This window comes from Lemur catta, chromosome 14, assembly GCF_020740605.2.
Source record: "Lemur catta isolate mLemCat1 chromosome 14, mLemCat1.pri, whole genome shotgun sequence".
In the NCBI taxonomy this organism is placed as follows: Eukaryota; Metazoa; Chordata; class Mammalia; order Primates; family Lemuridae; genus Lemur; species Lemur catta.
This window is the reverse complement of record NC_059141.1, coordinates 37,663,980-37,808,158: the sequence shown is the minus strand read 5'-3', so window position 1 is coordinate 37,808,158 and position 144,179 is coordinate 37,663,980. Positions and strand designations below refer to the sequence as shown.

The following is a 144,179-nucleotide window of genomic DNA, read 5'->3' as shown; positions in this document are numbered from 1 at the left end:
CATTGGATTACAGTAACACCATTCTCTACGTATAGGTTTGTAGCTATAAGTTAACTATTCAGCCAAAGTTTATTCCCAAGGGACTTTGAGATGGAGCTCCCTAGTGTTGCAACAAAACTTTACAAGTAACAGACAATACAGGGGATCTTCAATATAAAAATGTCAGGGCCTATCAAATAAATGGAAATCCAAAGGGGACAAACACCACTCCCATGGCATATCAGATGGTGTCTCAAATGCCCCACCACAGAGCTGGAAGGTTCACAAATGGGAATCCAAAGGGGATAAACACCACCTCAAATGGCTGGAAGGTTCAAACCTTCCAACAGGGTGGCCTAATCCCCCCATTCCCTGGGACACCTGCCCCAAATGATGGCCTAGTCTCCCTGTTCCCTGGGAGCTCCGAATTCTAACCAGGTTCCCTAGTTCCACTCAACCTTGTGACTTCCATCCCCAAAAGGTGCCACAAAATAAATGCCCCAACAAGGCTCCAAAGGAATGCCCTGCCGCAGGGCTGGAGGGTTCCAAACCCTCCCTGAATGGGTGGAATCAGGGTCTGAGCAGGCATACCAGAAAACTTCCCCAACAAATGGCCTGGCTTCTGGAAACTTCCCAAATCCATTTCCTTCTCCTCAACTCAGTTCAGGCTGTGGGGGGCTGCATCTACTTCAGGAAGACAGAGACAGTAGATCCCCAGAGCTAAAATAGGGTCTGGCAGTTGCTGGGGCCCTCCTTTGCTCTCTCACCTCAAAAGAAGTTGCTCCTACCTGCAAAGACCCACGGCTTTGACCCAGGGCTGCTCCCTGCCTCTTCCAGCAGTTGTGGGGTGCCATTCCACCAGGGCACTGATGAGCCCACCCATGGATGCCAAATTCTGTTAGCAAAAGTTCATCACTTGTCCCTGAGGCCACATCAGAAGAACGAGGACAAGCGTTTTCAGGAGAAGAAAAAAGGAGTTTATTAATTTGCTATCAAATGACGAGTTTGGCAGATTCCCATCTCAAAGTGCCAAAGTCCTCTCTTACTGAGCTTTTAGAAAACATTCACTTTGTGTTGATACAAAAATGTTACTATTAGTATTTATATTATTATGAAATGATTTGGTTATGGGATATTGAGAAGGGTTGAAGTAGCAATGTTTTGATATGAAACATCACCTTCAATTTAGGTTGGTGGAATAGAAATCACTAAAGGCCTATTTAGGGGAACCACAAGATATAGTGCAGAACTAGTTCTAGTAATAATGGAAGCACTTACAATTATTTGGGACAAGGGCTAGGGTAGTTTCCAGGATCCAGCGAGGACACCTGCATGGGAATGGCCTCCTTCCAGGAGCAGAGGCTTGATAGAGAGATAACAAATCAGCAGAGAAGGAGTTAGGAAAATAAATACTCTAACCTAACTTCCTGTCTGGTGTCCATCCTCTAAAAGTGCCTGGCTTTATTCTAACCAAAGCCAGAAGGCAAGGAGGACCACTGATGTAGTCTACAACAGTGAGTCTCCCAGGGCACAGAGGGTCATGAAGAAGGGTGCAGAGTAGATCTGGTAAAACAAATGAAAATATACACTATATATGGGTAACTTAAAGATTTTGGAGAACTGCTGTTTTAATGAATTGGGTGTATGTATAATAAATAAAATATTATGTAATTAATGTTTTCAGATATTCTATTGAACATGCTTTGCAGCATTGACTTTTATAAAATTGTAACATTCATCCCTCTAAAAGCTGGATATTGGTCCCATAACATCTTGGATACCTTCTAACTAAAAGGCTGTTGTACTAAACTTTACCAGTATTTTTTAAAGAAGTATCTCTCATTTTTCAATGTCTCTTTATTTTGGGTTTATACCTTGAAGGAATTAAACACTCTACGTACTTCATAGTTAAATGGAAATTTACCAAGGGACATTATTATTTCTTTTCTGGATCACAGATAAAAAAATGACATTTTAAAAATCACATCTGTCTAACCCTGCAGTAGGTATTCATTCATGATACTATGGAAAGATGGATGCAATATAACCAAAAAATCACAAAGTAATGAATCTGTTTGCGTACTCTGCCAATTTGCTTTACAAGAACAAAAAGAAAAGTACTCAATTTCCCTATAGTTAGTTATGATATGATATTTCATAGGTTACATTTCATGTTCTTTATTTGAGCAATAGTAATGATTCTAATCTTAGTGACAGCTGAACTTAAAGTATGGAAAACCAATTTTATATAATATGTAGTTTTAGAAGAGAAGAGAATAAAAAAATAGGAACTTCAAGTTTTAGGTGGATTTAAAAAAGTGTACAAATAATAGAAGTCTCAGCTTTACCCAATGGAGTCATGTAAAATTATTAAAAGCATTTATAAGCCATCTTATATTCAAATTAATACTGAACTAAGAGAAAAAAACAACTTAAATTTAATGTATTTATATAGCAAAGTGATCTCCATCAAATAATGTAGACATTAACCTTTTTTTCTTCCTTTAAAATAAAAGATTTTGTAATAATATCCCTTCTACTTTTAAATTTTAAGTTAAAAATATTAATATTATCATCCCAAATTAGTTTCATGTTTTTCTATTGAAAATTGTAAACTAAATATACATATTTTTAAAAACTTCTCAAATAACATGTATCATTTTTCAAACAATTATAGAAAAGAATCATAAATTCAGATAGGTTTTAGCCAAATTTGAATCCAGCCTACTGGTCTGGGAGGGTGTACCTTCTTTCCTCTCAGCTCTATTTTCTTTTCTTTTTTTTTTTTTTTTTTACTGTTTGTTTAAAGTATACTGTCTGTTTACTGTTATATTCTTTTCAATTCAACCATGGTGACTCTGTATTTTCTCCTTAAATCCCAGGATTTTCCTCAACCAGTACATCAAGAACTCGTTAGAAATGCAAATTCTCAGACCCTTAACCCAGAACAATTGAATCAGAAAATCTGGAAACAGAACCTGTGATTATTTATTGCCCTAGGAATGAACTTTTCCATCATCCACTTAGCAAATGTGTACCTGTTCTTTATGATTTGGTTCAGATATTATCTGTTGATAACATAAATGTGTCTTCTTCCTCTGCAGGAGAATTTTTATCTGATCAGTGATCTTTTTATCCCAAGTGCCAAGCACAGTTTTCCAAGCATAGAGCATTCAATTAATAATTGGTAGTTCCAAAACTGTATTATGTCTTTGAATTACCTGCAAAAACACAAAAATATGAAAGAATATAATCATTTAGGCAATTGTATAAAGAGTATATAATGTTTCAAGCTCTGAGAACTCATTGTCAACTGGTAAAGTAAACAGGAGGTAGGACACAAAGAGTTGATAAGCCATGTTAAAGGGTCTGGACTTGGTCTGAAAGCTCTGAGTAAAATTTTCATCTGGGCAGAGTGTCGATTGGTTAGTGTTCTGCTAGGATCACATCACAGTGGTAATGAGATTGGGGATGAAACAGCTGCACTTGAAGAATTGTATATGTAAATACAGGAGAAAGGAACCTCCTAGGTAAAGAAAAGAGTTAGATTCTTCTCAGTTCATGGGAAGGGTGCTAAGTTGTGCGTGTCTATGGCTTATGTTCTAATACTTAAATTTATCAAATAAACAGAGATAAAATATTTTTTAGGCCACTGAAAAAAAAAACAAAAACAATCTGTGAAAACCAAGATCAATTCATAAGTCTAAAAATTGGGAGAAGACAAAAATATCATAAACATCTCCAAGAACAATAGAAAATTCAGACCAGGAGTAAGGAAGAAGCTGACCATGAGAGTAGGTTGGGTATAAACAGAAGTAGTCCTGATAAATTCACTTTTATTGTTGTTACCCACTATCTGTGTCAATGAGCCTGGGTGGCTTAAGATACAGGATCAAGATTACAAAAATATGTAAAAAGAGGCTTTGAATTAGAAAAATAAATAAAGCATGCATGAAGAAGAGTAAGATTTCAAAAAATTGACATTTCATAATGAGCATAATTGAACAGAAATAGGTTGAAGACACCTTATGTTTATAAAACTGAGTAACAAAATATATATTCCTTTCAATAAGACATACCAGAACAGCAAAGCCAAAATAATAACTGCCTATTGAACTGCCTCATTTATAAGAGAATCTTGAAATACAAGGACAAAGCTGTTTCTGTAATGTTTGTCACGTTTGATAATGGATTTAATATGTGTCATGATGAAATATTGATTCAGTTAAACGTGGCAACCTCAGAACTGATAGAGAACTGTTAATATCAGCATATTTATTCTTATTTTTCATTAAGCACTAGAGTGAAAAAACTGGTTTTGATAATATAGATGGATTTTGTGATGGGCCTCAATAGTGACTATTTCAGTTTTTTGAATCATAAATTCCTTACAAGCCTATAGCTTGTCCTCAAGTTTGTCCTAGATTCATTTTTTGCTCCGGGTATGTTTCTCATTATTTACATACCAAAAGGGGCCATGGAACTATTATGGACCCCTCAGCACCTGCACTGGAGTGACTATTATAAATGAAGAAGGGTTTTCCACCCTCTGTATTTTTAAAAATTGATATGAACACCTGATAGCATTTATAATACTTTTTAAATTGCCTTTACTTCTTTCTGGCCCTAGAATATAGAAGTTGAATAGAGACATCTGAAAAAGTGAAAATTTATAATGATGAATATGATGAAAAAACTAATAATAGTTTATAATGGATTAGAAGCTAACCAGTTAGCAACAGAGTTAAGATTTGAACCAAAGTTTGTTAAATGCTGAAAATCCTTTTCCCAGTATATGAAAGAATTGATTTACTTTATACAATATATTGATTCACTTTACTATAATTTATTTGCCAAAACTTTCAGTCAATGTAATAACTTGTGACTTCATTTTTTAATAGCATCCATGTCTTATCCAATTGGTCTTATAATATTTGGTTTGGTTTTTTTTTGTTGTTGTTGTTTGTTTTCTGAGACAGAGTCTCGCTCTCTCATCTGGGCTAGAGTGCCATGGCGTCAGCCTAGCTCACAGCAACCTCAAACTCCTGGGCTCAAGCAATCTTACTGCCTCAGCCTTTGTTCAATTGCTTTGAATTTGGGATCATAATATATGTTTAACTTTGTATTTAAATAATATTAAAAGTGAGAGCGAGAGTTTTTGGTTTGTCAAGAGTAGGGTTTTAAGTGGTTAAGAAACCATAAAGAGTTTCAGAGTAGGGTTATAAGTGGTTAAGAAACCAGAAAGAGTTTCTCTGTGCAGTCTCAGAACCAAGAGATGAGTAATATTTCAACACCTAATTTTTCTCAGTTTGTCTATCATACTTATTTTATTTTCTTTAAGGTTTTTCTATTGACAGGAATGGGTATAATTCTAGTAACATTGAACAGTAAAGACTGAATTTTCAGTTTTCTGTCAGATGTTTCAGCATTTTCTGTAGAATATCAATTGCAGAGAGAGAGAGAATGAGTTATCTTAATTTTCCCAATGAAATGTAATAGTACTCTAAGTGATTTATGTTCTCACAGCATTCCCCTCAAAGAATGGAATCAGCTTTTGAAAAGTTTCACATTTTTTGAAATCTCCAACTGGAATTGATGAGGTTTTTTTTTTTTTTTTTTCCCCAATTTGAACTGAAGAGATAGAAATTTGAGATCAAAAATATTGGATCATTATACTTACTGGCAATTTGGTGAGTTCACACACACACATATTTGATGTTTTGTTCAATTGAGATTTAAATATTTCAAATTTTATCATTCTACCAGCATCTGCTATGTAATCAAATGCTATAGCAACCATTCCACCAGACACAGAAATACTTTGGCCATAGGTGACAAGTCTGAAAATATATCTATGAATAAGTATAGCTGAGATGGACAGCTAATCTTGCATATCCTTAAAATCAAATAAGTCTAGACATGCATAGAAGAGGCCCTAGGGATCTGTTTATATCAAAACTCATAGGATGCAATTTATTTTCAGAGAAGACAAGATACATTAGCTTAATCACATAATAATGCATCCATGAAATAGAGAAGCAACAATTTAAAATCCAATAATATGAATTACATTGATTGCCTTATTACTAAGGAACTTGTACACAGAGCCCACAGGAGAGGAGGTTATAACTCAGAGATAGCTCTTGTCACTCAAATCCCTAAGATACTTGGAAAATATCATGGTACTACTTTATGGTAGTATCTGAGTGGGATGTGAAACAGATTTTTCTCAATTTAGGGAGTTCTGGAGTCCACTAAAAAGAAAAGAGAAAGAGTCCATGGAAGAAAAGATCAGTTTTAAGAACTAGAGGCCAGTCTAGCCCAAAACAGTTCAGCTTCCATGTCACCTGGATACCCATACAGAGCAGGAGCAATCACAGGTATGTGAGAACCAGGCCTCTACATTATAAGCATGGAGACATAAAGAGTGGTAGAACATGTCACAGATTAGGAGTGACAGGTAATACCTCACTGCCATAAGAAACTGAGGAGGCCATGGGCAGTTTCTGAGGCAGAGAGAAGAGAATGCCAATGGGCTCACAGTGGTCCTAAGCTAGTGGTGGCCATTCAGGGAATTTTACTCCAAGGAGAGCATAGAAACTGGGTGGTAGCTGAACTGGGATTTGAGGTGAAGAAATTTTGTTGTGGTTATTGTTGTTTTTTGAAGATGGGAAAAATTCCAACAAGTTATAACGCTGATAGGAAAAATTAGAGAGAGGGAACTTGATGGTGAAGGAAATAGGCCAGAGAGTGCAATCTAGTAAACAAGTGCAGAGATTAGCCTTGGGATTATACACAATTTATTGGTCACAACAGGAAAGAAATCTGAGCATATAGATTCAGGTATGAGAAGATCTTGGGGGCTTCTGAAATAACATAAGAGTCCCATAATCCTATGAACGGGCATTCCAAGTCTGGAAAACACAGTTTAGATTACTGCTATAGAAATTTCTTTCTTTTTTTCCCCCTCTCTTTCTTTACTTGTTTCTTTAACACTTTATTTCATTTATTCAAGTAAAAAATGTACTGCACAATATACTAGTTGTTAGGTATATAACAGCAAACAAGTTTGATAGAAATGATATAAGCAGAAGAAAAGATTTCACATAACATCATAGTATTTATTGGAAAAATTAGTCATGTAGGTTTTACTAAAGACTGACATTATTAAGGAATAAGGAAATTAAGAAAAAGTATTTTTTAAAAGTTGTGGAAAATTTATAGGTAAAACAATAGGAAGCCATATGTGGTGTTGTACACCTGTAGTCCCAGCTAATCAGGAGGCTATGGTAGGAAGATTACTTGAGCCCAGGAGTTTGAGGCTGTAGTGAACTATGATTGCACCTGTGAATATCCATGGTACTCCAACCAGGACAACATAGAGACACCCTATCTATCTCAAAAAAAGAAAAAAAGGGTGTTTATCATATTAAATTTGCATACATTTTTACATGATTAAGATTTAAAATATTACAAAGTATCATATTTTCATGACCCTTACAGGGAAATAGGCCAGCTAAATGTGTGGTGGGGACCAGGGGAGAATAAGAAGAGTCTAATTAATGACTAAATGCTGCAACAGAAGCAAATAGCACTATATGCAGTTAGACATGTAAGCTTGATGGTACATCATGTTTGATACTCTCTCCTGTACTTTCTTCAAAAACAATTTTAACCTCAGTCTCCTGTGTTCTTGCACTTATTTCATATGTTTATGAACATTTCCTTTAGAAACTGAATATTTTAAAATAGGAATTAGTTGGAACTTTCTAGTTTCCCACTCATTATAATTCAGAACACTTTTCAGAGCACAAAGCAGTGATACTTTTGTTAGGCTTTCTCTGATGTTTTGTATCCATCTTCTCAGCCACCGTAGTTTCACAATAAAGTCAACTGGTCAGTCAATGGAACATATTTGTCTTCTTATCTATCAGCATGAGGCTGTACATTCATGAGGATGACTGAGGAGCTTATTTCAAACTGGAATCTCTCTAAGAAATGATATGAGCAATTCCCTTTTTCCCCACCAGTTGGCAGAATTGGTTCAGTCCCCTCTCCCTTGTAAAGTACAAAAGTCACAGAATCCCTCATAGGTCATTGAGTATATGACTAATTTTCATTAGCACCAGCTCAACTTTCAGCCTTGAGAAAACCTAGCTAAAAAGCTCATCCCTGTGGGTTTCCTCTCTGTAGTCACTTGGCTTTTGTTGTAGTGGTACTGGTAGTGGTTGAAACAGTTTCTCCCCTAATTTTATATGTGATTTCAATTCAAATAAAATGCCATGAGGTTTGCAACCCATGGATTCAGTGTTTTGGGTTTCCTTGGTATGAAGAAGCCCTCACTGAACAACTGTACAACAATATGATACAAGAATTGTAACCAAAGAAAGAGTTAGATCTTCATCAAAGAGTATGGAAGGCCCATCACACTTCAACTTTGCTATATAAATTCCCTAGGCAATCATTGAGGATTTACTCTTAAGTTTAATGATAAGCCTTAGCTATATAGTCACAGGTTGCTTCAGGACAGGGGTATGTTCTGAGAAATGTATCTTTAGGTGATTTCACTGGTATGAGATGGAATATACTTACACAAACCTAGATGCTATAACCCACTACACACCTAGGTTATATGGTATAGCCTATTGCTCCTAGGCTACAAAATTGTATAGCATGTTACTGTACTGAACACTGTAGGTAACTGTAACACAATGGTTAGTATTTGTGTATCTAAACATAGAAATGTACATAAAAATATGATATAAAAGATAAAAAATGATAGACCTGTATAGGGCACTTACCATGAATGGAGCTTGCAGGACTGGATGTTGCTCTTAGTGAGTGAGTGGTGAGTGAATTTGAAAGCCTAGGACATTACTGTACATGACTGTAGACTTTATAAACACTATACACTTTGGCTACACTCAATTTATTTAAGAAATAAAGTAACTGTGCTACGACCTTAAGGCAGCTATAGCATCACTAGGTGATAGGAATTTTTCCATATATAATGGAGGAATATAGCTCCATTATATTCTCATGGGACCACAGTCATACATGCAGTCTTTTGTTGACTAAGACATTGTTAAGCAGCACATTACTGTAATTATTTCTGTTGACACCAGCCCCACAAATTGCATCCTTAGTTTTAGTCACAGCATGATTTGGAAAAGGAATGCAATACTTAATAGGAGGGGGTTCGTTTTAGTCTTATTTAAACACTCAGACTCATGAGATTTGAGTAGGCTACACTTAGCGTCAGCTTCATTTAGAAGAATACATGACAAAAAAAATAGAACACAACAGCAGGGCAACAGCAGGAATTTGTTCTGCTGTGGAAGTACTCAGAGTAGACCATACAGCAGTCCTGGGGTTATATTATAGCACATTATTCTATTGTTCAACAGTTAGTAAATGAGACTCAGGTGAGATGTGAAGTCACCTTGGTCTAGAAGCCCATGTTCCAAGTAAGAATCAAAATTTATTATAACAGTCCCATAGACATATCTACTAAGCGAGATCATTGAAAAGAATATTCTCCAGTGCAGAAGTCACTAAAAAAATTCTAAGGTATAGCTTTTAACTAGGTATTTTATCTCTTTTATAGGGCTCCCAATCCAGCTGAAATTTACCAATCAGGGGTCATTTTAAAACAACCAATATTGCTTAGTAGCAAAGATGCATTTCATATTTTATCAGGTTCCAGGGGAACAGAGTTAGAAAGCTACTAGAAGATTAAATTTGTTAATAAAGAAGAAAGGATTTGTTAACACTTCTCCCAGAGTAAGAGAAATGATGTGTATTAAGTTAATAATATCTCATTTAAACTTCACAATTACTTAATTTTTTTCAAACCACTTCACTGAAATATGATTGACATGCAAAAAACATGTATATTTGATGTATACAATTTGATGAGTTTGAGGATAAGCATACACCTCTGAAACCATCACCACTATATGGCCTTCATATCCATCACTTCCCAAAGTTTCCTGTCATCCCTTGTATTATTCTGTGTGTGTTTGTGGAGGCCAAAGCAACGCCATCTTGGATGTTAATTTGCCATGTTGACTTCTGATTAACTGCAGTTCCAGGAATGCCTCTAGATTTCTGCTTTATCTACTATTACTCTAAATCCTGCCCTTAGTTCAAAACACCCTTGCCTTTAAGTCCTGCCCTTAGGCAGATTTGCATAGCATGCCTGTGTTCCTCTGAAGGGTTGACTTTTTGTCCTATACATTCCTTCTCTATGGCATATAAGTCCTGGCTCTTGGGGGTGATGGCATGGAGATTCACCATCCTGTCTTGTGGCTGCCTGGATACACATGGTTTCTGTTTGTAAGTCCCTATTAAATATTTCTTTCTGAGAAACTGGGTATGTCAGACTCTTTCTTTGTCCTCTCACTTTCCTTGGCCCTTGAAGGTAGATTGGCATAGAACTGCCCACCTCAGAAGAGTGTATGTGTGGAATAGTGTGTGTGTGTGCACGTGCATGGCAAGAATACAACATAAATCTACCCATTTAGCAAATCTTAAGTATATAACATGGTATTGTTAGCTATAGGCACTATGCAGTGTAGTAGATCTACAGAACTTATTTACTTTGCATAACTAAATCTTTTTTCTCTTTTTCCATCATCTCTCCTTTTCCTCCTCCTTCCAGCTTCTGACAACTATCATTCCCTTTTTCAGCTTCTATGAGTTTGACTATTTTAGATTCCGTATACTATTTGTCTGTCTGTTATTGGCTTATTTCACATAGGATAATGTGCTACAGGTTCATCGATGTTGTTGCAAATGACAGGATTTCCTTCTTCTTAAGGCTAAATAGTATTCCATTGTATGTATATATCACATTTTCCTTATCCATTCATCTGTTGATGGACATTTAGGTTATTTTCATGCCTTGTCTGTTGTGAATAGCACTGCAATGAACATGGGAGTGTAGATATCTCTTCAAGATCCTGATTTCATTTCTTTTGGATGAGTACCTAGGAGTGACATTGCTGGATGATATGGTAGCTCTATTTTTAATTTTTTGAGGAACCTCCATCCTGTTTTCCATATTTTGACTTGTTTCCATATTTTCGCTATTGTGAATGATGCTGCAATGAACATAGAAGAGCAGATATTTGCTAGGTGGTGACTTAATTTCTTCTGGCAATATTCCCAGTAGAGGGATTGCTGGGTCACATGATAGTTCTACTTTTAATTGCTTGAGAAACTTCCACACTGTTTTCCATAATGGCTGTACTGATCTACATTCTCATAAACTGTGTACAGGAGTTCCCTTTTCTCCGTATCCTCACCAACACTTCTTTTGTCTTTTTGATAATAGCCATGAGGCTATGATTTAATCCAACTTCATATATTAATACCATCCCCTCTTATTTCAGAATCTTCTGTACCTATTTCCATAGATATTATCCTGGCTCCTACCATATTAAATATACTCTATAGCTCTTTCATAAACATAATCCCTGTGACTTTCACATTTCACCTTAAATTTATGATTAATTATCGTCAGGCTTTCAAAGTCTATCTCTGATCCATTGATTGTTCCAGCAGCACCATTTAATTCTTTAGTCCATATCATTAATATTTCCTCTATATGTCTCAAAAAATGAATTCATTGCACCTGCCAGTATGTTTCCTGCCTCAAGTATCTTATTCCAGATTAACCTAAGTAAGTTTCAAACTTTTTCAGCTACAGCATTAAAAGAGCTATCGTTATTTCACATATCAGCAATGTTGATGTCCTTATTACCAACCTGCTGGTAGATGATCCATGTCCAAAATTTCACCTTAGTGGAGCACTTCTAGTACCAATGGTCTTAAGTTGGCTTCCCTAGAAAATAAAATCTATGATGGAGATTTTTATTCTAACACCTGTGGGAAAGAAATATAATTGGGCACAGGGAAGAGTTGAACTGAGATGCAGTATGACAAAGGGCTCAGTGAATCTGAAAGGGAGCTACATACTTGAGATGGCCCCTCAGAATTATTCCATTCTGAGAAAGAGAGCCAGACTTTTGTATACCTGCATAGATTAATCCTTGGAGGGGGATGGGAATGGAGTGGTGATGTAGGGCAAAGCGGCTCTTGCTGACTAATGACAGTTCTTGGAGAGGGACTGGGCTGAGCATTGTTAGCTCCCAATATGCTCACAAACTGGGGGAATAAGTACCTAAAAGGGGTTTGGGATGGCATACCAGAGGCTCCAGTACAACTTTAAAGTATTCTATGAGAATAATAAGATGATAAATCCCCACTCCTTCTACCAGAATTTTATCCATCAAACTTTTATATGAATCACACACAGAAAGTAACCAAACCACCACAGTGGTAGGTCACAAGAATAGTGAACAATGGGTGTTTTCTTCTGAAGGGACTAATGCCAGAACTGTTGAGTAGTCAAAGTTATTCAAAGCCAGACTAGAGATCTTGAAATACTGTTATATCCTAAATGACATTTTTATTCCTCAAAAAACTTGTGTGGTTTCTGGGATGGCTTTCCACGCACTTATGTCTTAAAAGATCCTAATTATAAAGATACTTGTACAAGTTGAGTATCATTTCCTTGCAAACTAACAGCTTTTACAATACAAATGATATTTAAGATAAAATAGAAAAGCTTTGCCAAAACTATTTCAAGATGATTTATTATCCTTGAGTTTTTGTGCTGTTTTACATTGCCAGTTGTTTGCAAATGTTTTTGTTATCATGATGAAATTGACATAATAAATGTATGATCTATAAAATTGATCTTGATCCTTGTTGTGGGGCCTATTGTCTGTGATTCAATTTCCATTACAAATTAAATAGTTGTTATCATTTCTAGTTCATATAATTTGGTATAAGGAATAAGAATTGGGTCAGTCAAATTCACATCAGGGCAATATGCTATTTTAAATTATTTATTTGAACACAAAACTAAAATTGATATAAGTAAATTTTCATTAGTAATAGCACAAGATTTATAATTCTTCATAGTATCCATATATCAGCATCTTCTATACATCTATAAAATATGATCTATTCTGTAAGACCATATTGTTTTCATTTTTTACCAGATTGTTGGCCCTGCAACATTTCCAAACACTAATTGAGCTTAGTTTGGTTAAAAAAAAAAAAAAAGTATATATATATGTATATATATATATATATATATACATATATATACACATATATATATGTATATATAAAAGGTAATCTCTGTCTATGAACAGTTGGACAGTATTATGCAGAATTGCATTTCATTTAATTTAAACATTTCAATTTATGTAGTTGAAATAATGATGTGGCTCCACATTTACAATTGGAACTCCTTATTCAAGGATATTTTTTCTGCAGAAAATGGATTCCATAAAATCACTTTATGAGGGTTAGGATAGACATTTCTTTTTTTGAGATGTAGAAATTTTAAACAGATAATGCAATGAACTGATGCAGTACAGAGTAAGAATAATCTTTCAAAAATTAATCAGTTGAGGGAAAAAAAGTTCATAAAAAAGCATAGTTATGCTAAAATCAGAAACAAATATGATAAAGAAAAATAAAGAAGAAAAATTATGCCATAATTGTATTCAGGTGAAGGGAAAGAATTAGCTAAATAGTTATTATGTGGAATTAGATGTTGGAATGTTGTGAAGTTCTTTTCTAGCAATATTAACCATTTTTGCACATCAATTTTTATGGTCTGGAATTCCTATCAACACATATTTTTAAGGTTTTTTACTAAAAATGATATTTTGTCAATGACAGAGACTGTGTATGTCACATGCAACAGTCCAGATTTTCTAAGGGAAGAGTGGCTGCTAACTGTATGTACTTAGTTGAGAAACATTAGAAATAATGCTTCTTAGTGATATTTTGAGATAGCAAAATAAAAAATATCAAAATAAAACACTTAATAATTTACATATTGATTAAGAATAGGTTCAGCAAAATCAATATTCTAAAACTTTGAAAAACTTACCCAGTTTTGCAGCAGTCATGGATCACATAATTTTAAAGAGCATATTTTGTATTTGTAGGTGACATAAATTGTTACCATTTGATTCATTCACCTATAAAGTGAGATAAAATAAATTTATATTACATTTGTGTTCCAAAGGAAAAAAAAAGGGGATTCTGCTCAAACTATTCCATTATTAGCTTCCACAGTCATATTTAGCATTCTTGGATTACATTTTCATTTACTTACATAGAATTTAATGTCAGAATTATTGATGCATAGAAAAGCTTTAGGCTTTCAGTTTTTGAAGACTTCCCACTTTTGCAACTGCATCTAACTTATTAAAGCAGTAGAAACACTTTGGTTCAGTGATATTTTCATTTCTATTGTTTATTTTTGCAAATAGCCATCTATGACAGTGTAGAACCTACCAGAGTAAAAGTAAGAACAGCAGCACACTCCTGATGTTTCACCATCTTTAATTAGAGTATTGTTGGTTCACAGAACAGACAGTAGGGAAAAGTATAGTTTGAAATATCTGACATTTGTGATCTAGGGATTGGGCAAGTGAGTTATGCTGTTTTAAAAACAGAGTAATCAATTTAAAAGGAAAAACAAAATAGCTTCGGTTTAAATGCTGAACAATTAAAAATCAGCTTCACATTTTCTTTCCTGTGGCTAGAAAATTTACCAGGACAGTATTTTAGAATCTAAAATGCACAACTTCAAAGGAATAATATTGACCAAGACATCAAGTTGTTGTTTTTTTTTTAAAAAACTGCCAAACATAATTTACAGAAAGTGTCTGAATACAGAGAATAAAAAATATTCAAAACTCATGTAAGTTTATTCACTGATGGTTCTGCTCCACTTTTGGGAGCATTTTATATTGCAGGAATATTAATGTATACTCTTCCATTTATGAGCAATAAAACTGAAGTCAACAGCTGGTGCTTCATAAGTTTCAAAGTAGTGATACAAATGGTATAGGATTTAATCACTGTTCCTATAACTGAAGCTTTCTCCTCTATTGAGCTTACTCATTTTGGTATGAAAAGACCTACAGACTGTTTACTTTTACTAAGGTTTCTGGGAAATCTTCCAGACTAAAAGAGCCTATTAATAGAGTTTCAGTGGAAGGTTTACATCTTGAATTGATCACAGTTCCTTATTTTATTTGTAACTTGGCATGGTGGTAAATGCCTGAGTACAGTTCTGATGGCTTTCTGAGACATATTGTTATAATATCAAGAGTTTTAGCCCCTAAATTCTTTATTTATTGTCATTTGTCTTGTACATTAAGAAAGTTAGGATAAGACTTCTTAATAAACATGGTGGATTGGCCGGGCGCGGTGGCTCACGCCTGTAATCCTAGCTCTGGGAGGCCGAGGCGGGTGGATCGCTCGAGGTCAGGAGTTCGAGACCAGCCTGAGCAAGAGTGAGACCCCGTCTCTACTAAAAATAGAAAGAAATTATCTGGCCAACTAAAAATATATATACAAAAAAATTAGCCGGGCATGGTGGCTCATGCCTGTAGTCCCAGCTACTCGGGAGGCTGAGGCAGTAGGATCACTTAAGCCCAGGAGTCTGAGGTTGCTGTGAGCTAGGCTGATGCCACGGCACTCACTCTAGCCCGGGCAACAAAGTGAGACTCTGTCTCAAAAAAAAAAAAAAATAAAAATAAACATGGTGGATTGAATGGACAGTTTTACCTCCATTTCTACCAAACCCCGCTACTGACAGGAAATGACTTTTCAAAAGATGAATTATCTAAAAAACAAAACAGAGAGAGAGAGAGAGAGAGAGAGAGAGAGAGCAGAAGAGATAAAAACATTTTGGAAACTGAAAAACAGGTGACTAGTGATGATTAACCAAGCAGTCATTGAATTTTAAGTTAATAGTGGATAAAGCTGAATGATTTATCCCACCACACCTTAAAGGCTCAGAAATTAGTAACATCCAGGAAAAATTGATTGGCAAAATTAGGGTAACATGGAATCATTACTTTAAATTCTTTTTAAGAAGCTAATCCTTTATGTATCTTTCCTATTTTGAGAATCTGAATGGCTATCCCTCTTTCACTGACAGAATATTGGAGATTTATTTTCTAGAAAGCATAAAGTAGAATGGGGAACAGAAGACATTTTTGAAGCAGAAGTAATGTAATGAAAACAGGGGTACTGACTGAAATTTATGTTGTGAATATTGTGTCCTCACTCTATCCTTTTGCTTAGTTCCTGGAATGATGGCAGCTGGACTCACAACACTCAGGTAAGAGACTACTGTATTGTATCGTGGATTGGGGATAAAGGCAGAATATCACTGAAAGATGGTCTTACCAATAACCTATCTAACATAGAAAAATAAACTACCAAACAGAAATTAAGGGAAATAAACTCATAGCACATAAATGCCCCCTTTGAAAAGGAAACTCACAACACAACTACTCCCTTTGTTTTGTTTAATTGAAATACCTGTGGTCTAATTCATTATCTCTAAGAGTTTCATTTTCACGGCCTTGAAGAGCCCTAAGTGGACAGTAGGGCTGTAATCTCCCTGTTCCAACTCTCTGCCTCAATGGTTGCTGGACAGATTTCAAGGACTCAGATAAGCTGGCTTCACAGAGAATAGGAAAAAAAAAAAAAATAGAAAAAGCAAACACCACCTCTCCTCAGCTGTTCCTGTTATCAGTCTGCTGTAGCAGAGAGAAAAAAAAAAAGCCAGTTTTACCCTTTAAAACACCAGCCACCTTTCCTCAATTGCCTGGCACTTCCTTTCTTTCTCTGGGCGTCAGGGTCACTCATTCACTCTCTCTCTCTCTATCTCTTTTTCTTTCTTTCTTTCTCAGAGAAATAAATAAACTTTTACTTCTGTATATCCTAATCACTGAGAATTCTTTCTTGTCCGAGTATGGATTTCATACCCTAACAATCACCATGCAAAAAAAAAAAAAAAAAAAACAATCTTAAATGAACTAACATAAGAGTTCTCCAATGAACAAACAATACAGGAAACCCTGCAATCGACTTATCCAACCGTGGATATAGAACCTCCAATCAGTTTTTAACTCACCCTCCCTCAAATAAGATGAGACAGAAAAGGATCCCTATACATTTGACTAAACCACTATGTTGAAGTCATAGATGAAACAAAAGAAAAAAAAAACAATTTGGAGGAAAGAGAAGAAACTTAATATATATATATATATATATATATATATATATATATATATATATATTTCAATGATATCCTTAGACAGAAAAAGCATCCCAGAGGGTCACTAAATAATCAAAAAAATTAATTTAAAAAAGAAAAAAATATCTAGAACTGAAGGACTGGAATGACTCAGGTGCCATGGAAGATATGTTGTAAGGGCTGTTTTCTTTACTAATGAAATATTCAGACATCACTCAATCAGTAAAGACAATGCCTTTTCTCTTCCAAAACATAACACTGAGCCATCCTCCATGGGATTAGATGGCTAGTCTTTGCACCCACCTTACCAACCTTAGAGGAAGTATGAAACAGGACCCTTCTAGCCCAGCCCAGCTTGGCAGGTACCAATGTTGACGGGGTTGCTGGGCTGCTTTCCTAGACTGGGTAGGGTCATCCACAGCAGATTTGCCAGGAATATACTGTTTACAACTGTTTTCTCAGAGTAATTCTTAATAATACCACCTTTCTCCCTCAAATGTATTTCAGTTTGGGAAACAAAACAAAACAAAAAGCCCAGATGGTCTTCCTACCCATAGGGAAGTCCATCTATTCTCAACTGCCTGTTATCCCAGGAGTCTGTGAGTGGGGAAACACGAGGAGTTACACGACTACAGCGCAGGAACCTAGGCCTAGAAATACAATAGAATTCCCCCTTACATATATATTTTTTTCTATCCTGACTCCCTCATTTGGCCCCAAAATCTGGCTTGCACACTATAGCAAGGGTTGGGTTAACACTAACGTGAAAGTGTTGCTTTCTTCTCACTCACCGTTAATAGCCCTTTACCTGAACCCTGTACTACATGATGTTACATTTTTGTGTCCCATCACTATGGTTCTTCGTAAGTACTGTGCTAACTTTCCCAAACTCCATGCAGGTGCAAATGAATATATGCTGACCACTTTTGGACCATGGGGGTGAATGATTCTGGTGGTAATTAAATGACTTCTTGATCCCTTCTGAGGTTATTATTTTGGCTATGGGGTATGGTAAGCATGTTTCTAGAATAGTGGTTCTAAACTGGTGGTGATTTTGCCCCCACTGAAGGATATTTGGCAATGTCTGGGGACATTTTGGTTGTAATAATGGGGGCTGTTTCTGCATCTATGTAGGGGCCAGGGATGCTGCTAAACATTCTACAATTGCCTACCACGACAAGGAATTTTCTAGACCAAAATGTCAACAGTGCAGAGATTAATAAATCTGGTTCTGAAAGAAGACATCTCACCTAGTAGGAAGAGAACATGTGAAATTGTGGGAAGTGAGCTGTGTACTCTCTTGAAATTGAGTCCCTGCAGGGGAAACATCACTCAATTTACGTTATATTATTTGCTTCTTTGCGGTCTTATCTGCTGAACTCTCACTGTATCTGCCAAAATGCTGCATCTACCTGAGAGGAACCAATAGTCATTTCAGGGTCTACTAACAACATTGCTTTGCTTGTGGAACCTGTTGGTGAACGTCTGACTATTAAGTGGCACCTGCCAATGAAATTGACTGTCAGCAATGGATCCAAGGAAGCAAGGCTGAGCAAGCCATGCAGGATGACTTTTCCAGAGATAATTAGAAGACATTTGAAAATAATGCTGTAGATTCAGGTAAGCTTTTTCTTAGCTCCCACATTGTAGCTGTGGATGTCTGCCTAGCTAAACATTGCAGTCTAGAGATTGTTCGCCTACTGTTTTTTTCTTATAAAATGACAATCTCAGTTTTCTTCAGAAGAACATATTTACCCTGGGAGGGAGGGATATTCCTAACAAGCTTGTCCTTCAGCAAAAACCTTGAGTAAGCATCTCAGCCAGATAGTTTGAAATTATACAGGATTGCTGAAAGAGGAGATATATTTTGCTTAGAGAGTGTCCTTTGGGATCAGTGACAAGACCAGACAGGTACGAATTAAGTCCAAGGCTTTTCTACTCCAGGCTGGCTTCCCAGGAAAGGAGTTGATCTTCTGTAAACCTCCATGGAAACTGCCATGGCCCAGTGCTCAATCCTAGTCAGCCACAGGACTTGCAATCCAGCCTTCTGATCACACTGAGATTCTGCCATGTTGTATTGCTAGTATATCCTAGCCACAATTACACTAGGCAAGAAGGTCACTGCTTTCCTAATCATGCAAGTTATAAACCTCAGAGATACATGAAAGCATAAAGAGAAATAAAAGGTCTAATAAAAATAAAAGAGCTCTAAGTACTCTATGAAAGCTGAAAAGAAAAGAATTTACAGCTGATTGAAGGTAAGGGTTGAAATAACATTAGGATCTGGGATTAAATTTGGGACTTAATTACTAAGCAAATGAAAGGAGGGTTAGGCATTTAAATAAAAAAAATTTAAGAAACAGGAATATAAACTATAAATAGGAATATAAAATGGAAATAGATTTAAGAAACAGTATATAAACACATGTACAACAATTTTATATTAAAATTTGCAACAGATAATCTACAGTAATTCCCTAAATGTACTGAATGACAATGGATGGCTTAAAGACACATTACTCTCAGAATGACAATGGATGGCTTAAAGACACAATGTAGTGAGTGAATATTATATGCCAGCACCATGCTGAACACTTCATGGTAGGAGCTCTCTTAATAAATGAAATAAAGACCCATATGCATTTGTCCATTCAAATAAAAATCACTTTAAACAACATAATTTTTTAAATATACATATCTTAAAAATTATATTTAAACTTAAATCACTTATTCATCAATCTTTGGATACAAGACTAAAACTTCTTATTCAGTATGGGTCTACTAATTAGGGTTGCCCTAATTAGAGCAAACATGAAAGCAACATGAAGGTAACCATGAAGCAACATGAAGGTAAACCATGCCCAAAAGTCATTTCTTTGATGGGTATTTTAAATTTCCATAAAACAATATAGAACTGAAAGTCATTTATGAATCACTATGAGAACATTCTGCTTCAAGATTATATAAATCTTCTCAATATTTTACAATTGTCTTGTCTTGATTTAATTCAATAGATAATTTTTATTTGGGATTTGTCTTTATGAAATCTTTCCATAGAATTCAGAGAAATATTTCTCTGCCCTTTTTCCCCCATACATCTTTCACTGGTTTGCATTATTATACTAGATTTATTATATTAATATCCTAGTTTCCTCTAATCCTCACATTCATGCCTTATGCCATGTAACCCTTTAGTGCCTTCCCACTCTGACTCTGGATGCAGCCGTATGTCTTGCTTTGTCATATGAAATATAAGCAGTTGGGATGAACAGAAACTTAAAAAGAAAAAAAAAAAAAAAAGCTTCCAAATTTTTGCCTGCACTGCTGTATCTCCGCCACAGCTATGAAAACATGCCCAGGGTAACCAGATGGAAGATGGAAGGCTCATAAACATATCTCAGTAGTATGAGTTGAGGCCCTTCTAAATGATCTAATAAACTGAGGGAGGGCAGCCACCTTACCAGAGGTGCCCAGCCAAACCACAGCTGACCACAGAAACATGAGTGAGCTCAGCCAGGTTCAGCCAAAAGCAGCCCAACTCAGCTGAATCCCACTGCATCATGAACTGAATAAATCATTATTGTTAAATGCCACTGAGATTGCATATCTTCTTGTCACCCATCATTAATGTGGCTCTAGATACTTGATAAAGACATAGGTGCCAGAAAAGGATGCTGAGTAAAACAAACAAACAAAAACTAAAATATGTGGTGTAAGCATTGTGACTGGGTGGTACGCAAAAGCAAGAAAAAATCCTGAACTCTTTCAGGAGGCAAGGAAAAAATGTGAGAGAACGGTTCCAAGAGATTAGAAAATGGCTACCCACATTATGTGGTGGTGAAATATTTGTTAAAATTCTTCTGTTAAAGAGAACATTGCTCCAAACAAGATGAGCAATCAGAAGTTGATTTTATTTTGATACTGTTGCCAGGAATAGGAGAGAGAGCACAGACCAAGCCTGGATACTCAGCTCCACTGACACAAAGAGCCAGAGAGTTGAAAGCTGAGGTGGGGGCACAGTTGGCCAGCTGTGTTTGCTAATTGGCTTTACCAAGAGGAGAAGTAAACGTTCTTCTGTCTTCAAGACAACAGGTAGTTCTACAACCAGAGGAAAACCACATTAAGCTTCTACACTTCCACCAAAATTGGGATATAGATTTTCCTTAATGCTTACATTTCAAAGAGATGACTCACAGATCCTTGAGAAAGAGATTCTTGGATTGTCAAACTGGCAAGAGGCTTTTCAAAAGATTTACATCTCAAAGGGGCACAGAAAGAATTTTCAATTAAGAATGTTCTGAAGTAAATGTTCTAAAGTAAGGGAGATCAGGGGCCTAGAGTCAGAAAGACTCCTGTCTAAAGTTTAAACAAGTTGAGGGGAACATTAAGGCCTTTTTGGTCATCTACTGTAGTAACTTCAAAGACAGAAAAGTACAAGGAAAGTTCAGGACATGACTAAATAGGTTTCTAAGCAGAATATTTAATGCACAGGCTTGCTTTTACTAGATCTGTATAAATTTACACAAGAATGAGATAGTCTAAGAAAAAAAATATGGCGAGTTTGAAAGTAAAATTTAGAGGGAATATAGAAAAACCTCAGGATTCACTAAATTGAAAATTAAGACTGTTGCTAATATCCAACTTTTCACAGTAGTAAAATAGGCCAAACTGAGACATGGCTTCAGGCTAACAACAAAATCAACAGTTTTGATGTGACACTTTTTGTTAAGACCTTCGAAAGAATTAAAATGATGCCATTTCCGTAGTATAAAAGAGCTTCTAGAAATATTAAGTGTGTTTTCTAGAACAGACTACCAAGCCAAAATTAGTAGTGATTAAGCATAGAGAGAGAAAGCCTTGAAAAGAACTATTAATGTATCTTTTGGCACACTGAATAGAATTGGATAACATTATTTAAAAGCCCAGAGTTTTTGAGACCGTTAGACCATTGTATTGGTAGAAGCACCATGAGTCTGACTAAGACTAAAATTACTCAAAATTTAGAAAAGCTTCTGGCCTGTCATCTTTTTGTGGGGATAAAGTAGACTGAGAAACTTACATAAGAGGCACATTTTCCAATAATCTCTTTAGAAATTAACAAAGAGGATAATGTTGTAATGGAAGGCCCTTTCAATGGACAGATTCAGGAGCTCTGGGAAATAATGGGCTTGGGAACAGAGAAGAATCAGAATTTAAACACAAAAACATTTCCCATCCTGTTACTGCCCAACCAGGTCCCTTGCCCACCACCTAGTCAAGGCCAAAATACTGAGGCAGCAGGAGTTGCAGCTTGAGAAAGTTTAATATTGCAATGTGCCAGGTGAGGAGATGGGAGTAATTTCTCAAATCCATCTCCCTAAGAATTTTGGGGCTAAGATTTTTAAGGTCCTTTGGCAAACAAAATGTTAGGAAATTGGGTCTGCTGATTGGCCTAATATGAACTCAAAGGGTTGCGAAACAAAATTGTCTTCTTATGTGGGAAAGTGCCTGGTTAGGGTGTCATGAGACTTGTTGGATTGGTTCCCATGCATGGCCAGTGGTCTGGTTGGTGTCAGTTGGTCCCCATAAATGCAGAGTCTGGAAGATATCTCAAAGACCAGTCTTAGCTTTTACAATAGCAATGTTATCTATAAAAGCAGTTGGGGAAGTCACAAATCTTGTACCTGTCAAAGAGACATGACACTTAAGCAGTGAACAGTTACAGCAGTAGATGGCAGTAGGGAAGTTAGGGAATCATTGCTGTTTAACTTTTAGCTATATCTATACTTTTATAGAAATCAGACTTTTATCACTATTTCTGCGTTATGGCCTTGCATTTTTTTTTTCATATAGGTGTTTTCAATCCCAGGAGTAGGGGGACTTGGCAACATTTACCCCACCCACAAGATTTCAGAGCTAATGACTGCCAGTTGCTTTCTATTCATCCCTTTCTTGAATGAGAGTTTGTTCTGTAAATTGTTCCTATTTCATCACCGTCTGTATAGGTCATAGCTGTCTGTATCAGGAGATGCCATATCCAGACCTGATACAGATCCTGTGATTCTGTATTCTGAGCTTGCTTCCATGATTAGATGAGACTTCAGGTACCCTAAGTTAGGATGTGTATATTTTAAATGTAGGAAAATAATTACTGTCAGAGAGTGAACCGTGGTGGATTGTGAAAATAGCCCCAATTCTTCACCAACAGCTGGATTCATTCCCTTTGTTATAAAACCTATTAGTGCTCTCTTACTCTGATTTCCTAATGAGTTATGTAATTTGCTTTGGCCAATGGGATATTAACAGATATCATGCAGAGACTTGAAAAAGCATACTCTGCTTTTATTTTGCATCTCCGCCATAACCATGCCCAAGCTAACCAGTGGGATGAAATATACATGGATCAGACCTGAGTTGCCAAAATTATGCCATCTGTGGCAATTCTAGACAAGCTGACAGTCAGCTACCTGCTAATGTGAGGAGAGCTGTAAGCCACCTTATAAGTGACAGCAAATGCTTGAATGAACCAGAAAGCCCACCCAAGCTCATAGTTAAATCCCACAAATTCATGAACCATATAAGGACTTATTATTTTATGCCACTAATGTTTTGAGTTGTTTGTTATACAACATTATCACAATAGATAACAGATATGATTATACTTACTTAAATGTAGTAATTGTAATCACCAGTACAATAGGTCTAAACAGATTTGAGAATGGATGAAAGGGACTGATGAGAGCAGAATTGTAATTGTTTGCTTAGAGATTAACCTACTGGCTAAAGCATTGATCGTAGGTAGGGTATTAGTCGTATTGTGTAATCACTTTAGTGGAGCAGAAATTGGTTAATATAGATTCTACTGTACTTTGACTATTTTAAACTTACAACTGTTTGAATGAGGGAATGGATTTCCATTTTGTACAGAGGAAGCTGAGGCTTTGAGAGGTTAAGTAGCAGAAGTGATGTCAAATTACCATCAGTGAGAAGAACCAGAACCCCAAACCATGTAAGACTCTAAAGTCTATATTTTTATCACTATATATATATTGATTTTCTATTTATCTCCCTCAAACTATCTACTGATGTTAATTGGTTAATGAAATTTCTGAGAAGAGAAAAACCACATTTTAACTTATTACAAAAATGACACATTCTAAAGATTTGTTCTGTTGAAAAATAAATTTCTCATTTACTTAATATTGTTCATCCAGAGTCATCTCAGACCATCTGGATATTAAGACTCTAGATTATATATTGGAGATAATATTAAACAAAAAATTGAGGTAAAAGGAAAAGAAAATAAGAGAAAAATAGGAAGTGGGGTTGGAGAGTCAAGAATTGCAATTAAAGTTAGAAACAAAAACTGCATGGATAACATGTTTATATGTCTCATAATTATCAGGCAATTGGGTTCATGTATCATGATTTCTCAAGCAATGCCCTGATTTTACTACTTATCAACACACACACACACACACACACACAAACACACACACACACCCCACTGGACTAAATGTACAAAATCCTTATTTAACAAGGAAAGAGAAAGTTCTTCACTTAACTTATGCTACTGAACACAGAAATACAATTAAACAAAATATGCCTAGGAAAATTATCTGCCACTATACCAATGCACTTAAAAGAATTTGTATTTACAACCTAAGTGTAGATGACTGTTAAAGAAAATTGTAGCACAGTATTAAATTTTACAGCACTTCTCTTGCCACTAAGAAAGATACTTGGCAAAATGCCTCTTTGTTTTGAATGAGTTCAATGCTGAACTTTGACAAGTGACAAAAGAAACTGAATGTAATCTGTGAGTTGTTAGGCATTTATACAAATCCAGATTATTTTTGATTCAATTTATTTCCCACAGCCTTATAAATACCAAATCTTTAGCTTGCTTCCTGCCCCAATCCATAATGTAACACATAATTTAGGAAATATATTACTAGTATCAACTTAAATACGGAATTAAATATGACATCAACATTTATTTCTACATACTTGTCCCAAATTACTACTTAATTCATGTAGGCAAGTGACTATACCTAAAATGAATTTGATGAACTGTTTCAGAAAATATTGCTGGATAGACCCATTTTTTGAATATAGATAGGACAGATACACGCATGTATAAAATGTACTTTTTATCATTAAAATCTCTACAATTTTACTAAGAAACTATAATTTTTACATAGTCGGCACATTTACAAAAGGAATGCAGTCATATCATAAAACACAGAGCAGTGAGCCTATTGTTTATATGATTTGTATAGTATTTGAATATTGGCAAATCTGTAAGACTTCTTTAAAGCATTTAGAGAATGTATTTTTCTTGCTTTTCTGGCTAATAGTCTAGTCATTATTCAGTTGAATTGCCCTTATTTTCAGTTAATTACAGAGACAAAGTCCAGAGATTCCCTAAAGCCACATTAAAATTCACTTACATAGGCAAACATTTTTTTTGCTGTCTTTATTTACATATTTTGTAACAGAATTGATATATTCTAAAGTTTTTCCTTAATGTGCTATAAGGACAGATACTAAAGGAAGTTTGAGAGAAATACAAAATAGTTGCCTTGTCCACTTCTACCAAATTATCCCCTGGACGTTTAGTAGAAGATATTTATTGGCCAAAAAGTTTTACTCACATTAGATGGGATGCCTGCAAAACATGTAGTTGTTGAGTATAAAAATAGATGTTCAGCAAGAAAATTAAATTAGAGCAAAAGGCACTCAAATTTTCACTCAAAATTTGTCACTCAAATTTTTATAAATCTTATAAAATTCAAAAAACAATTTAGCATGTGATAAAATAACAACATGGTCTTGGATTGTATTTCTATAAAAAGAAACAAAATTTATAAAACTATAACTAAAACTCCACTGCATCTCAAGAAAACATTCTACTATATTATTCATTAACAATGTACAAGCATGTGTTGAAATACAATTATAACACTGATTAGAATTATTTGGTATGATTCTGCCCCTTAGAAATCTAGGGAAATATTTTTATATTTAGGTCAACACTTATTGCATTTCCTGCTAGTCTAATGGCAAAATCTTCATGCATTTATTGTAAGGTTATGCCATTAGTCAAAATGCACCACTTAAAGAGTTCATTATTTTCTCAATGAATTCAATAAATATTGACATACCACTCATTAAATTGCAGCCACTAGGCTGGCTTATATGGTTTTAAAAGATTTGAATTCTACCCTCAAGAAATTTAAGAAAAAATAAAATTAGTGAGGAGAAAAGATTGTATAATGACACTTTAGATTGTGCCAAAGTGGAAGAAAAAACATATTTGGGAAAGTGGAAAAAACAAAACCCAGGATACTTGAGATGGACAGGGAGGATGGCATAATGAGAAGCAGAAAAGGAAACAGGCATACCATGTGCACATTTTAAAGTCAGAAAGCCTATTTTTCTTACTTTAAGTTTAGTTTGCTGTTCCCATGGATGATGATAATAAGTGGAAAGGAATTTCCTCCTCCAATGTAAGCACCAAATGAATAAAGAAGTGTAGTCATGCAATATAAATTTCAGAACATTTTATCTTAATGTAAGAGACAATGGTATAATGTATTGTCATATTCACTAACAGTGCACACTTGCCCAGTAGACTCCACAAGCAATAAAATACATTTCAAAAATGGAGCAAATTAATCACCAAGAGACTAGCTTACTATTAATATTTTAAAATCATACAGTGTAAAGTCTCAGGTTCTAGTTGATATTTTAGTGTTTTGTCAATTATTTTCAGATACACAGAAACTTTTTAAAATCTTAACACTTTTTTCAGTTTAAAAGAAATTATTTTTTCTCTAGTTATTATTGATTATGTTTTTCAACATATGAAAACCTCAGTAAGTCCTTGATTGTATGTTTATAGATGCTTCCACTGTTGAACTATTTGGGAAATATGTAGAAAGTCTCTTTGATTTCTTTGAAGAACATTGTAACCTCATACTGATAAATGAAGAGTACTTTATCTAATATTAACAACATTTAGTATTTTAAGTGAATCAGTTGATAACACCCAATTTTAAGGAGCAAGTTCTTCACTCTATTGTGTTTTTGTAAGACCCACTAAATTTTAGGAAGTGATTGCTCTTGGTGATGATTTTGCTAAATATTATAAGGAGAACATTATAATTTAAATAGACCCAAACAACTTTAAAGAAAAAAAAAATAATTTCTAATCTGAATATTCACATTAATGATAAGGGACTAGATTCAGAGAAGTAGATTTATTAGCACATTATTTTCCACTTAGAAAATCTTGATGCTTCTATCTTTGGTTCAAATAGATGAAATTCTATACTTGAAAACACTAGCCTCTGACAAGAAACAGAGGTATAGAATTCAATCCAATTTGACAAATATTGTTTAATGAAATATAAACTAATAATTTAAAGTGAAAATTATTGCTATCTATTTTTTATTTTCAGTGTTAAGTTTATCCTAGATAATATAATAAAAATATTTTATTCAGTTTTGTTTTAAAAGAAATCTGTTTTCCATCATCAATCTGATGTCTTTAAACAGTTTTAGAAAATAAAAGTTAAAATGTATAGTCCAATATATATTATAAATGACTATGGTATCAGGAAAATCTGAAATCTTGTTTGTTAGTTTTTAGATCATGTTTAATCTTGTGAGTGGTTTCATGTAAAAGGGCAAAACAATGTCCATTCAAATCACTGTTTCCATGGTAATAAAATCTAACAAAATATTTTATTACAGTTACATTGTTTCACTCATTGGCATAATTCAAGTGTGCTCCCCACTTCCCATGTCAGAGAAAGGTTCTTATTTCCTGAAAGAGGAAAATCTGCCATAGATGTGGGACAGCCTGTTATACCATTTCTCTTGACCATAGAACATAAAACGTATGTCTTTTTATTTTTTTCTTCTCTTCTCTGAAGTTTGCCCTGGTTCTCTTTGTCCACTTTAATTAATGTTAATACTGATTCGTCTATTTTGCTTCAAAATCTATGCCTGCCAGTATCATTATATACATCCCATTGTACTGAAATTACCATAAGCTCCTCAGTTAGGATTTGTTCAGCATTTAATTAAACTAGTAATTTCTAGTGTATTTATTTAACTTGTCAAGTATTCCAAAATCTAATCTGGAACATGATATGTTAGCTACCTGATATATGACTAAAGGATTTTGAATCTAGCTTTAAATACATGAAAAGAAAATAATAGAAAAGACAGAGAAAAACCCAGAAAAATAGTGATCTTTGTCAGATGTTTCTATTTGCTTAAGGAAGGAAACTACTTTTCTACCAGCTTTTTTATGGGAGGAGATGGAGGAGATCAGCAATAGATATAATAACAAACAGTACGTCTTTTAATATAATGAGAATGACCTAGAGTTTTCATGACCTGTTCCCTCAAAATATACCCAAATTATCTATCACAATCCCATTAGTGGTGGCCAGAAAAAACACAATAGAATACAAATCATAAGGCAGAATTCTTATCCAATACCACATAAATTACAACTTCCTGAAGTTAGAGACCATGATTTAGATATCCTTGGTTATTTTAGTGGAATTCATTCAGTGCCTTGCACTCACTCGGTGAGCACTCAGAAGAGTGATTGTTTAGTGGATTTCGGAGTAGTGGAAAACTTACCTCTAAAAACCAGACAATAAAATAATTTTAGTGGCCTTACTATTTTAAAGATAATTCAAGTACATGCCCACATAGAGAAGGAACATGAGGCTACAAGCAGAGTGGAAATAATCATTAATGGATGTGTGCCTGAATCCTAATTGTATCAATAATGTGTTCATAGATAGTTTACCTAAATTTTCTTGGCATCAATTGCTTTATATATGGGAGGAAAAGTTTGAACAGGATAAATTGTACCATCTTTCAAGTTTTATGGATATATCAATGTCTTAAAATATTTGTATTGAAAAGCATACTATCCACGGTAATAAATTTATGGCACCTAAATTTTATGTATTTTTCCTACACGTACTGATGCCAGTTGTATTGGTTTTTCTATTGCTGCATAACAAATTATTATAAACTTAGTGGCTTAATAAAAACACATTTTTATCTCACAGTTACCAGGCGTGAAGAGTCTGGTCCTAGCTTAGTTAGATTCTCTGCTTAGGGTCTTACAAGCCTAAATTCAAGGTGCTAGCCAGGCTGAGTTTTTAATTGGATGCTCTACAAGAGAAGCATCTATTTCTACATTCTTTCAGGTTGCTGGCATTTCCTGTGGCTATAAAATTCATGGCAGCTTGCTTCTTCAAAGCCACCAATAAAGAGGAAAAAGTCTCTGTTTTCTTTGACTTCAGGAAAAGTCTAGGCCTTCTTTTTAATAGGCTGGCCTGAACAGGTCAGGCCCACCCAGGAAAATCTCCCTTTTGATTAATTTAAAGTCAACGGCTTAAAAGTCAACAAGTATATGAAAATATGCTAACATCAATAGTCATCAGGGAAAGGCAAATCAAAACCACAATGAGATATCATCTCCTTCCAGTTAAATGGCTATTATCAAAAGATAAAAGATAAAAAATTCTCATGAGGATGTGGAGAAAGGGGAATGCTAACAGTATGGAGGTTCCTTAAAAAACTAAAAATAGAACTACCATATGATTTATCAATCCCGCTGCTGTGTATATATCCAAAAGAAAGAAAATCAATATATCAAAGAGATACCTGCACTCCCATGTTGATTACAGCATTATTCACAACAGCCAAGATATGGAATCAACCTAAGTGTCCATCAACAGATGAATGGATAAAGAAACTATGATATATATACACAGTGGGATACTATTCAGCCATAAAAAAGACTGAAATCATATCATTTGCAGCAACATGGTTGGAACTGAAGGACATTATGATAAGCCAGGCACAGAAAGACAAAGCTCACATGTTCTCACTTATATGTGAAAGTAAAATAAATTGATGTCTTGGAAGTAAAGAGTAGGATGGTGGTTAGCAAAAGCTGGAAAGGCAGAGGGAAGGTAGAGATGAAAAGGAGTTGGTTAAATGGGTACAAAAATACAATTAGATAGAAAAAATAAGATCTAGTGTTTGGTAGAACAGTAGGGTGACTATAATTAATGATAATTTATTTTATATTTCAAATTAGCTAGAAGAAAAGGTTTGTAATGTTTCCAACACAAAGAAATGATAAATGTTTGTTGTGATGGATATCCCAGTTATTCAGAGTTGATCATTACACATTTTATGCTTGTAACAAAATATCACATGTACCCCATAATATGTACAACTATCATGTATCCACAAAAATTAAAAATAAATTTAAATTTTTTTTAAAAGTCAACCTTATTTATGTGTATAAAATCCCTTCCCCTTTTCTATATAACATAATGTAATCCTAGCGGTGATATCTCATCAAACTTGCTGTGTTTTGTTTGTTAGAAGCAGATCACAGAACTCTCCCACATCTAGATGAGAAGACTGCACACAGACATGAATACCGAGAGGGAGGGCTCATAGGAGCCTCTTCAGGGTACGCCAACCATATTAGCTCTATGCCAAGCACTGTGCTAAACCTTCATGTTAAAAAATATGAGTTAGATACTAAACTTTATCATCTAGCTAGAGACACAGGTAGGCATACATGGAGGTTAATGAGGATTACTGGTACCATGATAGAAGGGATATGAATGAATGGTTCCATTCTAGCCACAAACGTCAGTGAGTAGGGAAGAAATGATGAGTTCTCAGAAAAGGAAATACGTATACAGTTGGCACCTAGATGATCTAGTAGGGTATCTCTTGGCACTTCCATCAATACTTTTGAAGACAAAAAGAGTTTGGAGATCAGGGGTTTAAAACCATTAGGGATGGTGGTGGAGTAAGCCCTTATGTGAGCAGAAGTGCTAATGGAGGATGAAGGGAATCTAGAATGAGTACTAGAGGAGGGAGATGATGAATATCATTTTCAGCTGCTGGGGCTTTACTTTATTTCACTGACCTTCCGCATGTAAGTTTTTTCAGTATAAAAACAAGCAGAATTCTAGTGAAACTATTCCTAGTTTGAATGAATTTATTATGTCAAGCAAGTCAATCAAAGCAGCACAAAGCTTGGACTAAAGTGGTTGCTGAGCTGTGTCACCCAGATTTCCTTTCAGTTACCGAAACTTTCATTCCTATGAGAGCTGAGAGTGGTAGCTGCTGTTCACTTGTGACTTATAGTCCTGAGGGGAGGCCAGCTATTTTGCTCAGAATGATCCTACCACCTCCCATGGTGGTCAACATTCGATGATTGAATGATATGGGAGCACAAAAGCCCAGGTCCCCTTGCCTCAACCTCGGGCATCTCTGAAGGCCATCCAGGCTCAGAATTCCCCTGGATTCAGCCAAGGCCTCTGCTGCAAATACAGCACAATTGTTCAACTCCTCCTTCCCCTCAATCCTGGCTCCCTCACTTCTTTATAGATTTTAGCTTCTGAGATCCATCCCCAGTAAACTTCCACCTGCAAGTCTCTGTTTCAGAGTCTCTTTCTGGGGAACCCAAACTATAAAAGAGTGTTGAATGTTGAAGTGTGGTAAGTCACAAGAAAATGTAGCTTTGTAGATGTAGTCAGGCGAGTTCTTGGAGGGGCTTATATATCACATTAGTGAAGTTAGAAATTGAACAGTGAGGGCTTCCTTCTTTGCTGGAGAGTGATAATACAATCTAAGTACAGGGCTGTAAAGAACTGAACTGTCACATTATTCCTTTTGTGTGTGGAGCTGTATCTCTCATGCTTTATTTTCTCTTAATAAGTGTTTTCTTTCAGTACCCTTATTCAGTACATGTGGGAGAAAATGTGGCCTGTTATAAAGTCCCTTTCATTCTTGAAATGGAATAAGTCACCTTCTTGCTGCCACTAATGTAGAGAGTCACTGTCAAGGCATTATTTCTGTACCAAGGTCATTGGCTAGAGAACATGTTTCATAATTACTCTTGGCACAATGGTTAGCAATGTGGGTAACTGATGAAAAAGTATAATAGGCTCACCACTGAACAAATTTCAATGACCCCTATATAATTCTCTCCCTTAACTAATCACTTGAGCTTTTGAGTTGTTTCCCAGAAATGGTGGATTTTCTGCAAGACAAAGGAGCTGAGATTCTGAAGGCCCTTGGGCAGACTTCCTGGCCAAGATTCACCATCCCCCACAACCTGACTCCAATGCATATAGCCCCTTATGATAGCGGTCCCCAAACTTTTTGACACCAGGGACCAGTTTCAGGGAAGACAATTTTGATGTGAGCGATGGGAAGCAGCTGTAAATATGCTCACTTGCCTGCCACTCACCTCCTGCTATGTGTCCCCCACCTCACCAGGTTCCTAAGGTTCATGGAAGACAATTTTTCCATGGATGGGGTTGGAGGTTGAGGGGTAGGTGGGAAGGGTGAGGGGTGGAGGGGCGGAGCTCTGTCCTAACAGGGCTGTCCCTAACAGGCCACTGACCAGTGGAGGTTGGGACCGAAACCTTATGAAATACACCACTGACCTGCCCCAAGGCATGTGGCCCCTCCTTTAAAAGCTCATAATGTCCCTTAGTTAGACAGAGGGATTTGAGGCAAGTTCTCCCATTCTCCCAGCATGATGTCTGTTGCATTAAACATTCTTTTCTGCCTTGGCAATCCTCATTGTTTCAATAATTGGAGCTTTGTGCGGCAAGCAACTAGACCTAGACAGAAACCTCCCTGTAATCTCCACAGCATAAGGAAGCCCCAGAAACAGTTCACTCAAGGGGATGATGGTCTCCTAAGTGTGGCAATGGACAATTCTGAGAATTTTGCTGAATGAATATATCACACACTATGATCAAGACAAAATACATAAAAGCATATAAGTGCTCTATATGAAATGTCAAGGGAAAGGACTGCCGTTTTTGCAATAAAATAAGACATGCTAAAATAGGCTACATTAATGTACTTATTTAGAATAAGTACATTAATAACTACTTGAAAAATATTAATAGGAAACGAACAACTAAAATTTCCCATAAATGTCTGAAGAAAATTCTAGCATAAACTGCTGGGCAAGGAGAAAATCTATTCTAAATGGCAGAATGTAAATTTCATATTACCTTCTGTTAAAAAATAGTACTCTTGGTGGTCATCATTTTTTGAATGACTTAGCTGAAATTGTAACTTCTTATTGCTATCTTGATGCAGTCGGTGATTCTGTAATTGACAGGTACTCTGTGACCTGTGAAAAAAGTGAAGTGCATTTTGAAAGTTCGACAGTGACCTTAGTGTTTCCCTCAGCTTGACTGAACTTTTAGACAGGATTCTTCCTGACTCTAGGCCCTGACCTTCCTTTTCTTAGAGCATTTACTTTAAAAAAAAACCCAAAAACTTATGGTAAATTCTTCCTCTATCTTTTTAAGATATGTCTTCTTAAAAGCCTTTTGCCAATTTTACATCCTAAAAATATCTTTCTCAAGAACTTGGGGGTCATTTCAATGAAATGTAATCATCAGGGAAGATAGTGCACTTATCTCCCAGTATTTGTGGGAGGGTAAGAACATAACTTTATACATTTTATTAACATACACTTTATAAAACTGTGCACTGCCATGAATTCAGGAGAAAGTTTACTTTTCCTTTGGATGAGGCCAATTAGCAAACACAGATAGCCTGTGATCCCCCCCCTCCCCCCCCCCCGCCCCCGCCCCAGCTTTTAAAGACTTTCCCGGATGGACTTTGTTTCAGCAAAGTTGAGCTCCAACTGAGTTCTTGTCTCTACCGTCTATTGTAATAGCCATGAATAAAATCTTCCTCGGCTGTTTAAAATGTTTGGCACAATTTGTGCTTTGAACAACAGCATCAGACAGTACCTGAAAAAATATGTCTAAATATCATAATATCAATTCTTTTATAAATCAAAAAAATAGCCAATTTGTGTTTTATATCACTCAGTGGCTTAGCAATAATTTCATAGTATTTCCTGCCTGCAGAATGAGTCTCTAAGTAGCAGCTTGGAGACATTACTGAAGTTAGAGCTTCATCCAAAGTATCACAAAATTTTTGAAGACAATGTTTACCTCAATAGTCACTCAAGGATCAATGCTTATGAATGAAGACATTTCCACAGTGACTCCTTGCTCACTTTTGGTGAGCACAGATTTAGTGAAACACCTTTATAAGTACAGGCAAATCTCCTGATGAAAATTTCACTAAACAGCTAGTGAGATTATTATAGGGTGCCAAAATTTTTCCTATTTTAACTATTTAAACTACTCTTATCCATGCCTGCAATACTCATTCTCTTGTACAATCAGAAAGTATGAATGGCTGGACTGAAACATTTCGTGACACAACACTATGGGCTGAACTGTGGAATGGCACATTTCCTCTTTTACATCTGGTATAGAGGTTGTCAGTAAATTCTAAAAATCTCTGATTTTTCTTTATGACTCATTGTGTATCAATGAAGTAAGCCGCATAATTTCACCAAAAATCAAAACACTCTGTAGCTGTACCTTTAACTTACCTGATAGGTTTGAGATGTCCCATGTTTGTTCAAAAAGATCATGAACTTGTTTAATTCACTGGTTCTTAAGCTTTACAAAATCACAGATCCCTTGAAACTATAATCAAGCTCTAAAATCCCTTTCCCACCATGTTACATGTCCACAAAATATTGGAGAATTCCAGTTCCTCTTACAGTCCCTCCTTTTATCACAGGAAAATATCCCGAACACAACCCTGTTATAAATTGGCATAGATTATGAGATTGAGCAAGATTAAAGAACTTTCTAGATTAGACTTTTAATTACTTTCAGCATTGGGACCAGGAGTCTGGCTCCTGGTTTCTAAATTATGCACGTTCTAATTCTACATTATCTACAATAAGTTTAAATATCAACTCTCTTACTTTAAAGTTTTCACAGGGCACAAGATAATACAAATTAAATAGGATTTGTTATAACTTCATAGCCTTTGAATAAAACTTTCTAACAACATCTGTTCTTTTTGCCCAGAGCCCAAACTCTCTATGGACTCCACTTAAATGATATTTCCTCCATTTTCTTGATCATTTTGGTTTTTCTACTCTGATCACCACAGATCCAGTTTCCTAGGTTATGTGAGGTTTGGATTAGGTGTTCAATAATCCATAAGCAGATGGACACAAATATAAGCTATTTTCAACAATCTGTATTATATATTTAGAAATATATAGCTTTAGAAGAAGAAATAGTAAAAATAACTTTTGATTGATTCTTTTTAAAAAGGAAAAGAGGAGACGGAAAAGCCTTCTTGCTATGACTTATTTTGCAACGTTTCAGAATTAGTGTCCCTCTCTTTTGAAGATGACTTTCTGAAAATGGTTTTAAATGAGTGGTGCAGCAGTCTCAATTACCTCTTCTTCTATTCTTCCAAGGGACAAGTTCTACCTTGAATTTTTAAGAGTTTCTTGTAAAGTACTAGCATTTTACCCTTCAATTTTAAATTTTAATTCTTTAAATATTTTATTAATTTGTGATCACTACATGTGCTAAATAGGGAAATTTAATAGCAAAGGAAAAAACACATATATTTTCTTAATATATGTTTTCAATTCTCCCCTTTGTATAATAATAAGACCTATATGCTAGGGAAGATCGTGTATGCAGAGTGCTAGGATTTTGCTTGTACCATGGGCAATCAATGTTGATTTGATAAAGCTGGCGGATAAAAACCACAAGAACAAAATGTCCAAGTAACTGAATTTGGTCCTTTTATTCTTTGAGCAAGGAGAGTTAGCTAAAAAATTTGCACTGGATTTTAAATAATTTTCAATATTAATAATAGAGATAAAACAACCCAATAGTCAAATTATATTAGAAATGATAGCTCCTGATAGAATTGATTTTACTGTTCCAGGAGAATTTTATTTATTCTAGCAAATGAAAACAACAGCTGCATTTCGGGAAAAAAAAAGTTTGGGATCTTTGAGTAAATGACATTTGCCTAAAGACCTGTATACGAAAAAACTAAAGGTATATGCCCATTTGGATATTTTGAATTTAAAATTAACATGGTGTTAAAAATAAATAAATAAATAAAAATAAAAATAAAAATAAAATTAACATGGTGTTAACCTCATTTCTATTGTTGAGCCTAATCTGCATGGAATAATGACACAGAGAAGATTTAGAAGCAGGCAGACAACTCTTTGGATGTTTTATTGAGTTCATATGCTTAACTGGGGTTCCTCTAAAACTGGATGTTTGTCCAGAGGGGTGTAGAGTCATAGAGTCTACCTGCACACCTATAATACTTAGTAAAGCAACAAGTGAAGAAAAATGAGTTAGAATTCTAAGTTTAAGAGAGAGAATTTGTTTCCCTGTTAGGTCAATGGCCCTATAAACAATGCATTTTAAACACTAGATATTCCAGTTACTATGGCTTCATAATAAACCACTTGAAATAATAGTTGCTTAAAATACCAATAATTAAATTTTCTAATGAATCTACAATTTGGGAAGTCCTTGATGGGTACCACCTGTCTCTGTTTCACAGAGTGTCACATGAGTGATTCAAAAGCAGAGGCTCAGGTCACTTGAAAGCTCACTCACAACATGCCTGACAGTTGATGCTGGGACGACTCAATAGCTGGAGACTGGAACAACTGGGGCTCCTTGGACAGCTCTATCTTTATGTGGTTTCTCCCTATGGTATCTCCAGCATGGAAGATTCAAGGAGCCAGACTTTTTACAAGTAGGCTCAGGGCTCCCCATGGAGCTTGTTCTGAGAGAGCCACAAGGAAGGTATATTGCCTTTTCAGGCCTAGCCCAGGAAGTCATGTAGTTCTTCTGTGCTATATTGTTCTACACAGTTACAAAAGAGAGAAAACGTAGACCCTTAGCTACCAATGGAGGCATATTAATGTATTTCATGAACATGTAGGAAAGGGCATATACTCACGTAGCAATCTTTGGAAAATACAATCTCTCTATAAATTAGAAAGCCCACTTGTTTTAGCTTTAAAGTTACTTACTTTTACAACTAGATTTAACATTACAATATTGTCCTTTGGAGGGGTTAAAAAAAAAAAAAAAAGCTCTGGGCTCTTAGCATATACCAGGTGCTATGGTAAGTGTATTAAGGGCAGCATCTCATGTTACTATCCCATTAATTTTTTGAGATAGTTACTAATGTTCTTCTCATCTTGCAAATTAGAAAACAAAGATTTAGTGGAATAGATAATTTTCCACGGGTTTATGGTGGTTGCACATTTTGAATTCATATTTGACTGCTGAGTAATTGCTTTCACAGCTCTGCTACAACATACTGGTCCCTCAATTTAGGGAAAAACATTTCAGAAATAAGGGGATTTACTCAAGATCACACAGCTTCATGGTCATTGACCTGGTACTAATGTTTAAGATTGTTGAATCCCTGTCCACACCAGGCTGTTTCTAATAAGTTAAGTAGAAGTAAAAATCCTTGAAGATTTATGTGCAAGAATTTTTTAGAAGGTGAAATAATATTTAAATGGATCAGAGTAGGGCCAGAGTTTACTCTGGGTAATAAGCTGGGCAGGTTGCCAGATCCCCGCTTATCAATTCGCTTTATGGGAACGCTGACAAAATTGTTCTTATAACAAAGACTCAGCAGCTGTTCCAATACAAGATAATACACCTATGTTACCTCCAGGTGGTGCCCTCAGCCTTCAAGAAAGTCCTCAGGTGACACCCCGCCCCCCGCCCCCGCCCCCCAACCCACCCCCAGGCAATAAGTAAACTCAATGCTAGGTGTACACAGATGTGCCTGCTAACTTTTCATCTTTTTGACCTTTTCTGTCTCACTGCAGCACAAAGCTCTTTCTGGTTCTTCCATGAAAATTGAATTTCAATAAAACAAAAATGAAGACTTGGTAGTTTTTAGCTGTATCTTTGCCCATTATACCATGAGTTTCAAAACAACCATTGGGATAAAAGATTCAACCCATTTTTAAAAATGAAAAAACAACAAATTCTGAGTGGTAAAGTGATATGCCAAATATCATTAAAGACAGAGAAAAGATTTTAACTTATCACTTGTGGACTAAAAAAAATGGTTGTTTTTTTCCACTCTGCAATTTTACTCCTTTTATGTATAATAAATGTGTCTTGATTTCCCTGGGATAGTTCTGATTTATGCTTGTTGTCCTCATGTCATTATTACTAGTGTTCTCTTTGGCTCTCAAAATTTTCTCAAATTGAATGATGAAGTAATCCTTCCTTGGTACCTCTGGTAAACCAAGCTTAGACCACAAAGTTCCCCCATACCATTCCCCACAAGACATTTGATTGATTAGTATCTTGATTCATCTCTGATTAGGTGGAATACTTGTCTTTCTATAATGAACATTTAAGCATTACTCTGTGTGTGTGCACACATTCATGTTTTCTTTCTTTAAGAATTTGTGAATATTTCCATGATTTCACAACCCAAGGAGATAGAGACTGAGACACCCTGAGCCCCTCTTAGATCCAGTCTGCCCCTCAAACCCAGTTCATGCTTGTCTTGCTCTTAATCTTAAAGCTACTGGCCCATCTGTTTTAGGTGGGATTTTTATTGTTGCAAATCACAAAATCTTGGCTTAACTTCACTTAAACCATCAAAAGAATGTAATTTATTACATAATTGAGGAATTTAAAGAAAGAGATCCAGTGAGGCACCTTTAGAACAGAGCCTCAAACAATGTCATTAGCACATGGTCACCCTCAGCCCCATCTCTCTCTGTCTCTCTGTCTCTCTCCTCTCTCCTCTCTATTAGTTGCTTATACTTTTCTCTGTATGGCCTTCATTCTTTTTAAGCAGACTTCACTGTGGTGACAAACAGATCATAAGCAGCTCCAAACTTAGACCAGTGAATAATGTAAATGTCTTTTTACCAACAGTACTAGCAAAGGATGGGGCTGATTCTTACTGAGATGATTTGAGCCACATGCTCATTTGAAAACTAGTCCTTGTGCTCAAGAGTAGATCATTCCAGTTTTCCAGGCTTATCATCATGTGTTCATCTTTGGAACAGTAAAGTGATGTTATCTCTAACACAAAGACACACAGAGTGAGAGATAAAGTGATATGCCAAATATCACTTTTCTAAAAGAAAAGGAGACTGGTAAAGGAGAAATGGATGCTGGGAAACAAAACACCCAGCTACTTACTATTCTACTTTTGTGCTCAAGTTAAAAAAATGTACTTGTAGAGTTTGTGTAATTAGAAGAGTTTTATTTTTTTCCCACAAATGAAACAAATTAACCTTCAACATATTAATAGTTATATTTTTTAAAAAATTGGTGTTCCCATGTGTTTTCAGATTTATGGCTGTGCCTTTCTGGTCCCACTTATTCTAAATATGTAGCACTTGCTTCTCAAATTTTAGGTACACTTTGCCTTTTTTTGACATGATTCCATCATCACTCTCTGCCTTCTAAAGACTAAGGCTTTGGTTAAGAAATACTCCTTTTCTGGTCAGGCCAGATTTGCTCACATAAGACACTAGCAATGACAATAAATGCAAGATTACTCATCCTTGTCTCACCCTGTGCCCCGCTCCACCAGTTTCTTCATGCCTATCACCCATGGTAGGCAAATAGCACAGGTGTGTTGAATGGTGTATGTCTATTCTTAGACTTTAGCATGTTTTCTTAATATAACGAGTGCTTGGGAAAAAAGACATAGTATCTTAGGAGCAGTTTTTTTATTTTACAGAGAAAAAAATATCATGACTTTAGGAATTTAGATATTTTCTTTTCTGCTAGAGAAATTAATGAAGAACTCAAATCAAGTTAACTTATTTATGACATGAAAATTTATTGAGTGCCTCCTTGTGCCAGATCCCTCTTACCCATTGTTGATTGCAAAGGATTCCTAGTCTCAGAGCATAGATTGTTTACCGAGGCACATGAACAGAGAAATTTATTTTATATTTGGAAGATGTTCTTAATCAGAGGTGAACATCAGAATTACAGCGAGAATGTTATTAAAGTACACATTCCTAGATGCAATCCCTAAAGATTGGGAAGGTCTAGAGTGGGACCTGAGTTGCACAGACTTGTAAGATTCTTCTCAGGGGACTTTTGGCAGGCATGTCTGATTAAGTCTAGATGTCTTATTCAAAGGGTTTCCAGCTATAATGGCTCCAAAATCCCTTGATCCCTTTTAACTCCACATCTTTGAGCATACATTAAGATGCTCTACTCAAATATGCACTTCTTGAGTAATGATGCAAACAGAGGTTAAGATCTCTCTGTTAAAATTTTACCCAATTTTATTCCAGTGTTTTTAGAGTGGTAGAAGCTATCTGTGATTCCCTAGGATTCATAGAGCGTTGGCTTTGTGGAAATGAAATTCATGAAATTGTGCAGATAAAGAAGAATGGTGGTTAACTCTTCTATTTTGTTATGTTCAGAGTTAATTCATGGGTTTAATTTTGTTACAGTTTTAAATTTGGATCTAATATATTTCTCGAATGTTATTATTGTTGTGACTGTATGTTAGGAAACTATTGTAAAAAGTCATTAAAATGCCATTATTATCTAGGAAAGTTACAAAAACTTGTCATTGGAATTCAGATCTCCCCATTCTCATTTTTCTTTTTTTACTTTAAAGTGGCAGGAACCCAAATGAGACAAAAAAATAATTTATTAATTCATATAACTCAGAAGAACCAGGATTGAGGGAAAAAATGTGCTCTTTTTCTCTGTCTCCATAACTCTCTTATGTAGGTTCCTTAATTCTATATGAAGTGGTAGGAGGGAAGAAAATGGCTATGGTCACCTCCACCTTTGCATTCCTACAGATTAGAAGAAGAAGAAACTCTTCTTTTTCCAATTCAGTATATGTCAATTTGAGAGAGAACAGCCTGGCTTATGTCATAAGCCCAATCCTTGGGCCCATTCACTATGGCCTATGAGTATGATACTGTGATTAAAAGCTCTACTAGAATGATATGGAAAGTAATAGGGAGAAGCAGCTCCCCTAAAGAAAAGTGTGTGTGTTTTGCGGAAAGAGTTGATATGGGAGTTGCTCCTAAGAGAAGAAGGAAAAAAATAGACGTTAAGTAGAATACATCAACAGATGTCCACTGCATATTCCCTAGGAACCAATTTTCCAAACAAAGTATGTGCCCTCACAGAGGCTTAGATCCAGAAGTTAGGATTTCTCAGCAAAAACTTTGTTCTCTGGGGTGGTATTTTAGAAGGCCTACAGAATTCACGGAAAAAATATTGGTTTAATTTTATTTTCAAAAAAAATAAAAAGATCTCATGGAGAACAAAACAAAATAGCCTATAGATATTTAATGCTTAGTTTAAATAGAATTAAAGTTATCCCAATACTATTGTCATACCCACTCACCTATGGTGTACTTAATGTAGTGGGAGAGAACAGGCTGGCATCAGAGCCAAGTCCTGGAAATGACCTAGAACCCACAGCCTGTCTCATCTATGCTGTATGCTCCAGCAGGGAGCCACAGCTACCTGTTGTATTGTTTGTAGTTATTTACGTAATGACAAAATGTTTGTGGATTGGATAAATTTGAATGGATATCTTGTTTGCCTCACCATCCCCCCAGCCCCCACCTCTGCCAAAGGCTATTATATCCGAATCTGAGTACATTTCTGTGACATGATACATAAAAATGACTTGCCTCTTTTATATCTGCTCACTTTTTAACAATATTTTAAAATCTCTTGAATTAGGATGGATTTCACACTTGATATCAAAGGAAATTTGCTAGCCTATTTCTTTTTATTATTTTTTCTTGAAAAGTTCTTAGGAATGTAATGGCTCAAACTATAATTATCAGCATTCTATTAGCAGAGTAATATGAAATCAACTTTCATTGGAAGAAAGAAGCTGAACAAATATATGTTGCATTGCAAGAGGATTAGATTGCCTATATTTAATTCCTGGTTCTGCTTCTTATGAGCCTGTTTGTTTTGGGATCAGTTATTTTGACTCTCTGTGCCTCAGTTTTCTCATCTGTGAATTAGCAATACTACAGTTATTTATGTTGTAGAATTGTGAGAATTAAATTAGTAATGAATTAAATTAGCAAAGTGCTTATAACAATACCTGGCATGTAATAAATATTATATATGTATTAAGTATTATATATGTCATTCTTAATGTAATTATAATCATTCTTATTATTGTTAGGCTGTTTAAATTCTTATTCACAATACTGTCAATCTTCAAAGAACACATTTATAAAGCAACAGAAACAGCAAATTCTCAATCTCAGAATGTGAGAGTTGGAGTATTTAACTCATCTGCTTGTAAATATGTAATCCAGAGTGGACTGATCATGCATTGTGCAAAAGGGGACATTTTTATTTTTTATCTAAAAGAATAAAGCCCAAAGGAACTAAGAGTCGGATATTGGGAAAAGTGATGTTAACTAACTGATGTTATCGTGATGTCTGCATTAATAAAAAGCTTAACCAAAAAATAACTATAAATTGAATTTTGAATTTTTAAAAGGTGTACAAAATGGTACCCTTGCTTTTGATTAACCACTGATGCATTGGTACAAAATGGGATGTGTTTTCCTTGTGCATATTAGAGTCAATTGGAATAATTTTGCAGCTGGGAATGTGCTGAAACCACAACAGCAATAGAACTTGATTACTTTACTTAAACTTGATTGGATTTTCCACTGTTAGGACCTAGTTGATACAAAGACTTAAAATCATGCAGCTATTAAACACATCAAGTGAAGGTATAATATGCCATGCTGCAAATACAATGGAGATTTTCTTTTTTTTGAGAGAGAGAGAGAGGAGTAATTTTTTAGAAAATATAAATAAATGCTGAGGAACATTATTGTAAATATAGGACCATTAAACTCACTTTGGCTTTGTATAAGACGATTTCTCTAAGAAGGTAAAAATAGTTATGTTTAGATCCTTTAGAAACATCCACACACTTTGTGGGACAGTTTTCCTGGCTTGTTTTTGTTATTATTAATTTTTGATTGTTTTCTGCTCTGTTTAACATTGGATTCTAATTCCAAAAAAAGTGTTTGGTGATACAGGTTTGAGTACTGTTTGGCTTAATCATAGTAAATAATAATATCCTTTTAACTGGTAGAAGAAATTAGTGTACAATTTTGTAAGTTGAGGACAAACACTTTATTATTATATATGTATGTTCATATATGTGTTTCCACATAATATATATTCAGAAAAAGTGAGAATGGTTTTTTGTGTGCCTTAATATTTGGCAATTTTGTATAGTATAAACTTAGTATGAAAAATGGGAAATATCTACCCAGTAGAAAATGTAATGAACAGCCCAGACAGTCTTTAAAATAAAACAAACCATGGTTGAGAGACATTCCACAAAGAGGGTTGCTTATCTAATGTTGCCATATTTGGACACTAGACCATGTTATCTACATACAACACAGTCTTCGACCCCTGGCAGTATTTGAATGAATTCCTTAATTTTAGATTTTAAAAATATATGAAAATAATTTATAGAGAGCATGGTGATAATTACATATGATTAAAACCACGATCTATTTTTTTTACTTACCCATCAAAAATATGTAGTGAATTTTGGCATCAATCCAGTTTCTCCTCACGGAGGTTCCATGATAACCCTTAACATATGTGACTGAAGAAACAGTTCTGATCTGAGCTAAATTCATCACCTTTCTGTTGTGTACCCTGCATTGTTGTGTTCAATACCATTTTAGATATCTGCTTCTTTTCTCTAGGTTCTTATTAGAGGCAGAATGTAACTGTTGCGTTGCAAAATTTGGCTGGGTTTTTATAGATCTTTATAATTTGTCATACTTCAGAAAACAAAAATAAGGGTTTTAGTACAGTGTCTTTTAAAATTTATTTCTGAGGAAGAATTTCCTTCCTTTCAATAGATTTTTCAAAATACTGGCAGATTACCTCCCTGCTGATCTCAAGATCATCTGCATGAAGCTTCTGCTCTTTGCCCCTGCACCCTCTCTCCTTTCTACTAGCATTTGGGTTTTCTTTGCCCTGACTAGCATCCTCTGCACACAGGGGCCATGACAATCCTGCCCACAAACCTTTCTGGTAGGAGAAGTCACTTTTTGCTTGAAGACAGTACTGAAAGGGTTTCTGCATGACACTATTTAAGTAGTAATTTTAACATTATAATTATCGTCACTTATTCATATTAATATGGTGTGAGACAAACATTTTAAAGCCTATAAAATAAAGGGAATAATCCTATCATTTAATGAAACAATTACTCTCAACTTTTGATGGCCAAGATCAGTGAAGAACATCAGTTAAGACAATCCAATAAGGAATTTAGAACTTTCATAACTTTATCCACACCAGGGAGATGACAGATTAGCCATTAACCATCAAGCTGGTGCTTCGTGGGGAAGGTACAAGTTTGGTGACTCGAGCTACTTAATTTGACTGATACAGTGTAGAAAATATAAAAGAAAATAGAGATTTTTGTAACTCAGAGACAGAATTAGGGGACCAGAATATAATCTGAAACTTTATCCATAACTTTATGAATATTTTTAAAAGGGTTTGTTACCAAGGAATGTTTAGGAACCACTCTGGTCTGAGTTGTTCTGTAGCCAATAACATAGAGAAAGAGCGAACATCAGGAAAAGTCACTTTGAAAGTATATGTGAGTTGAAGTAATGAAGCCAAAAAAAGTTTATATATGCACATGATAAAGGCAATCTACATTCTTACATATTAACAAATCAAATGTCTAGCATGTGCTGAATATCTCATTAACTTTTAAATTTTCATCAAGTATAAAATGAATTTTAAGCCATATAGCAGAAAAATAATATTAATACTAGCATAGTTTCTTGGTTCTCTGAAATCCCTTTATGTTCTGGCACCAATATTTAAGGTTTGGGAAAGTTAACCATTCTAGGCCTCAGTTTCCATTATCTGTAAAATGGACAGAATAATGAATAACCATCTCATATAGTTGAGGATTAAATGAATAAATGCATGTAAATTTATGCTTAGACTGGTACTTAGAATTTGTGAAATTTGCTATAAATGTTAGCTGTACTATAAATATTCCTGTACTGTATATATTCCTATACATTATGTAAGAGGGGGAATATCAATTAGCATTATTTTTCTTGAATACAAAAGTAGCATATATTATTGTCTAGCATGTAACTAATTCAGCAGCTAAAAAAACAGAAGTTTGTCTATAATTTTGTGATTGCTGAAAAAAGTTCTGCTAAAACCATGGACCCCAGAGTCTTGTACAACTGATACTAAGAACAAAGGCGGTGGGTCCTATTTGGCTGCCAAATCTTTAGAGATAATTTCCATATGATGTCTTTCCTGCCTCAGGAGGGGTTTTAGCAAAGGGTCAGGAAAATGCTGGTTTAAGAAAGAGGCTTTCTTAAAAATTTTTTGTGCTCCAAAACATTCCCAGTTCTACTCCCACCAATTTGTTTCCTCTTTCAATACAATGTCACATATTTTTCTGCTCATGACATTCAATATTTATTGTTGCCACCCTTTCATGTTCTTATAACATGTTGGTATTTTAGAACTTTGAGCAGCATATGTGTGATTTCATGGAAAGATGCTATAAGAGGGTCTAGTTCCTAATACTTCTAGGAGTAGAAATTTATTATTGTTGTTGTTGCTACTGATGCTGTTGTTGTTCAGTTTTAATGTCATTAATCTTATATTTACTAGTGAAATAAGATACTGTTTATGTTTTTAGGTATTTGTATTTTATCTTACATTCATTGTCCACTGAGGTTTCTTTGGCCATTTAAAATCGGGTTTTTTCTTAAAAAATTTCTAAAGGCTTTTTGAATAATTGTTATGTGACACCTTTTTCTCTCATATGTAAAAGAATTTTTTCCCAACCCATCATTATCTATGAACATTGTTTAAAGCATCGTTTGCAATATGTAATTAAATAATCAGATACATCTTTTATTCTCTTCTTTGTTTCTTGGAATTATGTCTTTCCAAAAAGTTTCTTCTAATATTTTTTGTTGTTTTATTTTCCTCATTAAGAATTTTTGTCCATGTGTAAAATGCATTTTGTATATGGCATTATATAAAGGTTGAAGTTTATTTTTTAAAAGATAGCTAATATACCAACATAATTTATGAAACAATCTTTTTTTCATTTGACTGAAATATCCTCTACATCACATAAGTTCCCAGTTACGTTTTTTTCTATTTCTGAAATTCCATTCTGTTTCACTAACCTTTGTCAACAATAATCTTAAAAAATACTTCTCATAGTTTTTTATTAGGCTTTAGTGTCTAATAATTAAGTCACTCTCATTTTTTTTTCTTTTTTATTGCTTGCTCTTAAAAATTTACTTTTTATGTAAAATTTAAATTATTTTTAATTACCACTGCTCTTTCCTCATCACATTTCTCAAATTATCTGATTAAAATGTATATATTTATATGGTAAGTATGAAATCTAATTGATAGTGAGTCTACTCATCCAATATTGTCAATAGTATATCTAGGTTTTTAGTTCATGTTTTATGTTCTTCAAAAAATGCTTATAGTTCTAGTCTAGACAAGATGGTATAGATGAGTTTTTCTGTTTCTCCTCATGAAGTACAACTATAAACACTGAAGATAGTCCAAGAGGAAATCAGCGGAGAACTTGATGAGATTTTGAGAGGAAGGCAAACTGGTTTGAGACCTAAGGGCTGGAGGAGAAACACAGAAGCAATGTGTCTGTCCCCCCACCCCACAGAATAAGGCAACCAAGACCCTCCACTTCTCTACCCCAAAGAGAAGGCAGCCCAGGTAAGCTCATTCCTGCCCCAGGTGAAAGGACACCAGGAAAGTCCATGTGATGAGGATGAAAAGAAAAGCTATAGACTTAGAGAAATATTTGTAAATCACATATCTAACATATGACTCACTAGTCATATTCCGAATATATGCTAGACTATATAAAGAATTCTCAAACCTTCATAGTAAAAGAATCACATATTCCCATTAGAAAATGAGCAAAAGACATGAACATACCTCTCATTAAAGAAGATATGCAGACGGAAAATCAGCACATGAAAGCATATTTAGGATCATTAGCCATCAGGGAAATAAAAAATAAAACCACAAAGAGACATCACTGCACGCTTATCAGAATGACTAAAATAAAAAATGGTGACAACTAAGCTGACAAGGATGTGGAGAAACGGTGTCATTCATTGCTGGTGGGAATGTATTTTGACTGTAGTTGTGGGTATGCTAATCTGTGTATACATGTAGTAAAGGTCTATATAGCTAAATACACACATACATGTACACATGAGTAAAAGAAAGACTGGAAATCTGAATAAGGTTGGTGGATTGTATCAAGGTCAATCTCTTGGTTGTAATATTGTACTATACTTTTACAAGATGTTATATTTAGAAGAAATTACATAAAAGGGTACAGAGGATCTCTATTTATTATAATTGCATTATATCTAATGAATCTAAAATTATACCAATACAATTATATTAAAAATGACTATTTTTTGCTGGATGTGGTGGCATGCATTTATAGTCCCACCTCCTCAGGAGGCTGAGATAGGATGATTGCTTTAGTCCAAAGTTCAAGTCCAGCCTGGACAACATAGCAAGACCCCATCTCTAAAAAAAAAAAAAAAGGTGTTTTTTTGTTTTGTTTTGTTTTGTTTTGTGTGTGTCTGTGTGTCTGTAAAATCATACAATATGTGACCTTTAGAGATTGGCTTTTTTTTTTTATTTCGGCTCATCATGGGGGTACAAAAGCTCAGGTTATATACATTGCCCGTGTCCCACCCATCCCCCTGAGTCAGAGCCTCAAGCGTGTCCATTCTCCAGACAGTGCACCTGGCACTCACCATGTAGTCATACCTCCATCCCCTCCCCCCACCCCTCACCTCCCTGAGTCAGCACCTTCAAGCATGACCATTCCCCAGATGGTGCGCAATGCACTCATCATGTAGGCATACACCCATCCCCTCCCCCCCCACCCCCGCCTCAGTCTGATATCCAATTGGTATCATTCCCCAATGTGCATTTAGGTGATGATCAGGGAAACCAATTTTCTGGTGAGTACATGTGATGCTTGTTTTTCCATTCTTTGGATACTTCACTTAATATAATGGGTTCCAACTCTCTCCAGGAGAACCAAAGAGATGTCATCTCACCGTTATTTCTTATAGCTGAGTAATACTTCATGGTATACATATACCCCAATTTACTAATCCATTCGTGAATTGATGGGCATTTGGGTTGTTTCCACATCTTTGCAATCGTGAATTGTGCTACTATAAACATTTGGGTACAGGTATCTTTGTCATAGAATGACTTTTGTTCCTTAAAAAAAAAAAAAAAAGGGTTTTTTAAAATAGAGGCCGCTATGGCTTGCATACTGGTCCCCTCCAAAACTCATGTTGAAATTCAGTCCCTAATGTGGTACTATTGAGAAGTGAGGCCTTAAAGAGGTGATTGGGTCATGAGGACTCTACTCTTGTGAATGGATTAATCCATTCATGGATTTATGCATTATTGGGTTAATAGATCAATGGGTTATGACAAGAGTGGCATTATTGGCTTTAGAAGAAGAGAAAGAGAGACCTGAGCTAGGGTGCTTAATTCCCTTATCATATGATGCTTTGTGCCACCTTGGGACTCTGCAGAGTCTGTACCAGCAAGAAAGCCCTCACCAGATGTGGCTTCTTGACCTTGGACTTCTCAGCCTTTATAACTTCAAGAAATCAATTCCTTTTCTATATAAATTACCCAGTTTCAAGTGTTCTATTATAAGCAACTAAAAACAGACTAAGACATAGGCTATGTATTTTCCTTGTTAAAATTATAATTATTTTTATAATTTGTGTTGTTATTGGGATTCAAACTGATAATTATTCAAAGGTAGACAAAGACAAATTAAGCTTTATTTGAGGAATGTAAAGATAATTCAACATCATTGAACTATCAATATAGTTTATTATACTTACAAATTCTGGGAGAAATTGTTTTATTATTATAGTTAAAATCTTAGTCAAAAAATTCTAGTATGTGTGAAACATAACTTATTACATTTATTTATTTATTTGGTTTTTTTTTGAAATCACCTTGAACTATGTTTTGAGATTTGTATTCCACTTACTGGTAGAAATTTAATTGGAGTCACTTCAATTCTCACTAAGTTTGTGGAGGTGGAGGGTAGAGTATATGAGTAGTCTATGTGTCATATTGTTTATGAAGGAAGGGTACTATCTGTTTTCTGAGATATGCTGGATCCTTGGAGATGTGCGTTTTACCATCTTGTACTCAGTTTTTTTTTAATCAAAATGACTTACTGGTAAATAATCCATTTTTGCCTACTGTACAGCCTCTGAAGTTTCAGCTTCCTCTCAGTAAATGTCACTCTTCTCTCAAGGGTCCAGAAAATATTTGGTTGATTTCATTGTTCTCACATCACTCTGAGTCTTAAGAAACTTATGCAGCTTTTTAAAGACCTTGTACTTCCTCAGGGCTATTCACAGGTAAAGAAGATATCATTCTACCATCTCTGCATTGGGTTGAGAGCCAGTCTTAAATCTATCTGCAAAAACACCCCACATAATGCTATCTGTATTCCTGAGTTTTGTATTGCTTTTTAAAAAAAAAAACCCCAAAAATCAAATAAAAAACCTCAAAATTTAGTGGATTAAAATGACATATATGTAATATATAACATATATAATATACATATATGATATATAATTTACATATACATAAATGGTGATATATATATATATATATCACCATTTGGTCAGAAATCCAGGCCTAGCTGTTTCTCTGGCTCTAGGTGTCTCAAAAGAGTACAAGCAAGGTGTAATTCAGGGAGGCGGTTATCTCAAGCCATCTCATGCGGCAGACCTCAGGTCCTCACTTGCTATTGGTCAGAGACCAGTTCCTCTTCATGTGAGTTTCTCTATAGGACTACTCACAATGTGGTAGTGTCCTTCCTCCAAAGTGAGGGCTCCAGGAAAGAGAAAGGAGAAAGCTGGCAAGGATGAAAACCATAGAATCAAAAATGGCATTCTATTCATTTTGCCATATCCTATTTGATAGAAGGAAGTTACTAGGTCCAGCCCACATTCAAGGGGATAGAATAATACCAGGGCCTAACACCAGGTGGCCATCTCAGAGACTGCCTGCCATGTTAACCTACTGCCAACATGCTGTGCCTGCAGCCTGGGCCAAGAGGAAATACAGACTCCCACTACTTTCTCAGGTACGGGCACAGACAGATCTCTGCTATGGAATGATCAGAACTTCCAATGTTCTCCTCTCCCTCTTCATACATAGTACAAATTGGCCAAGGGATAGGGATAAGTCAGGGTACACGAACAACACAATTCTGTGTTTCCTCCCAAGTTTGTGACTTCCTTTATTCCTGACAGTTTTTATTTAACATGGAAGTGTGGTAGCTTGCCTCTTCATCTATTTCTCAAAATCTATTGTTTATGCCCTGGGTCCTTCGAGGCTTGGACATTTAAAACCCTTGAGCATGGCATTGACTTTATTGATTTCTACATTCTGCTGTCTCCTCTGTTCTTTGAAGCTATAAGCAGAGAACAACCTAGCTCTGTTGAAATAGGGGAAATTTCATGGATAATGTCAAGAATGAGGGGAAAAATACGAACACCAAAATGCATCAAATATTCATCTCACCATATTATTCTACACAATAATATTCAGAGATTCAAAAAAATATTGCTCATATTTATAGAATTTAATGTAATTCAATAGAATAAATCTAGAGGAAAATTGAATGAATATGGCAAAGATTTTCACAGAAAGAATCCTTCACAAACTTTATGTTCAATGATCATTTGCTAGACCATTCTCTTTAAAGTAGAAGGCTTGGTTGGTCACTAACCTCACTGCCATTCAAAATTGTTTAGAAGGTTCTAGTTAATGCAATGGCAACAAAATATAAATATTGTGGGTAGATGAATTAGATGTATCTTTAGATGTAGATGATATGACTATGCATTTAGAAAAGTGAAGAGACTATTAGAATACTCAAGAATTTGCAAATAATGTAGAGATATATTTATATATACTTAAAGACCATTTTCTTATATATGTATTTATGATATAAGAGAATCATACATCTCTAGAGCCATTCAAATATTCACAAGCAGATAACTTGAAAATATTTGAATATAAGTACACTCATGGTTCATTACTTTGTGAAATCTTCCAGTATATCAATAGAATTTGCTATAAAATAAAACAGAAACCAACAACAACAACAACAAAACCCTTAACTTTTGTCTTTTATGTACAAATACCTGTGTTCAGATGGTTGTTCAATTTCTGTTTCCTGGCTGGCTTTTAATGCTGTTTTCCTTATGTCTCATATTTGTATGATTTCTTCTCTTATTTTATTACTGTCTTGTTTACAATACTCAAATCCTCAATAAACCTTGCCTGAGAATTCCACCTTCACCACTTGCTATATCCTAGGCATGTCCTCAGTGCTCTGTGTGTTAGGCAACTCAAAGTATACCTGTGCAATATGGAATACATACCCTCATCTCTCTTTAAATAATTTAAAATAGAACTTAAATAATTTAAAATAGAACTTAATTTATTATACTGAATTCACTATCTCAGATAAGATTATTACTGCCCAACCTGTTTGATTGCCCACTGCATAAGATGAAGCCAATACACTGAGGCAGCAGGGGTTGCAGGAGAGAAGTTTAATATCACAGGGTGCTAAGCAAGAGATGGGAGAAATTTCTCAAACTCATCTCCCTGAAAATTTTTGGGCCAGGGTTTTTAAAGATAGTTTTGTGGGCAAATGGCTAAGGAATTAAGTCTGTTGATTAACTGCGTATGAACTTATAGGGTTTGGAAGCAGAAATTGCCTTCTTGTGCTGAGTCAGTTCCCAGGCTACAGGACCTGTTAAATCAATTCCTAAGTATGGCCACTGGTCTGGTTGGCCTCAGTCAGTCCACTGGAATGCAGAGTCTGGAAAATATCTCAAAGACCAGTCTTAGGTTTCACAGTGATGATGTCATTTATGGGAACAATTAAGAAAGCTATGAATCTTGTGACCATAAAGCAAGCTAGGGAACAATGGCCGGGTATATATATATATATATATATATATATATATATATATATATATATATACTGTGCCTATACCTTTGCAAATTCAGGCCCCTGCCACACTTCCCTCCCTGGGGGCCTATATTAATTTTATAAATGGTCATTTCAGTCCCCCAGGACTTCATCCCACCTCATTCTTGAGATATGGGCTAACAAGATGGAAAAGGGCAGCCAACCACTCTGGCCTCTTTCTGCTGACAAGGGGTTTAGTTGGGGGTGGGCCTGGGATATGAGTGAGTAATGAAACCATTTTGCAGTTGTTTGCAAGTATTCATTGGTGCCTGGTTGTAGGCCTAAGTTTTGCATGACAAGAACATTAGCACTCTCATTTATAGTCTTAGTATAGTACTTAAGTGAACAAAAGACTACATGTTAGATAATGGAACCTAGAGTAAGGAGTAAGAGTCCTAGTTTCAGGAGTCCCTGCAGAATTGACCTGAAGTCCTGGGAGATCTAAGTGAATAACCCCAGAAACCTATCAGGCATGGGGTCAGTAGTAGAGACCTATTGTAGCCACACAGCTTACTGGGAAATTATTTCTATTTGAGTCTTAACTTTTCCTAAAGTATTTATATAGCTACGTAGGTAGTATTTAACACCACACAGATTCCCCCTTGTTGAATCAGCAGCAAACCTAGCCCTGCCCAATCATCTAGGACTACCTGAACTAGTGAGTCGAAGGATCTTGTTGAGTCCTAAGGCTCTTTGCAGTTTCTTCTCTGATCAGTCCTAGAGACTCAGACAGATTTCTAATTATGTCTCTGTTGGCATATACTCCATAAGTAAGGACTAGTACTCCCAGAAAGCTTTGCTACCAGGTGTCCTCATATCTTCTGCTTAACCCTGTCTTAAGTTTATGGGGAAGAGGGTGGAGACTCTCACAGTTAATCTTTCCCAGCTCAGTTAAGGAAAGAGCTGACTGTATTAATGGAGATTCTCTACAGATGTAAATTCCACTCCCCACCCACCAAAGGACGGGTTTGCAGCATTACTTCTGTGGCAGCCATCCCAAATTATGTCAAAGAAATATATTTGGGGGGTAATGTATTTTTAATTTCCTTCAGTCTTCTTTTGGAAACTAAAAGGTTTCACATATTAAAAACCAAGCTGATAGTTTTGGAGAAATTTGGGTTAGAGGTTGTTAGATAGAGAAAAAAACAAATTGGGATAAATGGAAAGGAGCAAATTTGAATATATCATCCCATATCTTTTTGGTCAGTCTCTTAGTCTTGTGAATATATCAGCTTAAACAGCTGTGTCCCATTCCAGGAGCTGACATTGCAGACAAGTTTTCAAACAGAAGAAAAACAATATTTGGAACAGTTTATAAAGTAGTTTCCTTATAGTCTGGAGGGCATCCAGCTGAAATATCTAGGTGTTAAACTTGAAACATCTTCACTAACAGTGGAAGTAGGCAGTGTCAATCTGACATGCTTTTCTTGCCTGGAGTTTGTATGTCACAAATTATGCTTGTGGGGTCTCAGGAAAAGACAGTGGTGACTTTATTGAGTCCAAGTCAGAAAAACAGAAGAAACATTTGGAAACATTATTTGGAGACTTGCAGACAGGAATGAATTCAGGATTCAGTCCAAATTGTAGGTAAATAACAAAAATTTAAAAACAATGGACAAGGCTAAACTCTAGTAACAGGTGAACCACAGTTTTTTCTGAAATTTTTTCTTTCTCCAGTTTCCCATTTTTATGAAAGATAAATCATAGTAGGACCAATTTATTTGCAAAATAAATTTTAGTCTCATAATTGCCTTGATTTTGTGCATAAAGTACAGTAAGAATAATTATTGGCCATATGGGCTTTTTACCTTTTCTTTTTTTCTTTTTTAAATTGGCTTTGCTGGGACTTCTTCATAAGGAATCTCAGGTTGGACTTGAAAGCCTCTCTAGTCAAGCCAAGGATTTGGCTGTGCCTATAGATAACTGCATGACTTGGGTAAATTTCTTCTTGAGATCCCAAAGGAACTTGGGGATCCTGGACTCATCAGAACGTGACATTCTTTACTTACTAAGGATCAGGAAATGTTACAGCTAAAGTACCAGCCCAGTTTTTCCAAAGGTTTTATATTGACCCTATAAAGTCAACTTTAATTCTGCAAAGCAGTCTGGGAATATCTGAAAATATGCCATTTCAGTCAAAGCTTTGGTAAAATAACCAGTGTCTCTAATTCTGTCCTGTTACAAAAGAAATCAGATTCTTACTGAACTTACACAAATAACTATATTGCCAGAAATAAGAATACTTACAAATAGTTTCCAAATTCTAGAGAAATCAAGTAGAAAGAAATACAGATGCTTCAAATATTGCTTACAAAAACATACTTTGTTGCAAGCTATAAATAGCTCAAAAGAAGGGAAAAATTTTTGATTTCTGGAAAACAAAACACAAAAATAATCAGGAATGTTTCAAACAAAAAAGTCATAATAAATTAGTGCAGTCCATGTAATTAATTTTTATTCTATTTGAGGTTGAGTTAGCAGTCCTTGTGAATGCCTTTGGTTTCTAATTAAAGTTCTGCAAGTTTTTTGGTTTTTTTTTTTTTCATTTTAGTCCAATGGTATATAATCTCCAAAGTTGTCAGAAATGTGTATGCAAGAGTACTTGTTACTCCTTTCCATGGCTTTCCTTGAAGAAGCAAATTTTGGACTGTAGCCAATTAAAAAAACACTCTTTGAGAAGAATCAAAGTAAAACGGTAATTGTCTATGGATGACAAAAATCTTAGAAGATACATGGTTAAAGAGACAATTGTAAAAGAAATTTAGTTATTTCCATGGCATAGAACAATTTAACATAATAACCATAATTATTACTAATAACATACACCAAGACATGCCAGATTTTAGGATTCTCATCCAATTTTGGAACATATAGTAATAGCATGTTTATATAACCCAAAGAAAGTTAAAAACCATTTCATATTTCACAATGCTTCCTGTACGGTTTTAACATACCAAATAAGCCTAACATGTCTCTCTTGAGCATTCAGTGGCCCTAAAAAAGATGGTATGAGGTCAAGAAGACTCAATTTAGAATTTTGATTTTGAAAGTTTATCAAATATCAACAGTTTAAAACATTTATTATTACAAAACAGAATCACAGGTTATTATAAAATAATGGCTATTCATGTAGCCAAAATGATAATTCTAAGATTTTAAAAAGCAAAAACCTTTATTCTTTGATAGAGAGAAGACTCAGTTTCTCAAACAATAAGGCCTAATAAAGACAAATGAGAGGACAAGCTAATAAGGAGATGAATGGAATCTGTCTCTCTCCCCCCATTTTTTGTTAAGTTTACTCAAAAAGTGAACAAAAACCTTTTCTTATCTCTATTAATATTACATAAGAATATTATTTAAAAGAGGAAACCAAATTTTACCTTTTCATTAGTGCATTATTAATGATAAAGCTAATTTTAATAAAATCTTATAAACTACTCCATGTAATTTTAATTAATTTGACCATAAGGTAAGATTTTTATAAACCTTTTATAATTTTTACCATTTTTCCCACTTTTATATCTATTTTGGTTTATTCATCATTTATTTATTTAATTTAAAATAATTTCTAAAATCTTTGTATTAGGCAAAATTGCTTTTCTTAAAATAACTACCAGATTCCCATGCCTTCTTTTAACCATTTTTAATAAAAAAAAAATAGCTAACTTTTAAAATATATTTTACACATGTTAGGTAAATAGTGAGGGACCTGTGGCTCTCCTGGAAACAAAGGCAGTTGCCCTGAGCAATTGCCAAACCTGGGGGAGGAAGGGATGCCCTGCCAATCCGCCAATCAGAACTTAGTGTGCCAACTGCAAATGTCAGTATAACCCACATTTTTTGTCCAGTCATGTTTTCTAGGATCTCAGCTTCTCAGTTGATCATCTACATGCAAAAGTCTCAAAGTCATGTATGTCTCCCACAGGTAGAAGAAAACAGTAAATTAAAGGCTGTCTATACAAAAGAAAGGATCAATAAATGATAAAAGTCACACAAACATTAAACCAAAAGGGATTCATTCCCTGAGTGGGAATCAAACCCAGGCTGTGAGAGTGAAAACACAGAATTTTAACTACTATGCCACAAAGTGAGCTGGCATTTGTTGCTGTTCTTGCAGGGGCAGATATACCTGCAAGGGCAGCATACAAAGGATTTTTATCTTTTGGGTGAGATGTTTGCTCTTCAATTTTGTCAAGAGAATTTTTAAGTCTAGCCATGAAATTATTTGATCTTTCTTTTCCATAAATACAAATAAGGCAATTATTTAGAATAACAGATCTCTAAAATCTATTTTTTAAAAAAATTAGGAGTTTTTTTAAATTTAAAGGATTCATTTTTGATCATTAATTTTTAATGATATGTTTATTCTAAATGAAATCAGACAAACAAGTCAAGCAAAAGGCCTTCCAAAACAAGTTAAACCAAAAGTTCAAGAGTATAAGTCAGTTCCCAGGTAGAGGGTTACAGGACCTGTTAAGTCAGTTCCTCAGTATGGCCACTGCTCTGGTTGGCATCAGTTGGTCTACCAGAATACAGAGTCTGGAAAATATCTCAAAGACTAGTTTTAGATATCACAACGGTGATGTTATCTATGGGAACAATGAAGAAATTACAAATCTTATGACCATAAAGCAAGGTAGGGAACAATGGCTGGTTATCTGTATGGATAGATAGATAGATAGATAGATATAACCTATACCTTTTCAGAGTTCAAGCCCCTACCACAATTCCCACCTTGTGGTCCTTTATTAATTTTATAAAGGGTGGTTTCAAGATCATCACCCACCTCCCAGTCTCACAGGTTTGACTTACTGAAATATTTCTTAAATTTCTTTCTCTTTCTTTACACTATTTATTTTGGCCTCCTTACTATTGCTAAAATCACTCTCCATGTTGTGATTCCTGCTGCTATTTTCTTATTTTAGGTCCTCCAATTGTCATATAAACTATTAAAATTTTTGTTGTTGTTGTCAATAGGTTTTTCTATCACCCATTGTAACCTCCAACCTGTTCTGAACCTCACTGCCAGATTTATCTCCCTTAATGCAGACATTTAATTTTGTCAGACATGCTAAAAACAAAATGAACAAACTAACAACAAAAGCTCAAATGAATCCCTCTCTCGTATAGGTACCTTCCGAGCAATTTAATCTGAAAATTAATGCCTTTTTAAATATATCCCCATCTTTATTATATCTTTCAATTCTTGTTCTTACAATCTAATTCTAGTTAAACTAAAGTACTTTCTGGTCTCCCTATAAAACCTGTCCTTCCCCAACTCTGCTAATTGGTTTATTTGTCCTCTCTCTCTGCATTTCCCTTCTTTGCTATCACATGGTAGCATTCACTCAGTCTTTATTGTACAGCTTGAATACCATCTTTTTAATGAAATTCACTAGCCAGAAATAACCTCACCTCTCTGTCTGAACTCCACTAGCATTTCAACTGTAGTATATTTATGACACTAATCTGTTTATATGATAGTTATTTATATGCATTCAAATTCTTTACTATTTGAATCTCAACTTCTTGAAATAAGGATCTGTGATGTAGGGATTTTTAACCTCTTAGCCTCAACACAGTATTTTTCATATAGTAGATATTGGATGCTTATTGTTAAATGAATTTTTAAAATACAATTAACCAATTTTGACTAATTAGAGCATTTGACTAAATTACTACAAAATGGACTCTGATAGATATTTCTTGAGACTTAAAGACTTTAGATTAAAAGGAAACATTATTTCCAACTTATAGAACAGCTTCCAGCTGAGAGCTTTATTACTACTCTTAGTTCAGACTCCATTAGAAACCAAAATGTATTTTGGAAGCTTTGGAAGACAGAGTACTTTATCTCTCCTAAAGCTGTGTGATACGCAGAATTTAAGGTGTCCCCTATAATGTCCACCACCTTGTTTTCCTGCCCTTGTATAATCCTTTCCCTTACAGTGTGTGTGAGACCTGTAACTTGTTCCTACCAAAAGAGTATGGAAAAAGTGATGAAATCACCTTCATGACTACATAATATTATATAAGTCTCCATCCTTCTGGCATACTAGCTTTGGTGTCTTCTCTCATTATTAGCTTGACAAAGAAATCAATTATATTATGTGAAGCCCACACAACAAAGAACTATAGGTCGACTTTGGAAGCTGAGGGCCTCAGTTCTACAACTGCAAGGATGACAAATCAGTCAACAACCATGGGAGCTTGTCAAAGAACCTGTAGTCTCACGTGAAACTGTAATCTCACATGAAACTATAGTCCCTGCTAACTCCTCAACTGCAGACTTGTGAGGTCCTGAAACAAAAGATCCAGTTAAGTTGTGCTCAGACTCTAAACCCATAGAAATTGTGAGATAATAAATGCATTTTTTTAGGCTTTTAACTTTGTGGTAATTATTATGCAGCAACATAACACTAATACATATTGTGATAAATGAAAGTGGGTACTTAAAAATGTGAGAGCAGCATCAAGGCTGAAATAATTTTGCAAAACATGATAGAGGAAGCCAAAATTACCTTGAATGGACTGTTGGTAGAAATTGGACTTGAAGGATTCTGCTGGTGAAGGCTCAGAAGAAAGGTAGCAGCATATTCTGGAAACTGGAGAAAAGGAGGTCCATGTTAAGTAGTGGCAGAAAGCTTAGCAGATTTGTCTCCTAAATTATATGGACAGTAGAACTTCTAAGTGCTGAACTTGTTACATAGCTAGAGGTTTCCATGCAAAGTGTTGCAAGTACCACTCTGATTGCTTCTTACTGTTTATAATAAAATGGAAAAGGAGAGAGATTCATTGAGGGAAGAACTATTAAATCAAAAGGAACCAGGGCTGGATGGTTTTGAAAACTCTCAGTCTGTCCACATGGCAAAATCTGTTAAAATTGTGAAATTCCTTCCAAAAATGAGGCATAGAGAAAAAGGGTATAACTATATAACCTTTTGCTAAACTCTCAGAAAGATTGAAAGGTCATGGTATTCAGTCACATAGGGCCCTTTCAAGAGATTAAATGGTGCCTCATGAAACCTCTCAATCAAACCATAAGGCCTCTAGGAATCTTGAAGACAGTATCCCTCAGCCATCTCAAAGGGAGCTAAAAACAGAGAAGGGATTATCATGGGGGAAAACATGGATGTGGCCCTTGTATAGTGAAGAGAACACCATCAAAATCCACTGAAGACCCGCACAGTTCTTGAGAACATTGTTTCAGCACAAACACTGCCAGATGAGACTGAAAATGACAGAGTACAAAATGATGAAAGCCTGTTGGACCCCCTCAAATGCTACTAGTGCCAAAGCATGCTGACAAAACTACTCAGCGGAAGACATGTGCAAACCATGTTTTACAGTTGTACTGTGGACCTAGAGTGAGATGGGAGCACCTATTTAGAGTGTTTATTTTACAAAGCTTTAAATAATGAAGTATTTTTTTCCCACTGATAAAATTCACTGGAAGAACTCATTGCAGAGGCTTGTCATGTACTGTATTGTTTATACAGATCTTCAAAATCTTTCTGAAATGATCAAGAGCTTCCCTAGTATTTTCTGAGAGGAATAGTGTTATGATCTCCTAAGGTACAGGAGAGGGTACAGGAAGGGGAAGAAATGAAAACAAGTAGATTTTTGTGACTGAGAGATATTATAAAAAAGCTTTTTTAAAAGCCTGATTTTATAAATGTTTATTAACAGTGTGTTTTTCTGCAGAACTCTTTTCAGGACAAGAGATCTCTCTGGGTTAGGGTCAGTGCCCCTCACCACAGAGAGCTGTATTTTTAAGGTAGTAGTACAGTGTATTAGATTGTTATTAGTTTGGTTGAGTCACTAAATAATTTATTTTTAGTGCATTATGTCTATGTACTAGTAAAATAATATAAATTATAAATTAAATCATCCTGATATAAAAACCTCTAATAGCTTCTTTTTTTTAAGAACTCAAGAGGAAAGAATATTCTATTTAGCTAGATATTTATCATTTATGTTGCTTTTCTTTCATTCTTTTTTTTTTTTAATTTCAGAGTATCACAGGAATACAAATGCTTTGGTTACATAAATTGCCTTTGCACTGCCTGAGTTAGAGCTAGGAGTGTGCCCATCCCCCAGACAGTGTGCACTGCATCCTTTAGGTATGAACTTACCCATCCCCTCCTTCAGCCTCCCACCTGCCAACACCCTATGAAGGTTACTTTTCATATGTGCACATTAGTGTTGATCGATTAGTACCAATTTAATGGTGAGTACATGTGATGTTTGTTTTTCCATTCTTGTGATACTTCACTTAGAAGAATGGGCTCCAGCTCCATCCAGGGTAATCTAATAGGTAGTTCATCATTTTTTATGGCTGAGTAGTACTCCATGGTATACATATACCACATTTTGTCAATCCACTTATGTATTGTTGGGCACTTGGGTTGTTTCCACATCTTTGCAATTGTGAATTGTGCTGCTATAAACATTTGAGTACAAAAAAATTGATGAGATTTTATATAATACGGTAACAGCCTATTTTGGCTTTTCTTGGGTTGTTTTGCCCCTTATCCCTTGCTAACTGTGTTCAAACTTCACTATTTTGTTTGTTTTGTTTTATTTGTTTGTTTATTATTTTTGTTGCTGCATACGATAGAGTCCTTATCTCACGGTTGTTTGGCAATACAATAATCTCTGGCTGACGTGCTCTGATTTACTTTCCTTCCTGAAACACACACATACACACACACACACACACACACACACACATACACACACTCTTGAGATTTTTAAAAGTAATTTCTACTAATTATTCAGGAAACTTCTTTCACTGCCAATCTAAATTTGGTCTCCCTCTAAAAATTTCTCATAACAAATAGTGCTTTTTCTTTCTTGCACTCATTAAATTTTTATCATTATGTATTTGAGAGATTCCTTTTTTTAATCTATTTCTATGAGACTATAATTTCCATAAGCATAAGGTTTTTGTCTGTTTTGCTTATGGTTAATCTGTGTAGGGCACTGTAAATAGAATATATACAGTATTCAATTAATATTTGAGAAGAAATTAATAAATAGATGTATAAAATTTTGTTAATAGACATTTTTGTACATATATATGAAATATAACTTCTCCATTAGTATTCTTCCTCCTCTTGTTTGTTAGTGGACCTGATATTTTTAGAATTTATTAGAAATTTAAAATTCCTGTTTATATGATCATACTTTAAAAATTCCCAGTTAGCCATTTCCTCTTTCAGTCTTGTTCTCAGGTTTCTGGAATAGGAACCCATAATATCATAGTCTAAAAGAGGTAAATGGAGCAAAATAAGCATAGTACTAAAAATAGAAAGCATTAAGTCTTGCATAATGTTAGAATCAATGAAATAATTTTGATTAAAACTCTGAATCATAGATTTTATTTTATGCTTCAATATTTATACAAATATAATTCTTTTTATTTCTCTTATCCTATCTCAATTGGATTATATCCTCCATCAGCCTACGATTGGGAGCCCAAAGAACACAATGGTTTGCTGTTAGTCACATGTTTTCAATATCAGCCTTTATTTGTTATTTTCCTGGAATAATAGGCCCACACATAGTTGCCAGTTATTTGCATAGTCCATAGGACAACATGGCGACACTGCTCAGTACATTGCATATAAAAATGTGCATTGTTGGGAGAAATGGAAATTTGAATCATTTAAGATTTTTATCTACATATTCTTTCTTTTCTGACAAAATGTATCCAATACTATCAGCCTCTGCTTTTCTGATTTTTGTTTTTGTTTTTTGAAACTATAGACATGCAATGATATCTTCCAGCATGATGTGAGAGAAGCCAGGAAAGATGGGTTCTGGATCCCTTTGCTGCAGTCATTAACTTAGTTAAATCAAGAAATTATTCCCTCTAGTTTCCTAAGTTTCAGTTTTCTCATTTGCAAAATACGTGTAATACCTATTTGTCTAAAGCCATAGAGCTAGACTAGGCCACTTCTTACGAAATCTCTCAGCTCCAATGTCTCTCCTTCTGGCTTAAGAGAAAGAGAGTATATCAAAATGGAGCTACTGCTTGAACTGTAGAGCATGAGACTTGCCTACATTTAGGACCAATACAATTAAGTTTTGAAACTAAAAAAAGAAAAAAAGAACATTTTCTGTGTTGGGAAAAATTTAAATAAAAAATCACTGTAGGTGTCTTCTCTCTCAAGATTTTCCTCTTTCTGTCTGCCTGTCAGTTAACTATATTCCTGTTGCTCTATTTAATATTGATTAAAAAATGGCAAATGTTATTTTAAAAAACTGAACAAAGAACTGCATATTTAATTACTCAGGCTTTCCATTCACTTCTTATTTCTCAAATTATACACTATGATACATAAAGGATACATTAAAAGCAGCAAGTGAATTTTCAGTTATTTTATATTCTATTTTTCTCAAAAGTCTGTGAAATACAAATCTCTAAGCAAGAGAAAAGATTCCAGAGTCTTCACACTTCTGGGTGAATGGACTTGCAGATAGCAGTTCTTAGCATTGTCACAGTCTGATGGCTGGTGGCTGCTTGAAATGCTGTGAGCTGATGATTTTAACCATCCTCCTTTCGGAAGTAGAAACAGACATTGGCAAGAAAGAGGCTAAATTTTAAAGAGGTCATGAACATCATAGTCTTTTGGTTTGGCAATAGGGTAACTGAGGAGTCAGCAGAGTGCTGGAAGTTGAGCTACCAGGGTTCCTGTTCTGTATGTGTCAAAAGCTGTACGGCCTTTGGGGCTTATGTCTCCTTTAAAAAATAAGGCATTTCTAGTAAGGCAACATCTAAGGCCCATGCCAGTAATACCTCTCAATGATTTGGGCATTAACCATCTGGCTCTGTTACTTAGACTTGGCTTCTTGTATCTGGTTGACCCCAGAATCTCTACAATGTTTTTGTTTAATTATTGGTTGCCAGTACATTGCTAAAAATGATTCTGTAGTAGGGCTCTAGAATCTGTTTATAAAAATTCCTTCAGAAATCAACATAGATACAACAAAACCTCAATGTACTGGGTAGAGACCTGAAACACTTGGCTTACCCAGTGCCTCAGAGATCCTTATTGCTTTTCTTTTTAATTCCAAAATTAATATATACAATTATAGAAAATATAGAAAGTATGATAAGAAAAAATACCAGATCATTTATAACATCAAAGCATAAAATAACTACTATTATTTTTATTAATTTTTACTTCTCTAATATATGCCCTATTTCATAAAGAATATATATGCATATGTATAATATTATGAAATAGTGTCATATTATCAGATGACATTATTTTATTTAAGATATAAAGAACATTTTCTCAATTTTTAAAAAAACAGAATGCAATGATTCCATTTCTCTGATAATATAGGATTTCTGTCATGGCCATTATTTGTTATCTAGTTGAAATGATTCATAATTATAAAAAGAAGGCTGTAATAAATACTTTTAGTTTATTAATGGTAGTTTTTCCTTATTTTCTTCGGTAGAAAAATCAAAGAATTATGCTAAATTGGAGGAGCAATGTGGACCATTGCCAAAGCCTGCACTGAGTTTGTCATTTTCCTGAGAATTTGAAAGGGAAGAAAGAAATGCATAAGGTTGTATAGGAGGGTATTCAAGCACAGCTAATAGAATCTTAGATTTCTCCTTTATAAAGTACAAGTACACATGCAGGGGCGGTGAACCTGTGGCTTTGGGGCCACATGTGGCCTTCTGAATCCTTGAGTCCAACCTTTTGACTGAATCCAAATTTAACAGAACAAATCCTTTTAGTATAATGCATCCTCGGCAAAGCTGTATTTCACAAGTGAAAAAAAGTTATGAGTAGGTAAAATGAAACCATGCATACAACCTCAGCCTTCCTTTCTGCTTTTCCTTCACTGTTTTTGTGACACCTACAGGCATTTTACAAAATTTATTGAAAGCTATCTCAAGGATGGGTAATCTTCGGCAAATGCTACTTTGAATTGCATTTGATTTTATTTTTCTGAGATCATTTCAATAACTCCAGTAGTAGGCTTGAGAAATCCAGATGCATAATTGAAAATAATTGATTTGTATCTTTTATGTAGAAATAAAAACAATTTTTGAATACCTTGTGGAAAATCCTGAGTCAGTACTTATGAAATAAGCTATCAAGATCGCCTGTTAATCTCTACTGGGAATGTGAAATTTCTTTGTATGATTTCCTTTTTCTTATTTCTTTTAAAAATTATTTATATTTACTTTAATCTCTCAGTAGATTATTTCCTGATTACCTTTCCAGTTTCAATGCTTCTCCTAAATAGGATTTCTGATTAAATTGGTGATTCTCTACACACTGTTTCTAGAATGTTAGAAGCTGGAAAATGGTTGAGAAACTCTAGGCTTTTAAAATCCAAATATTTCTAAATTCTTTATGATTATAACTGGAATTGCATTTACACAAAATAACTCTAGCATCATAAAGAATATTATGGGTCACCTCCCAGAGTGCACTAAAAATTAAAGAAGTGACTCTGGAAGAATTTATTCTAGTGGTTAGTTCTTAATGAGAATTTCTGGGCAGTGAAATTGGTTTATCTGGAAAATAGAACCGGCAGGGTGGGAAGGGAGTAAAAATAAAATGGAAATAACATTTAATCAACATCTGTCTATTGTGAGAGATAGGCTAGCAGAAAGAAGATGGTCCCACTTAATTACTTGGGAAGGGCTTCAGGCTCCAGCTAGGATAGAGACTTTGTCTATACCCAGTGTGCTAGGCTGGAATAAGCAGAGAAAGTTTCTCTGGATAGGTTGGTCGTCCATTTGCAGCCTTTTTGATTTATAAAAGAGAGCTGGATTCAAATGACGAAATGCTGGAAACACCAGCTTTTGATAATGAGAGAGGATTTTGAAACCAGAAGGGCTGCATCAATCTTCAACTAAATCTTGTCAGGTAGCATAGGTGACAATTAAATCATTCTCAGCAAGGCAGCTTGCTGCTCCAATGTGTTTGGTTGTCTCTTTGTTCTGTCCTCTGCAATCCACAGAGAAGTGTCTCAACATGTGTTGTAAAGATAGTAGCTTGAGATTGTAATCTATTCCTTGACGCTGCTAATTGTACTGATATTACGTGAACAAATAAACAAAATTTGCAATCAGGTTTTTAAATTATACACTTACAGATTTAAAAGGAACTTTCTCATTTCACAGTTAAGAAAAATCCAGAGGATCCATGTGGCTTGCCTAAGGCCAAACTGTTACTATGTACAAGCCCTGGCACTGGAACGCTAGTCTGCCTACCCCAAGTCCATGTTATTTCCTCAAATGATTGCCACCTGCTTAGGGTATTTGATGAGAACAGAATGTCAGCTGCTGCAGCAATTCACAAGATCCGGAACAACTATAATGCCTTTCACTGACTGTCGACCTGTGTAACTTCAAACTATTGACCCTGTGATAGAAAGTTATAGAACCCTTATATCACAATACCAAATGCTTATCAAAAATAATATTAAGTGGCTTTTGTATTATCAGCAGTCCACATTCCATAAATATTATACTATTAAGACATTTTAAATTTCATTCTGAATATATATGACAAATTATTTTCTATCATTTATAGTCTCTTTTAAATTCCTTTTAGTCTAAAATATATAAACGTGCCTTCCCCATGTTTGTATCTTTTAGCACCAGGCAAGGGCCCAGGTCTGCTTCTCATTCTCCCTAATCATTTATGTGATTTTGATTTCTGCAACTCTGTGTGTTCACATTGAAGACTAAGGCCTGGTATTTTTTCACCTCAATTTCCAAAATGTCAGTTCCTTTGGAGCATTATTCTTATCCTTCTGCCTCCATATCCATTTCTTCCTCAACTGCTCTTATTTTACAGAAAACTATCGTGGCCTCTTTTTTGAAATAATGCACAAATGAGCAGGTATGTGACTTGAAACACATCTGCTTCACAGCAAGAGTTTAACATTTTCTTACCATTACGATTATTGAAATTTATCAATCTACTTCAAACTTCTTAATGTATTCTGTGTATTTTAAAATATATTTTCAAGTGTCATATATTTTTACATTATATGATATTAAGTTAGAGAGTCTTTCGTCATGAGACCCAAAGTCTCTCTCTCTTTCTTAATAAGTTAAGAACGTGGGAAAATATATTAAGTATATCAGGATTCAATGAAGTTACTATTTAACTTAGCAGAACAGCAATACAGCAGTACATTCAGGAGTCTTATAACAAGAAATTGCCTAAATACATCCCTTAGCAACAAAAATCTCACATAGAATAACTTGAACGTTGAGAAAAATAAAGATTGCTATGCTCTCTATTGTCAAGCAATAATCATGAAAATTTGAATAATTATATTCAAATAATGTAATTAGTATGATCAGTCATAGTGAACTACATTTTGGTCATATTAAAGCCCTTCTACTTTCCCAATTTGTTACAGTCTTCCTCCTCTTCAAGCCCTACCAGCTTGAATCTCTCCCACAGATCACCTACCTTCACCTTCCTCTTTTGTCCAGCTGGCTCTTTGTACTTTATGCCTAAGCAACAATTTAGCTCTTTTAGGAAGTTATACTAACTTCCTATTAAATATCTGGAATAATTTTACCAAAAGAGGTGTCAGGCCACTATTACGACACACTATTTAAAATTAGAGAAAACTAAATGAATGGAGGAAAATGCAGTGTTTATGCACTGGTAGATTTAGTATTATCAAAAAGACTTCTTTTCCCCCAAATTAATCTGTAAACCGAATGCAATCTCACGAACAATCCCGGGTTTTTCTATTTCAAAAAAATTGGCTAATTCTTAAATTTATGTAAAAACATAGAAGGAATAATGAAAGTAATTTTGAAACAGAAAAAATTTTGTAGCACTTAAACTACCCAATATAAAGTTTTATTATAAACCTATGTTAATAAAAATGCTATGATAATTGTTCAAGGATAAAAGCATAAGACAACAGAACAGAATACAGAGCCTAAAAACAATATATATGTAGACACTTAATGTATTATGATGATGGCTCTGCAGAGCAGTAAGAAAAGGATAGTCTAGTCAATGTGAAAAAAATATTAAAATCAGCCCCTTTCCCATATCATAAACATAAGTCAATTCAATGTGTTTTGTAGATCTAAAAAATTAACAACAACAAAAAAACCTACAAAAATTTCACATCTTTGGAATAGGTAAGGATTTCACAAACAGAATATAAAAGCAATAACCATAAATAAAGTCATTGGTAAAATAAAGTACTGTAAAATTAGAAAATTCTGTCAATCAAAGGACACAATTTGGAGAACAGAAAGGCAATCCACAGAGTTAGAAAATATATTTGAAATACTGAATATAATTAGCAAAAAAAAATTATATCATGAATTAAAAATAAAAGACTTGCATAAATCAATAAGGAAAAGACAGTCACCCTAATAGACAATGGGCAAGAGACATGAATTAGAATTTCACAGAGTAGGAAATCCAAATTTTCAATAAGTGTATGAAAAGGTGCTCAATCTCATTAAAATAAGGGAATCACAAATTAAAGCCACAATGCTATATCTGTATACATCCATCAGGAAGGGTAAAATTAGAAAGACTGACAACACTAAGTTTTGGCAGGGATGTGTACCAAGTAGAACTGCAGCTGATGGTTGTATAAAATGTTATAACTACTAAGGAAAAATATTTGTAATTTGCTAATAAAACTAAAAATATAATACAATATTTCTACTAGTGAATATGTATCTAAAGAGATGTAAATGTCAGAATTATTAGCATAAAGTTGTTCACAGTTGTTTATTTGTCATCTTTTAATGTCTTAAGGATCTGTAGTGACGCCCCCTCTTTGATTCCTGAAAGCTTCTCTCTTCTCTCTTTCTGACTCTTTTTCTCTCTCTCTTTCTCTGTTTCAGTATCTCACAGCAACTTCTCTAAGTTTCTCCTAAATGCCCTGTCTTTGTCATCTTATCTTTCTGGCTCAGATATTTATTATATAGATCCAAATTATATAGCTTTTGCCTTCTTCAATACTCCTTTTTCTCTTGTTCCCAGATTCTTCAGAATTATGAAAATTTTAGGGCCTTACCCTACAAGTAAGAAGCTTCCTTCTTAGAAATCAGAGAATTACAAACATTCGCTATTCACAATTGAACATCCCTTTATCCTTTTCACATTTAGTCTAAAATTATAAATTTTCCTAGTAAAATTCATGTCTGAAACAAGTAACAACTAAAAAAAACAGCCCTCAACATGTCATGATTTAAATTTTTAGACAAATTTGGGAAGTAGAATCTCCTGGGAGGGAAAAAAAAAAAAAACAGGTCATGAAAGTTTTAATGGGGAGAGTGACATTTTTAATGGCAGATGGCACAATGCAGGACTCCAGCTGAATATAGTGGTTCACACCTATAATCCCAGCACTTTGGGAAGCTGAGGTGAGAGGATCACTTGAGGCCAGGAGTTCAAGAATGCAGGACTCCAATGTAAAGAAAAACAAAGGACCCGATATTAAATAAGTGAAGAAGAGGACCAATAGGGAAAAGGTAAACATGTATTTTCCAGTTTTGCCCAGTGCTATTACTTACCTCCAGGTGTTTAAAAAAAAGACTCGTAAAGGGAAAAATATGTATATATATACATATTCTTCATGCTTTAGCTGGATTTGTTTGTAGTCTGATAACTTAGAAGGGAGAAAGAAAAATTAAGTGTGCAATAAATGGTGCTGGGAAAACTGGATAGCTACATGCAGAAGATTGAAACTGGATCCCCAGCTCTCCCCTCTCACAAAAATCAATTCAAGATGGATAACGGACTTAAACCTAAGGCATGAAACCTTAAGAATTCTAGAAGATGTTGGGAAGACCCTTTCAGACATTGGCCCAGGCAAAGAATTTTTGAAGAAGACCCCCAAAGCAATCACAGCAGCAACAAAAATAAATAAATGGGATCTGATCAAATTAAAAAGCTTTTGGACAGCCAAGGAAACTATCATTAGAGTGAACAGAGAGCCTACAGAATGGGAGAAAATATTTGCTCTCTACACATCCGACAAAGGGCTGATAACAAGAATCTACCTAGAACTTAAAAAAATCAACAAGAAAAAATCAAACAATCCCATCAACAAATGGGCAAAGGTAATGAACAGAAACATTTCAAAAGAAGACAGAATAATGGCCAGCAAACATATAAAAAATGCTCACCATCTCTAATCATTAGAGAAATGCAAATCAAAACCACAATGAGATATCACGTAACCACAGTGAGATTGGCCTCTATAAAAAAACCCCAAAACAACAAATGCTAGCAAGGATGTGGAGAGACAGGAACACTCTTACACTGCTGGTGGGACTGCAAATTAGTGCAACCTCTGTGGAAAAGAATTTGGAGATACCTCAAAGAGCTAAAAATAGAAATACCATTTGATCCAGGAATAGCACTATTAAGCATCTACCCAAAAGAGCAAAAGACATTCTATAATAAAGACATTTGCACCCGAATGTTTATGGCAGCACAATTCACTATTGCAAGGATATGGAAATAACCTAAGTGCCCGTAGATTCATGAGTGGATTATTAAAATTTGGTATATGTAAATATCACTCAATTATAAGAAACGACAGCGACCTAGCACCTCTTATATTTTCCTGGATAGAGCTTGAGCCCATTATCCAAAGTGAGGTATCATAAGATCGGAAGAATAGGCTCCACATGTACTCACCATCAAATTGGCACTGACTGATCAACACTATGGTGCTCAGACAATAGTGATATTCTCCAGGGATTAGGGAGTTGGGGGGATAAACTCACAACTAATGGATGTGGTGAGCATTGTAGAGGGGAAGGGCATGCCTCTAATCCTGGCTTGGGTGAGGCAAAGACATAAAATGTAACCAAATGTTTGTATCTTCATAATATCCTGAAAAAAAAAAGTTTCTGACAGCTATTAAGTTATTAATTAATGGTTTCATATTTTTATTAAATATGTCTCTTGTAAATGTTAAGGCAGCTTAATACAATTGTATGCCCATTTGAATGTGAAATACAGTATACTAATCTATTTAAACAATATTTTATTCATATATAAATAATGCATTTACTGTATATAGAAAATATTTAATTGTTTAAACTATATTTGCATTAAGTAAATAGGTAGAGAAAAATTTACTAAGTCAAAAAATATGACATACTTTTTAATAGTTATTTTCACAGAACATATTTATTATATTTGAATGCAAACAAAAATTAATTTTAGCTGTAAAAAAAAAAATTGTTTAAGTGACAGGCATGTCAAGTGCAACTATTATTAATAAATCATCAAAATAAAGTGTTGGAATGTACAAACTATCATAGAAAAGCCTGTATCTAGAAAGTTTTTTAAATTTTATTCCTACTGTACTACTTGTTTATTAATACAATTTTTAAGAAATGTTTTGTTTTTTTCTCTTTCATTGTATCTATTTTATTATAATAACTTAGCAATATTTAGCATTCTTAAATCAAGAAGCTTCTTGTCATAGCAAAGCACAATATTTTCTCTTCATCAATACTTTTAATAGTTTGCAACACACTCTTGTAGCACTTTCAATATGTTTCCATTCATTCATGACTCATTCAATCAGGTCAAATATAAGTCTGAAAACCACTGGAATGAAGTCATAATAGAAATTCAATAACAATAATTTCTCTCAGAAACAGAAACAGGCACACAGAGGTTATGTTACAAGCTTAGAAGGAGGTGTGCGTTGGCAGAAAGAGAAGAGAATTAAAATATGCACTTAAAGTAATGATTATGGTGTGATAACATGACACCTAATATCCCACAGGGAAAAAAACATTAAATGCCTTCATAATACTGCAGTGCACATGATTAACAGCTTTGAATATGAATGTTCTCCTATAGCAAGTTAAGCAATTTAAAGCTAGAGTAATTTTGGAGGAAGATCTCAATGGCAAACTTTGGCAATGTCCCAAGAGTGCTTTAAATTACATTGTGTAGTAAAAGACTTCAGAGCAAACCTTAACAATCTCAGGATTGGAATTGAAGAGTTTTAATTTTTTTTTTTAATTTACTAAGCAAAAGAAATATGTAGGTGATAATAGTCTAGGTAAATAAGCTCTTCTAAAACTGTTAATGCTGTTAACATTATATATTACATCTGTTAGCATAATAAACTTTTGGATTCATTTTTACGACCCAATATATGAGATCATTTATTTAGTCATTACAAAAGCATTTATTGTATAACTACTATACGAAAGGTTTTTGTTTGAGGAGGTGAATATAAAGATTCATGAAATACATTTTATGCTCTCAGAGTCATAGTCTATTACATTGGTTAACAATTTTGTAGTCATTAGGGCTGTTTACTATTATTCTAGACAATAGTAGGATAGAACTACTGAGTCCTTTGCAGTTAGGTATGGATATGTGCCTTGCTTTCACTAATGAAATGTAAAAGCAAATGTCTTGTGTTAATTGTATGTGATGACTGTTTCTTTACTCTTTCTATTGCAACAGGTGAAGTTCCAAATGCGAGTACTACATCAGCCTGGATACTTGATTAAAACGTCAAGAAGAGAGGCCTCTGCCACCCAAGATAGCTATAAAGTCTGAGCAAGAAATAAATTAGCATTTGCTGCTTTAAGCATTGGGTTTTATTGTTGCTGTTGTTGTTGTAAGATAATTGAAAGTACCCTTTTTGCATTTTGAAACCCCAGTTGTTTATAGCTTGAGTATCCTCTTCTGTCTTCTTGGTGGTTGTATCCATGAACTAATCTGTGTTCTGGGTTGTCATATACCAAACAGCATGTCTAGAACCATGTCCATAACCACATGAGGTGGGGAAAAGAAAGGAATAGGCTATTGCTGCTGGGGAGGGATTTGGGGCTATGTGGGTAGCTGTCCATCTGGGGACAAGTACAGGAGAGACTGAATGTGGAACAAAACAAACAGATGTCAAAGAAATCCTGAATCATCAAAAAAACAGAAGACAGAAGAAGGAAGTGAAAATGCATTACAACTGTGGGAGAGATCCAGGCCTCCAAGAGCTAAGTGGTTGAGGAGTGAGAGGAAGTGAGTTCAGAAGGAATGACAAGGAAGTTAATGCAAATTTTACATAGTAGTATTATTAATATCCAATATCAGCTAACATTTACTGAGTATTTATCATGTGACAGATATATTGCTAAGCATGTGCCATACTTAAACTCATTTAACCCTTATAACAACCCTATAAGGTAGGGCCTATTATTTATGACACTTTCAAAATAAGTGAATTAAAGATCAGAAAATTTCCATAATTCACCTAAAATCAGAGAACTTTTAAGAGAAGGTAGGATTCAAGTTCTTTTGGTGTGTTTCCAGAGTTAGTGCTTATAACTTCCAGCGTTATAGTTTCTAAATTAAAATGACAAGGAAGAAACCAATGGATTTTCTTTTACTAGGAATTGTAGAGACCTCAATCTCTTTGCATTTGCTCAAATTTGAGATTTCCGAAGACTCTCATCCTCATTTCATATTTCTTTATCAATTTAGTTCCTACCAGCTATTTATACCAATTCTAACTCTACTGCTATTTGTGTAAGATCAGGCACTCAAAGATGCAAAATTGTTCATGATTAATTGCTAACTTGTACTTACTGGGCCTGAATACCAGAATCTTAATTCTAGCAGTTAGGTAGGGACATCATATTCCAGGGCTTTTTATAACTCAGAAAGTTATAAAGAAAAGAAAAAATAATTGCTGAAAAGGCAATTTTCTCTTGAAAAGAGAAGTATGCACATATTACCTCTTTATTCATAAACAATCATTTTTTTTTAAATTTGGCATTTCTGATATTAGTTCCTCATTTTGTTGCTATTAGGCTTGATTTTCCTCAATTAGTCTAGTAGGAGTAATAGTTTGAATGCTGCCCAGTGGAATCTGAAAGCCAATTTTTGCTTCAGGTAGTTATTACAGAGCCTTAAACTTTGTATATTTATTTGTTTTTAACATTTATATTTGAAAATTGATTTCTTTGGAAGATGCTGCTTCTCAAATATCCTCTCATTCTTCAGCAGCCCAAGCATTGGCTAGTTGGTCATTAAGTGCCTCTGATATAAGGAATATCCATACTTTGCAAAATACCTAGGATTCCCATTTTTGTTTGCTTGTTTGTATGCATGTGTGTTTGTTGTTTGACTCTGATTCAGCAGTAAGAAGAGTCATTAGGCTTCCTTAGTTTGGCATAAAGAAAAAAAAATTGCTGGTTTAACATAAAGAGTTAGTGATTCTATTATTCAAACTTCACTGGTAATCTGTTTTCCACCCTAAGATTTTACAGCTCAAGGTTTTGCTTTGGAATTATGTCAGGAACAGTATGTGCTTGGGATACAATAGTGTGGCCTAGAGCAGGAATGGCAAATGGGGTTTGTTTACTGAGCCTGCATTAGTCATTTAGAACTGACTACCTTGCCCAAGCTCAAAAGAAAGTGAGTGGAAAATTCTCTTACATGTCTGTCACAGTTGTAGGAGGGGAAAAACCAACTTGAATGTATTACCATTTCTCAAAGACATTTGGGATATGTTATTAATTTATAAAGAAAATCTGTCTTAATTTTTGTTTTAAACCTCTCATTTTTAAATTGTTTAAAGGAATTTTAAAGTTTTAATATCCTCATCTTGTAATATACAGTTTTAATTTTGAATTCAACTATAAAAACAAGTGAAAATAAATCCCTACACTTCTAGGAAAAATGTAAGTCAAGGAAATGTCGGGTCAAGTGTCTGAATCAATCTCTGGCCAGGTTTACCGCTGTTAATAGAGAAGGTGTAAGCCAATTATCATCCTGGTGTAGGCGGCTGATCCATCTGTCAGCCACAGCAGAGTATGCTGCACAAACTTCCATCGCCCTTCCAAGTTTAGAAAAAGAAAGAAATATCCATTAGATAGGCACAAGGAAACTCTTCACCAACAAAGTTAGAAAGGGTATCATCTGTCTTCTACTACTATTCATATACCCTCTTCTAATCTCACCTGAATATTACCACCTGTAAGTGTAATCTCTTCATTTTCCTATTTTCATTCTCTTTGAACATTACCATTAATACTAATGCTAGGTCTTGCTATGAAATGATATATTTATTACATTGATAAATGCATAATAGGCAGTATAACCCATGCAAAGCCAATAGAGGCTGTTGCAGGCTCTCAGTTGGAAATCATTAATGCAATTAATGTTAAATCAATTTGAGAAAAACACTATAGTATTCTATGTATTTTTTTAATTATTGATTTATTTTCTTCTGGAATAAAACAATTAAATTTTGATTGATTCTCTCATTTTCTAAATGATGTTCTCATTGAACTCATCAATGAGCAGTACCTGGAAGCTCTCAGATGATAAATATAAAATGATCTTAGTGAGAAACAAACAACTGTTCTGTATTGAAAACATCCCAGAGGAGTATTTTATTTAGTTTAAAATTGAGGATAATCGTTCATCAAAGCAGGAAGATTAGACACTTTTGTTTGGGAAATTATTTGCTTTGAAAGTACTTCATTTTCAGTGCATGTTTCTTATACCTTTAGGCATCAATATAATCAAATTTGGGTTTGAATACTAGGTATGTGACCGAAACTTACTTCTGAGTTTTAGTTTTTGCCTTTGTCATTGTGTATCTTATAAGGTTGTTGTGAGGATCAAAATAGGGCATGAATATAAAATAATAGAATGGATATGATACCTCAGAGCTCAACTGAATAGGCTCTATAATCAAACAGGCCTGGCTTTGACCCTATACTTCATCCCTTATTATGTGCAGCCTGGGCATGTTACTTAAAGTCTTGAAAATCTTAATCTGTCCACTTGCAAAGTGAGGATAATAATGGTACCTACCCAAGGATAGGGTAGGATGTTTTCAGATAGTGCATGCAAAATACTTAGCATGGTGCCACATGCATACAGTCTTTCAATCAATGCGTACCAGTAACACTTTTGTTGTTGAAATCAAAATGTGATAAACATTGTCTTATTTTTTATTAATCTTTTTATTCTTTCATCATTAATAAGCCTTGGGAATGTCCCGCCTGATCTTAAGATTTCTTTCTTTGCACCATTTTTACACACTGATCTTTCTCAGTTATACTTTCCTAGTTGTCAGTTTTCAGAATTTTCAGTAACCTTCCCACCTTCTCAACCCTATGTGTCTAACACATATCAAACCTCTTGAAGGCAAAGTTGTGCATTGTCCCACTGGCCTTTTTAGCATCCTGCATATATTAACTATGTCAAGAATAAGCCTCTGGAAAAATATGATTTACTCTCTCATTTTTTTCATATGTAAAAGAAAAATACTATTAATACCTACCCTGTAGGGTTTTGTACAGTTGGAATAAGATAACAAAGCTCTTAACACAGGACTTGGTGTCTTGCATATGTTTGGTAAAAACTAGCTAATTTTATTCTTATTGCTTAACAACTCCAATTTTAGAAAGTTTCTCTTATATGCCTTTATCGGTTGTCTACCTCTCACATCTGCTTTTTAATTTCATAGTTATAATGTGGAGCACAATTGAGGTTTTTTTAATGTTCCTTTAGATTGGACAGTTCTTCAAAAGATATTTTGCTAATAAATTTTTTCAAATAGCACCATATATTTTGCTTTAACTGTGAACAAAATTTATATTAATTAATTTACATTAATTATTTTATGTTAATAATTTACATTAATTAAAATAGAATTTATTCTCCAATGATTTATGACATTTTAAAAAGGTAAACATTTATCTCCCAGTCAAGAATGGATATTCCCCATTCACTATATAATAATCTGGAGGGAATCGCTGATGGGAAATGGTAGGAGATTGGGAGAACTCTGTCTTGAGCAGGAATATTGTTTTCACAAGTGTTACCCCAATTGTTCAACACCTTTTCCAGGCAGTTATGTTTAGAACCATTATGTCTAGCAAATATAGCAAAACCAGGGAAGATTTCTTGAAATAAAATACAAGCAACTTGCACTGTCATTTTTTCAATTTCCACAAATTTCCTGAAATACCATTGCAACTCTTATCTGCTGAAAATGACAAATAAAACTTAAAATGAACAGAAAACACAGGGACATAAGATTACTCAGGAGGATTTGTTTTTCACAGCTCTTTTAGAGAACAGCAGGGATGTTCTAATAGTAGCAAATCACCCAGAGGTCCACTGTATGTTTTCTATGCATTTTCGTTTCAAAAGGCCAGGACTAGGGTGAGGCAAATGAGGCACCTAGAGTGTAAAATTTAAGGAAGAATAGCCCTCATCTTGTTTCTTGGAGTTATAACTGATTATTGTTGACAGATATTAAAAAAAAAAAACCTAACTGGTAGACCTGCTATCTTCTCCTTTAGGGGCAATTCATTTCCATATATATCTGTGTCTTCTTCAAGCATCAGTTGCACTCATGTTACCCACGGTAAAAATACACAGAGCTCCTTTGATAATACTGCCTCCCTTCTCCCCCTTCTGCTCCAACTTTGAATATTTTTTACATACTATCAGGATCTACTGACTTAGATGTTGTACAAAATAACACTGTCTAGTAACAGTAAACATAATATGTAACAGTTCATCTATGCTAGCCCCTCTTGAAAACATCTGGCACATTTTGACATTTGATTTTCTCAACAACCCTATGAGTTAAGCACATCCTTTTTGGGATGAGGAATACATGATAAGTAACTTCCCAAAGTCGTGTGGCCCATGAAGGGCAGATTGGTTCTGGCATCTTTACTCTTAAGCATTAACCTATATTGCCTTGTAAAAGATAATCTTTTGGGGTTTGACCCTAAATATTAAGGTTTATCTCTGTATTCTTAGCTGCATGTATATTTTATAATTGAGTTTTGTGGGTGTTGCTGTTGTTTGCTGCTGCTTTTTTTCCTCATTTTTGGTACTTTTCTTCCATTCCTATGCTTATTCTACTCTTGCTTAGACCTCATGGCTCAGACTTTTTTCTTTTTTTAACTGTGTTGAACTGAGTCCTAGTTCAGGACTTCAAATTTTGTCCTGGAGTGTTTTTCTATGGGTTTTATTGCTTGAAACCTCAAAAAAGGTCAAAAGCAAGCATTTCCCAGAAATCATTCATACATAAAAGTCCAGACAGTGTAAAGACATAGTTTGCAAAGATCTGCACTATGAAGCCTTTCAATATATCTGTACCAGTGAAGCATGCCAAATCATGCATTTTATGGGAAACTTTTCTTTGATTTCATATATTGGGAAAGTACAAAACACATTCTTAGCATTAATTTAGAATCTTTCCAAGTTTTCTTAAATTCAAGAGAAAAGTATTACTAGGGCATTATAACAACTCATAAAACATGTACCCATGTATTTACTCGTTCATTCAACCAACATTTATTTATATAAAACAGGTAAGAATTTGAACTTTGGCTTATCATTGATTAGCTGTGCGATCTTGGGCAAGATGTCTAATGATTTAAGTTTCTATAAAAAAGGAATAAAAATAGCATCTCTTTTAAATGATTACCTGGGTCATTAAATGAGGAAATACACAAAACATACATAGTAGGTTATTAAAATTCATCTCATTTCTTAAGGCTTTCTCTTCTAATCTACCTAGAACTCTACTGCCTGCCACATGAATGAATAATTTGATGGCACAAAATCCATCCATCCTTGCAGTAGTTTTTTCTTGCTGAATAACAAATAATCCCAAAATTTATCATTCTAAAAACAACAAACATTTATTATTCACATAGTTTCTGAGGGCCAGATATCTAGGAGAGTTTTACTGAGCAATTATGGTTCAGGGTCTCTCTCATGTGGTTGCAGTCAAGCCATTGAGTGGGGCTGTAGTGTCTGGTGGCTTGATTGCAGCTGGAAGATCTGTTTCCAAGCTTATTCATGTGGCTGCTGGCAGGAGACTTCAGTTCTTCATCATGTGTGCCTCTCCACAGAACTGTTTATGACATGGGTTCCCAAAAATGAGTAATGAGAGAGGGAGACAAAGAAAGAGAGAGAGAGAGAAATAGAGCAAGATGGAAGCTACAGTATGTTTTATAACCTAATAGTGGAAGTGGCATACATCACTTCTGCTGTATTCAGTTAGTTACAAACAAACTGTGGTACAAAATGGGAAGGTACTACAAAAGTGTATGAATACCAGTAAGTTGCAATCATTGGGGGTTATCTTGGAGGCTGGTTACCAACAATCATCACCCCCCTATTAACAAAACTTTACAAAGCTCTCTTGTTTTTTGAGTTAAGTTATAATTCTTTATTCTGGTTCTCCACCACTTGACAAAGGTCCTTGACACCACTTCCCCTGCCCTCCTATACTTGCCAACCTGGCATTCTTTCCCATGGCTCTGATTTATAGGTTGCATGCTAGTTCCTAAGCAAACCATCCACATCACAAATTCCATGATTTGCTTACTACATTTTTTTTTCTGCTAAACTGCCCTATCCCTTCTTCCCCAGGAACTGAAACTCTCCCCACTAATTCAAAGTCTAGTCTAAATTCCATCCTCTTCATGAAAACTTTCTAATTCTTAAAATGGATGTTTTCATTTTTTTTTTCTGAATCCCAAGGGCCATTTCTATAAACTTCTTATATGGTAAATATCTTATGCTATCTGATATTTTATTCTAGTATTTATATTCTTTTCTAGTCTTCATAAATTGATGAGGTGAGATTACAAGACTCATTCTTCTCTGCTTCCCCTTCAGTGCCTATCAGCGTGTAGTAAATATGATGTACACAGAAGTATGTGGTCTAATTGAATTGAATCACTTAATGCATGCTGGTGTGGAAACAGTAATATAGGAAGGGTAGTTTCATGACTTTCAATGGGATTGAGTTCTGGATGTTGTCAATTCCCTGTACTTTTGCCAACAGATGGACAGGTAACAGGTTCATTAGGTTAATTTTAAAGATGTGGATTTGGTTATAATTATAAATGGACATAAACATATTTTATTGTGGATAACTGTGTTGAAATGTCATTTAATAGTATATAGTTAGACAGAGAAATGTTCATTGAAGGCAATGAGGATCAGATAATAGCATTAATTCTCTTTATTCTCTACAGCATATTTTCGAAGTATAGATACCAGTAGGACAATCTGACATACTGAAAAATTTTCCTTATATTTAGGACAGCTCTATTAGAAGAAGAGTCAAGCTCAAGTAAACTGTAAGATAGATTTCTGTTTTACAGTTTATTTTTTGAAGGCAAACATAAAAACAAAAACAGGTACAATAGTTGGATATTTTTAATGAGACCATAATGTGGTGGGCGTGCCAGGATAAGGTGATCAGATATTGCTGTATCATTTTCCACTTTCTGATTTTAATGCTTTATAATTGTGTAAGCATATAATAGACCATCACACATCATTTTACACTTATCTCTAGAGAAAAATAATAGCAGTAGATAGTATTAGGCAAATGCCTTATTTCACATGTTGCTTTAAGTTTACAGAATTCGGTCTCCAGTTTCAGGCGAAATTTAATAAAGCTTGTATTATAAGGAAATGCAGCTTAGATATTTCAAAATATAATGCAGGCTATATTTCTGAAGCCTATGCTATTATTGAATGTTAAAAGGAGAAAATAATTCTTATATCTAAAAGAGGTATGTCTTCTTTATTCAACAGTATGTTTATAAGTAGTCTGTATACTGCATTGTAGCATTAAACAAATCTAGGAGTTTCCTTCTCTACCCAACTCAGAGACATGGCAATATTTTCAAGTATATTGTAGATATTACTGTTTGCTCCCTCTGCCTCCTGAGTCAGACTGAAATAGATGTTTCAGGTTATCCCTGCACTGACATTGAACCTCAGTGAATTGCCAAGGTCTGTCTCTATCCTTCCCCTAGTAATGACAGCACCTGCTCCACCCAGACTTTTTTGGATATATTATCTCATTTAATTTTGTTTTCATAATTCCAGCATGCACATGTATTATAACTCCCATATCTGAGATAACAAAATTGAGTAGCATATCAGCTTATCACAATTAAAAATAATATTCCATGTGAACAAGGAGAGAAATACTAACTAATGAAGATACTAATGAAGAAGTGAAGGAAAGCGGCTGTTTCCATAACTATATTTAATTTAAATTAGTTTAGAACTTTTGTGTTAAAGTTGAATATTCTATTGCAGCAGTCACAAACCAGCCCAGATTGAAGAGGAGGGATATAGATCCCTAGCTCTCAATGGGAGGAATATAAAATAATTCACAGGCATATTTTAAAATGACTGGACATATAATATTGCATTACTGATTATTAATGGAATGTTCATTATCATCTAGATTTCCTCTTTTGTGAAATGCCTATACAAGTTTTACCTATTTCTGTGGGCTATCTCCTATTTTGTTACTGACTTATTGAATTTTATGTTAAAATTTAATCTAATTCCCTACAATACATTTAGAATATATGTATATTTTAATCTATTTATTCAGGCTATTTAGTTATTTTATGAGAATTTTGGTTCCTTTAAATTTAGTCAAACATTACTCAAGATGAAATCCTGTTTTGCTCTCTGAAAACATTCTGAGTCTTCTTTTTGTGGTTAATATTCTATAATTTCACGAATCTTTGATTAGGTATGAGTTTTTGTCCTGATCATTTGAGGGGCATATTCATTCTGAAGTCTCATGTACTTTAGTTTTAGTAATTCTCATGTACTTTTTGTTCTGATTATTTTCTCTTCTCTGGTTTTTGAAAATAGTGTTTATTAGTATTATATTGGACCCTCTGCATTGATCTCTCACTCATATTTCTTTCTCTCATGAATTTCTACCATGTGCCAAAATTGTTTTCTATAACTTCTAAAGAAATATGTTTTCAGCCATGTAGAGATCGTCCAGCATCTCTACCAGTGTCACAGTGCAACGAAGAATGCTCCAGATCACAATCTCAGGCTGAAGGAGGAGGAAGGACTCTTTTCGTTTCAAAGAGCTGGAACCTCTCCAAATCTCTGTATTTATTATAGGGAAAGGTGTATGTGTTTACATAAAGAACACATAGATAAAATCTTTGGTGTCATATAGTAAGCGTATTGTTCCAAACAAGTCTATTTAGCTATATACATTAAACTTATAATTATTTTGTTATTTCCTTGTTTTCTCCTTAAGGTCATAAAGAAAAGGGCAGGGACCAAACACCAGTCATGCTTCCATACATTCCAAAGCCTACTGTATGCAGCCGGCTGATAACAATCATATCCCAAGTCCTGTTTGCAGGACTGTCAGGTATCTGCCTTTCTCACAGTCTGTTTACCCAGGCCTTTATGTCTTTTCTAATATCCTCTATAAGCCATTTTTAAAATTTCTGAAGAGTTCTTGTGTTCATTTATTTTTTCCTCAACATTCAATTCTTGTTCTTATTTAGATGTTTCTGTGCATGCAATTTAGTTTAGTTTTTTTCCACCAATTTTTTCCTTCATTTCTGGAGGGAAAAAAAAAGTTACTTGACAACTCTGTGTTCAGTATGGGGCTTTTTATTGAGTGAGTTTCATTAATAATGATGGCAACTAAGTGCTAGAAATTAGAAGTCTTTGCACTTTTTACTCACCCAAGTACGTAGAAATTCTACCAGCCAAGTATGTATACAACCCCCTTCATACCTTTCACATATAGTTATTAAGTTCATCCAAATACTTGAAGCCTTATGTTTAATTCCTACTTTCCTCAGTGGCCAGCTATCATGAAAGACAAAACACTCGGGTTTTTTCTTTTCTTTTTTATTTTTTGCCATTATTACTTGCTCCTTCTTTTTTTTTTATTTCAGAATATTATGGGGGTACAAATGTTCAGGTTACATATATTGCCTTTGCCCCACGCAAGCCAGAGCTACAAGTGTGTCCATCCCCCAGACAGTGTGCACTGCACCCATTAGATGTGAATATACCCATCCCCTCTGCCCCCTCCCACCTGTCTGACACCCAGTGAATGTTACTACCATATGGTGCACATGAGTGTTGCTCATGGTGGGTACATGTGGTGCTTGTTTTTCCATTCTTGTGATACTTCACTACTCAACGTACACTCTAGGCTAAGCATTTCTGTGGCCTGCTTTATTGGTTATCCTTATTCTTTCTTCCCATCAGATACTTATTGAAACCTTACTCTATTGATGTTTCTCTTCTATTCTCTTCTTAATTGAAGATTTATTCTTTTTGTATCTTTAATTTTAGTGGAATATTGCAATAGAGGCATAGTTATTTGTTGAGGTTTTCATCTATACTTTCATCAAAGCACTTTTTGACTGAGGAATCTAAGGTTCCTTGGGAGAAATTGGGAAGGGAATAGTATCTGTTCACTGATTTATAAAATCTGGACAATAGGGGTTAAATAAACTATACAATGGAACATAGGTTTGGGATATAAAAAGTTTGGAGAAGAGTACAGAGTAACCATATCCTCATAGCTTCCTGTCTCATCCCTGGGATGCAAATTCAATTTCATAGTAGAAGCTTTGATATGAAAATACTGACATAATCCTAATTAACTTTGTATGGTTGGCATACACTATAACTTAATAGACAAGAGCTAAGTTTGTCCTTGATACATTTATATTGACCTGAATACTTGTAAATTCATTCTATTAATGTGATCCATGCATGTAACAGAAGCTTGAAAATGAAGACCTCTGACTCTTTTAGAGCTTATGTGATCATAATTAAATGATGGCTAAAATGAGGATCTAAATTCATTGTATTATTATTTTACCACCAGAAATAAATGATAGAAGTAAGCATTGTATTTTGTCAACTTTTCACTGAGGTAATATAAGAGAGTACTGAGCCTGAATAAGTGTGACAGGGAGGAATGACTTGATTTGAGATAGTAGGAAATGTGGTTATAAGAGAAATTTACACACCTAATTAGTATGCAAGAAGGTATGGAATACAAAAAAGGCCTGAGATAAAATTAATGGCTTAAAAAATTCTGAGAGCAGAGAAAGCCATTAACCATTATGCTCAAAACAAAATAAGCACATGCTGCAACCTTTCTTATCTTGGTTTGAGGAAAAAAATTGATGTGCTGGGAATAGCAAAACATAAGAAACCATATTCTCAACTGATGGAAATGAAATATCTCGATTTACTAAATTCTCCTAGAACTTCTCATAAATAAAATAAATATATTTTCTTCAGAAACACACATTTGGGACCAAATTGATATAATTTCATATTATTGAGTGTAACTATGAGGTTTTCCTAAGACTTGAATTTAATCCTGAATGCATCATTGATTACTATTTCTTGCTACAATGTGATGTTGGCAATAACACATTTGAAAATTTACTGTTACATTTCTGCTAATTCTAATAGCAGAAAATACATTTATATACGCATAAATAAATTTTAGGAAATCAAAGGAGTAACATAAAAAAGTGAATACATATAAAATGTTAACTTCAGAGAAGAGAAAATTTATTTTGGCTGAGAGGACATAATCAGCCAGGACATTTTAACTGTAGGCCATAAAAAAGAAACAAAACAAAAACTCAGTGGTCATAAGCAAAAATGAATAGCAATGATTCTCATAACAGAAGCACATCAGACTAAATAAGATAAGAGCTTATAATCTTAGGCTATTTACTAACTATCTGACTTTGGGCAAGTAACTTAAGCTCTCTTTACCTCCATTTCCTTATATATTATATATAATAATTATATCTACCTCATGGAGTCCTTTTGAGTATTATATACATTAATCCTATGAAGTGCATAGAAGAATGCTTAGCACATAGTATCTGTCATATGGGTGTCATTTATTATTAATAGTATTATTATTAAGTATTTAGATTTAGAGCTACTTTCAGGCTCAACTGAATCTAGGCTGTAAGAAATTTCTCATTATAACGTTCTATGTTTTCCTTTTATGCATACATTTTTTGCCATCTTAACCTAAGAAACATACCCAATATTATTCCATGTCAAGATAGCCACCAGTAATAGCCAGCTTCTATTTTACTAGCTTAGCTACTGATTCAGAAAATGAACATTTGCTTTACCCAATAATCTCAACAAAATTTCTAATTAAGCTTCTCATTAGACTAGGTTGGATCATGAGCACATTACAAAATAAACCACTATGGTTAATGGGGTAGTGTCTTTTGTTGGACATGCCTGAGACATACTCTGACCACTGCAGGTGATGATTAAGTCAACTTCTTTTACACAGTGTGAACTAGAAGTGGAAGAGAGAGGTAGATCTCCAAAGGAAAATTGAAATGCCACTACGGAAGAAAGTAAAAATACATATACTGAGTGCTCTATAATCACAGACATCTATGTTTTAAGAAATCAAGGCAGATTAAGAATTAAGTAAAATAACTGATTTATCAATGATCTTGGCCTTTAGCAATATTCCTCTGCAACAAATTTACTGTGATGCTGTGATGAAGAGCAGCAAGCTACTTTCCTAGGGTCCTTTGAGTGGGATTCCTGTTAGGTTCTGCTATTGAGAGGTACTAAAGAAACAGAAAGGCAAGAGAATGAAAGACAGGACCTCCTTTTTCCCGTTTGTCTGCTGTTCTTGCTGATATTCTCCCAAGAACAGCCCTTTGCCCTGGGAGAAATAATTGATTTCAACTTGCTGATTTTTTTCAGCAGCCCCAGAAGCACCTCTTCAGAGGTAGCAGCAGCAGTTGAAACACCTCCCCCTTGATGAGAAAAATCACCAGCCAGATTGTCTCTGCAAGGAAGACAGATTTTAGATGAAAGTGAAAAAAAATAAACAGGCAGACAAACATAGATCAGATGAGAGTTGGAAGGAAGGGTGCCTGAAACTACAGGAGACTCCATGGGAAGAAGCCGCTGAGCAGAACTAGGAGAAAGGCACTGGCAGGGTCTAAACCCTGAGACGCTTGGAGACCAGTGACAAGGTTAGGTGGAGTGGTTAAATCTCCCTTCCCTTGCATCCTGGACTGCTGGTAGGCTCCTAAAGGTGCTGAAGAGACCTGTTAACACCAGCCCAGAGACAGCTGCTGCTAGGGAGCAGTGAGCCTCTTGCAGACAGGGCACCACGCTCCGAGCTCCCTCAGGGGTACCTCCCACCTCACAGACCCGAGCCATATTGCTTCATTCTCACCTTCTTTTCCACTGAGAGAGGCAATTTAGCCACCACCTGGAGACATCTACAAAGAACGCGACCTTTCCTTTTGGGGCCCTTCAGCAGATTGAGGGGTATTAGGACTGTGAGCTCCCTACCTGCTGGCCCTCCCAAGTGTTGCTTGGCTGTGACTAGAGTAGAGCAGGGAAAATCCCAAGACGGAAAGACATTAATCCAGCTTGGACAGCCTGTGAGTGACTTGAGACCACCACTCTTCTCCCAGTCAGAGTCAGGGATTGATCTCTGGGATCCAGGGGACAGGCCTGCAGACCAGATACCCTACACCCAGGTATTGATCGCATTGACCGGGGACACAGAAGGAATATTTGTCAACTAGTCTATTGAGGTGTGTGTGCCTTCAGGGGCAGATCAGAGTGGGTCCTAGCTGTAGCATGCTTGAGGGGAACCTCCTCCCATGGGAGGCCATGCTCCTAGCTCAGGCTGTGATCCTGGGCAGGGAACCTTCTGGTTCGCATCACAGTCAGGAGAGATCTGCTGGCTTTAGATCCTGCCTACTTCCTGGCAGAGGCCCAAGAGAAACTACAGAATAGGGAAGGGTGGAAAGGAGTGAGGCCTGCACCAGACTGCAAGTCTCAGACAGCTCCACCCCTACATGCAGACTTTTTGGCTGAATGGGGCCATTTCAGCTCCTCCCTGGCAGCTTTGTCCAGAAGCAGAAAACAGACCTTTGACCCCTACTAATAGCATTTGGGGAGCTTGAGGGCAGACTCAACCAACCCAGCCCCACCCAGCCACACTCCCCCACCTGCTCCCACTGAGGTGCAGGATAAGGACACACCTGGAAGTCTCAGGGCCCCACCCTCCACCTGAGGCAGTAGAGTCCCTCTCCAGAGGAAAGAGAGGTGATTACAGGACCCAAAAACAACACTGCAGCTTGCTTCTCCCAGCAAGCACCACCTACTGACAGGGAGGTCAATTTGCACACCCTTTTACTACATCTACTGACTTATACAGAGTGTGGTAGAATCTCACCCCAAAACACCACCTGCTGGCTCAGAGACTAAACTGGGAGTGTCGTTATCTAAGCAAAAACATACAGATAAGAAGCAACAGCTGCTCTAGATGGGAAGGAATCAGCAAAAGAACTCTGGAAGTACAAAGAATCAAACTGAAAGCACACCTCCAAAAGGGAGCACCAGTTCTCTAGAAATGGATATCAACCAAATTCAAAATACTGAAATGACAGAAGAAGAATATCATACATGGATTGTAAGAGAACATAATTATATGCAAGAGAAAATGCATACCAAACACCAACCACCAAAAACAAAAACAAAAACCAGGACTTGGAAGAAAAATTCAGCAAAGAAAATGGAATATTAAAGAAAAATCAAACAGAACTTCTGAAAATGGAGAATTTATTCAAGGAATTACAAAACACAGTGGAAAGCCTCAAGAATAGGGTAGCTCAAACAGAAGAAAAAAATCTCAGGGATTGAAGCTAACACCTTTCAATTAAATAAGTCAGTTGTAGAGATAGAGCAAAGAAATAAGAGAAAAAAGCAAAGCCTACAAGAAATGTGGGATTATGTGAAGAGGCCTAACATGAGAACTATAGGCATCCCTGAGGGTGAAGAAGAAAATACACAAGAGTTGGATAAAATATTTGAGGATATAATGGAGGAAAATTTCCCAGGTCTTGCTAAAAATCTAGATATCCAGGTACAAAAAGCTCAAAGGACTCCTGGGAGATTCATTGCACACAGGAAGACACCATGACACACAGTCATCAGACTGACTAAAATAACCACCAAAGAGGCCCTCCTATGAGCTGTAAGGCAAAAGAAGCAGGTAACCTACAAAGGAAAACCCATCAGAATAACTGCAGACTTCTCAACTAAGACCTTACAAGCCAGAAGAGACTGGCCCCATTCTCTGAGGATGGTTTTATATCTGGGTTCTGTTCCATTGGTCTATGTCTCTGTTCTTGAGCCAGTACCATACCAGTTTAGGTACTATAGCTTTGTAGTGTAGCTTGAAGTCTGGTAAATTGATGCCTCTCAATTTGTTCTTTTTGCTTAAGATTGCTTTTGCTATATGGGGGGCATCAATTTATCAGACTTCAAGCTATACTACAAAGCTATAGTACCAACCTTCTGCTGAACGATTATTGCATTAAGGAGGAAATTAAGATGGAAATCAAGAGCCTCTTTGAACTAAATGATAAAGAGCAGAACTAAATGGAATCAATAACAAAAATTATATGGATGATCAATAAAACAAAAAGTTGGCTCTTTGAAAAATACACAAAATTGACATGCCTCTTTCTAGGATAACAGGAAGCAGAAAAGAAAGGACTCTAATAAGCTCTACCAAAAATGAAAAAGGAGAACAGATCTGAGAACCTAGATATAAAACCATTCTCACATAGACATCAAATCTTTGACAAAGCAGACAAAAACATACTCTGGGGAAAAGAATCCTTATTGAATAAATGGTGCTGGGAAAATTGGATAGCCACATGTAGCAGACTGAAACAGGATCCACACATCTCACCTGTCACAAAAATCAACTCACAGTGAATAACAGACTTAAACCTAGGGCATGAAACTATAAGAATTCTAGAAGAAAATGTTGGAAAAACTCTTACAGACATTGGCCTAGGGAAAGAATTTATGAAGAAGACCCCAAAGGCAATCTCAGCAACAACAAAAACAAAAAATTGGACCTGATCAAATTAAAAACTTCTGCACAGCCAAGGAAACTATCATGAGAGCAAACAGACAACCTACAGAATAGGAGAAAACATTCACATGCTACACATCCGATAAAGGGCTGATAACTAGAATCTATATAGAACTCAGGAAAATCAGCAAGAAAAAATCAAACAACCCTATCAAAAAGTGGGCAAAGGACATGAACACAAACTTTTCAAAAGAAGATAGACTAATGGCCAACAAACATACGAAAAAATGCTCAATGTCTCTAATCATCAGGGAAATGTATTTCAAAACCACAATGAGATATCACTTATCTCCAGTGAGAATGGCCTTCATAAAAAAGTCCTAAAACAACAAATGTTGGTGTGGGTGCAGAGAGATAGGAACACTTATACACTGTTGGTGGGACTGCAAATTAGTTCAACCCCTGGGGAAAGTAATATGGAGATACCTCAAAGAACCAAAAGTAGAAGTACCATTTGATCCAGCAATACCACTACTGGGTATGTACCCAAAGGAAAAAAAGACATTCTATAATAAAGACTTCTGCACTCAAATGTTTATAGCAGCACAATTCACAATTGCAAAGATGTGGATACAACCCAAGTGTCCATCAATACATGAGTGGATTAATAAAATGTGGCATATATGTATATATATATATATATATATATATATATATATATACACACACACACATACACACACACCATGGAACTCTACTCAGCCATAAAAACAATGGTGATCTAGCACCTCTTGTATTATCCTAGATAGAGTTGGAATCCATTCAACTAGTAAAGTATCACAAGAATGAAAAAACAAGCACCATATGTACTCATCATCAAACTGGTATTAACTGACCAACACTTAAGAGCACATATATTAGTAACATTCATAGGGTGTTGGGCAGATGGGAGGGGGAGGAAGGGATGGGTATATACACATTTAATGGATGTGGTGTGCACCATCCGGGGGATGGACACGCTTGAAGCTCTCACTTGGGTGGGGCAAAGTCAATATATGTGACCTAAACATTTGTACCCCCATAATATGCTGAAATAAAAAAAAGCATAAAAAATAATAATAAAAGAAACACATCCCTCTCTCAGAGGTCTAGTCTCATCACAACCAGGCTATTCCTCTGAGCTAACAGAATTTGATAACTCCAATCTCTTCCCTTTGTTCATGTAAGCCTCTGAGTCTAGGGCCTAGGAACTGTAGATGGTGGAATAGCTGTATTTTGCAGTTATTTCTTTTGGTTTCCACAGTGTTATTACTTTTTTCCTCTCTCCTATATGTGGTCAATTTCCTATATTTACACATAGTCATAGTCTAGTGTTAGTGGTTTATGTAAAATGAAATGTTTTATATGATGTAGCCGTTGGCTACCAAGAGCAGACATTCTTATAGATTTGATGATGCATATCGTGCTTCAGAGGTTTTATATCCTACTTTATTGCCCAAATAAGTCTTTTATCCCTATAAAATCCAATACTGGTCTTGTTCCATCATTTCTCTTGATAACTATTGCCCTGTGATGCCTCCTGCAAGGTGAGTTGTTTGTCTCTCCATTTCAGTTGGTAAAGTCATACAGGTTTATCTATATAGAATTCCAGTGGTCCAATTTACTTCCTATGTGAACCTGGGTGATTTATTTATCTGTGAATATAAGCTTCTTCATATACAAAGCAAAGATAATATTTACCTCACAGGGTTTTTTTAAGAATTAAAAGAAATACAATTCTAGCAAAGAGAATTTCTCTGGGTATACATTTAACAATGTCAGTTTCTTTTCTTCCATTAAATGTTAAAAGTGACTCTGTAGATAAACTAATAAAATTGGATAAGAAAACAAAAATGTACAAAAGGAGAGAAATTATATCAACAATAATCATTATAAAATACATACATACTAATATTAGAAAATCTGTACAAATTGAGTTTTTTAACAATAATAAATGTTACAATTTTTCTTTTATGTTGTGGTTAATGTTGTGGATAATACCAGAAGTATTATCAAGGAGAGTCCTATGGCCAGAGAGAAGTGATACTAGCAGTGTTTGTGTTAGAGCCAGCAGGAACCGCCCATAAGAGCAGATAGTGTGCATCCCTTCCCAACTCTGCATTTGATGAAATAATGTTGGTAAGCTGAAATCAGCCACAGAGGAAGTATTCAACATCCCTGAATTTACCAAGCTAAAATTACAGCTTTTTTTCAAAGTGAACTGGTTGTTAAATATTTACTATTAATAAAACACCACTAGGTGGTATAGGCCCTCTCAAATGACAAAATAAAAATTAAACTGCTCAATATCTATTCTGTTACTCTCTTTATTTCTGAAGAGAATAATCTCAAGTTTTAACAGCAGAGAAAAAAATATAGTTATGATACAATCAAATTTTCAAGTATGTGAGGCGATTTTAAGGAAGGACACAGATATTTTAAATTTATTCTGGCCAAGAAAGAAAGTGCTGAGTTGACTGTAAACAAAGATCAATAGAATTCTCCCATGGGATTATTGATCAGTCTAAACCAGGGTGAACTTGTGAAATGTTTTTGGAAAGGGTCAGACTGTAAATATTTTGGTCTTTCTTGGCCAGTTTCTGTCCCAGCTAACCAACTTTGCTGCTGGAGTATAAAAGTAGCCATAGACAATATGTAAATGAGTGAACATAACTGTATTCTAATAAAACCTTACTTATGTACCAAAAATTTTAATTTGATATAATTTTAACATGTTATGAAAAATTATTCTTTTGAGTTTTTTTCTAATAAATCAAAAATGTAAATTTTATTCTTAACTTGCTTGCTAGTAAATACACTAAATGAGTTGGTGGGCCAGACTTGGCCTGATGGTGGTAGTTTGCTAAACCTTAGTGTAAACAATTCATAGTATTCAGCTTTCCTTTGAATGTGATGAATTTGCTTATAATTATGCTAAGCTGGCAAGTCAGTTGTAAGATAAGGCCTATTAGGAGACTGCTTTAGTCAAGGTTCTCCGAAGATATGGATCCAATAGGAGATTATAGATAGAAACAGAGGTAGAGATAGAGATAGATAGAGAAAGATTTATTATGAAGGATTGGATCACAAGATTGTGGAGGCTGACAAGACCCACAACCCGTGTAACTCTGAAAGGGCACTGAGCCCCACAGAGCAAACACTGGGGAGCATCAGGTAAACTGCATGAATCTGTTGTTATAAACAAATACACTGTTTTTTTTTAATTGATCTGATATTCATTTATTTATTTATATTTCAGAATATTATGGGGGTATAAATGTTTTGGTTACATGAATTACTTTTGTACAGTTTGAGTCAAAGTTATAAGTGTGTCCATCAAAATGCACTGTTGTAAAAAACATTTAAAGTAATTACAAGTTGGATGTTACCTAGTGAGGTATCCTTTTCAGTTCAGGCATTTAAAAAAAGTTCTGCTGTGTACTTTTATTTTCATTTTTACTTTGGTGTCTTGATGTCTGCAAGGAATGAACTGTTTCTTTCCCAGAAGTTCATCTCCCATGCTGACATCAGCACAAAGACCTTATGTATTGAGTTGGGAAATATTTTGTGTCTTAAGAATAAAAATTTTCATTAGAGTTAGTCAATGCATCACAGATATTATCCTTCCTGACAAGAGAAACACAGAAGCCCAGACACTGTGTTGGGCTATGGTTCTCAATGGAAAAATAAAGCTTTTTAAAATGTTAGTCACTGCCATGGTAGATGTTTCTTTAAGTCATTTTTACAACCTGCTTTGATGGATTCTAAGAATCTGTATTACATTATTTTTTTCTATGGCTTACTGTTAAAATCGTATTTGTAATATTAACTATCATGCATTGAGTACTAGGTACCAGCATTATGAACCAGAAAGTAATTTATATTTAACCTCATAACAATACTGCAAAGTACAAATTATTATCCCATATTGCAGACAAAAAAAGGCTCAGAGAGGAAATAAATTGCCCACATCACACAATCAGTTAAGCGCTGTATCCTGAATGCAGACAAGATTTGCCTGTTTACGAAGTCAGTGATTTTTCCTCTATAACATGTTGGCATTATAAACATTTTTGTTTTTAAGTGAAATGTACTCAACTTCACATTTAAACATATACCTATAAATATACCTATAAAGTAAGTGGACATGACTTGTGTGATCATAGTTATAAAATAATTTACCTTGGAACCTTTGAAAAGAAGACAGTATAATGGCCTTTGGGTAATAGAATCACATGTACAAAGGGGACATGTGCCATCTACCTGGACTTAGTGGGGGTTTTCAAATGGATTTTGTGTAAATATGTGCTGCACATATTGGTATCTCTTTAAGCTTACTTCCAGACCTGCTTCTGATGCTAAAGAATTTCTTAAAAAACCTAATCCTAGACATGGGGTCAGCTTCAGACAAAATTGTGAGTTGCTACCTAACAAATGTAGCTAACATTTTAATGAAATTCCCTATTATTAAACTAAATGCCTAGCACTAGTCTTTACATGTATTAGTTAGTTTAAATATCACACTTTTATGATGTAGATATGGTCATTACCCCTATTTTTCAGTTGAAGAAACTAAGACACAGACACGTTTAATATCTTACCCAAAGTCATATTGCTTGTGGAGGAGTCAGAATTCAATTATTCTACCATCTTGAACTAGAATCTACATGCCTAATCACTATTTATTTATTCATTCATTTATTTGTATTTTTGGAGAAAGAGTCTCACGCTGTTGCCCTGGTTAGAGTGCCAGAACATCAGCGTAGCTCACAGCAACCTCAAACTGTTGAGCTCAAGTGATCCTCTTTGCCTCAGCCTCCCGAATAGCTGGGACTGCAGGTGCACACCACCATGCCCAGCTAATTTTTTCTATTTTTAGTAGACCCGGGGGTCTCACTCTTGCTCAGGCTGGTCTTGAACTCCTGATCTCAAGTGATCCTCTCGTCTCAGCCTCCCAGAGGCTAGAATTAATTACAAGTGTAAGCCACCATGCCTGGCCCCTAACCACTATTTTAGGCTGCTGTGTGTGCATGCAATGTTCAGTGCTCCTCTGGCCTCATTCTCTCCTGCTCTTCTGTCTCCTAGATGTTATTCTATTTCCTACTTCTTAAGAACATTTCTCTTCTTAGATACTCTTCCATATTTCAGAACTAATCATTCCATTCTTCTTTTTCTGCCCATCATACCAAAGGCAATGTTTGCACGATGACTTGGAAAAAGGAATTCATGCTAATAATGGCATGTTCAATTTGTAAAACTTTCCAGAGTTAAATGGGCAGGGTTAGGGGTATTATTTCTTCTTTGAAAAAAGCAATGCTGAATTTTACTTTAATGTATAATAAATGTAATTTTTACTTATATTTCATGAACTGTGCTGTGCCCTGTCAAGTTCCACATTCTTACATATTTAGAACATTAATGGTCTCCGCATGTATCGTCAATCAGCTACCACCTCTGCCCCTCAGCTATGTTAGACTGGGTCTGAAAACTAAATTAAAAAAAAAATAGTTCCTAAGTTTTAAACATTTAAAAAAAATTTTTCCTAGAAGGAAATGATGATTAACCTGATTGCCAGCAAATAGCTTAGGTATAGAAGAACAATGCACAATAATGATAACTAATATTTACTGACAGGCAAGTTTTAGGCTCTGTGCAACTGTGTGACAGCATTATCTCATTAATTTTTATGACAACCCTACGAAGTGGCTACCCACTTCATTCTAGTTTTACAAGGGAGAAAATGGGCGCAGAGAGTCTAAGTAACTTAATTCTGGATTTGAACCTCTGTCTGCCTATCTCTGTAACCTGAACTTTAAACATTATACCACCATATATATTAAATTTACCTTGCAAACTAATAAGTGAACTAAATAAACAATAATAATAATAAACTATAATAATTTTAAAAATACCACTGAATGAAAGGAGAAGAAAATCAACTTCCCTGAAGCCAACTCATTTACTTAACATCAATAAATAACAGCAGGTCATACTTCTGTGGTATTAGTAAAATATATCTTTGCTTTTGTTTCAAAAATAGTTTAAAAATTTTCAATACATGGGGAAATATCAAAGTGTATGCTACCAAATTACGTGAGTTAAAAATATCGAGAAAAATCAAAATAGGAAAATTATAGTAGCCTTAAATCTCCCAGTTATTGATATTAAAAATACTAATTTCAACACCTAAGGTAAAATTAATATAAATAAAAATATATTCAACAGTCACCTTTTCTATACCTCTAAGTTATTTATTTATTTCTATATGTGGAAATGAATTGATAATCTATTGGGCACATATTTGAAATTCTGCAATTATAGGTTTATTTGTTACAGATTCAAGCTTTGTCCTTTAAAAAGATTCACTTGGAAGAGCATACAAAAAAACTTGCTATTGCTTTCATATAAACTAGTTTATTATTCTATATTGCCCCATGGAATTAGTGAGGTGAAAGTCTTGATAGAATTAGAACATTCATACAGTGAATTACAGACATGTTTGGAGGTTTTTAAAAATGATGTTGGCTTTGCCCAGGTATGGACACGATGCTGCAGGATAAGTGTAAAGGACAGAGTCACATAGAGACCTCTGAGAACTAGAAAGCACCCAGTGAGCACTAGCATCTGAAGGGCAAGGAAGTGTCAACTTAGCTCTATATAAATTCAGAAAAACATAAAAACAAGCACTCAATTATATCCCAACAAGATGTTATGTTAATTGGAGTGGCAGAATTTTATGGCAGAAATACATACAAATAACAAATATATTCATGACACTGTGCCAAGTGCAATGAGAGGTACAAAGACATAGGGATGTGCATTTTCAGAGATTATAGTCAGTTTGAGGATTGAATATATTAATCATGTACAGAATATCTAAAATTTTTTTGAGTACCTACTATGTGTTATGAAGGTCAAGAAGCTTGCTAAGCATTTTTTGTGGATTCTCTCACATAAAACTCACATGATAGCTCTGAGGTAAATACTTTTATATTTGACACATAAAGAAATAGAAGCTCGGCCGGGCGCGGTGGCTCACGCCTGTAATCCTAGCATTTTGGGAGACCAAGGTGGAACGGTCGCTCGAGGTGAGGAGTTCAACCACCAGCCTGAGCAAGAGTGAGACCCTGTCTCTACTAAAAATAGAAAAAAATTAGCGGGACAACTAAAAATATATGGAAAAAATTAGCTGGACATGGTGGCACATGCCTGTAGTACCAGCTACTCGGAAGGCTGAGGCAGAAGGATCACTTGAGCCCAGGAGTTTGAGGTTGCTGTGAGCTAGGCTGACGCCACGGCACTCTAGCCCAGACAAAAGAGCAAACTGTGTATCCAAAAACAGACAAACAAAAAAAGGAAACAGAAGCTCAAATGAGGAAATTGAGGTACAGAGAGATTAAGCAACTTGTCCATGAATACACAGCTGCTAAATTGTGCACCTGGAATTTAAAACTACGACTGAGTGAAAGATCTTACTATTATTTGCACAAATAAATACGTATCTAAGTCCAGAATATATTCTTTGTTGATCCTGTGACCCAATGATGCAAAAAATAATTACAGGATTAAATTTTCAATTTATTTGAGTGCAAGGTTTACTTCATGAAATTATAATCCTGGTGTTTAAGTGCTGAACATATACCATGAATTAGTACTATCTGCTTAAAATCCTGCATTGTTAAATATTGCCTTAATGATTATTATGAGTCAGGAACTGTTCTCAGTTGTTATATCAATTAATCCTTTCAAATAATTAATGGAGTAAGTGTGGATTTATTTAACAGATGAATGAGCTAAGCCTTAGAGGATTTGAGTAATGTATCTATATTTACACGGCCATTGAGTAAAGGGTTGAGTTTTGATCCAGTGGTCTGACAGCAGTGATCTCATTCATGTGTATGATTCCAATTCCAAAGTCATTGTGGGAGAGTACAAACACATACTTAGACAATACATGACATGATTTCCAGCAACAACTAGAGTCTTACTTTGCTCTGGAAGTCAATAAAATACATTATGATAACTTGGTAATATTATAATTTGAAAAGTATAAAAAGAATAACTCACAAGGAAAGTATTAGGAAGTTTTTCAAAGCAAGCTTCTCTTGTGGCTTCCAGATTAATGTGCTTGTATAGTCCAAGCAGTGTTTTTCCACAGACAAATTTTCTGTGTAAGCAGAAATAGGCTTAATTTAAGGAGGTGCAAGGGGTGGTAGAGTACTTAGTGTTCACAACAGAGGTTGGCTGCGGTTTGTTATTGTAGTAAAACTTTGTAAAGCTGCTCTGAGGATCTTTGAAATTTATTTATAACAATGAGACTGTATACTTTACCATCTGCTGTAAATGTTTCCTAGGAGATTTAATTACTCAAGTTCCCTACTTTCTGTAGTTTATTTCCATTCTATGACTGTTTATCTTTTGAAATAATTTCAACAAACCAATCTGTTTAATTTGTCTGGTTATGAGGGAACATTATAGCTAGACGCCAAATCTAGCACTTTAATCCAACAGGCCTTAGGTGGTATATCTGAATGTGCGACTAAAGAAGTCAAGAAATTGACTCCAGCTTTATAAATTAAAACACCAACCAAAAAACTAGGGGGAAAAAATCTCTATAGCCATCTTGGTAATGGAAGAAAGTGACAGAAAATATCATCTGGGAGCTCAAGAGTCAGCACTTTAGTACATTTAATGACAAATATCACCTCTTGAGAATGAACGAGTAGATGAGTGGAGATAACCAAATTGGAGACCTACAGTCAGTTTGTCAGCTCCTTGAATAGCTGGCTGTAATTTTATATATCTCACTGAGATCTAACCCTCCATATGGACTTGATTCATTTACCTTCTCATTGTTGTAAGGTCCTTAGCACCAGACTCAAAGGCTGAATTCTTGAAAAAAATACTACTACCACAAAAGAACACAAGGAAAATTTAGGGGGTGATGGATATATTGAGTAACTTGGTTGGGGTGATGGTACCAGTGTACGCATATGTCCAAATTCATCAAAGTGTATATATTAAATGTGTGTAATTTTTATATCAATTGTACTTCAATAAAGCTTTAAAAAAAGAAAGTAAAACTGAAAAACAACAACAACAAAAACACTTAGGAATCAACAGAAGTTTCTGTCTATGTTCCAAATGCTAATTTTAAAGGTTGGATTAGGGTTATACTTTATTATAGTACAGAAACATGTTTTTCTTTCACAAAACATGAACATTATAACACAGAGCTAGTTAAAATCTACAAATTTTCCTTTATGAAGGCAGAGGCCCCCATGCAACAACCATCTCTAGAAACAGAAGTCCCTGCAAAAATATAATGCATGGCTTTTTCTGACTATTTACACATGCATTAACAGCATTTTGTTTTCAGCCTTGGAAATACATTATACATAGATACTAAGACAGTCTTTGTATAAGTCCCTTAGAAAAGGCTTGAATGTAATAAGCAAACCATGTACGTACATGATGTTTAAAGTATATTGGAGCATTGTATTACTGCTTTGAGAAATATGTGTAGTTCAACTAAATATTGTAGGAGTAATTCATGTGCATAGAAAAAATGGTCAAAGGTTTTGATAAGTGTGAGGCAGGAAAGGAAATAAAGGTTAGACATTGCATTGCAAGTCACCTATTCTAAGTTGTATTTCTTAAAAATTGGCTCCAGAAGTACCATAGCTTTAGCAGGCCTCTCACATGCCCTCATTCTCTGTTCATTCAATGACATTACAAGCATTTCTTTCTTTCTCCCTCCCACTGTGTCTGAGTCCTTCACACTGCTGAACTTGTGCCTCTCCGCCTCTTCCTTCTGTCACTCTTTTCAGTACCCTGACGCAGCAGCAATGGATGGTGGGATGCGTTTCTTTTGGCTCTCGAGGCAGTCAGAGTTCCACTTGAGTTCATGTAGTGTCTGTTTTAACAATGTTAAAATTACAGAAGGTGCTCGGTTTTATTTGTTTTGGCTGAAGGACAACAAAGGTGGATTTTCATATTTCCTAGTAAAGAGCTGCTTCAGAGACACATTTTCTAGCTACTAATCCTAAGTAAAGGGACTTGGTTTCTAGTGTTGGTGTTGACATTAGCCAGGTGGGTTTGTTTAGTTATTTATTTTCTTTAAACCCTTATACCCTCCTATTAGCCTCAGTTCTACCTAGTCATTGGTGAAACAAAAAGGCCTTCTGTTTGCTCTAATGGTTGCAGTATAATAGGAACAAGCAAATACTCTTCTTTTTTTCTTTGAAGTCTGTGAAGATAAAAACACTGGAGATCAAAAGTGAGTCTGGACAATATCTAACAAGTGGAAATTAGTTACACACAGAATTTTTACTAAAAATAAGGAATAAGAATATTGCACACTACTCCTAAGGTCCCAGTGATTATTTCAAAAGTAGAAAGAAGAAAAAAGTTACTGGGAACTTGTTTACAGTCCTGATGCACATTGTATCTGGATGACCGAGACAATAGTAATTGTGGTTTTTAGGTTGAGGAATCATATTCCTTCCTTGGGAATATAAATTTTCTGGGGAATTGTGATATAAATCCTAAAGCTATAATAAGTTTCCTGAATCACTCTTTTTCTTTGATGATATTCTTTCTAAATAGACTATGATTCTTAAGAAAGAAAAGGAGCAAGTTAGAAAATTTAGGAAAGCTCTGTAGAGCAGGTATTTCTGATTGGGAAACATTTATAGGAGATAAGGCTTACGACTATCCCAAGTATTTATGTGTCTGATATAGCATATTAAGTATCTTTCTCTATTTTGCCCATTATTATCAAAGAGAGATCAGGTTTAATGATATTAAAACAAGGGAAAAAGCTTAGATTAAATAGGCCTTCAAAGCGCTGACAGACACATTCATTAAATTATAGGGCAGCCCTGCCAACTTGATTTATGTAAAATAAAGAAAATGTAGAAGACAAAAGGTTCTAAGGGAAACTCATCTATTTTCCTAACCTTGTTTTACATAACTGCTTCTTCCTTCCAACCTCTCACCTTCCCTAACCACAAGCTGTGATGTAGCAGAGACAAAGGTTGGAAGGCCCAATGACAAGAATACTAACAAAGGTAGTTGTATAAGAGACAATGAGTCATATTTTGGGTGACAAAAACTCATTAATGTCTTAATTCTTGCTTTTTCATGTTGGCAAACTTTTTGACTGTTTTAGAAAAATTGAGATGAAGTAGAAGGGTGATTTATGAGAATATGATTTATCAGAGTATAGACGAATTTAACTTATTAAATACTGATTGCATCTGCAAAACATTGTGTTATGACCACATGACCAGTTACAGAAACAAAAACCTTCATTGTCATAACTATTTTCTCATTTTGTTACGAATATGTTGTGTGTGTAGCTCTGTTGGGGAAGACTGGGAGAAAGACTAACAGTATAAATTTTTGGCAGTGTACCTGGGTTTTTTCTAAGGGATAAGCTTCCCTTTCATTCAAGGGGTTCTGGGTCTGTAAACTGGCTCAAGTCTGGGAATTGACTGATGGGCTGTGACTCACTCTTTTTATGACTCAGGTTGGATGTTTGTTCATTTGACTTAGAAATTTTTTGCTTATACAGATCAAGTAAGAAATAGTACATTTTCTATCTATTTCACTTCTAGGAACATCATAACCAACTAGCTAAACACCATGGGTCTGCAAAAGTCAGATCATTCTAATTGCTGCTTTGACTCTGCTGTCCACACCCACCTTTCCTTTGCTGTTGAGTGCCCCGACTTGGCTACTGCAGCACCCGGGATCCAATCATTCCCACTGCATTTAGGTTTCCCAAATCAGTAACTACAATTCCCATTATAAGGTATGTCCTACAAAGAATGATCACAGAACTCTTCAAGGATTCTGGATTTCCCCTCATAAATTTATTTCTCACAGTCATGGTGAAAGGCCCCTCTAGCTTCTTCCAGTGTAGGTGAGTATATTTTAAACGACAAATCCACCCTAACATACCAATCTTCCTAAATCTTTTAATCCCTTCCTCTACATTAAGCCAAGACAGGTCTAGCATTTTCAATTTGCTCAAAGGGGCCAGTTTTTGCTCTGTTTCAGCCAACCAGACTGTTATAGCCCTTTCTATCCTCACAAGCTGCAATATTAAATGCAGGATCTCTGCTTAGTGAGCCCGTATCAATAAATTCAGCCTAACCTAACTTTATGTTCTTTCCACCATTATCCTATACTTTATTATCCACTCCCACACATATTCCTCAATTTCCATAAATATAAATCAGAAAACTTAAGTAGTTCTTTTTGACTATAACATACCTCCTCATGAGTTACAATTTATACCTCACCTTTAGGAGACTGTTGTGACATGAGTCTAGTTATAGGTTTAGAAGGAAAAAAGGGTGATGGGGGTGGGTCCTGAGAAGAATCAGCATTATCTAGTGTGACAACTGCCTCAGGGGAGGTCATTACAGTTATTTCAGACAACCCAGGTTTAATCCTGGGGTGGAGAGGCAGCTTCAACTGGTATAAAGAGGAAAAGCCAACCTCAGAAGGTGCTATTTCAGCTAAATGATGAAATGGAGGCATGTAGTGGTCCGGGAATGTTTCAGATAAACATTGGTATGTGCACAGATCCTGAGGTGGGACGGAGACTGGCATATTTGGAAAAAGAAAAAGGTTCAGATATAGTATTCCTGTATAGATGTGTCTTCAATATGGAATTAAAATTAAGAAGGAAATTCTAGGTTTTTTTTTTACTCGAGAGGACAAACTCAGTTTAAAATTTACTAAAATTTCCATTAATTTAATAGCAATTTTGGTTGTTCAAGAATTTTTTTCTGCTATGAAATTTCCACTTGGAGTTTAACTTGATATATTTCTCCTTTAATTCACTTATGCTCAAAGCATATTAATTTTTTGTGGCACTGCTATCACTGGGGTCATAAAGATTTTATTCAACTGTGTAAGTTGTATCAGATTCTTTACTAGTTCTGCTCATTTCTATAAATAATATATCCTGACAACATACGTTCTTTGTTTACAATTGGCATGGAAGGACTCAGAAAATAAAAACTAGGATGAGTAATACATCACAATTTCTAGAATGGCTACTTTAATGTTTTTTTTGGTGATGATTTGTAAATCCGTGTGTGTGTGTGTGTGCTAGAAGTATTTTCCCCAAAGAAAAAACTGACCTTTTACTGTTCAGACTTTCCACATATGCCTCTTTCCTGAGCTTAGATTTTATTACACTACTCCTTCTATCAGACATTCAATATAATGCTCATACTCACAAACAGCCTCAATCCATAAATATCATTTGCTATTTGAAAGAGAGTACATAAAATTAAGAAGCTGTGAGAGAAAGATTTTTACAAGAGTCTAAAAGGAAATAATAGGATGAGTACATATCTTTCTCATTACTTCTTTTCAAATATTTGCTTCTGGTTTATTTAGCCAGCATTGACTTTCTCTACTTCCTGCATGCATATACATGCACACACACACACACACACACATACACAAACAAGTGTGTGTGTATATATATATATATATATATGTATTTTTTAATCACATTAATTGTGTGGGTAAGCTCATGGTTGTTCATGGCTTTTATAATATTTAAATGGTATACTGATTCATTAAAGTTAACTACAAAATTTCATATTAAAGCATGGATTAAAAAAGCCATGAGCTGCACTGACCAAGCCCATGAAAATTAACAAGTACACATGGAAAACATAATTGCCAAACTATTTACGGAACTCTCCTTAACATAAATATTTTTAAGGTTGCCTATGTATTCCCAGATAGATTTGACAGCAGATGAATTGAATCAATCTAATTGGAAAAGACAAAGAGTTTCTTTAGCAACATATCATTCCTCAATATCATACTAGGTGTGTGCAGGACACTGGTAACTAATATGGATTTGTACTTATTGGGCATTGACGTAGAGGGAGTGATTGTGCATATTGGAATTTAGGAACATGCAATGGCTTAAAAATATATATTAATATGATCAAGGTTGAGGTTTGTGTATTTATCAGTTTCTGGAATAAAGACTCAAAATTCTAGAAGATCAAGAAAAAAATTAAAAAAGCAATAGAAGGTATTATATTTTAAAAATATTTTAATACTCTAATAGTAGGATGCCATTCATAGTCTACTGCAGAAGTAGAATCAGAAATTCAGGAAAGAAAATGAATTTTTTTTCAGTTTATTAAGAATTAAATGAAGGTATGGAAAAAAAGGAAATTTTGACTAGCAAGTTCTTCTTTGATTCTTTCTGAAAGGGTTGTAACTCAAGTCAGGGTGCAGAAACCTGAGAGTGTGAACTGTGAAGTGAAAGCTATTTCTTCTGGTCAGGAGGCTGGAACACTTAAAAGAAAGTATTAATTATGACTGGAGAAAATTTTAAGAGAGAAAAGGGCTGACTGAAAAGGTCTAGTGAACTCCTAGTTTTATCAAAACATGTATTTTTTTTAAGTGCTATAGAACAACCCCACAATTTTTCTATTTTGAGTTGACCAGGGAAAATATCTTTGAAATGCATTTTTGTTATCCTTTCTATATCTTGAAAATTATAGATGTATGCTGTTTTCCAGTATGTTCTTTCCAATTCTTTCTGATTTGGGAGTAATATTTTAAAAAGACTTTCATAATGAGATGGAAAGAGTAATTGTGACTTCCATAGTTGGGAGTATTCAAAGCTAGAGCATGCTTGAATCAGAAGTTAAAAAGAGCCTGCGGGGGAGGAAAATCTCCATTACCATCCTCTTAGGGTACCTGTTGGGCCAAGAATTACACTGACATGAGGTAAGTTTTACATGACATGGGAGCCCTAATAAGGAAATGAAGACCAGAAAAAGCAGTTAGAGTCAGTTACTTATATATTTAATTGGACAAAGAATAGTAAAACTGTGAACGTGTGACTAAATTATGTGAGAGGCTTAAAAGATGAGAGTTATTCTAACAAAGTCTGTACAAAATTCTCTTGGTTTCAACTTCTCATCTTTGAGGATAGGATGTTACATCTTTCAGGTACAGGGAGAACATCTTTCACATGGAAATTTCATCTTCTACTTTTAAGAAACAGCACAAAGATCAAAGTGGTCTTCTTGTACCTGTTACTTTTCAAGTGTCTTTACTTGAATAGTCAATATGTCAGAACAGCATATTTTAACCCTTTCAAACTTTGTTGAAATTGCCAACAGAAAAGAACCCAAACTCTGTAAAATAATTTAAAGTGGTTTATTCTGAGCCAAGTATGAGTGCCATGGCCCAGAGTCATGCCCAAGAAGCCTTAAGCAAGTGGTCTTGCCACAGTTGGGTTACGGTTTGGTTTTATACATTTCAGGGAGACAGGAATTACACATAAACTCATAAATTAATAGTTGGAAGGCATACATTAGTTTGGCCTGGAAAGGTGGGACATCTCGAAGAGCGGAATTGCAGGTTGCAGATGGGTTTAAAGATTCTTTGATTTGTAATTGATTAAAGAAATGAAGCTTTGTTTAAAGGCTTGGAATGTTTTAAGTTAAGTAAGTTTGTTAATCAGAGACAATCCACTGGACATACACTGGATGTATACCCAGACTCAAGTAATTTGTTAAATAAATTGAGGACTTGCAGGTGTGGTTCAAGCTTTGCCCTGTATAGCCCTAGGCCTGTTATTGAGTTACAAAGGATATCTCTAAGAATGGAAGCGGGCATGATGAGGCATGTCTGAGCTCCCTTCTCACGGCCAGCAACTCAGCTTTAGGGTATTTCTGGGGTCCCCTTAGCCAAGAGGGGCTCCAATCAGTCAGCTGGGTGGCTTACGATTTTATTCTAGTTCACAAAATAATTACCTTTCATGCTAGCTATTAAATTTTAGGGTTAAAATCAGAATTATTGGTGTAAAATCATAGTTATCAGGTTACTTTTTTACATTATTATATATAATCAGGGTGACTATATCATCTTATGTCTAAACATATAATCCTTTAAAGGTGAAAGAGGGGAGGAGAGTTGCTTAGTTAGTCAGGACAGTAAGACAACACTGGTAAAGGAAAACTGCCCAGAGCAAAGTAATATAATGGTATCATATATAGAGGAAATTGCCTCCTCTTTGTATATTTATTCTTCTGTTCTAACACTTGTGGCATGTGTAGAACCATCTGAGTGGCATCTCGATCTGAAATCTATTTTACACTCATTGTCTTCTCTCCCTCTCCTTATTCTTAATATATGTGCTTTTTCTCCTAGGTAGGTATATCATAGCATCATAATAACCATTCATGGGTAGCATTCATTAGCACTTTTAACTTTCTCTCTGTTTGATTAGAAAATAGATGCATTTTCTACCAGAGTAAGCTTGTTTGTTTTCACTTGCTGAAAAGAAACACACTGGAAACAGAAATCTGAGAAAAGCTTGGTTGTATATTTTCTTTATTTAGAAAGGGTTAGAAATGGAACATTAAAAGAATTTATATAAGAATATAAAAGCAAACATTTATATTTCCAAGTATTTGAAATTCTGTCACCATCCTCCCAGAAGCAAATCTCAAGAATGTCCTTTTATTTTTAAACAGTTAGTAATGTGAAAATTTTGATCTCACCTTCTTGGGAGACAGAGTGAGAAATGACCTCTCATCCAAATGTATTTTGACTGGTGAAACTGATTTTTCTTTCTCCTATAAATGTAGCATTCAGTGAAAAGAGATTTCTTGGCATGTTAATAATAAATTCTTACAGTCTGAATTGTTCAAACATCGATTTGTTAATAACAAATGCCATACTTATGTGGGTATTTCCTTTTGATGAATACTACACTCCTTTTGCTGTAGTTTTAAAGAGGAAACAAATGAGCCTTCTCAGAGTCTCTATAGCAAGAGAAGAATTACACTTACAGTCAGTAGCTGTAGCACAGAGTTTACCATGTTAGAGCTGTAAGTAGATACTACAATATTATAATCTCCTTCCAAATTTAAGCAGTAAAAAATCTAAAAAAATGGAGGGCAATTAACATTTAATTAATAGATGTCAATAATTATTCATAGAAAAACTGTCTGAAACAAATTTAAGTTGGAGTAGATAATTATGAATATACTCATCTCATTTTAAATTAGTAGTTGACATTGATTAGCAGGATTCTACTAATGGACATGAGTATAATGAAAACTCCTCATAGAAATCTGCTGATGACAATGGGTAAGACCAAATGGCTGGAGAGAAATGGGAAAGGACTTGGAGAAAAGATGCCTTGGGCAATGGGTGGGCATTTGGAGATATTTACATCTAAAAAAAAAAAAAAGAAGAAAGTGAAATCTCAGCTTTTACTCAAGTTGGAAGTAGGAAAAAATATCACAGGGAGATGCAGCCCTAACCTTGACTACAACTACTGTATCTTTTACCTGCAAGGTATGAAAAGGAAATACGAAGAGTATGGGTGAAGAAACAGAATCTCCATCTGGCATATGGAGAATATGCCAAACCCTCTGTGATACAGAAAAAGTCATTTAGTCGGACAACAAATTCAGAAGTTTTTTTTCCTCCCTACCAGTTTATTGTGTCATTCAGGATGAGGAAGATACTTGCTTCCACTGAGTCCAGTCCACTTTATCACCACATGTCTTCTCCATTGTCCTGCCTAAGGGTCTTCCTCACATTCTCCTCCTCACTCTTTTCCTACACACCAAATCCATTTTTCACATTGCAGGTCAGAATTATTTATCTAAAATATATGTCTGATCCTGTCATTTTCCTACTCAGATCATTTAGTGGCTTGTGATCACCTATCAGTTTTGAACTCATTGAGAAGAACTAGCTGCATCTCAAACCTGTCGTGCCAAACTTCCTGTGGCTTTCCTATCACTGATTTGGTAATACCGGGCCCATCTTAAGCACACTCCAGAAATCCATATATGTGCCATCTGTTTATTCATTCACTCACTAAATTTACCTTAGGTTTCCCTCAATGTGCACAGAGAAATGCTGGGACAGGGGAGAGAATAGTGAACAAGGTGCCTTCAGACTCTGTCCTCGAGGAACTCAAGTAATTGACCAGGTGCTTTTTTTCCCCATTGACTGGGTGAAATGCTTCTTTTCTACATTCCCACAGCAACCTGTGCATACCTCTGTCTTAACACTCATCAAAATATAGTGAAATATCCTGCAATCCCAGTGTACCATGAACTCCCTGAGGGCAGTGTCTAAATTATTTGCATCTTTATCCCCCACACATGACATGGTTCTATAAAATGTGTTGAATTTAGAGGGAAAATGCTTATATGGTACTTTGAAGATATATAATGATAATTGCTACCTGCATAAAAAGTGTGGGTTATAAAACAACAACAAATGGTTAGGATTTCATATAAAAAGCCAGAATTGATATTAAATTTGAAAAAAAACCTTAGAGAAGAATAAAAGTGTAAAATATATCTGAGAAGAAAGGAAAACTGTGCTAAGGAAATTTGTCATATGCAAAAAGTGAATTAAGATCAGAGGGAAATAATGTGAAACATAGACAACATTAAGGAAATGGAGATGAAATAATTGGAATGTAAACTACACTGAGAATCTAGTTATTAAGTGAACCAACTCGAGCTATGGAGATGAAGTGTTACAGGATGGATGAATGCTGATGAGAAACGGTGATGTATCATCAATCAGTGAGAGAAAAATGATGATAATTTAGTACAGAACATTAAGGATAAGAAATGCTTAAATGAAAATATGGAAACTTGAGTTTGGGTGAGGAATATAAAAGAGGAAGTTATTGAAAAGGAAGAGCATTTGTCATCTATATATTTAAGTAAATTCTGCACAAAAGCTAGTCAAGAGGATCTGTGATAAGCAAATGAAATATTGTTTGGGTTATTAAGAGTTAGGCTGGAGGGGAACAACATACAAGCGAGCATAAACAAAGATTGGATTTTATGCAAGAAGTGTTGGGACATCTTGTGGATCAGAACGAGAAGGGAAGTATAGCATTAAGATGTGAGACAGGAGAAAACAACCTAAAGCCAGTGAGAAATAGAGAAAACAGGTGGGCACCCAGGAGGCAGTCAATTCAAGGTCAAGAGGAGATGTGGGGAAATAGCAGCTGGGTCAAGTGCCTTGGAGAACCGGCAAGTACAGGCTTCTAGGAGGAGTCAATTGGAAGCATCTCCTCAGCTGCAGGGAAAATGAAAAACTGCATCACCTGCTCACCTTTTGTTGATGGTTGGCTTTTGAGTTCTATAATGGCTACTGAGTAAAAAGAAAAAGAAGTAGCCTCTATTTCCAAGACAAAACACATATGAGCAGATAAAAAAGAGAATAAAAGAATAACCAACCATGGAGTTAGAGGAAATTGCCTATAAAACTGGCAGAGAACACAAATATCAAAGACAGACTTCCATTTATAGCAAATGAATATAAACAGCGGTAGAACTAGTGTAAAGACTTGCAACTCCTATCTACCATCAGAACCTTTTAAAAAGTAATTACGTAGAAGAAAGAACAGACAATTGAACCGCACTCAAAAAGTAATACTGCAAGTGTTCAAATATAACATTATCAACAATAAAAAGTTACTTAAGATTTTAGAGATATTCCAAAAACTTCTCACTCATTTATGAAGATGTCAGTAAGTTCCAAACAGAGAAAAAGCTGTCAAAATGATAGAAAATGGCTTAGTCCTTCTTCCTTTTGTCATCAACTTTGAAAGCTATGAGGAAAAGGCTAGGAAAGATATCAGTGAAACTGAGCATGTAACCTGTAATGGAGAGTTAGAGGATGCCAATAAGCATGGGAAAACAGTTACTAGTAAAAATTTAATGTGCAGATAAATGATGCTAAATAGAAATAGCATTGACCAAACAAGCAAACAAACAAACAAACAAACAAAAAAAAGAGCCATGAGCCCATGTGGCAACAATGATGTATACAATAAAACTTCAAGAAAAAATGATAACTATCATGAAGAATGAATATACCTCCCAATGAGAATTAAACTTTTTTTTCAAGTGACTAACTTAAAAAAATAATAATAATTACTGCTTTAATATAACCTGTCTTTTGTATTTACCTACCAATCTTGAAATACCCTTAGAACAACTACATTTGATGTGCCTAGACACTTAAAAATATGCATGGTATCTTCTTTTTTTGTATACAATTTGGGATAATTCTCCTTTGAAAAACAACTTCTGTTATGACAATCAGCTTTTACATCTTTGTTCAGGGGAAGCCACATTATCACATTAAAACCAAAGGTCAGACATCTGTGAAACATTGTATTAAAAGCCAAGAAGCTGAGACCGAAAAATTCTTTCTGCTTCATCTCAATATAAATTGAGGATCAAACAGTGATCTGGATTGACAATGGCCAGCCAATCTGAAATGAATTGTATTCCATTTAACATCTAAAATGTCATACGGGGCTTTGCATGTGGTTTAATTTTAAACTGCCCCAGCCTTGTTCTTGGTATTTGTACCTTCCAAATGAATTTTTGACCTTCAGATGATAGGATTTTATACCTATCATGAATAAGCAAAATCTTTGATACATTCATTGTAGCCAGTAATTGCTTATTTATTTGTTTTTAAAAACATATCTACTTCATGAATCAACAATACAAAATGAATTTTAACTGACTGAATTATTTTTTAGCAGATGGTAATATACAAAGAAAAAGTAACATTCTCTGCATGAGAAATACTTACTCTTCCTTTTCTAGTTCCTTGAGATGTGTCTTTAGATCATAATCCCAAACCCAACAGATGAAAAGCAGTAACTAAGGTCAGAGCAGAACTGAATGAAATCAAAAACAAGAAAATAATACAGAAGATCAATAAAACAAAAAGTTGATTCTTTGAAAAGATAAACAAAAGTGATAGAACTCTGGCTAGATTAACCAGGAACAGAAGACAAAGGGCCCAAATAAGATCACTCAGAAATGAAAAAGGAGATATTACAACTGATACCACAGAAATACAAAATATCATATGTGAATACTATGAAAATCTTTGTGCACATAAACTCGAAAACATAGAGAAAATGGACAAACTCCTAGAAACACACACCCTCCCAAGACTCAATCAAGAAGAAATAGAACTCCTGAACAGACCAATAACAAGCAATGAGATTGAAGCAGCAACAAAAAATCTTCCAACAAAAAAAAATCCCTAGACTAGATGGATTCACAGCCAAATTTTATCAGACTCACAAAGAAGAGTTGGCACCCATATTGCAGAAATGATTGCATAACATCAAGAAGGAAGGAATCCTCCCCAACTCATTCTACGAAGCAAGTATCAATCAGCTTGATACCAAAGCCAGGAAAGGACACATCAAAAAAAGAAAACTACAGACCACTATCCCTTATGAATATAAATGCAAAAATCCTCAATAATATCGTAGCAAACAAAATTCAACAGCAAATCAAAAAAAAAAATAATCCGCCATGATCAAGTGGGCTTCATCCCAAGGATGCAAGGATGGTATAACACAGGCAAATCAACAAATGTGATTTACCACATGTATAGAAGCAAAAACAAAGATTATATGATCATCTCAATAGATGCAGAGAAAGCATTAAACGAAATTCAGCACCCTTCATTATAAAAGCTCTCAACAAATTTGGCACAGAAGGAACATATCTCAAAATTATAATATAAAAGTCATGTAAGACAAACCCAAAGACAGCATCACGCTGAATGGGGAAAAGTTGAAAGCATTCCCACTAAGAATTGGAACAAGACAATGATGCCCACTGTCACCACTTCTATTGAACATAGTCCTGGAAATCCTAGCCAGAGTTATCAGGCAAGAGAAAGAAATAAAGGGTACCCCAATCATACCACAATCGTGAAAGAGAAGGTCAAACTATTGCTTTTTGCTGACAATATGATCTTATATCTAGGATACGCCAAAGATTCCACCAAGAGACTTCTGGAACTGATAAATAAATTCAGCAAAGTCTGGGTATAAAAATAAGAGGTCACAATAATTGGAGTACAGTTCATATGTGAATTTTATTGAACATTATCCATAAAGATAAGCTTAGTTGTACTCACAAATTAATTGCCCTCCAGAGACATAAAACGAAGGTAGTTTTTTTTGTTTGTTTGTTTTGGTTTTTTTTATGTTTAATCCTTTAGGCCTGGTAAATGTTGACAGCAAAAAATGAGGTGAATGACAAACTGATGGAGCATAGCTGAGAGAAGAACTACATACCTGCAATTCAGGCAGATAATAGTTTATTGAAATATCTTAATTTCTGCAGTTGAAACCTACCATTTCTGAAATAGTACTGCGGGCCTCTCTATAAACAGGTAATAACTCACTTGACAGAGTTCAAAAGAATATTAGAGAAAAGGAGTATCTAATTTGTTTTAGAATTCTAACACATGTAATAATGATTCAAATTAATATCTAATACAGATTTTTCTACTATTAAATAGGTAAACAAAACATCATTTCAATCAAATTGTTATAACCATTCTATTTTACTTTTAAGGAATATGATTAACTCTCCTGTTTGTTATGTCTTCCACCTATGACTTAACAGAAGAATTTAGAGTCATGGCATGTAGGATAGGATTCTGCTTGTTATTTATTAAAGACAGGGAATATGGAGCAGGTGGTGACTTCTCTGAGCCACAATCTTCTCCAAGAAAGAAAATTAACTTATGGCTACACCGTGTACTTGCAATGATGGTAAAACTAGTGGGGGGAAGTGTATGTAGAAAGTGAAATTTTGTTAAATCAATTAGAGGAAACCACTGGGCGGACAAAAAAATACTTGGAAAGTGATATTTAGATATTAAATCTGTATTGCTTACATTTTGGATTTAATAACCTGGTAGATGTAACTATATTTGAAAAATCCCCAGTATCTCTATGGAGTTTTGAGGTTTAAAAATATTTTCTTGTGCAATTTATAAAGTTGATCCTCACATAAGCTTATTAAATATTTCTTAAAAATTGCAATTTCCTCTTTTTACAGATGAGGAAACTGAAGTTCAAAGGTTAATTAATTGGTCCAATATTGACAAAACTATATTTCACCTTTTTTTCACTTAATTCACTTATCTATTTATTTATTTAATTAGCACAAATTTATTTAGTACCTTTTATGTTCCAGGTAGTATACTGGATAGGTATATAGCAGTGAGCAAAAAAGACAAGATATTTGCCTTAACAGGATTTATTTCAAATTCCAGAGGGAGACAAAAAAAAAAATAAAGGTAAGCGAACAAATACATAATTTGCAAACAATATTTTAAATCAAAGAAAGAAGTTGCATTATTCAGAGTTCCCTAGAGTACCAGAACCAATAAGCAATTATATATATAAAATATAATTATATATATCACATTATATGTGTGTGCACATATATTAATACATATATAGAGAGAGAGATTATAAAGAATTGGTTTACACAATTATGGAGGCTAAGAAGTCCCACAATCTGCCTTAGCAAGCTGTAGACTCAAGAGAGTGAGCCAGTGGTATACTTTCCTGTCCAACTGCAGGTGAAGACAATGTCCCAGCTCAAATAGAAACCCTTACACCACCTTTGCTCTGTTCAGGCCTCCAACAGATTGTATGAGTGAGGCCCACCCACATTGAAAAAGCAATCTGTTTCATTCAGTCTACTAGTTCAAATGTTAATCTCATCTAGAAACACTCTCACAGCTGAACAGAGAATAGTAGCCACACAGAGATAAATTTTAACAAAATATCTGAGCTCCATATGGTCCATTCAAGTAGACATAAAAAATTAACCATCACATGAATGCTATAAAAAATAGCATAGGAAACCGCATTTGAAAGTCTTCTGTTGAGACTGGAAAGATTAGAAAATAATCGGTCAAGTGAGAAATGATGAGAAAAGAAGGACTCTCACCTCCTATTTTCTAGTACAGCTCCCTACTGTTAGAGGCATTGTATGTGATGTGTATGTCTGTGTGGGGGAGGGTAGGTTGGAGGGGGGTCCTCCATGTCTCTGTCATAGGTCTCACTTTCTCAGAGCATGACCTAGCTATGTTTACTTTGAAGCCTCACATGAGACTATAAAGTGGGAGGGACTGAAGGGAAGACAGGAGAAACTGGTAATGTTTAATACTTTTGAGTACATGGTTGGGAAATCTCAACTCCTAGAAACTTCCTGTCCAGTCTGCAGGCTCTTGTATATGGATTTTCTGAACCAAATTACCTAAGACAAAGAGACAGGTACCACATCAATAAGATTTTCCGTATATGGTTGTGGCTTAATTCATCTTGTGAAATATAACACTAAATAAGTTATTTTATATCATGGCAAGGTGATACCTCTGAGGGGCTTCTTAGGATGCAGAATTTCTTCTCTCTTTCTCTCTACTCGCCCCCGCCCCCCAGCATTTTATTTACAGATCTAGTTTTTGTTTCTTACAAACTGTATTCTGCATCAAGGAAACATATTTGACTTTTCATAAAATCACTAAAAATATGGATAAGTGCTTTGAAGTTTTAAAGCCTGTCTCATTAACTATATAACAGTTCTCCCCCCACTGAGGAAAGATTAAAGTATTTTCTATGAAAATTAGAGAAATACAAAAATGAAAAGAACCACTCAACAAAAGTGCCTCATTCTCATGCCATTCAAATAATCAACATTTCCACAAGTGTTTGATTTCAAAGGAAATTATATCTAAAGAAGCAAAGAGAAATTTACTAAAATGACTATGTACTTCCAGTAGGCCTCATCTCCAATTGTAACTAAATGTAAGATGGTGAAATTATGAGCACAGCAGCATTTTATATATTATTGAGTACAATTTTAGGATTTGAAATTCCAGTGTGACAAATCTGGGGAGATTAATTTCATGATAATGAAAGATGGGACAAGTGATTCTTACTGCATATGAATAGTCAGTTTTGCATACAGACACTTAAGTTTGGTGACTGGTAAAAACGATTTGGCTAATTCTAGAATAAAAGTCTAGCCCCACAATGTATTCAGAAGTGTTACTGCCATTAACAAGTAGCTTCTAACACAAACATAGAAGTCGGAAGGATCCATCTTTGTGTATCTGCCTAGAAATTTCTGCCTTTCAGTCTAGGCACTCTTTTGCCCAATGTTTATAAACATATTTTGTCTGTCTATTAAATATTTCTCATCTTTCAAGAATTAGCTTTAGCATCACCCATATTTTGACAATGAAATCACTTCATGCAATTATCTGGATAAAAGACCTATGATGATTAATTTCAGGTGTCAACTTGGAGGGTGTTTTTAGATGAAATTAACATTTAAATTGGTGATCTCTCAGTAAGCAGATTGCTCTCCATAATTCGGGTGGGCCTCATCCAATCAGTTGAAGGGTTGAATAGAACACGAACACTAATCTCTCAGACTGCCTTCAGACCTCATCAGCACATCAGCTCTCCTGGGTCTCTGCCTTCTGGAACTGCACCATCAGCTTTCTCAGGTTTCAAGCTGGCTGATTCAGCTTACAGTTCAGATTTTGGATTTCCCAGACTCCATAATCATGTGAGCCAATTCCTTATAATAAATCTCTTTTATTATATAAAAATCTCTTTATATATATGTGTGTGTGTGTGTGTATGTATATATAAAGTGTGTGTATATAGTGTTCTGTTTCCCTGGAAAACACTAGTACAGGACCTAATAGATATTTGTCTAGACAATAAATATGGATGTAAAAAAACCAACTGTATTACTATAACTTCATTCAGTTTCTATCATGAATTAACTTCAACTCTGTCAAACATATAAAAATTAACTTTGCCAGTTCAGATTAATCCCATTTATCTAAGAATTTTCATAGCTAGATTTTCTCCACCATTTTCCACTCTATTAACAAATAGATTCTAAGTCCCAGGGTCCTTTCATGAAAGAGTGAAGAAAGAGTAGGGACAACAACTATTTGGACATTGTGCTGGGCATCTTCTATTTAATTGAACAAATTTATCATTCAATCTTTCTTTTGTTGCAATCCATATTTTATGAACTCTAATTTTTCTTCTCTTTTGATTTGCCCTTTCATTATTATGGGTTGTAATCTCTGGTAGCTTCCTAAAAATGGAAGGATTAGGTAAAATATTTGAATTTTTGTCTGAAAATGTTTTCCTATTTTTGCATTTCATGATAATTTGTCTAGGCATCAAATTATAAATTGAAAATAATTTATCTCAAATGTAAATTGAAAAAAATGAAATATTTTTCAGTTGTCAAAATGGATAATCTTTTAAAGGTGTGGAAACTACTATACCATAATAGTAATTATTATACTATTGTGGAATTTATGATAACATTTCTGAAAAAATTATATTACTACAATATTTATAATCGTTTTTCTTAGTTTTTTTCTCTTCCAGAAAACATTACAAATGAAGAACCCGGAAACAATGGCAGAGATGTTTTGTACAAAAAATTTTGAATCTCATCTACATACGATAATTTCCAAATGCTTATTTCCAGCCCAAACCTCTCTTTGACTTACAAATTTTAATAATATCTTGATTTGGTAACCTCTGTGGAATCTCTATTTTAATATGTTAAAACTGAACTTTATCTTTTCCCCTAAATGTATTCCTCTTTCCTTTTTTCTATTCACCATTAATGCTTTTGTTCTGGCCAGAAATATCAATGTCATTTTTAACAACTTCTCCCTTAACCATCTTGACCTTATCCAGTCCTTGATCAAGAACTACCTGATTTACCTTCCGTTTAAATGTCCCCATTTCTCTCTCTCTCTTTCCCTCTCCCTGCCCTCTCTCCACTGCTTTCCTTAGTAGAGCCACATGCCACATAATGTTTCAGTCTACGACAGATCAGGTATGTGATGGTGGTCCCATAATATTATAATACCATCTTTTTACTATACTTTTTCTATGTTTAGATATAAACATAGTATTTGCTAAACACAGTATTCACTACAGTAACATGCTATACAGGTTTGGAGCCTAGAAGCAATAAGCTATACGATATAGCCTAGGTGTGTAGCAGGTTATAGCATCTGTAAGTTCACTCTGTGATGTTCATACAATGACAATATTGCCTAACAATGCATTTCTCAGAATATATCCCCATCATTAAGCAATGCATGACTGTATAAGCCAGAATCATTTTTATCTCCTATGCTATTAGGATGAGTTTTTACTAGTCTTCTTGTCCTCACTGTTGCCCATACCCTATTCATTTTCCACACAGTAACCAGGGAATTGTAAAACATAAAAGGAAACATCTCTCTCTCTTGATTAAAATCCTTTATTGTCTTCCAATTGCCCTTTCAATTTCAAGAAAAGAAATCCAACTCTTTCACATGGACACAAAGCTTTCATCAAAGCCATGTAAGATCCATCTCCTATCTTCAGCCACATTTACTTTCTCCCTTGTGCACATGTTCTAACCACATTGTAATTCTTTCAGCTCTTTCACATTTTTGAAATCATTCCTGTATGAGAGTCTCACACATGATATTCTATGGCCCTCAAACATATTTCCCACTCATTACTCACCTGCCTGGCATTTTCTTATTTTTCTAAACTGGGCTAAATATTACCATACAGAAGCCATCCCTGAATGCTCAAACCTGCTTGACCTTTTCATTTCCTGTACTTAGATATATATTTACCTATTTTGTTACCTAAAACCTGTTATGAAATCATGAATGTCATGATGGCAGGTATTATGTCTGCCTTTCACAGCACCTACATCAGTGCCAGGAAAGTAATGGGTACTGAAGCACTGAGAAAATACTTGTTGATTGAGCAATAAATTAATTTTCAAAGAATATTTTGTGACATGGAAACATCCTGACAAAATAATATTAACCATGTTCTTTGTACACATCAAGAAAATAAATGGGATGGAGTGAAGCACCATGTATCTCTCTTTTATATGCTCATATGATTAGGAATATTAGTATATTACTATATTAGAACTTTATATGACTGTGTTAGGGTAATATTAATATTTATTTTGTTATTTTTCACCATTTTATTCTTTCTATTTCAGTGAAGTTTTCAAATACCTATGTAAACTAAAAGTAAAATCCTAAGCCCTCTGCTAATTGAATGGACCCGTCTCAGCCAAGAAGACCCAAGAAACATCTTAAAACTGAGTTCCTAGCCATGACAGGATGGAAGAGATAAAGTACAATTTCAGATGGACATTCTAAGCAATAGGTAAATAGGGATGGCTCCTCTTCCCTTTTAAGGAAACTTCCTGGTAATATTTATAAAGAATTTCCATTTGCACACTGCAAGAGATGTTGAGAAATATATCATTTTAGTGTGAGTGCAATGTACCCAGCTTAATTTTTTTAACTAAGAAGCAGGGATTGAATATTAAGAGGAATACAATAGTTTTTGTCACACATGTGGTGGTTGGGAGAATCCAAAGAGGTAAATTCCTTATAATTATGGAGGAACTCAAATCTGGTCAATAAGTCAAACTATGATGTATGAATTCTACTTAAAAACTTAAAGTATATATTTTGTGATAGAGATCCCTAGGGACAGAGGACTTCAAGAAATGGAAGGGTAGCCTGGCATGAAACCAAAGCAGCAGAATTTAGGCCCTGAATGAATATTTGCTTAATGACTGCAATAGCAATCCAAAGGATGTTCCCAGTATCACTGCTGAAAGTAAGTGCTGCTCAGCCAATGTGACACAAATAAGAAAAACTATATGCATTAGTCCATTTGGGCTATTATAACAAATTACCATAAACTGGGTGGCTTATAAACAACTGAATTTTCTTACAACTCTGGAGGTTGACAAGTCCAAGATCAAAGTGCTGGTAGATTAGGTGTCTGGTGAGGACTTGGTTGTGGACAGTGATCTTCTCATCCCTGACCTCACAGAGTGGAAGGCAGAGCTTTCTCAGGCTTCTTTTATAAGGGCAATAATCCCATTCATGATGATCTGCCCTCATGACCTAATCATCTCCCAAAGGCATCACCTTCGAATACCTTTGGGGTTTAGACTCAACATACAAATTTTGAGAGGACACAAACACTCAGATCACCTCATCTTGATACACTGAATCAACTTTACTATGAGAATCATGGATCTCAGAACTACCTGATGCCTTGAAAGAGCATCAGGTATAATCAGTTGCCTTTAGTCTGATAAAGAATTATGATTCCCATTTCAGAGGTAAGACCCAGAGATGTCAAATAACTAACACATGGGAACACAGATAATAAGTTATCACTTAGGATCTAGACTACCTGGTTTATCCTTCCACTTATTGCTTATTCGGTGAGTTCCCCCCCCCATCGTATATTCAGATGTATTAGTCCTGCTTGGGAGCTTTAGGAAATATTAATAGTTATGTACTGAATGAACACTTATGTAAGTTTCCTTCTATTCACAAACATTATTTAAACCTGACAAAGCTTATAGCTATAGCTTCTCTAGAGACAAGTCTGACAGCCCAATATGTGGGAAATTATAATGAAAAGATAACTTCAAAAATGCACCTTATTAATCTTCATTACATGCCTGTGAAGGAGGTATCTATTGGCATAAACTGCAAGCAGGGTGAGAACTTGAAAAAAATTAGAGGTCAAATTTGTATTTGAAAGCCTTTTCCCTTTGTCTTCCTTCTTCTGCTCAGTAAGGGTAGGAGGCAATAGAACAGAGGACAACAGAAAGACAGCAAAATTTTTATATTTTTGAAAATGTCCAAAATTTACTTATGTAGTCCTCAGTATAGTTAACTCATTATACATGTTATTTTACACTGATGACTTTTTTACAGATGTGTAATGACTACAATGTTAACTGAAGGGCCAATCACTGGCTTTCCTTGAGCTTTGGATTGATATAACGAGAATAGTTTCTTTCAATACAAATATTAAAATTTATTTTGAACAAGATAAAAATTAGAGACACTATAAATGTATTTAACATTGCATTGCTTGAGGACAAACTTTTCAACAATTTTGTACTGTCTGGTTAGAGTTCTACAGAAACTATACCAGAGTTTCAGAATGTGTTTCTCATTGCACTCACCAGGCTCCACTCTGAAATTTTAAAGAGGAAATACTATCATAAAAGAAGAAAAAAGTGAGGAGAAGTAATATTATCAGCTGTTAGCATCTAAAGTTCATTAAAGGTCATTGGGTCTGTTTCCTTCATTTTAAACTTGAAGGCATTTCAGCCTGTAAAGCAGTTCATCTAAAATTATGCAGCTGAGTGAAGGTGAATCGAAGACTAGGTACCAGTCTCTTGATTATGGATTGTTTTCCTTCTATAGCTTGTTGTGCTCTTGTTATGAATGCTAGGGCCAAAATGTATTTAACAAAGCACTAAAATAATCAAATCCCTGGAAACCCTGTGCTCCCACTTCCTATTCCTTACAAGCAGTTTGACTAATTCAGAAGCAGATGATCCTCCCCTGTTCTATTATTTGAATTCGAGTATATTAATATTTTGCCCTTACTTTTTCTTCACTCTGCTTCTATTTTCATTGTTCCCATTAAATTAGGAACCTACAAATATATGACAGATTAAAATGTGATCTGCTCCCCATTCCACAAATGTAAGATAGATATATGGCAGGCATAAAATTTCCTAAGTGAAAAGTGGTTAATTACACATTGAACTTTCATTGGAAAGTTTTTCAACAGGAGAAATACCCACATATATTCCTTATTCTACTTTTTTATTCATTTTAATATTATTATAGTCATTTTTTATAGATATATTTTTCATAGTATAGTTTCCTAAGTATTAAATGTGCCATTGCATGTTTTCAATGTAAAATTGACATATGCTCTGTTTCAATTTTTGTTTTGTTTAAATCATTGTCCTACATGCAAAAAACATATATCCAATTGCCTTTCCTTCTCCCCTTTTCAGTGACTGAGCATGTGTGTATTTGTATATATTTATTTTTTAATAAAAAAGGCAGTGATTAGATGGAGTGAAGTTGTTAATACAATTTATGGTCCTCAGCCATATATCATAAACTCTTCTTTGCCTATATTATTGGTTAATTTCAATGTTATTCCATGATTCATTTTTCTGTACGGGGCAATGAGGTAAAGCATTCTAGTGATTTAAAGTAGGAAATGAAATTTCATTCCCAAAGAACAAATAAAGCATGATAGTAAAATGGTTGTAAAAAGAGTAAAAATGATCTGATTAATTATTAAATAAAGGAATATGATCTCCATGACTATGATTATATAGTTGTGGATGATGCAAAGCTACGGAATCATATTCTGTTTCAAATTAATAAAATGCATACATTAGCTTGGGCTGCCATAATAAAATACCACAGACTTGGGTGGCTTAAACAGAAATTTATTTTCTCATAGTACTAGAGCCTGAAAGTCCAAGATCAAGGTGCTGGCATGGTTTGTTTCTGGTGAGATCTTTCTCCTTGGCTTGCAGGCTGCAGCCTTCTTGCTATGTCTTCACATAATCTTTCCTCTGTGTGTATTACTGGTGTCTTCCTCTTCTTATAAGAACACTAGACTTATTAGATTAGGGTCCAACCATTATGACCTCATGTAACATTAATTACCTCCCTAAAGGCCCTATCTTCAAATAGAGTCATATTGGGAGTTAGGACTTCAACATTTAAATTTGGAAGGAAGGGGCACAATTCAGTCCAGAACAGTATGGACTTTAAAAAATTATAATATACTGTATATCAAGCATAAATAGCACTGACCCCAACTCTGGTTTAGGGTCAGTACTCTTGAACTATCCTTATACATGTTACTATCAATCTTCCCAGCCATTTTAATGGCTGCCCCAAATTACCATAGCATCATGGGTGACATGAAGAGTATAATGTGAAAGAATCTGAACTGTTCTTCTTATTGTATAACTGTTATGCAAATAATAACATTACTATCTTTTATTAATAACTCAGTATGTGCCTGGAATTCTGCTAATTTATGTATAGTCATCATCTTATTTGATTCTCCAAAAAAGTTTATCAATTCTATGAAATAATATAATTTTCAGTGATTTACATTAAAAATACCCCTAATGCTCAAAGAAGTTAAATCCCTTGTCAAAATGATTTAACCTCTGCTTCCTATAGCCTGTCCACATGTTAGACCCTAAAACTTTGCTGAAGCCCTTGATTTCTATTTAATTCAACAAGACTCAATGTGTACAGTTGAGTTTCTATACAATCAACACTCCACAAGCAAGTTCATTCTTAATAGGAAGAGGTGAAAGGAAGAGTCAAAGCCAAATCTTCTGTTTCTTCTTCCAAACTCACCAATTAGATTGATAACCTCACCTCCTCTGGAGTGAAATATGCGAGGAGAGGAAATAAAACAAAACCAGTGGTGCTCATATGAAAAGAAAAATCAGGTATAGATGACAGGTATTTTCTCCCTCAAATCCTGCCTCAGTAGTGAGTACTGAAATTTGATTTGACTAAAATTATAACATAACCATATTATGTCAGTGTGTGTGTATAATGGGGGCAAATAAGAGAGCTGGATCCTTATCTGCCTTAGATAAATATAGAATAATACTTAAATTTCAAAAAGTTCTATGCATATTTTACATGTATGAAGGGAAATATCGGAGAAATAGCTATAAGAGTTTGAAGTAGTTGTTTCAAAGGACCATAACTCAGGGATGAGGTAAAGTGGATGCTAGGAAAATATCTCAACCTTGTAGTATTATTTGATCTAAATAAATATACACTATTGCTTTGATATAATTTTAAAATACCATGGAAAAACAACACCAACAAGAAAATTGAGTCATCATCTGTTTTTTTGATGCATAAATATAGCCAAGAAAATGACCAAAAGAGAACAAAAAGAAAGAAGAAAGAAAACAACAAAAAGCAAAACAAAAACAATTGGATCTGATAGCAGGTAGAAACTTATGGTCAATTCAATACAATGGCACTGCCTTTCTGTAGGTTCCTTTTTATATGAGACCAGAGAGAATGTTGTAGCATAAATATTTTCAAAATGCATTTTTAGACACCTATCAAAGCTATCAAGATTTTTAGAGTTGCACAGTCCAGTATCGTAACCATTAGGCACATATGGCTATTTAAAAGTAAAGTTTAAAAGAATTAAATTTAAATAAAGTTTAAAATTTTGTGAGCCACAGTATGCACACTTCAAGTGTTCACCAGCCACATACAGATTCTGGCAACCTTTTTTGGAGAGCAAAAATTAACATGTCCATCGTTGCAGAACATTCTATACGACAGCACTGTTCAAGGCCTTGTTGTTTATATTTTGGATGTGCATGGAGACTATGGCCTGAAACCCACAGTGTTGAAGAGAAATAAACAACATGGCCAAGACAATGAATGTCTTCACAAAATCAAGTATTTTGATGTCATTAAGAAACAAGTTTAATATTCTAAGCCTGAATTAGGACTAGTTTACTTAGGTTCTACAGATGTTTGTTGACCACCAATTGTGTGCCAGGCTAAGAGACCAATATTGGTCAAGATGATCAAAATCCAGAAGTGATGTTAGTAAGATATCAGAATAGTAAACAACAGACCTTGTTTTTCCACCAAAACACCAACTTAACAAGAGTATATGGCCCAAAAAGCCTTATGAGAATTCCTGAATTCAGGAAGATGCAGTTCTCTAGGTAAGCTCAAAGACACAAATAACTGCATTGAAAGGAGTAAGAAAAGCCATTTCATTTCAATTGTATCAGCTCCTCTCCCAAGCTGGCACAGCTCATAATTGGAAGGGAAAGCCCAATTTCTGGCTTCTCTTTTGGGGAAGAAAAACAATAGTAGAATGTTCAGATAGTTGGTGGGCTGTCTGAGGGGCTAACTTCTGTCTTACCTGATTCAAAGCATTGAGAGATAACCATCACACCTTAAGTGCCTGGGGCCATAGAGAACAAAAGAGAGCTTAGGGGCTTGTGATAGCATCAGAGAACTTGTAACACCACAGGCAAAAACCAGCACAGCTCACTAGAGGAGGAGTAAGTGACTAGCTCATGGCTTCTCTCTTGGGAAGAAAATAAAATAGTGGAATATGTGTCTAAATTCTGGCTTTTCAGTGGGCTGCCAGAGGGATCAATTTCAGTCTCACCTAACTCAGAGCACTGACAGAACAATCATACCTTGGATGCCTTGGGGTATACAGAGAACAAAAGGGAGCTCAGTGGCTGGAGTCAGAGTCAAAGAACCTGTAGTACCAGAGAAAGACACCAGAGATCAAGAACCTACAACCTACTGAAAAATAAACAAGCAAAACTCTCTAATTGCAAAATAGCTTGCACAGTACCAGAGAAGATACATTCCCAGAAAAGGTTTGAGAGGCTGCTAGAATCTTTAGCCAAGGTGACTACAAAAGTATCTCCTAATAGGAAGCCAGTCCAGAAACAAAGGAAGAAGTGGCTATTATATCAAATGTGTGGATCTCAACACAAAGTTACAGGACATACAAATAGGGATATATGACCCAATCAAAGAAACAAATCTCTAGAACCTGATCCTAAAATACAGAGGTATATTAATTACCTGACAAAGAATTCAAAATAACTGTTGTGAAGATGCTCAATGAGCTCAGGCAAACAAAGAATGAATATAATGTAATTATCAAAAAAGAGACAGAATTTTTTTTTTAATAACAAATTTTGGAGCTGAAGAACATAGTAACCGAATTGAAAAATTAACTAGAGGTGTTTACCAGCAGACTTGATCAACAGAAGAAGAAAATGGCAAACTGGAAATAAGATCTATTGAAATAAGATTTATTGAAAATATCCAGTCAGAGGAGCAAAAAGAAAAAAAAATAACTTAAAAAAGTGAAGAAACCCAAAGGAACTTCTGGTACAGCATCAAATGGAGCAATATATGCATTATGAAAGACTCAGAAGGAGTCCATGCAAATGGTAACAAGAAGAGTGTAGGATTGGCCATGTTTATATCAGACAAAATAGACTTTAAGTCATAAATTGTCACAAGACACAAAGAATAATATTATATAATTATAAAATGGTCCATTCACCAGGAAGATTAATAATTGTAATCATTTATGTATCCAATATCAAAACACCCAAATATATGGAAAAAAAAAACACTGACAGAACTGACGGGATAAATAGAGAGTAATACAAAAATAGTAAGAGATTTTAGTACCTCACTTTCAAAAACATCCAGAGAGAAATAAAATAAGGAAACAGAGGATTTGAACAAAATATAGACCAAATGGACTTTACAAATTTATACAGAATATTCTACCTAACAGCAGCATAATATATAGTCTTCTCAAGCATACACAGAACATTTTGCAGGATGAACCATATGATAGATCACAAAACAGGTCTTAACAAATTATAAAAGTTTTAAATATATTAATAACAAGTATCTTTTCTGACCACAATGGAGTGAAACTATAAATCAGCAGCACAAAGAAAACTTAAAAAATCACATATGTGGAAATTAAACAACACACTCTCAATCACTGGAACAAAAAAAGAAATCAAAGGTGAAATTAGAAAATAACTTGAGATAATCAAAATGAAAATATAACATTGAAATATATGAGATGCAGCAAAACCAGGACTAAGAGTGAAGTTTTCAGTAGTAAATGCCTACATTACAAAAAATTACAAATAAACACTTAACTTTATACCTTAAAGAACTAGAAAAAAAGACCAAACTAAGATCAAAGTTAGCAGAAGGAAGAGAATAATAAACATCAGAGAAGAAATAAATGAAATAGAAAGTAGAGAAATAGAGAGTAGATGCAAAAAAATCTTGAATGGAATAGTTTTTTTAAAAAAGGATAAGCAAAATTGAAAAACCTTTAGCTAGACTAGCTAATATAATAAGAAAGAAGACTCAAATAAATAGAATCAGAAATAAAGAGGGAGACATTACAACGATAACATGGAAATTAAAAGGATCATAAAAGACTACTATGAACAATTATATGCCAACAAGCTAGAAGTAAAAAAAACTCCTAAAAAGATGCAACCTAGACATTGTAACATGTAAACTAATTGTGTATAGTATATTTTGTATCTTTATGTTACTTTACATAAGTGAGATTTGTTGGTTATGTTCAATATCAGTTATTGTAGATTTTAGCAATATTATTCCATTTAGTTATTTTATATAAATTCTATTTTGCTGAGATTTTCTATTTTCACGTGTTGCAAGAGAATTTGTAGTTGACTTCTAAAGCATTTTTATGATAGTTGCTTTAAAATTCTTGCCAGATAACTTCAATTCATTTCCATATTGGTATTTGTTAATTGTCTTCTCTCATTAAATTGTGATTTTCCTGATTTTTGGTATAATCTACTTCTGTGAGCTTTAATTCCCATAAAGTTTAGTTTCTGAACCCTTGCAATGTTTGTCTTGTCTGCTTTATTTTTCTGGTGCTGCTGGAGCTCCTTCTGCTCAATCTCTACTGGTGCCATCTGTGGGGTCACTGGGCAATCTTCTGTTGGGAAGCTAGAAGCCACTGGGCCTTGTCTTATGCCACTGGGTAGAAGCCAGGGAGGCACAGGGCTTTGCTACTGCTTTAGCCGTGAGCAGATGGGACTGGTTGTAGAATGGGGGATAGAATAGCTAGTGCTTTGCTTCTCTGGCTGCCAGGAGATCACACCACCCACCTGGCCTGAGTTGTGGAGTAGAGGCTGGGATGGCTGAGGCATCACTGCTTTTAGTAAATTGGATCGTCAACAGAGGCCTCTTTTGTGGAAAAAAGTGCTTGGGGCTCCCCACTTGGCCTGTTGGGCTTCTACTTTCCCAGACCTTTGGTCAGAAAGAGTGGGTTTTCCCTTTTTTGCTTTTTTTTTTTTTTTTTCCTTTCTTCTTTTTTTGTATTATGCCTGTTAGTGGTTCCTTGGTACAGGCCTCTCCAGTAACTGGGGTAGATAGAAACAATGGAGATAGAAACAATGTCTATTAAGTAATTTCTGGGGTATATTGTATATAGAGAGAAGGAATAGGGAAAAGTGAACCTATACCATCTTGTTTCTGAAACCTTAGCTAGTGTTTTTATAGCTGTGGTTATAACATTTTTATATCATTAGAAATTAACAGTGATCCTAGAACATGCTAGGTGCTTGAGAAACAAAATTATGAATAAATGAATTGATAACTAAGTGGTCATCTAAAAGGAAAGAAGACAGGAAGGAAGGAAAGAAGAAAGCATGAAGGAAGAAAAAAGGAAAGGGAAGAAAGAATGCTATTATCAATGGACTATTCTAATAATGGCATTATACGTTGGAATGGACACCAGCTTGTGTTAACTAATCAGTGTAGAATTTTGGGCAATGAATTTAAATTCTATAAACTTATATTTTCTCATTTATAAAATAAAAGGCTTTGCTTAAAATTTGTGATTCCTTCCAATCATGTATGCTCTGGCTCTTAAACAGTTTCTCTGAAAGTCACAATTGATGCTCTACTTAAAAGTGTTCTGCTATTAAGTTTATAGTTGCACCTCCTGAGGCAGCATGCAAGCCCTTTGACACAGCTGTGCAGTAGCGGGGAAACAGCAGCAAGTCAATTGGATTGGTGTAAAACAATAGGAGATTCTGTACATTTTCCCAAGCAATGGCATATGTAGGGCATGAGTCAAAGGACTCGAGCTGCCAAAAATGAAAGGCACAACAGAGCTTTCACCTGTGAGCAGCTGGTCATACACTTTTGGTTTTCCAAATATGTGCACACATTGAGAGAAACCCACCCAGTGGCTATTATCTTTGAACATCAAGGACAAACATGTCATGGCTAATGCCTATCCAACTGTTAATGCAGTCTGTGCCTTTGTTGGAGCTTCTGTTCCCAGTCTAAAGGATGTTTCATTTAACTGATACACTCTGCCTTGTTGATGTATCATTAGCACCTAAACTTTTTATGTAAGAAGTCACTAGGAATATGCTGAGGGTGCACATGTTTACTCTTTTTGCCCAAATTCACTAATGACCTTATATAAAGAGTGTTAAACACATCTTGGAATTGAGAATAAAATTGTAACAAAGGAAAATATAGATCATTAAAATACTGTTCATGGTAATATCATAACAGATTTTATATACACATGCATACACAATTTTGCTGCAGGCATAGATATGTACACTATCCGTAACAGTTGTGGAGTATGTTTCATGGATATATATGGCACCCTGGTTGCTCTTTTCAGAGTAAAAGACCATTTATCAAGTTTGGGTTATTTTATAAAATTTTAATCACATATTTTGTGATGCTAATTTTGGAAAAATGTTTTTAAAAAGTTACTATTACCAAAATATCTTTCTTTTTTTAAAATTCAGCAGGCTAATTTATTTAAGTTCTAAGGCCCTACTTGGAGAATATTTAAGAAATACAGAGAAAAACATCCATCAGTTAATTGTCTGATCACTTAATTGTGAAGTAATATAAACACAGAAATATCCCTATGTTTAGGAAGGTAGAAAAGAAAAACAGGTATTTTTGAGAGTTATATGACATAGTGAATGAAATTTTATATTGTATATATTTAACCTGTACAACATGATGTTCTGATATATATATACATAATGAAATGATTACTACTACAGGTACATTTTTAGGCATCCTTTCAAAATGTTTTGGCACACGTGCTTTATTTATCTAAGTCATTATTGCTTTAGCCTCTAAATCAATAAATATTATAATGAAGTTACATCATAGTAACCTGTGAATAATTGTGAAATGGAAATTAAAAAATCAGAGATTCTATAGATAAAAAAGATTGGTGTTAACATTCAAAGAGAAAATTAAGTGGATTTGAAAATACTACTTTTTAGTTAATGTTTATGGTGTAAGAGATACACACACATGAAGATATATGTAGAGTTGAGGGGAGAGAGAGCAAGAAAGAGAAAGTGAGTATATGTATATATGAACATACTTATATATTTAATGTTTTATTCATTAGATTTCCATGACTCATTTAGATGACCTTGCCCCAGGGCAGAGACGATCTGGAGAACAGTTTTAAATCCTAAAACAATGCTAGGAGAGGTGAACACACCAAACAGAAGTTTATATGCAATTAAAAATTGATTCTAAAAGTATGTCATTTTTGATGTTTTATTGAGTACTGGAGGCATTTTTTACAGACAATTGCAAAGATGTCTTATCTCATTACTTATACTTCCTTAATGCTCTATGAATCTCAGATGAATTTGCCCCCATCATCACTTCATGCATCCCAATAAAATAGTTGATATTCTATTTGAGTGCTGATGTAAGTACTATTTTCAGAGCCATTTCACATGTGCTTAACAATAAAAGCTACTGTATTGGACAACACAGAAAGAGATAAAACTTAGAATCATACTTTTTTATTGATCTATAGCAATTTTCACTACAATTGTGAGCCAGATCTAAGTCAGAACCAAGTGGAGGGTTAAACAAAGTTGGCAAATTTATACAGTATCATGTTTAAAGTCCTATTTTCCAAGCTCACCTTGTAGCATGTCATTTTGATTTTCTATTTATTGTTTCACCTGTTAATGATTTGGTTTTCAGATTACCCTAACGATATTTAACTTTAGATGTCAACAGTGCCATCATTTATATATTTTGAAAATATCTTATCCAAAAGACAATATTTTCATGGGAATTTGTGAAAAATAAATCAAAAGGATCTAAATCCTCAAATATAAAAAAATAAAGCCAATTCTTATTACTTTAATCAAATATGCATTTTAGAAAGTATTATCTCCTCCGTATCACGTACGTAGAATACATAGAAAATGTGAAAACAGACATATCAAGCAGAAGGAATTCTTAATAGTCAAGCAAGAAGATCCTTTATGAAAAGCATAGGGAAAACATTTCTCATTACAAGTATGTATATAATACTAATTGAAATGAAGAGCATTGGTTAGTAAAAAATTACTGATTTGAAAATTAGCATGACTCTATTCTAGCGTATTCTGCTAAAATTCTCCTAAAAATCTTTATATTACATATCTCCATTTCTTTGCTTTAATGCTTCCAAACAATCTGCTTTATATTTGTTCTATAATCTGGATTCTATGTTCTAATATCACTTTCCCAAACATAGCTCGCAAAGAATACTAATAATCCTCTCAGTATGATGTGGCATGGTGATCTTTCTTTATGGAAACCCTCATGTCTCTTGTCTACTGCACACCACACTTGGTTGGTTTTTCTCTTACCACTGTAGATACATGTCTCTTATTAGAAGTCCATCTTTTATCCACAAATTCATATGTCACTCAACTATACTGATTTAAGCATTCTTCTTTCCTTTTCACTCTATATTATCAACCTAGGAAATGCCATTGATTTCCATGGTTTCACTTGCCTATATATTCATGACGATCAAATGTACATGTCCAATTCTGACCTTTTTTCAAGCTCTAAACCTACTTGTCCACCTGTCTTTTAAAAATATCCGCTTAAATATCTAAAAATCTTCTAACTAGTAAGTCAATAGAAACAGGGTAAGGATCTTCTGTCATTTCTCAAACAGAATTCTCCTCCAGAAATCACTATTTAAATAAATTGTATCACAATTCATCCTGTTGCACCATCAGAAACCTAAGTAATTTAAATTTTATAGTTTAGCGACTCCAACATATCCAGATCCAAATTATTCATAAAACCTAAATATTCATTCCACCTAAATGTATTATTTCTATCTTCATTGTCAATTTACCTATCAGAATCACAGAATCCAAAAATGTTTTCACCTTTCACTAATACTCCTGTAATATTATCATTTTCTAGTTGTTTTCATTTTTCCAACCATAACTCAGGCTTACCTTTGCCATACTAAAATCTGACTTGTCAATAATTTATCTAGAAACCTTCAATAGCTTTCTATTACTCTTATGATAAAACCAGTATCCTTAAAATGGCCTACTAAAGCCTTATATAAAATTTCCCTTATATAATATGCATCCAACAAATTATTATTAATTATTCTTAGTTATAAACAAAAATATAACTCTTGCCTTCAATAACCTTGCTGATTAGAAGAGGAGACATCAATCAAATAATTCTATAAGTAGATGTAAAAATGCAAGTGTGACTAGAATTACAAAGTCCATAGAACTTTGTAAGCCTACAATAAGGGGGCTTAACATAGGTAAATAGGTGATAGAAGGCTTGATCATGTCTGAAAAGTCCGAATACAAATTTAAAGAAAGATTAGGAGTTAACTAGATTAAAAAAAAAAAGACTGTTCCATCACGTTCAATGCATGTAGAGATTATTTAGATCCTTTACAGGTGGAAAAAAATATTTTGTATGGTACTATTCATTTGTATTTGTTAACATTTATTTTGTGACTCATAATATGGACTTGAATGCTGGGTATGCACTGGGAAAGAATGAATATTCTGCTGTTAGATTCGGTGTTCTTTCAATTATTTTAAGTGGCTTATTGAAATCTTAACTATAACTACGGATTTGTCTGTTTCTCCTTGCAGTTCAGTTTTTGATTCATGTATTGTGATGGTCTCATATTAGGTGTGCAAAAATAGGCATGATTAAGTTTACTTGATTAATTGATCCTTTTATCATTATGAAATCATCTTATTTCTATTGTTATTCTTTTGTCTGAATATATACATTTATACCAAAATAGCCACTCCAGTATTCTTTTAATTAGTGTTAACATGGTATTTTTTTTTATCCTTTTACTGTTATCTATTTGTGTCTTTATATTTAGTGTACTTCTTAATATAATTAAGTTTTGCTTCGGTATCTAATCTAATAATCTCTGCCTCTTAATTGTATATTTAAGGCATTTACATTTAATGGTGATTACTCATATGCTTAGGCTTACATCTATCATTTCACTACTTGTTTTCTATTCCCCTCACTTCTTTGTTCTCCTTCTCTTTTTCTGTCTTCTTATGGATTAGTTGAGTATTATTTAGATTTCATTTCAATATATTATTTATATTTCATTTTAAATGAAATTATGAAATGAAATCATAAATGAAATTAGCTATGCTACTTTGTTGCTTTAGAAGCATTAGTTTGCTATTGCTATGTAACACACTGGCATAATTTAGCATCTTTTAAAAAACATGTATTATCTCAGTTTCCACAGGTGAGGATTTTAGGGAGTTTCCCTGGGTCAGGGTTTTACATTTTGCTCAGGGTCTCACAAGGTTGCAATCAAGATATTTACTGGGCAGTGTTTTTTTTTCTGGAGGCTCAATTATAGAAGAATCTGCTTCCAAGCTCATTCAGACTGTTAGCAGAATCTTAATCCTCTTGTGGCTGTTTGACTAAGGGCAGTGCCTTCTTACTGGCTGTCAATTATGGTTTATTTGCAAATCCTAGAAGCCACCCACAATTCCTTGCCATGTGATACTCACCATAGGCAGTTCATGACATGGCTGTTTGCTTCTTCAAGGCCAGGAGAATCTCTTCATGCAGTTTGCTAAGAAAAAATATATCATGAAATGGAGGCGTAAGAGTGACAGGCCATCTCCTCTACCTAATAAGTAGCCTAATCAATAGAATGACAGCCCATCACCATTACTATATTCTATTGGTCACAGTTTTCATCTGCACTTGAAAGGAAAAGATCATACAAGGAAGTGACTCATTAGTAATCATTCTAATTCTGTGTTGACGCCATTGCTTAACAGATTATAATACATAGCTTTATCAGTCTAACTTCAATTGATACACTTCACAGAAACTAGGAAGACATATAATTTACTTTCATTTCTTCTCTCCTTCACTTTGTGCTACATTTTACTTTTACATATGTTATAAACCCCATATCACATTGTTGTTATTTTTATTTATACAGTCCATTACATTTTTCTGAAAGATTTAAGCATTAAGAAAAAATATTTACTCATGTGATTACCACTTCTGGTCCATTTCACTCCTTTGTAAACATTCAGATTTCAATCTAATGTCATTTTCCTCCTGCCTGAAAGACTTCTTTCATGTTTCTGGCTGTTTTGATCTAACACAGAAAAATTCCTTCCACTTTTATATGTCTAAAACCATCTTTAATTAACCTTCATTTTTTAATGGTATTTGCTGGATATAGAAATCAAAGTTTACTTTCTTTATTCTACTAGTACTTTAAAGATGTTGTTCCACTGTCTTGTTGCTGGTTGTTCTACAAGAGATTTCCTATAATTCTTATTTTTGTCTGTATGCAACATCTCCCTCATTAACCACAACCACTTTAGGATTTTCTCTTTATCAATGGTTTTCAGCTATGTAATTATGGTATGCCTTGGTGTAGTTTTACTTCATGTTTCTTGTGCCTGGGGTTTGGAGGTTCTTGGATATGTATATTTATAATTTTCATCAAATTTCAAATTTTTGGTCATTTATTACTTATTATTTTTTTGTCCTCTCCCTTTGCATCTCCTCCAGAGACTCCATTTTCAAGTATATTAGGCTCTTAGAAGTTGTCTCACAGTTCACTGTTGATATGCTCATTTTACTTTATTTCTTTTTAACATTCTGTGATTCATTTTGGATAGTTTTTAGGGCTATGTTTTCAATTTCTTTTATCTCTTATTTTGCAACGTTTAATATGCCATTAATGCAATTTAATTCCATCACATTGTAGATTTAATCTCTACAAGTTTGATGTAGGTCTTTACTATAAGTTTCACGATTAATTTTAACAGCTTTTTTAACAGTAGTTTAAAGTATAAATTGAATGGCTGTTTGTATAGAATTATACAACCCTCCCCATAACCTAACTGTAGAACATTTTCATTCATCCCCTTCAAAGAAACCCCATATCCATGTGGCTAGCTTCTTTCACTTAGTGTATTTAATGTTTTCAAGGTTCACTCATTCATATTTTAATATGTGGTACCCCATTCTTTTTTTGTTGCTCAATAAAACTGCATTGAATGGCTGTACATTTCTTTTTTTCATTCACTAGCTAATGGGCATTTAAGTTGTTTCTACTTTTTGGCCCTTGTGAATAATGCTGCTATGGAGATTTTTTTGTGTTCAAGTTTTTGTGTGCACATATGTTTTCATTTGTCTTGGATATATACCTAGGAGTGGAATTGTGTCTCCTACAGTAATTCTATGTTTAACATTTTGAGGAACTGCTAAACTGTTTTCTAAAGTAGATGCACTATTTTACATTGCCACCAGCAAAATGAAGGTCCCACTTTCTCCACATTCTTACCACCACTTATTATCTTTGGTTATAGTTCTGCTTATCTTTTTGCATATATCAGGTATAGTTACATACTGATTTTTCCCCTTATTATGGGTTTTCTTTTCCTCCTTTTTTGCAAGGTTGATAATTTTTGATTGAATGCCAGATGTAAATTGTACCTTACTGATTATTGAACATTTTGTATCTCCATATTATTGAAGTTTGGTCTGTCATATATTTATTTGTTAACAGTCTGAGCTACCGGGGTTTTGCTTTTAAGGTGTTAGGTGGCACTAGAGCAAATTCGTAAATAACTACTAAAGCAAGACTTACTTATCTGCCAATTTTTGACCCTGTGTAATCTCCCGGTATCTTTGTTTCCTCAGACACACGCCGCTCAGTACTCAGCTGAACGCTCAAGAAAACTCTGCAGAACTTCGCGAGTTCTCTGAGCAGTTCTCATCTTTCTCCTAAGGATTACCTACCTTGGTCTCCCCAGAATTTCAGCTCTATCTTGTCAACACAGGTAATCCGCTGGGCTCTACTTGGATTCACTCTCCCTGCATCGCATCTTTTAAAAAAAATCTTTAAAAGCAGTATGCTTTTTGAGTTCCTGTCATTTGCTCTCTTGTATCTCCAGGATTACTATTCGTAACTGATGCCCTGCATCTTACACAAAAGCCCCACTTTTTTCCCCTAGCTCAGTAGGAAATGTTTTAAATACAGTTTGAATACTGTGCAGTTCACCCTGAGACGCAAACTCGCAGGAACATTTTTCTTTTTCCGCGTAGACTGAGAGGAACGCAACAGCAGCGCAGCCGACTTCATTCCCCAGCTCCTGCCTCCAGCACCGCCTACTGCCTAGCGCGCAGGCGCAGAACTCGTGCGCGCCCAGCCACAATTGCGCACGCGCAAACCGGCGCGCGCCAAGGCGCGAATCCGCGCCTGCCAATTAGAATGCAAGAAGATCCTTGATTCCCGCCCACTGACCCAGCAGCCAATCGCCTGCCCCGGCGGGCAGTCCGCGCTGAATCTAAAGCACTCTGAGGTGAAGCTAGCTGAACTCGGCGTCCGGAAGGATGGAGGCGGCGGAGACTGAGGCAAAGGCTGAAGCCCTGGAGTAAGTGATTGCGGCCAAGTAGCAGCTGGGAGCGAGACGGGGCGGGCTTTGCGGGACCCCACAGACGATGCTTGGTCCTCTCGAACCTGTGCAGCTGTTGAGATTCAACCCCACCCTGAAGGGATCCTGACCCCAGTCCCCAGTGTTAGGTTTCTGAGGTGACTGTTACCCCACTCTGGGAGTATGGCCTTTGAGGAACTGTTCTCCGCTCCCCACATTCACACACTCCCCGGGACTGTGCTCTAGGGGACGGTCCCATCCCCCTCTAACCCCTCATCCCTTCATGCGTTTCCAGCCCCCAGGAGACCGACCTCCTGAAAGGGCTTAACATAATACTTTCCCGATCGGTTGTTTTATCCCCATTCCTGCTCCCTAGTGGACTGCTCCAGTCCCTAACGAGGACAAACCTTCGGACCCTGCCTAGCAAAAGGCATCTAGCCCTCTGTCCTGAGTCCTTCCTCAGCTTTTCTGAGACTCTGCCCCAAGATTACTCCTGTCTGCCAATCTCCCAAGAGCCATCAGAGCTTTGTCCTTATTCATCCTTTTTCCTGCTTATCTCACTGTCTTCACGTCTTTACTGAAATGGTTTCTATTCGGGGAGACACTCCCTATTTAAAATTTCAGCCCCTTCCCCACACTCCTTATTCTCTAGACCTGCTCATTTTTTTCCTTTTGGCACTTATTACCGCCGTATGTCCTCCACGCACACACCATTCTTGGTCTGAGGATGTAGGTCCTTCAGGCCCTTGTGTAGCCCCTAGTGAGGGCAAGACTCTCAGTGCTGGTAAACTCATTCGTATCTGTGTGCTTTTACACCCATCTTCTAGAACTAGTGCTGCAGAAGACTGCAGTTTCCTCTGTTTTCTTGCCCCTCCAGGGTCCTGGCGGAGGTGGCAGGCATCCTGGAGCGTAGAGGCCTGCAGGAAGAGTCCGAACTGCCAGCCCAGATCCTGGCTGAGTTTGTGATGGTATGTACAGGATGGGAGCCAGCCTTTCAGAAGTCAGGGGCTGGTCCTGGTTCCTCTTCTTGAGATACTGGGCAGCACCGATAGAGAACAGACTGGAAAGCAATCTTGTTGACCAGTAGTACAGGGAGGTAAAATGTTCCCTGTTTTTACCCTTCCTCCGAACAGGACTCACAGAAGAAAGACAGGCTGCTCTGCAGCCAGCTTCAGGTGGTAGACTTCCTGCAGAACTTCCTGGCTCAGGAGGATACTGCCCAGGGCCTGGACCCCTTGGCTTCTGAAGACTTAAGTCGTGAGTAGGCAGGGGATTGGGGGGAGGGGCTGGCCTAAGTGAGAAAGTTAGGAAGATGTCAGTTAGTTTCCGTGTTTGGCTGATGGGAAGACTGAGGCCCAGCATTGCAGGGAGGCAGGCTGGCAGCCCATTCTCACTTATGCCCGCATTGCTGGTGGCTCATCTTAGGGCAGAAGGCAATTGCAGCCAAGGAACAATGGAAAGAGCTGAAGGCCACATACCGAGAGCACGTGGAGGCCATCAGAAGTGCCTTGACCCAGGCCCTGATCCAGGAGGAAGAGATCCACAGGAAGCAGATGCAGCTCCAGGAGACTTTTGAGCAGCTCCAGGCCAAGGTACACCCAGGGGCATTGAATGTGGGGAGGGAAGGGCAGGCAGACAGAAAGAGGGAAAGAATGAGCCCACTGGATTGAGCTCATTTGCCATCTCCCCAAATTCAACCAGAAGAAAATGCATTTCTCTTCTCCCTGTCCCCCTTCTTTGCTATCTGCAGAAGCAAATAGCCATGGAAAAACTCAGAGCAGCCCAGAAGCAGTGGCAGCTGCAACAGGTAGGTTTATCCCCCTAGGAGGTTAACCCTTCCCACCACCATGCCATTACATGGGCTGTGTCCTCTGTCTAGAAAACCTTCATTATTTTTTCTTCCTTTGAGGCATTATAAATACCAACATGGGCTTGAATCCAGCATCACCATTTATTACTGTGTGACTTTAAGCAGGTCACCTAACTTTCTTTGTTTCTTCATGTGTGAAATGGGGGCAATAATAGCACCTACCCTATAGAGTTGTTAATTAAATAATCTTTACAGCAAGTGTTTAAAATAATGCCTGGCACATAGCAAGCAAAAGAAGCTTTATCATCATCTTTATGCCCATTCCCTGAGAATGCCTCACCCTAAAACAGCTCATTCTGATCCTTCCTTTTCTATTTCTATAGGCCCCTGCTTCTGCCTGAAGTGAATAGGGTCCCTCTTTCCATCAGTGAACCTGAGCCCCAAGCTAGGTCTAGGCTGGAGGCATAGTGGGGGATGGCTCTAAACCTCAGCATCTGATAATACCATGTCTGTACCCTCATTCTTGGCAGGAGAAATGTCTGCAGCATCTGATGGAGGTTTCTGCAGAGGTGAGGAAGCGTCAGACAGAAACTCAGCAGGAGCTTGAGCGGCTATGTCAGGAAGTTGGAACCCTCAAGCAGCAGGCAGGATGGGAACGGGATAAGCTGCAGAGGTGAGGCTGAGAGCATGGACTGCATACCCAGAATAGTCTAGCTGAGATTCCCTCCCTTCACACCTACCTCCTCCTTCCAGGTACCAGACCTTCCTCCAGCTGCTGTATACCCTGCAGGGTAAGCTGCTGTTACCTGAGGCTGAGACTGATACTGAGGCAGAGGCAGAGATGCCACAGGAGCTGCCCCTCCACTTTGATCTCCCCGAGGATAAGCCCCAGCAGCTGACCCAGCCCCAGGAGCAGAACACTGGAGACACCATGGAGAAAGACAGTGGTGTGTCCTTCAAGGTGAATGAGAGATGAGATAGATGGGCAGGCAGGTAGAGAGAGAGACTGGGAAATTGACCTTACTCTCTGTCCATATTATATATCATATTTCTCCAAGGCTGCCAGCCCACAACCTGCTGGAGATGCGAGCTTGCCATGGCTCCCTGAGCATGGGAAAGGATCCTAGAGTAGGTCAGACCCCAACTTCAACTTTGGTGTCTTTGTACAGAAATGTGGAAGAAGAGAGGACCTCTAGGCTACCTGTCTCTACATCTGAGCTCTGCTGCCCATTGAGCAGTTGGGGGGTACGAGGGAGGGAAGAGCTTATGTTACAGTTGAAACTTAACACCTCATTCCAGTGTCCAGCCCACCCAGGCCTAACCCCTCTCTTCTTCTTTCCCAGTCTCCTCGCCCCACCCTCATTGCAGGATGGACTGTGAACCCCTGAGTACAGCCTGATTTCTGACCATCACCCAGGTAGGGACAAACTCTGGCATCTGGATTAAAAGTGCAGGATCTCTCAGTTGCCAATTTGTTCATCATCATATTTTGGTGGGAAGAACTACAGACATTCAAAGGACAGTAGCATGACAGGAGCCTAGTACTGGTGTGAACAGTGGGTATGCAGATGGGAAGGGTCCCTCTGTGGGGCTTCAGGTTGTGTCACCATATGATGCAGACATACTGAGCTTAACTCAAGCAGGAGAAGGATGCTTTATGCAGATGGTTATATGTGTGACGATAATTTTATTCACTGACCCAAATTTTATTCATGAATCCAAATGTTTGAGTCCTTTCTTTATGCTAGGCCTCTTGCTGTGAACCAGGGCTATAACAATGAGCTTATCTGACCCTGTTGTAGGATACATGGCTTAATGTTACATTCCTGATACATTTTTATACCTTATCTAATACTTTCCTTGGTCACTCTTTTCAGATATTCATTCATTGTTCATCTTTTCAAAGATTCAAAGATGTGGCTTTTTTGATCCACTTTTGTATGTTTTGTTTCATTGACTTCTAGTGATATCTCAATCATTTCCTCCCTTCTCTTTTTGGGTGGAGAAAGTATACTTTCTTTGTAAACTCTCATTTTTATCAGATGATAAACTCATGTATTTGGATCTTTATTTGTTTTCTCAAGCATTTAAGGCTGTAAGTATCTTCTGACTTCCTCTAAGTATTTTCACAATTATCCAATTCATAGCATTTTCTATTTCCTGTTATAATGATTCATGAGTTCCTTTGAAAAATAATTTGGTCTTCCACATATCTGTGGGAGGATAAGCTAAGTTTATTCTAATTTGGTCATCTGTATAAAACTTTGCAGTTTGGTGAGGGAAGCCATATAGCTTTGATGCGTTCTTTTGATACAGTTTCACAAGGGTTTGGAAAGAATGTGTATTTTAGAATTGTATGTAATGTGTTCTATATATCAAATTATGTTTGTTATTTTTTCCATTTATATCTTCTATGTAATTTTTTGTTGACTATCATCTTCTGAGAAAGGTGTGTTCAAGTCTCCAACTGTAATAGTGGATTTGTTTATTTCTATTAAATTTGCTTTACATACTTTGTAGCTACTTTGTTCAGGTATGTACAAGTTTACACTTCTGAACTGAACTTGGACTATTGTGTAGCAGTCTACTTCATATCCAGGATAGTGTTCTTAGTTTTGAAATCTAATAATTTTAATATTAATATAATTTTTCTAATTCTTTTGGTTACTCTTTCCGTGGCATATCTTTCCTCTTGAATTTCAATCTTTTTTGAGTTTCAACCTTTCTTTATGCTTATGTTTATCACTTGTATACATTTAAAAGGTAAAGTTATTTTTAAAGAAATCAGTTTCATAATACTTGTATTTATGTTTTTGCATTTGTATCAATTTTTTCATTCCCTCTCTTGTTTTTGTTTTTGTTTTTTTAATCACTTTCATGCCTTTTATTTTTATTTTTATTTTTTTTCTTTTTGGTCATTTTGTTCTCATTCCCTTCATCCTTTTTGTTTATTGGGAAACTCTTCTCTGCTAGTTTAGCTTTCATAGTTGATGAAATCTACAGTTAATTCTGAAGAATCTTGATCCTCTTCTTAAACAATAAATGAAGCCTAACAGGCTTTACCACTGATCAATCATCCCACTCTTTCAGAGCTTTCATATGAAATAATTTTCCCATATGAAATAAATGTCTCAATTTCCTTTAGTTAGGGCCTGTGGGCTGTATAATGCTTTACTTTTTCTTAGTATGAAAATATTCTTATTTCATTCTCATTCTTGAAATTTTTCATTATGTAGAGTATGCTTGGTATATAGGCAATTTCACTTAACACATTGAAGATGGTCATCTGGCTTTGTTGTTGCTGATAAGAAGTCAACTGCCAGTTTAAAAGCCCTCTCTATGACATCGTCTTTTACCTACTGGCTAGTTAAATTTTCCTGTTGTTTTTATTATTCACTTCTGCTTTCCTTTTGTTTATTTTGCAATACTTGTATAATTTTTTAAATTATATTGGATAAATACATTTTCTTTGTCATATTCTAATAAATGCATTTAAGTGTGCACATTTTTATTTGACTACCACTCTGAGAATAGTTCATATATCTTAGTATGTAGACTATCCATTATTTCTAAGTAGATTGTAATTTTAGTATTGATTTTATTTTAAATCAAGAAAGTTTCTCTTACTGCTTTTCCTTCTCAAATGTGTTTAGAATAGTGTTTAGTTCCTAAATGGATTTAGGATAATTTTTGTTATCTTTAGTCCACCAAATTTTGTAATTTTATTATTTATTGTATTTCATTTGCCTTAAGTAATATGACACCTATGAATTCCTTTTAATAAAATTTTTAATTACATATGTATTCATATATACGTATTTTATATGTGTATGTATAATCATGATATATGCTCTTAGAGGGGATTTTATCATTTTTGTTCATCACTGAATCCATAGACTCAAGGAAAATCTTGATAGAGGGTAGTTACACACACAACATCTGTTGAAAATGTAAATGGTTGAAAAAAATGGAAAAGGAACACAATGCATCCATGAGATATTCCAGGTTTTTAAGTGTGACTTAGAGGTTTGTATGAGATTTCACAGAGTTGCACCCAAAAAGGCATTTTATTTATTAATACATGCTATGGCTTCTGTTCCATCCACATTTTCCTAAATATTTCTCCTGACAAAGTTCTGAACATTGAAAATTCTCTAATACAGCAGTCCCCAACCTTTTTGGCACCAGGGACCAGTTTCATGGAAGACAGTTTTTCCATGGAGTGGGCTTGCAGGGAGTGGTTTTGGGATGATTCAGGCACATTACATTCATTGTGCAATCAAACCTCTCTGCTAATGATAATCTGTATCTGTAGCCACTCCCTAGCGCTAGCATCATTGCTTCAGCTCCACCTCAGATCATCAGGCATTAGATTCTCATAAGGAGCATGTGACTTAGATCCCTCACATGCACAGTTTACAGTAGGGTTCATGCTCCAACAAGAATCTTATGCTCCTCATGGTCTGACAGGTGTCCGAGCTTATGTGGTGATGCCAGTGATGGAGAGCACCTGTAAATACAAGTGAAGCTTTGCTTGCTGGCTCACCTCCTGCTGTGCTGCCTGGTTCCTAACAGGCCAATGGACCTTTACTGCAGCTTCCCAACCCCCAGGGGAATTTAACTAAGGTTTCACTTCTAATATTCCACCCTGCCACAATAAGACAGGCTATTTTCTGCTGCTCTTTGTTTCTTACAGTTTTAAACTTACACTTTTCACAGCAGTAGTGATTAATAAAGTTCTTGAATATCCCTAAAAATAAATTTTTTCTTCCCTGTGCTACCAGTACATACTCATGTAAGTTTGGGCTTATATATTTCATTGAGGTATTATTGTTTTCATGAAGTTATTCTTCCAAAGTGGAATAAAACAGGTATCTCCAGAGTGTGTAGAATTCTTACTCATAACATCTGAAAAGTATCTGCTAACTTTGAAAATGTAGTAACTATTTACTTTCACAGTGTTAATTTTCTCTCATTTTAGAGCCTTTTTGAGGTTAATATACCTCATTCCTGTCATAGAGAATTTATATAACTTCTGTTAAATGTTTGTCTCCTTTTTATATACATAATTTTGAATTATAAATGGAGTATAAAATCAAATATATTGATTTTATTATTCTAGCCCAGTCTTTAAATGACCATTTTGATACTTAGAACATTGGGCTCTGAGGAACTTAGTTCTTGGGTTTGCATTTCATTAATTAACAAACATGCCCCCTTGTACACTTAGCTTTTGAAACTCTGAATAACCTAGGCATTATGTCTGGAGTCAACATCTTTTGTGCTTGTTTTGAGGTCTATTACAAAACTGTCATTTTTGGGAGGTGTAAATTCTTTTATTTATGTTGTTAATTTATAACTATTAACAAAGTTACAAAAAATTTCATCTTCATAGAGCTCTGCAATATATAAAGATTAGATTTGGATGTCATATTCATATACATTTCTAAATTTTAAATTGTCAGGTGGACTTTAGCAAACACACTTAATTAAGGTGTGTATAATTCATTTAGTCATGCATTTTATAGTAATTATACCCAAGTGCAGGAGTTGATGTTTATTTTATTTAAATGCAAACCCCTGGGCTCAAGGGATTCTCCTGCATCAGCTTCCCAAGTAACTGGGACTATAGGTGCATGCCCCCATGTTGGGCTGATTTTTTATTTTTTTTGTTTATTTTTTTTGTAGAAACAAGGTCTCGTTACAATTTTATTAACCTAGTTAAAAAGCAATGGTTTAAAATTTTTAAGCTTGCCATATAACTGATCACTGAACAACAATTTATTCTTTATGTGTGTACTTTGTAAATAACTTCTCTTTGGGGACAGAGGTCTATCTGCAGACTCCAGGGCCTGGATTACCTTGACCAGATAATCTAGAAATAAGAATAATTTGAAATAATCTATTTATTGAAATATAACATTTTCACTGGTTCTTTTATTCTGTTATGCTTTAAAGATAATAGCCTGCTGGGGGAAAATGTATGGGTTTCTAGCTTGAAAACTCTACTGTTAATGATGACTGCAATGCTTAACTTTGTTCCATTATGCCATTGTGCACATAAGAAAGAAATACAAGGAAAAGGAAAGAAATGGTAAATTCAGTAGAGAAATTCAGTCATAAAAATAGATAACACGTATGTATATATGGTGTATATATTCATACATACATACATAAAATTGACAGAGAGAATGGAGATAAGATGAAGTAAGAGTGACAGCTTGAAGGGTATCAGGCTTCCATTTTTAGATACAGGTCCTGCCATAACCATTTGCTCTCCTAATTCCTCTGTGCAGGGACACAACATATCTTTGCATCCACAAATGAACATATACTAGTGCCTTCATGCTTTAGAAGTACTTAACAAATATTCGTTCATTGGGTAGTATTAGGGAAGATTTTTCCAAAAACCTGCTGCTTGAGCCAAATGTCAAATACATTTAATTATCCAGAAGAAGATTTCATCAAACATTTATTGAATATCAGTTATGCGCTGAACACAATTTCTTAGAATTAAAAAAAAAATTAGTGCTACCATCTCTGAGTTTAAATTTGGAAATGGGAAGGGAAAAAATATGAATAATAATTCTATCAAAAAGGAATTTATTATTTTTAAGAACTAAGAATCAGAATGTTTTGACAACACCAAGAATAATCACATGAATATCATGAGTGAATTTCAGGAAGTAAGAGACTAGTGTTATATAATCAAGAATGCAAGTGGCCAAGTAGAGTTTGGAGCAGAGGATGTAAGAGAAGAAATGGGAGTAGTGATTTTGTGGGGGCTTTTTAACTTTACCCTGATGGTTGTAGGGAGTCAAGGTATTCACCCAGAAGCCATGGAAACCTGTCAGAAAAAAGAACTATCAGGTAAATCATGACATCATTGAGCACATTTATGAGTTCTGGGCAGAATGCACATTTGGAAAGCAGTGCAAATGCTTCTGTTCTGAAGTAAACACATCTCCCTGCATAACCATTGCTTATTATTGGGACTTGTTATAATGACAGCAGCTGAAGAACCAAAATCCATTTAGGCAATTAAAAACATTAAAGCAATATTGGAGTGGCACCAGAGTGGAGCTTCCATTTAGGGATGTTACTACTTAAATATTGCTACTTAAAAATAAGTTTCTACTTAAAAATATAGTGATCATAACTATGAACAGTTATATATTATATCCACCAAAATAATCCCTAAAGCAGTTCAGTGACAGTAATATTCCTGGATGGTGACAGTTACCAATCAAAACAAGTTCACACCTACTGGAAAATGATAAGCCACCTATCCCATAGCTCAGTGCTTTTTGATATATTACTCACTGAAGGCTCATGGGTTTCTGAGAACATTGGAAAGCATTTTCAGCAATGCAAAAATCACTCATTGTGACTGAATGATAGCCTTCTTATCTAGGTTTTCAAGACTAACATTTGAAAATAGGAGGAAAAAAAAAAACATGTCATCCATAATGTAAAATGCTTATATTAATAAAGAATAGTGACCTACTTCACCTCATTTAGCAAAATGAGTATGGTTTTTCAACAATACCTTATGACTACTCTAATAGCTTTGATTTTAATGATTATGTTGAACAATATTTAGAAATTACTGAAATTTAAAGATAAGAGGAGCTATATATTAGGTGCCTTGGCATTAGCAACAAGCTATTCTAATTCTTTGAGAAAGTAATAGTAAAAATTTTATTTGATTAAAAAATGTTTAGTTGGTGAGTACATGCTGAAATAAAAAAAATTCATTATTTCTAATGAGCAAAAAGTAAAACTAAAAAAAAAAATGTTTAGTTGGTATTATAAAAAGAGATTTTCTACTTTACCCACTCCACTCCTGTGTCTACTCCCATCTCAAGAATGTTCAGGAACTAATTCACTAATTAAATTCAACTCTTGGTGTGGTAGTGGTGGTGATCTGAAACAGACGAAATAGCAAAAAAAAAAAGTTATAGCAAAAAGGGTTAGTAAATATTCAGGTAATTCTAATATTCATCATTATATATTGTATATCTATTTTTTGTATAAGATACAAGGTAAAACCATAGGATTCTGTCCCTCAAGGTATAACTTTTATTTTATGTCTAAATAATTAAATGATTCGGACCTTTGCATTACATTTTATGTAACTCTAGAAGCTTAGTCTCAATAAGTAGGGTGTCTTTTAAGGAATGTCTTTATTAAAATTACTTACACAATAAAGTAGTATTTTTCTGTTAAAAATATTATAACAATTTTATTTCATAAATTTGCATCATAAGCTGTTTGTTGTGTTTTAGTTTTACTAGCTAGGTATGTTGACTGTCAAATATTTTTAAAATATGTATGCATTTATATATATTCAGAACTATTTAGTCAGGCATCATTCTCTTTATAATTTAATTTATTTCACTTTATTTTTTAAGGAGTAATTTACTTCAATTATGAAGACACCTGGAAGCTACAGGAAACTCATCTAACTTTGTTGCAGTTCTGATTGCTATGAACAGTGTGCTATTTTTTACCTGAGTTTCCTGTTTATTTGTAAAAAAGCTAAATGACAGCCTGGTTCATTTTTAAATTTTGTATCAAGAGTAGCATTCACACTTACTGCTCTCTTAGAATTCAAGAGATTTGTCTTAGTTTCACAATATTAAAGTTTTATGAGGCAAACAGTTTACTTGTTTTATTCAATCTCAGTTGAAGTCTATGTAATATTTCTTATACAGCTAATTATATGAAATTATATTAAGGTCACTGTAATAATCAAAATATGTTTTCTTAGAAGACAGTGCCACTAAACCTTCAGTTCTAAAACTTTGATGTACAGTCGAATCAATTGGAAGTGGTTTTTAAAATGCAGATTTCAGTTATCTACCTGGGAGATTGTAATTTTTAATTTCTGGTTCATAGTTTAAAAACCTCAGGTGGTTCTGATGAGCAGATTCAGGGATCATTTTGTGAGAAACACTACACTATTTCCCATTAAGACTTTAGCATATCATCAACTTAGTAGATAGTCCTTAACAATAGACATGTACATTTTGAAAATTGAATCTCCTTTTGGAAATCTACTAGTTGGATGTGATGTAATGATGGGAGCACTATGTTCTGGCATAAGTCTGAAGTTATAGAAGATGTGCAGCCTGAGGCAGAAAGATGACGCTGAAAGGAGAGTAATACT

General features: G+C 35.1%; 1 protein-coding gene and 2 long non-coding RNA genes across 5 annotated transcripts in view; 1 reads left to right on the top strand and 2 right to left on the bottom strand.

Moving 5' to 3' along the window:
• LOC123650269 overlaps positions 1-1,316 on the bottom strand; it is a 1,733-nt gene extending 417 nt beyond the window's left edge. The window contains exons 1-2 of the long non-coding RNA XR_006739314.1: positions 1,258-1,316; positions 768-901 (exon numbers count right to left, since the gene is read on the bottom strand). This is a non-coding gene — a long non-coding RNA (uncharacterized LOC123650269). The remainder of the gene's footprint in view (positions 1-767; positions 902-1,257) is intronic.
• Positions 1,317-33,224: 31,908 nt separating this feature from the next.
• Positions 33,225-132,652, bottom strand: LOC123650199. 2 transcript variants are annotated; one of them, XR_006739294.1, is made up of 4 exons: positions 132,563-132,652; positions 130,300-130,364; positions 58,765-58,848; positions 33,225-33,338 (listed from the first exon to the last, which is right to left on the bottom strand). It is a non-coding gene; the product is annotated as an uncharacterized LOC123650199 (long non-coding RNA). The 2 variants fall into 2 exon arrangements; XR_006739295.1 differs by lacking the exons at positions 33,225-33,338; positions 58,765-58,848 and adding an exon at positions 78,004-78,163.
• A 457-nt stretch (positions 132,653-133,109) lies between these two features.
• ZWINT (ZW10 interacting kinetochore protein) lies at positions 133,110-143,668 on the top strand. Of its 2 annotated transcripts, none has more exons than XM_045567764.1 (9): positions 133,110-133,197; positions 134,075-134,165; positions 134,331-134,454; positions 134,623-134,789; positions 134,948-135,004; positions 135,538-135,680; positions 135,761-135,968; positions 136,351-136,424; positions 143,422-143,668. In XM_045567764.1, the coding sequence occupies exons 1-8, from the start codon at positions 133,157-133,159 to the stop codon at positions 136,393-136,395; spliced, it is 876 nt and encodes a 291-aa protein (XP_045423720.1). In that variant the 5' UTR covers positions 133,110-133,156; the 3' UTR covers positions 136,396-136,424; positions 143,422-143,668. The 2 variants fall into 2 exon arrangements, with proteins under 2 accessions (XP_045423720.1, XP_045423721.1); XM_045567765.1 differs by lacking the exon at positions 143,422-143,668 and adding an exon at positions 138,262-138,520.
• The last annotated feature ends 511 nt before the right edge of the window (positions 143,669-144,179 follow it).

What these genes read in the sequence shown, in the direction of transcription:
- ZWINT (XM_045567764.1), top strand. Translation starts at nt 133,157, where the DNA reads ATGGAGGCGGCGGAGACTGAGGCAAAGGCTGAAGCCCTGGA. An exon ending in TCCTGGCTGAGTTTGTGATG is followed by an intron (nt 134,166 to 134,330) that starts GTATGTACAGGA and finishes TCCTCCGAACAG; the next exon opens with GACTCACAGAAGAAAGACAG. An exon ending in GAACGGGATAAGCTGCAGAG is followed by an intron (nt 135,681 to 135,760) that starts GTGAGGCTGAGA and finishes TCCTCCTTCCAG; the next exon opens with GTACCAGACCTTCCTCCAGC.